This window comes from Callospermophilus lateralis, unplaced genomic scaffold (genome assembly GCF_048772815.1).
Source record: "Callospermophilus lateralis isolate mCalLat2 unplaced genomic scaffold, mCalLat2.hap1 Scaffold_83, whole genome shotgun sequence".
Lineage (NCBI taxonomy): Eukaryota > Metazoa > Chordata > Mammalia > Rodentia > Sciuridae > Callospermophilus > Callospermophilus lateralis.
Window position 1 is genome coordinate 2,631,934 of NW_027516368.1, and position 144,179 is coordinate 2,776,112.

General features: G+C 32.3%; 1 pseudogene; it reads right to left on the reverse strand.

Annotated features, from left to right (window-relative positions):
• Positions 1-5,790: 5,790 nt before the first annotated feature.
• On the reverse strand, positions 5,791-67,572 carry LOC143389747 (proteasome activator complex subunit 3 pseudogene; annotated as a pseudogene).
• Positions 67,573-144,179: the final 76,607 nt, after the last annotated feature.

Here is a 144,179-nt window from a genome sequence, read left to right on the forward strand (position 1 = left end):
ATATAGATAAGTCATTGCCACATTAATTCTTCTAGGGAAACAATACATTCTGCTTATATTTTTCACATAGGAGTGCAAATAATAAGCTGTAAAATAAAAATCATTGTTAAACATCTTAGCCTCATGTAGTTCAGATAAGCATCTTTTTAAAGCCAAGTTGAGTTTTCTTCAAGTTTTTTGTTTGTTTTGTGTTCTGCCACTCATTCTCCTTAGCCCCCTGTGTGTATCCTGTGCACTCTTGGTAAGTCAAAAGAAAATTCCTTTCTGAAAATACTCTTATGTTTTACACAAATAGCTTCTCTTAACCAACAAAAGTTTTTTTGGAAATTGTATTTAGGACAAAATAACTTATTCCATACATACCCACTGAAGTTGAAAAATATGAATGTCATGATTTGTAGAAACCACAGTAATGCCCACAGCATGAAATATTGAAATAATTGTAGTCATCATTTAAAAGTGATGAATTTCTTATTGATTACAGTAATGGATTGAGGTGAGGGCATTTTCTTTGTACCCTAAGAAACTTTAACATATAATGAAGTATGATACTAAGAAGTAGTCATTGAGGGAAATAATTTCTCACTGCAGAAAGTAAGGTTGTATTAGTAAAATCATATAAGATACTGAAAGAGCCTCTCTTCCAGGAATATGATTGTTAATCAATTTCTGGTAACAGAATGGATTAATATTAGTTGCTACCATTCTTTTCCTCACTGGATTCTAGATGGTTTAAAGGACTTAGAATTCATTTTCTCTATTTTAAAAAGTCATCTGAGCATATTGACTTGCCCTTCTGGCTCACAGAGCATTTCTTGTGGGCTGTGTAGGCAATTCTTTTCCCAAAAAAAGTCAGTATTGTTCTTTTTTACTGCAGAGTGCCGCAGTCTCTGGCTGGGCACAAATCATGAGTCTCCACACAGCTTGTAGATTCAAACAGCAATTCTTTATTCCCGAACTCACACCAGCCGTCTACAAACACGTTCTGGGGGAATCCACGTTCTCTGCCCAAATCCACTTCTGCCCAAATCCACTACTGTGCCCAAATCCACTCCACATGGGCTTCTGTCTCCCAAAATATACTGTCTGACCCTAAGAACTCAAGAGGAACTCAGCAGCAGGATACACCCTATTCTAAAGGGGGAACACCCTAATCTCCTATTATGCTAAACTGCCCTATTCTAAAGGGGGAACACCCTAATCTCCTATTATGCTAAACCGCCCTGGTCCTTGAGCAAGGTCACCTTTCAGAAGTTCTTCCACTAGACAGCATGGGAGTAAGCTGGCAAGGAGATTGTCATACCTAAGCCACATTAACCTCACTCCCCCACTGGCACCAAGGCCAAATTTGGGGGCCAACAGAGGTGAGGCAAAGAACCTCACCCCCCCCACTGGTGCATAGACCTATCCACAAGTATGGCTGTATGCTGGACCGGTAGTCAGTGACGGGTATGATCCAGTTGCAGTGGTATCAACCTAAGACAGGAGGCTGACGCCTAAAGGTCAGTTTTCCAATGACGGGTAAGAGCCATATGTTGAACTGGACAACCTACCAGGCACGGTCCTTAAGCCACATTACTTGTTGTTTAATTAATCAGAACGGGGGAGATGCTGGGAGCCATCAGCCAAGTAGGTATGACAATCTCCTTGCCAGCTTACTCCCATGCTGTCTAGTGGAAGGACTTCTGAAAGGTGACCTTGCTCAAGGACCAGGGCCGTTTAGCATATTAGGAGATTAGGGTGTTCCCCCTTTAGAATAGGGCAGTTTAGCATAATAGGAGATTAGGGTGTTCCCCCTTTAGAATAGGGCGTATCCTGCTGCTGAGTTCCTCTTGAGTTCTTAGGGTCAGACAGTATATTTTGGGAGACAGAAGCCCAGGAGTAGTGGATTTGGGCAGAGTGTGGATTTGGGCAGAGAACATGGATTTCCCCAGAACGTGTTTGTAGACGGCCGGTGTGAGTTCGGGAATAAAGAATTGCTGTTTGAATCTACAAGCCATGTGGAGACTCGTGATTTGTGCCCAGCCAGAGACTGCGGCAGCAGAGAATTGGTTTTTTTGTTAACTCTTAATAAGTCTCCTATTAAATTGTGATATGTGGTATTATTTTTAGTGAAATGTTTGAATTGAGCACATGAACCTTCTACTTTTAAGTGTTTTCTGATTGGAACTTGAAAGAAAGCACACAGGAGGGCCAGAGTGTAAAATCACATCCAAAGGTTATGCTGTCAGTTCTTCCCATTCTGTGTACTTAACTTCTCTGCAAAATCACCCTGAAGGAGGCTGCTTCACTTTGCCTTGCTCATGGCTTTATGATGTCTTTTCTCCGCCCCCGAAACCATGCTCCAGTATAAGTATTCAAAATTCAGAAAGCATTATGTAGTATCCATTAGCTGACAATAACATTGATATATGAAATAACACTCCTTTTCAAATCTTCCTTAATGAATAATGGATTAAACTAGATATTTTAAAATGGAAATAAGTAAGCCAAGTTGTAGGGTTTAAAATATCAACCATTAAAAGATATTTATATTTAAACAGTGACATCATCTCAAGTCATGGCACCAAGATGGTATTCTGAGTTTTAGAGAGCAGTTGGGTTTGTATTTATAAGAAAAATAGATATTATGTGAATGAAATCCCCAAATGGTGACTTTCAAGTAGAAAATTGGATGGTGATGTGGATTCAAAAACTGACCTTATAGTTTTTTTAGATTTGGATAAAATTTATGATGATTATTGTTGACAACTTAGTTAATCAATTAGCATATTAAAGTACTGTTTGTGAAAGCTGACAGTGAATTCATCTACTCTACAAGAATATGTGTCCTTGAATAATTTTAGATAGGAACAAGCTCGCATGTAACAGAATATGTTCATGAGTCTTGCAATGTTTATTTGTTCATCCATTCATAATTCATTCACATAAACAAAAATAAAATTCGATTTTGCAAGGCACAGTTTAATTCTCCTTAGAAAACAAGGGGGAGAGACATTAAGAAAAGACTACAGAATTTATATAATGGAAAATAGTGATATAAGGGGAAAAACAGAGTGCTGTAATAATACTTATCAGCATTGCAAATATAGGATTCCTCAAATTATACTTGTACTCACAGTTAGGTAAGTTTTTTTTATTCCTTTTGAGCCTTCAATAGACCTCAGAACTCCATATTTACTATATCTATTGTTACTGTGGTGTAGATGTGGTCTTGGATCTAGCTCTCCAAGGATAGCTCAACCTGGAGGCTACACTAGTGACAGATCAGGTTAGTGGCAGATTGTAGAAGCATATAAGCCTCTGGGGGAACAGTCTGTGGTGCCAGAGAGACCTGATGCAGGGCTTGTTCATCAGTGGAAACCTCCACTTCACTTCAAGCACCCAATCATTGTTTGCATTATGAAAAGAGAGCATAAGAAAAAACACAAACACCCAAGAACTGATGACAGAGAGCCTAACACCTGAAGTCTCTCCCCTCAAAAACTGGGCTGAAATGTGAGGTCTTCTAGGACCCGGATCATCTAGTAAGAGGAAACAAATGACAGAGGAAAATTTTATGGAGATAAAACTGTGTTTAGGGGTATACATACAAAATGTTTATCATAAACTAGAATTTACCTGAATATTAAAAATGAGTTTTTGAACACCTTTTCTAGAAATAGATTTAAGTAACTTATACCTCTCTGTTCAATTTTGGTTCTGTGTAGAAAAAAATGAGCTTGTTCTTCTCCTTTCTACCATCCTCTTCTTCCATCCTTCCCATTCTCCCCTTTTATACCTCTCTACTTCTCTCACTCTGTTCTTCTCTTACTCCCTCTCCTCTCCTCTCCCCTATTAATTTATCCCTCTGTTTATATATCATGTGTTCATATATATGAATGTGCACTATCTCAGTGTTGAGTCTATATGGTTGTTAATAATGTATAAGTAATGATGTTATTAATAATTAGTTAACAAATAATGGCATCATATAATACTGATACATATGTGTATTAGTATATACATATATATATACACACACATATATATGTGTGTATATATCTATATCTATATATAGATATAGATATATACACAGAGAGAGAGAGAGAGAGAGAGAGAGAGAGAGAAGAGAAGAGAAGAGAGAGGGAGAGGATATATACACACCCACCACACATGTATTTATATTCCTAAGAACAGGTTGGATGTAGCATTTCATTTTTGACACAAAATGAAACCAATAACTCAGTGATACCAATGTGTTTGAGTTTTGTCCTATTTCAGTGAGAGTCTAAGTCTGTTACTTTGAATTCCTATTTCATCCTATCTGTGTAATGTGGTGAGAGTGGCACTAACTTCTGCTTCTTCTTTTGATGAAATGACTTCTTAGAACCAATTTTCTACTTTTAACCAGTAAGGTCTGGCACTGAGAAACACCGTAATGTGTAATCTTTACTCAGCACAATATATGCTGATGGGTTTTCTACCACCTACCTATGCCTCATTTGTTCTCAGTCTCCCACTCGCTCAGGCCTGCCTTCTACCTTGTGACTCTTTCAGTTCTAACAATCTGTTGCTGTTATTGTCTCTGTAGTATCCGCCACTGAAGCAAAAATGGTCAGAGCCAGCAAGAATGTCCCACCTTTGCCCTTGAGGCAAAAACAGCAGCTGTGAAGGGTACATCAAGCAGGCCACTGACTTGTCTACAATATGCCATTCATGTTCTGACCATGAGGTACTCATTTTTTGTCAATTATTTCTTATGTATTATTTTTTTAGTTTTACTAGAGAAAAAGTTAATTATGGGGTTTGTAAAAATATTTTGCCAGTGTGAAAAACAGCATTTCTACCAATGTCTCTACTTTTAAAATGCTAATAAGTTTCCCTATTATCCCTAGAGCTTTTCTACAAGAATCTGCAAGGGTTTTCATTTTGAAGTTAATCTTATTTTAGCCTCAGATGCTCTCAATTAGCTGCTGTCTTTGTTTCATGAGAAATTGCTTTTGATTAGCAGATTTCTTTGTTTACATGGCTGCTCAGAACTTATTGACACAGAACAGCTAATTTGCTGTCCAACTGCTTCTCCCGTACATTAGAGATGGCTAGAGTATTACAGAGAATTTTCTTTTAAGTTACTACAAAGTAAAATATGCCTAAAGTTTTATCAGATAGGGACTATTCTCATATAACACTTCCATCTTTATGTAAGTTAAAATTCAACCACGATTTCTTAAGTTAGAAAAAAATATCAGAAAGGACTTTATAGAAGATATCATGAATATGTCATTGATAATTTTGAAATAACTATAATATTTTAATAATATTTGCAAATTGTGTCAACCTCCTATATCTACTCTACTTTTCACTGCCTGGTGAAATAGACTCTTCATCCAGATCCTTTATCCTCTCCTTGAAAAATGTCATGATCAATGATAAAAATACAAACAATATTATAAAATCATTCTTGTTGATATTAGTGGTATCAGTTATAACATGACTTACAGGAAATTTACCATATCTAACATAAAAACAACAAACAAAAAATAGTGTAGGGGCAAGAAAATATTATGCTAAAATGTATTATTCACCAATATTCACATCAGTGAAAAATATAAAAATACTTCCATATTATAGATCCAATCATTATATATATATATATTATAACTAGATAAGAATTTCTTCAGATTTGACCTAAAGACACAGAGGTGAGGTTATTATGTCTAGCTAAGGAGGTCAGTCAGGTCACAGTCATGACAATGTCAATCTTGAGCCAGTCCCACAGAGCCCCTAGTCCTGGGACTGGTTTCTGTATCATGTCTCTGCATTGCTGTTCTGAGGCCTTTTGAACTTGATATTTTTCAAGATCAGTTCATGTTAGAGTGACATATTGTTTTCTTTGCTCCAGTATGATGATATTAAGGCTGATGTATTTTTTTCATCAATCACTATCACAGTGTGATGATAGTCTTTCACATGGGGATATCAATTTTAGAAACCAGTTTGGCTCGTGCAATATAATATCTAGAAATCTGGCTCAGGTAAGATGCATGCTCTCAATAGTTCTTAGTTCTGCAACTGTACTTTTCAAGTGGACATTCTGAAGTTGTTTTCATCTTTTATCCTGGTAATCAAGAACTCTATCCACATTTAGCCTTGACACATTGATTAATTAACAATCTCAGGTTTCACTTCCTCCATTATACCCACCAGCTAGTGCTAGCTTTTTAGCATTCTGCTGGGCATCACTAATACATTTGTCCTTTGAAAGGCCACTTTATAACCACCCCAAATTCAATTCTCTTAAGTGGGACATCCAGTCCATTGTGCTATTGGTGCAAAGAATGAGGCCAGGTACTAGGAAATTTGTGTCTCAGTGGATGGAAAGTAAGTCCTAGATGTTCAGGCTTGATTACTATAAAAAGAAAAAAAATGTCAATTTCTAACAACTTTGAGAAATACTTCCCATCAAGTCTTCTGCCTCACTTGTGAAGAGTCAACCTTGAACTCTACACCTTGATCCCCCTACAAAAAAATGAGGCCATAGTCAGGCCAGGCTGTTTCTGCTCTTCTGTAGAGACAAGAGGTGCTATAGACAACAGGGAGTAGACAAGAGGGATCTGAGGAATCCCTGCTGCTCTCCAGAGCCTGATGCCCACCCCTGACTCTCTCTCTCCCTCCATGGTGTCTGTCCATCTACCACTTTCTCTGTGCTGCTCACTCTCTTGCCCTCCCGGTTTTCTGATCACTATATTTCTGAAGTTATCTCTGAATATTTGTTTGCATTCTAATGATCAGTTAAATATATTTCCACTTGTAATTTTTTGGCAAATATTATTTTAATTGGCAAATCATAATTGTACGTGTTTATAGGGTGCAATATGATTTGATAGTGATGTATGCAATTTGTAATAATTAACTCATCTTGATTGGCATGTGAATTAGCTCACTTATCCTGCTTCATGGTGATATTTGAAATTAATTCTTTGAATGATTTTGAAACATGCAATACTTTATTATTGACTATAGTCACCTTTCTATATGACAGATCTCAAGTTTTTAAACCAATGGAATTTGTTAACATATTTTCCCTCAGGATTTTTATTCATTTTTCCAATATTTTATCAATTGATTAATCTCTATCTTAATCCACGTGGATATTTCAGTCATTCAAATTAATATTTTATTAAATAGCATGATACTTGGATGATTTTTTCCAGCATGCCAACTTTTCTTTCTTTCCTTCATTGCTTTCTTTATTCCTTCATATATAAAATATATATATATATATATATATATATATATATATATATATAAATAAACATATGTATATATGTTCAAAACAGTAGAAAAGCAATTCTAGACTTCCATTTAATAAATTTTATTAAATGCTCATTGCTAGAAATATAAAATGCTTGTTTAAGGGAAAAAGTTTTCTAAATAAAATCTAGATGAATTATTAGAACTCTATAGGTATGTATATTAAATTAGATTCCTATTGTTTCCATATAAGGAAAACTATTTTCTGACTCTGTTGTAAAATACTTACTGCAGGCCCATTTTAGCTCATACACTTCAGTCACATAATTATGTTTCTCTTCTGCAAATGAGATATTTCAGGGAACTTATGCACTCCATTGCTATATCTATATCTATATCTATATCTATCTATATCTATCTATATATATATCTATCTATATCTATCTATCTATCTATATATATATATATATATATATATATATATATATATATATATATATATCTTGGACTTAACTTTAAATCCTGTGGAATTTTCTGTTAAAAAGTAACCACATCTGCCCACAGTCTAGAAAAATATTTATAATGATGCAGGGAAAGACAGACTCAACAAACTTATTGGAAATTAGAGGTAAAAATCTAGTAACTAAATGGGAGTCACTGGGAACAAAAATACATAAATGAAAAAAAATTTCAATGTATTTTTGAACATAGTTCCTCAGCAATAGGAAAACTTTAAACTATCTTACAGTTAATGTAATTCTGAGCAATGTAATTTTATTTTAATGGAATTTATGTATGTGTTTGAGAGGTATGAGGATTGATATTTGAAAATCAATCTTACAGTCCTTCTTTGATGAGTATATGTAACCTCTATTGCAATAAGAAAACGTCCTCTCAATCTCACTACATCTTCACAAGAATAAGAAAAGTTGATTGTTTTGATATTTGCCCAGTGTGGTCTTATTCACCTTTTAAATCTTTGAGAATCATAACTTTAAATTGAAAGTTCCAATTGAAAAGTACTTTAAACTTTACTTAGAAATATAAATTATTCATTCTTAAATTGAGTTGAAAAGTTATCTGTATGGATATCATGCCTATTTTACAACACTTTCTGACAAATAGATCATAGACAAATTTTAGTGATGATTTTGTCATCTAAGCAAAATGGGTAGAAAATGAATATTTTCTTTCCTTATATCCTTGTTTTCTTTTTTTTTTTTTTTTTTTGCCTTTTATCTGCCTCCTGATACCTTAGTTCTCCTATTCATCATTTTATATTCCACTTTATTAGCAGGAATTCTTCCCTGATATTTAATGTAAGACTTTAAATGTTCAAATAATAAAAATTCAATTATCTAATTTTAAGAATAAATACCCAATCTAGATAAAGAATATTCTATTTTTGAGTGGGGGGGCCTTGTGTCTTCAAAATAACCCTCAGTTGATATTTGTGGTGTTTCATTATAAAGATAAAACTAATATTTTATGATTATATAGAGAAATAAAAATATAAAGTAATCAAAGAAAATTAAATAACTTATTACCTTCACCTAGAGGAAACTGTTAATAATTTGTCACGTATGTAGACTTCTTATTTTTTCCTACACATAGAAATACATTCTCAGATACATATTACTTTTGGTAAAGTTGTCATTAAAGTTGTTACTTACAAATTTAAACACCGTATATTTAACATGATAATGTAAACCCATTTTAGGCTAATAAATATTTAGAAACCATATTTTTATTGAATTGGTGTATTTTGTTAGTTGTATAAATTTACCTAGCCAAGCCCTTTTTTCTGGACTTATTATATGTATAAAATATTGTCATTTTATACAATGATGTTGCCCAAATTCTTTATAGCTTATTCTTGATCTGCTCCTTTCAAATACATACTTCAGAAAAATTTCTAAATTTTAAAATATAATTGTAAATAAATACTTATATCTATTTTTTCATCTCTCTGCAAATCATTTTTTGAATTATTTGGAGACAATTGTTTATTCTTATTAAAAATGTATGAATTTTTTCTTTGGAATAATTTGTTTTCATCTTTAAGTTTTGGTCATTGAGCACATACTTATCTCAGAGAAGAGGTTATTCAAGGCATTGATGAATTTCAACAAAAGCCCTAAGTCATGCCCCATTCAAGGTCCCAGCCTTGAGTGAGATTTATTGCTATCAGTATGTACTTTCCTACCCCAAGATACTTGTTGAACAGTTGGTTAGATAGCACTTACTCCTCCTTTTTTAGCAATAGGAACAGAAATAGTCACACATTGAAAAGAATTTCTTAGTTTGATATTTACTTTTGTGGATTCATTCTTATGGTTGACATCAATGATAAAGAAGTAATTTCCAAAACACAGTACTTTCTTATAATGTCTGTACCTAAGTGTGAAATGAAGAATTTTTATTTTATTTCAGGAAATATCTTTTTCCCCCTATCTACTAGCATGCAGGTTGCACAGTAATATACAAAAGAGAATGGCTCTCTTCACCACAATCAATTTGGTGAAGATAATGAGAAAGGCCTAGGAATACAGGTAAGTTAGAAGAAAGCAAATCTGAGGTGGGGAAGGAATGAGAATCCAATGCTTTTTATACAGCTGCAGGGAATGAGAGTAGCTTTCTTCACTGGGGCAGTGAGGAGACAAGACCTCAAAAAAAAGATAAGTGTGCTGCCTCTATTCTGAAAGGGTCTGGAAATAAAGTAGCTAAGTGAAAGAATACACAGAAACCATGGGATGAAAGGTGTCATGCTGAAAAACAAAATCAGCATCTCAGCAAATTCCTGTTCACACTGGTGGTCCAAAGATCAGTTCCTAGCTCAATCACCAAATACCTTTTCAATGATTCAATTCACAACTCTGAGAAAATTTATTAAAAGCAATGGGGGTCAGGCTGAAAATAAATATTAAATTATAGGAAAAAATCATTCTTGTACCCATGAGTTGGCAGAATAAATTTTATATACAGTACATAATATGTAGCCTTCTTTCAGGCTGACTACAATTCTGAACTATTGGAAAGTTTAAGAAATATTTCTCTGGATGCATTTAGCATCTCACAGAAATAGTTTTGGTGCGGTGCTATCTTGAGGCAAGAGATGGATTAAATGTTCTTTTGAAATTCTTTTCAGATTAATGATTCAATGGTATTTGCTTTTATGTTCACTATAAAAATCAGTATTTATACTTCAAAAGCAGTGCCCTTTATGATTTTTTAAATTCTGTGACAGTTTTAATTATTTGTGTAGGAGAAACTTAAATGTCCTTAAGCACTGCATAATAAGAATTATGTAGTATAGAAGAAGTGAATTTTCTTTTTCAGCTTTGGTCATTATTGTTTTGAACAGTAGGTAGGGCTGGCTGTAGGGCACACAAAGATAAATTGTGAAATCATTAGCTGTAAACATCATGGCCTTTTCAATGCTGTCTTTTTGTTTATTTAACAACAAGTTACCTAGTCACCATCATATTTTGGGCTGTTTTTATTCCAACACAGAGGCTGTGTTGGTATATCAAACTCGAGATCAAAAAGACAGCTCATTCCTCTAGTTATTTGTTGTAAAATTAAGACAAATTATCAGCTATGAAATTTCATTTCTTCATGTGTAAATGGACATAAGGATGTTTTAAAGTAAAATGAAAATATTCAAAGTAAACATAAATGTTGGAACCCTTTTTTATTCAGATTCCTCTTACCCAAAGCTGTTAAAACTAAATTGATAATATTCAGTGTTTGATTAAAATAGATTCTTAAACTAAATTTTTATTAAATTTGTCCTTCAAATATCTTTGTCAAAGTATTCCAAAATAATAACATAATGTAAGGTTTGGGGATGTAGATCAGAGCTCAGAGGTAGAGTGCCTGCTTATCATGTATTAGGCCTTGTCTTTGATTGCCTAGCAGTGAAAGAAAAACAAATGTGTGTGTGTGTGTGTGTGTGTGTGTGTGTGTGTGTGTATAACATATATATTTTTAAATATATATGTTAAAAATATATTGCACTTATAGTTTATATATGCATATATATTTATTATATATTATAAATACAGATATTATATATATTATATACACACACAATATATATTATGTGAAATGCTTTTAAATCACATTTAATTCTCAAAACATACTTTACAGATTAGTATGATTATTTTCTTTTTATGCATTTGAAAACTGAAGAACACTAAATTTAAATAAGTGGAAGTGGCCAAAATAGGATTGAATCAAACACAAGTTTAAACTTATATTCTCAACTAAATTCTTTGCTATATTCCTGGTTCTACTTTTTAATCACTATGGTATTGTGATGAACCATTTATACCTTCCCTCCTTTGAAATTCTTGTCTGTAGTATGAGAGATAAGGTGATATATAGAGCACCTTCTGGTTCAAATATTTTGTTCTAAAAGACACTGACTCAGTATATAAATTATTTCTTAAATATTGCTTTTCTTCTCTCTCTCTCAAACACACACACACGCGCACACGCACACACACACACACACACACAGCTTTGGATGTAAAAGATGAACTCTACTTCACTAACTCAGGTCTGTCTTCTCTCTTTCAAGGGTACCCATACTCTATATTATATGGAAGAAAAGGTGACTTAACTTTGTTGCTGAATTGCTCCTCTAATAGCTTCTCAGCCAGTTACTTCTTTCTCTACACTACTCTCTTTTCCACATTTGTCCTTTTATTTCTTCTCTTGCTGGCAGCCACATGAACTTGGCCATTAACATCCACCTTCTCTGCACAGTGCTTCTTGCCATAGCAACCCAGTGAAGGACGATATAGGAGAGAAGATGCCTCTCTTTAACATACCAGCTTTTCACTTTTCATAATATCAGGATCTGGTGTGCTCAAGAAAATTTCTGATATTTAGAATATTGAAAGGGAACACTGTGAATTGACTTAAGTCAGTTTGTCTGATCTCAGGAAAATTTCTCACGGGTATGAATAAAATTTCTTAGACTAATAATTAGGTGGATCTTCTAACTTTTATCCCTCATAATCTGATTATCAAATGGTATATTATGAAAGCAAGTTTCTGAATTGATTATGCCACCATAAATAATATTTTTGTCAAACAAACTCCAGGTTGTCAGATAGTCATATTTTCTCTATCAGATAGCCCCACTGAAATTTTAACTTCCTGTTCCTCTATCATGAGACAAATATCTTGCATGAAAAGTGCACTTAAAAAATGGTAATGATATTTTGGTTCGTATATAGCAGCTAAATTCATATGATATTAGAATATACATGCTTCCAAAGGTCCTCTCCAATCCTGAACTAGTGTATGCTATAAAATTCCCTAAACTCAGACACTTCTCTCCATTCCAGTATGAAAATACTAGTTTATTTATAAGAAGTCCAAATATCTGTGAAATTTGTTGATTCTTCCATGAAAATGAATTTCTAACATATTTTTTAAATTTATTGCTCCTTTGTGCATATTAGGTAATGCAACTTTAGTAATTTTTGTTGGAAGGGAGAAAACTATCCAGGGTCCTTAAAATGACAACTGGAAAATACAGTCCTGGTTAGGGCACAACATATTTTGTTCTTTTTCCTTAACCTTCACATAATTTGCTTATTACATAATAAAGAACATAAATACATGAACATAAACTATCAAAAAACAATTCATGTAATATGTAATTATTATAGTGGGGTTTTAGTGGTGATTACACATACTATGCAAAATCAAGTCTGAAGAGTCACAGATGCTGAGACACCAAAGTGTTTATGACCTTCAAATAATAAGTTAAACATTGAAAATTGAGAACTATACTTATAAATAGTATTTAATATATTTCCTCATATACTCTGTGTAATTTAAAAATCTACAATTATTAGAGATTAAAATTGCAGTTCAAAAAATACAATTTAAACTTACAAAAAATTATATTTTTATTTTTTAATAAAAAATACATATTTTCATCATAGTAAACATTCTAAGCCCATCAACCAAAGCACCTTTGAGACATGTCCGTAATAAAGTAAATGATGTTTGCCTAGCCTGTTGCAATAAGGGAAAACACCTTGTAGAGCGTGTCTTGGAAATGGCTTAATTAGAGTGGGGTAAAGTTTTTTAAGGATTTGGCTTTTGAAAAATGATTCTAAAAAAGGAAAAGTGAGGAACAACTCTGTACTAGGTACAGACAAGTAGCAAGTACACTGTGTGAATAACTCAGTCAATTTGTTCAGGAGAAAAGAGAAATAAATTAGGGCTGAGACATCACTGGTAATAAAAGAAATAGTAAATTAGTAGGAGGATTATTACTAATTTTACAACCATAATGTGACCACTGAAGAAGTATTGTTTATATAGCCTTGTTGATATCCCATTGTAAATATTATTTTATATTCTATTATGGATCATCAAAGTCTGATGACTTTTATTTTTTCTTTTAACCAACAGGGATGACTTTTACTTTTGAATATTTATGTTCCTATCTGAATGACTCAAGATTTCCACCCATTTATTCTTTATAAAATTGTTTATTTGAGGCCTTGTACAGTCGAGTGTGGTAGCATAAGCCTATAATTCCAGTGACTTGTGAAGCTGAGGTAAGAGGATCACAAGTTCAAGAATAACCTCTGGAATTTAGTGAGAACAAGTCTCACAATAAAATTAAAATATATGGGGGTATAACTCAGTGAAAGAGAGCCCCTCCATTCAATCCCAACAGAAATTATTCCTAAAAGAAAAGAAAAATTGGGGACAAAAGTTGGGGAATAAGCCTACATTATACATTAGAATGTGAATAAAAAATAAATCCTACTTTCTTAGGATGCATACTTCTTGGGCAAAAGAATGATATTGATGGTAATAATTATAGTTTGTTGGCAAAGAAAACATTCAATGAAAACCTGATTGCTATGAACTTACTTAGGCCAATATGGTGATTCAATATGTAAAAGGTGTTTTTTGTAAATATTGTTAGCTGATAAAGATAGATATTTTGGGGGCTAAATATCCAGGTGAAAATACACTATAAAGGTAAAACTAAGGTTAAATTTATCTAAGAATTCAAACATTAAGAACAGGAAAAAAAGGCATATTCCTGTTTGAAACCTCTGAGAATTTCCATTTGTTGACCAAGGCATTATAATTAACACTTTGCATCAGGACAGCTTATTGGCAGATGAGAGACTATGGAGACAGAAGGATTAGCCAGTGCTGTAATTGGGAGAAGTATCAGATCCTTCCTGTAAAGGTGGGATGCAGGAAAGACATGACTATGTACTTGAGTAGTGCTCTAGTAACCTTGGTTTGTGAGATTGTATGTCTTTTCTATGTTCAGTTTGAGTTACCATTGCAATTGCTACCAGTTCAAGGCCAGGACATTCATTCCACAATTAAAAACAAACAAACAAAAACAACCAACTTTTGCATCCTTTTTGCTAAGAAACAAACTAAATTTTAAACAACAGTTGGCACTGATTCCATTGATGGCTATTCCATGGATTCCTATTCTGATTGAAGTAAAACACTCTCAAGAGCATGGATTCCTAATTCAGCTATCTCACATTCTACTTAACTATTCTTCAGTTGTATATTAAAGCAAATATATGCATGCATATAATATATTATGTCCTGGAATATTTTAATGCAAATCTCTAGTAGTTCCCCAAACTGGATATTTAATGGCAAGTCTTTGGACTTTGGTTGCTCTTGTAATACCTACACTGATGCCAAACTTGGTTTGGAATAAAATACTAATCATCAAAGGAAAAATGGATGGATTATACTTCCACAAGTATAGTAGAGTAGCAAAATAAATAGTAGAGTAGCAAAAATAAATAAATAAATAAATAAATAAATAAGAAAATAAAATGTTATAGTTTAGTTCTCTCTTCATTTACCTCTGATATGTTTTCTAAGATGTTTAAATATATTATGGACCTCAGTTTCTAAATCTATTGTATGGTTAATTTTAGGTTTCACATTGACTGGATTAAGGAATGCCTAGAAAATTGGCAAAGCATTATTTTTGAATGTGTCTGTGAGGGCATTTCAAGATGAGATTTTTATATGTGTCTGTAGACTGAGTGGGAAAGATCCACCCTCGAATTTAGGGAAGTGTCATCCAATGAGCTTGGGGCCCAAAGAGACCAAAATGAAGAAGAAAGGCACTTTCTATCCTTATATCATTTCAAGTTTCTGTCAACAAAGTTTGAGAGGACAAATCATATCACAGAAAATATATTAACATATATGGAAAATGATACAATGAGCCCAAAGAACTCACAATTCTTTTTGAGTAGAAAATCTAGTATGGCAAGTTCTAATACAAAGACACAGTGTGGTGGAATTATGAAATGCAATACCTCTACTGGCAAATTGTTTGTTTTCTTGTTGTGATTGCTTTATTCTAACACTTTTTTTGTTAATAGTATGATTTATAGTGATATATATTCATTAAAATTTTATTAAATAAAAGAAACCTATCAGTTTCTTAAAAATTTTTCTTTTTGGAGTTGAGAAATTCTAATACATTACAATTAAAATGAGATCTCCAAATGTATAATATGTTTGAAACCATTCTTATCTGATGTCAATTCATAAATTGTTAATACATCACATCTCTCTCTCTGATCTTAAATGTAGCATCAAAATCGTCAACATAGTAGCAGGAAGTTGGTACTAATTAATCATAGATAGAAATTAAGATGAAAAACATTTGTGAGCATTGATAGAGCTAATATGACCTATAAGTTTGTAATATTTAAAAAATATTTGTACAGTGCTTTTTTAAAAGTATATTAACCTGTATCTTCTTGCATAACCTAGAGTGAGATTTTACTGTTCCAATATATTAGAGAGCTTTAGAAAACATACCCTGTGGTTCTTTTGTAAAAGCAAATCAAATGTCTTCCTAAATGAGAAACAAGTTCTGAGCAATCTAAAACTTATCCCACAAAACCTTTTGAATAAAAACCTTTAAAGACTGTTTTCCACAAGCTTCTTTTGCTTTTTATGAGTTTCTACTAGCCCTTTATGCTTGACACAGTTTCACTGTGTTCCTTGAGTTATTCTTTGACGTGTTGTAGATTTGTCCCATTCAGTTTCCAGTCTGGGTTGCCTTTTAGAATAGCTGTGCTTCATCACCCTTTCATTTGTCCAGAGAATACTAAGTGGCAACCTGCTGTCATGCTGCTGCCAAAGAAAATTAGGTGCTATGCTTCCTGTGTACTGCCCTAATTACAGGTAAGAAGGGCACTTTCCAAGCAGCACTTGCCCTGACATGTAGGAATCATAGATTTCAAAAGAAAATAGTTGTCTCAAGGAAAGGTATTCATGTCTCACTGCATACGCTCGACCTCACTGCAGAATTAAAAACAAATTCTCTTTAAATGCCTTCATTTTTGTATTTGTGCGTTTAAGATATTAAAATATCAATTTTAGGCAAGATAGTTATATAACATTTTAGATTAATCCATCCAAATTGGACCTATCTTTTCACAGTTGGATCTTTACATATGTCAGGTCACCTTCTTACAAAATGGAATAACATGGTTAATTCTACTTAAGGAAAAAATTAAAAATGTATATTCACTTGATGTCACATATTGAATTGTTTATAGGTATAAATACTTGATAAATATATTTATCAAGTATTTATATACTTATCGAGTATATATATGTCTATACATATATAGACAACGTATATATATATATATTTCAGTATGTATGCATATATGTATTTAAAATATTATACAGATGCTCTTGTCTTCTGGGATCCTGAAGTAATTTGCTTTTGCTTTTGTAAAAGTAACTAATCAATTAAAAGGTGTCTTTCCCTTCTGACTGACTGTTGATTTTGTTTTGTTTCTTGTTTTTGTTTTTTTCCTTGCATGACAAGAAGGAAATAGTTAATTGTATAGTATGTCCCAGGAACTATGCCAGGGAAATTTGCATGCTTGCTTTCCTTTTATTCTCCAGGTAAAACTGAGAGTTTGTGGTTATTTCTACTTTACATATTTAAAAAAAAAAAGAAAACAAGAATTGAAAGTTTAGGTCACTGTTGCACGAGAGAGTGAAATAGCTAAGCTGGAGACATGGTAGGTAAAACTGGCCTTCAGATTGTTGGTGACCTCTCCCTCTACAACACCTGAAGAAATGGTAGCCCAGGCCTGTTTTCTGATTCAACTTCAACCTGACACTAGCTAGTAGGAAAAGAAAATGGGTCCCCTTTTGCCTACTCTATGCTGAATCCTATTTCAATCTTTTTGATTATGTTGTTTCCATTTCCTATCCTCCACCCCAGCCTCTTCATGTAATATTTACCCTATATTCCCAAACCTCTCATCTGAGTCAAAAAAAAAAAAAAACACATGATACTTCCAAAGGACTTGAATTCCAAACTTTTCCAGAACATATGCTGTTACTCTCTGAACTACTCATCCAACAATTTATAAAATATCACCTGTCCTTAAAAATTTGTCACTTAGTGTAGGACTACACATTTTTCCTGGCTATACAAAATAGATTTCTGACTTCTTATTTAGTACTCTTTATACGTGGATTATTTTGGCCTCTTATCTAGACTGATGAATTTTGTCAGTAAAGACTATATCCCCAACTTCTTTTTGATTCCCACTGAGTTTAGTCCAACATTAGCATCATAAAATGTGTCCAAAAGTACTTGATTGATTGAACTGAATGTAGTACTCAGTCATTAGAGCTCATCTGGTGCTCTAGACACTAGATTGCCCTACTTGTTATGCCACTAGGATTGACATTAAAATTTGCAGGCATGTACATGAGTGGTTCAAAATAATTCTCAGTATACCTCGAGTCTGATGACATTTGGTACTACTGCACTTTCCAGAAATTGATGGAAAATGTCAATTCTTCCCTGGGGCAGTTTTGCCAATTGAAACCAAAGTGAAAAGTAGATGTTGCTGGGCAAACAAACTAATTTCTTCCAGAAAAAGAAATCTATTAATGAGCAAGGTAGTTTGCTTCCAAAAATGTGTACCTTGAAAATAATATAACACTAAAATTAGATTGAGCATGTGAACTTTCAAACATTTTTTATTAATTAATTACAGTTACCTTGACCAATTTATAATTGCGATACCATTTCTGAGCATGAGGTAAAAATGGTTTTGTTTATTTTAGGAAAAAATAACAATTTAATTAATTTGTCACTTGAATCCCTATAGTATGAAATTCTAGGCACAAGGCATTGAAATTGGATGATGCACTAGTCACTGAGCTTAAAGTACTCATAGTCTTATAGAGAGAAATAAATACACACAATCAATTATGATTGTTGGTGAAAATAAGAGCATTTACTAACCACTGATGCCATGAATCTAGAAGTTTAAAAAATGTGACTCAGACAAAGTTAGGGTAATAGTTAATTTGAACTGTCAACTTGATTGGATTAAGAAATGCTTAAGATAAAGAACCTTCTGGGTGTGTCAGTGGAGTGTGTTTAGGAATGATTGGCATGTGAGACTGTGAATTGAAGTGGAGACCCTCCCTACATATAGGCATCCAAAAGAATGGAGACTTGGATAGAATAAAAAGTTGGAAGAACAAAAAAGCAGCTGAAGATACAAGCTAGATTCTTCTTGAATGGGTTCTTGATTGTTGCTGGGATCACCTTAAGACCTCAGACTTTCACTCCTTCCCTCTTCCAAAGCAAACTCTGAATCTCCAGGGAGTTTCCTATTAAAATTTTAATAGGAAAATTTTGGACTGGAGTAGAATCATTGCTTCCATTTGTTCTGAGGTGTTAGCATCTTGGATTGTGCAGCTACTTGTTCCTCTGGCTCTTTAGCCTACAGACAACCATTGTGAACTATCCAGCTTCTGATGGTATAAACCAATAGAATAAATCCCCTTTAAATAATCATAATTTTATTTCCTATTGAGTCTGTTCCTCTAGAGAATCCAGACAAGTATAGGTGGGTAAAGAATCTTGGGTTGAGGTTTGAAGGATGAACAGATGCAGAAGAAGACAAGTTCATCTAGTTTTAAAACCACAGTCTAACCAACATTATATAATATGGAAATATATATATTATGTAAAGTAGAAGTAGGAAGGGAGTACAATTTATATAAGACTTTGGTCTGAGGTGCATAGTATGGAATGCTTCCATACACGTTGAATAGATTTTTACAGAAAAGTAAGATATCTCGTTTCTACTTAACCCCCTTGAAGAATAACAGAGCAGAAGTGATAGATGAAGACTGGGGCAGTAAAACCAGGAGGAATATTGAGAAGCTATTTCTATCAATGAGTTATAACTGGGTACAGATAATGAATGTCAGATGAGGTTCATCAAGATCGAAAGACCTCAAAGAATTCAACATTGCCCTCTCAGTTAAAAAACTTCAACATTTTTGCTATGCCCAAGACAGTAGACATTAAGTTGGTAACAAAATATCATCTTAAAACATTTCAGTAAGAAATAATTTTAGGGGAAGTCAAATGATGAGCAAATATGAAGTCTTTTTGATTGTATTTACTCAACGCACAGAGGCTCCAAAAAGATATGTAGCACTTAACACAACATAAAATGAGACTTTCCCACATCTCCACTCAAATCCATTTTCTAGTGGAAAGATCCAGTCAAGGATAGGGTCAGCTTAGAAGGCCTCTCTAGGAAGAGAGAATGTTAGAAAGATACTGAATTTAAAAGTTTAGGCCAATCTACTTTACAGGCAATTCCTCTGTCTTTAAAAAAAAAAAAAAAAAAAAAAAAAAAAAAAACTCCATTTGACTTGCATGATGGTTCTGGTGACCTAAGAGTGACTCAATTCCTCACTCTCTTTTTCTCACTTATAGTTCTCAAGAATAGCTGTAGAACATCTGGACTGCAATATTCCCAGATAAATAAGGACTCTGTTGCAGCACCAGCCTACAGCAGGATGGACTTCAACATGTTAGACCAGCACACCAAGTGACACTGGGGAGAAAACCCAGGGCAGCCTGCTTTGGGGTGTTGCTCAACTTCAGTACAGGTAGGGCCTGTGTACATGCACGAGGGTCTGTGCATGAGGCTCTGTCTACCCCAGAAGCTATCCTGTGGCCTGGGGGGATGGTGCACAGTGAATCCATAAAACCATATTTCCAAAGTCCCTTTCACAAAGCAAGGTATGAAACAAGTTTCCATAAACTAGGCCTTGGTATCATTGGGCAGCAGGCATTTTCCTTTCTACTACATTATCTTTTAGAATTGGGAAAATCATATACCTTTTCACTTATTTCCATGGTTGGCCATTAAGCTCAAATGAGATAATTTATAGGACACTTTTATGCACTCATTAAAGGTATCATTTACTATAGGAAAACCCATTCTGTTGTTCTACTTTGATTATTTCTCTTTATTATAGGAAATATTTTTATGTTTGAGTCATTATGTCAATTGATTTCAAGGCTGAGATTCATATACATTTGATAGCACAGCATCTCAGCCTGAGCTGGGCTTTTTTATTCCCTTAAAATTATATTCAAAACATACTGAGAAAGGACATTTGTAGGTCACAAAACAAAATACAGTATTGTTGCAGACTATTTTTAATACAGAAAATAAAGGAGTGATGGATACCAGGAAAGGAGAAAATGAAAAGATTTTCGGGTTTTGCTGGAAATACTAGCTATCCACTGGCTTTACAATATTATTTTCTTTACATTTTATAACTACATCAGCAACATATAAAATAAAATATATGGGTAATTTTAAAGTAACATAAATTCTGACTTTAAGAACAGGGATGCTTGACTGTTTGATATACATGAACACATATCTAAATGCCTGACAGAGAATCAAGCCCATCTGTTTAGAAGGCAGTATGCCTGTATCCACTTGTTTCTGTTTCAGTTCAAATAAACATATATTTGAGGTTGGACTTTGAAACACTGATTCTTGGTTTCTATATAATCATAAAATATATTGCATTTTTTCTACATAATGCCACAACAAAGAAGTAGCAATTCAAATAGAAACAAAACATTATTAAAACAAGTCTTGGTTTTGTTTTTCAATTCCTCCCCCCATAATCAGTTCGTTTTGCTTTAATTTTTTTATGTCAACATACAATAAAGTTGACTCTTTTATTACACACAGTTCATTGAATTTTTTTTTTTTGGTCCAGGTATATTTATATAACGTACCATAATCAGAATAAAAAAAGGTCATCACCCCCAACTATCACCAAAATGGTGCCTTTTACATCTATAATTTCTGAATCACTGACCATGACTGATATATTCTTTTTCACTACAGTTTTCAGATGTTGCTTGTAGAAATTAAAAATATGTTGCAATTTGGTAATTCCTCAGAAATTGAAACATTAAGTATAATAGACCTACAACAATTCTATTCCTACAAGTTTAACATAGAGAAAATTTAAAAAATTATGTTTACACATATGTTTATAGCAGCAATACACATACTTTTTCAAAACTCTAAAGAAATCTAAGTATCACTGGAGGATAAATGAACAAGCTGTGGTATATCCATGCCATGCAATACTGCTCAGCAATAAAAAGGAATGAAATGGAATTTAATATGGCCACATATTTCCTTATCTTGATCTAACACACCAGTTCTCAAAATCTCTAGAGTAAGGAACAACGAGGAGACAATTTACAAGATTTTTCTGGGGGTTCTCAAGATAAATCTTTTTTCATAATAATGTTAAGACATTCTTCGCCATTTTCATTATGCTGATATTTGTACTTAGGAGGTAAAATAATTCCTTGACAGAAAAATGTGTTGATTTTGGTTTTAATAAGTGTACTGTTAGACATGGTACTCATGACTATTAAACACTTGCATGAAAGACAAAAATAATTCAAGTTTTCCCTAAAAATGCTCTTGATGTTTGCAGCCATGAGACTGTGTGTCTCAGATCTCTGACTGTAGGGCCCAGGTGTTAAACTATGAAATCTTTTGTGGAGTCTTAGCCAGTGACAAAGGATGAAGTCAGGAGCAGGATTTAAATGAGCTCATTCCTGGGAAGGTGGGTCTTCTCTGAACAGGGTGGAACATTCCCTGGTGACCTTGGCAAACGTTCTATTTAATTGAGTATAATATTATTTATTTTTTAAAAAATGTTACCTCTTATGTCTACGTAGGTTTGATATTCTTTAAGAGGAGAATTGAAGCATATATAAAACTCTTCAGCTACCATAGTTATACAATGGTTGCTTCAATGAAAAAATGTTCTGATACTATCCATGGTAAAATTAATCAATGAGTTTTATAGTTACATAACGAAATATGGCAATGTATACATTTGCAAAACTCAGCGAAGAAAGCTTAATTATTAGTATATAATGCTAACTATCGTGCATGGATAAAAAACCAAGTGCAAAACAAACTAATGAACTTAGTTGTGTATACATGCTAATAAAATTTATTTGTGGATGTTAACATTTTAAATTCATATGATATTTAGGTGTCTTAGATATTAATTTTCTTTACATCATATTAGATTTTGTAAGTAACCTAGAGGAGATTAACATATACAGAAGAATATGTGTAGATTCTATGTATAAACTATATACCATTTTATATAAAGGACATGTGCACCCATGGACTTTGTTATACAAGGAGGATTCTATAATCCATCCCTCAGGGTCACCCAGGAATAATGGTATTGTATACCACTATTAAGTAAAAGGCAAACTTTATTCATACTGCTATGGTCTTTATTTACTATGACTTTCTGTTCCAGGACCCCTCCAGGATGCCACAGTGTATTTAATTTGTGGTGTGTCATTAGGCTCTTTTAGACTGTGACAGTTTCTCAAAATTTCTCAATAGTTTTGAAGAATTCTACCGGACACTTTATAGATCGTTCTGTAATTCGGGTGTGGTTGTGATGTTTTTCTGGGGGTTAGACATCAATTATGGTGGAGGAAACTTTGTGGGAGGACAGGAAATGGACAAACCTCAAAGGTCAAGCACCATTTTCATTAAGTCATTTCAAGGATACAGACCTGACTGGGATGTTTATAGATTTCTTCACTGTAAAGTTACCCTTTCTTCTTCCTTCAAAACATACTATCACAAAAGAAATACTATTTACACCCTTAATCTTAGGGTTAATATCTAAATAAATTATTTGAAATCCCTCTACATAAGAATTTTGTCTTTGTTGGAATTTATTTACTTACTCAATTATTGATATGAGTGTGGACTCATAAATTTTTGTTTCATAATTTAGATTAGAAAATGACACTCCCTCATTGATCTTATTCTTCAAATTATTCCAATTTTGGCCATTAGGACCTCTTTGAAATAGGTTTCTGTGGTAGGAGTTTTAGTTCACTACTGGAACATCTGCTAAGCACATGAGAATCCCAGGGTTCAATCTCCATCACAAAAATAATAATCATAACAATAACAACAATTGAATTGGTTCCTAGATCACTTTAACATACACATGTCATTGTGTGAATGTGTGTACATACCTATGTGTACTTACCGACAGTGCAAGATAGTCCAGGCTCATCGTGGGTAGCCCCTCAAGCATCCCCAGAAATAATGATTTCCTCAAGGATTCCAATTTCCTATTTCAAATGAGTAGCATTGGAAATCAAAGTTTTGATGCTGGATAACCAACAAATTTCATTTCCTAGAGCTTATAGTTTGTTGCCATGAGGTTAGTTTAAACATAATGAATGAATCACATTTAAGAAACTACTAGGTGACAATAATAAAATGACTGGATCTAGAAACTCTAAAATTCTTCATCCACCCCAACTCCTTACCAAAACAAGCAATGAAAAAACAAATTGCCAGAAGCTAGAAGAAGCAACTTTTAGAGAAAGACAAACAACAACAGCAGCAACGAAACAAAGCAAGGGTACCAAAAAAATTTCCAACAAAGAAAAGTCCAAGACAAGATGGCTTCACTGGTAAATATCACCAAGCATTTACAAAGTTAACACAAATATCTTCAAACCACTCCAAATACAAAAGAGGAGGGAAGACAAAGTCACATTACTTCTATTGTTTTAGTCCACTGTTGCATTGCTCTGACCGAAATATCTGACAAGAAAAACTTAAAGGATGAAAAGTTTTATTTGTGACTCAAAAGTTTCAGAGGTCTAGTCCATACAAGGTCAACTCCATTGCTCTGGGCCCCAAGTGAAGGAGCACATCATGGGGGAAAGGCCCAATGGAGGAACTCTGCTCAGCTCATGTCAGTAAGAGCAGAGGAGGTGTGGAGAAGGGACCACAAGAAGAACAAACTTTCCAGGGTACACTCCCAGTGACCTCCTCCATACCTCACCCCACCTGCTACAGTCATCTCCCAGTTCATTCAAACTAGGACAGACTAATTATGTCTCACCTATCACAATCCAATCATTTCACCTCTGAATATCCCTGCATTAACAGGAGCTTTGGGGGCACATCTCATATTCAAACAATAACAATTACTAAACCCAGATTAAGACATCAAAAGGAAAGAAAATTACAGGTAAAATTTTGTTCATAAATAATGATTATGGTGTTTAGTACCCTAGGAAGTAAATTTTTCAAAATAATAAAGAACATTTTTAAACAAAAAACTCACAGTTAACATTCTCCCTGGTAAAATATTTCCCCTTAAGATAGAATACAAAATAAAGATCCTGCTTCCACTACCACTGTTTAACATTTTTATTGAGTAAATTTTCAGAGCAATGAGGAGAAAGGGAAGGAATAAAATGTGTCCAAATTAAAAAGGAAGAAGTAAAATTATTTGTTTCAAGAAGCTGTGAACCTATATAGATAATATCATAAAGAACCCATTTAAAAAGAAGAAGAAGAAAACTATTAGAGTTACTAAATTCCACAAGGCTCAAGACACAAGATCTATACATAAAAAATCAGTTACTCTTCTTTAAAGTAGCAATAAATGCCCCAAAGGAAAATTAAGAAAGCTATTCAATTTAGAGGTACATCCAAAAGAGTAATATGCCTAGGAATGCATTTAATCAAGGGGTATAAAACCTGAACACTAAAAAAGTATACAACATTCCCTAAAGGAGACCTAAGTAAATGAGAAGACATTTAGTGTTCATGTATAGGAAGACTCAGCAGGTTGATACTAGCAAAGCAACCTAACGATTAATATAAATTCCTATCAAAATTCCAATGGCCTTTTTCTTTTGACAAAGAGTAAACCCATCCTCAGATTTATAGGTAATTGGAAGTGTCTCAAATACCCAAATAATCTTGAAAAATGATAAATTTGAAAGACTCATATTTCCTGATTTTGAAATTTACATCAAAGATATGGTGATCAAAAGATTTTGGTATTAGCATAAGGATAAACATATGGTACAATGGAATGGAACTGAGTATCTAAAAGTAAACATACACATCTACGGCCAGTTATTTTTGACAAGGGCTTCAAGACTATTCACTGAGGAAAAAAATAGTGTTTTCAACAAATGGTGCTCGGCCAACTAGTGAGTCGCATATAAAAGAATAATTTTGACCCTAATTTCATGCCACATAAAATACTTACCCAAAATCATCCAACAACTTAAATATAAAAGCTGAAACCATAAAACTCTTAAAAGAAACACAAGGACAAGTATCCAGACCCCAGGTTTGGCAATGGATTCTTAGATATAATAGTAGAGCACTAGAAGAAAAAGAAAAAAATTGGTAAGTAGAACTTCATCAAAATTCAATAATTTTGTGCAGAAAAGGACATTATGAAAAAGTAAATATACAAAAATAAAAAATTAATGGGAGAAAATATTGGCAAATCATATATCTCACAGAAAGAGAGTATACAGGATACATAAATAACTTAAAATTTAGCTACAAAAGGACAAATAATGCTATTTTAATAAAATGGCAAAAACTTGACTAGACATCTCTACAAGATGATACATAGATAACCAAAAACAGAAGAGAAGAAGCTCAAAATATTAGTCTTATTATGGAAATGTCAATCTAAATCAAAATGAGGTACCATAGATTATTGATAGGAATGATGAGAAATTCAGTTTCTCCAATGCCTACACTAAATATTGCCATTTTTTAAGCCATTCTAGTAAGTGCATGGCAACCTCCTGTTGTGGCTTCAATATACATTTATCTGAAACTAACAAAATTGAGCACATTGTACACATGAAGGCACACAAGTAACCAGGTAATTTCAATGTACAGTAGGTGGTAAAACTGGTGTTTGATTTATGACAATGTACCATGATTTTTTTTTTAAGTGACATGAAACACTCAATCCATATTTGGTGTGTCAAGAAAGGTGAGCTTTTAAATATTAAAGAATATTAACTTCGGACTGCTAGAATACATATGCTGTTGTCTATAATCCCTACGTCTAAATTAAAGATACTAATATGAGTCTCCTGCAAATGGAAAATACAAGTTGCATGTGTGCTTCATGATCTGCAACCTTTTTTCAGATAATTCCCTTTACCAACTCAACTAGGTGACTTGTCTTCTCCATGTTCTTTCTGTAAGCATTTGATAATCTGCCAATTTCCTTTTATTAATATAAGCACTTTTGAGATAAGCATATCTCTTTGATAAAAAAATGTACATTACTCATCCATGTACAAAGACATATTCAGTAATGTGAACCCCTGGGTATTCCCATCTTGATCATCATCATCATGCACTTCTATCAGAATGAGTTGATCTGATTTGGGGAATGATTACTATTAAATGATGCTTTGAACATTTTTACTGCCATTTCATTTGTTCAACTTCATTTATACTATATTTTGTAGTCTTGTTTAGAGAAATATCTCATTTTATTTTTCTAGCCACCATTGTTCTGTGTTCTGAACCATGGTGACAAGTAACACAGACTTCTCATCTTTGCCTCTCCATGAGGTAATTAGATTTTTAATTTAATTCCCTGAATAAATAACGAAGTTATTAACCAAATCAGGCACTGGAGGAAAAGAAGATTTAAAAAAAAACCAAACTATTCTGAAATTGTTGTGTAAAGATTATTTTAAATTTTGTGTTATATTTGAACAGAGTTATTCTGTATAAAGCTAAATTTATGGATCTCTATTCAGGTCAGAGTTTGAGACTATGTATATATAGAAACTTGTGTGAATTATAACCATCACTGAGATCACGGGGTGGATAGATAGTACAGAGATAATCTATAGAGTTGAAAAAGAAGAAAACAAGATTCGGGGAAAAAATATAGTATTGGTAAAGGAAGCAGAGCCACAAAGAGGCAAAAGCAGAAGTTGTAATAGAAATCTCAATCCAAACAAGGTCAATAATAAAGGTCAAGTAAGCAAAGATCAGGTGAACAGGTCTTCAAGGTTGTGAACAATTACAAATACCATGATGAGGAAAATGTAACAAGAATTTTAAAGGTGCCATGAGCATTGCCAACTAGGCTGTTGCCATTAGCAGGAAGAATTTCAATAGGGGGTCTGCATCCAGTTGCTGGAATGGAAGAAGAGTGAGTGCATCACCCCAAGACACTGCTGTCAAAGATGCATACTTTACAAACATTCATAATTATGTAAGGGACTACACCAAGATATAATTACTTGATTTAACAAGGCAGATATGAAAGCATGGTAAAAGGAGAGCCTAGATGCTGAGAGCCATAGCCAAGTAAGAATGACGCATGGCATTTTTTGGTTGAAAGGTGATCCTGCTCAGGGATTAGGGTGGCTCCAGGTTTAGGGTGGATCCTGCTTGGAATAGGGCGTATCCTGCTGCCTCAGGCGCCACTCCTTGAGTTCCCCTTGAGTTCTCGCGGGGTTCTGAGAGAATTGGTACGCAGAGCCCGGTGGAGTTAGTGTATTTTCCCAGAACGTGCATGTAGAGTGTCGGTGAGAGTTCGGGAATAAAGAGTTGCTGTTGGAATCTACAAGTTTTTGTGGTGGCTCGGTTATTTTGTGCCCAGCCAGACTGCGGCACCTAGATATTTGTTCATATTTGGTGCCATTTCCAAAGCTTCTCTCCTTCTCCATGAAGGCAGACAGCCTGAAAATTTAATTTCCCCAACTCCCCTGCCAGGAGAGCTCTTGTCAGTATCCATCAATGCATGGCAAAGTGCAGAGTGGAAAGATATGGAAGACAGACAAAAATCTCTGTGTGGAGACTTTGGGAAGTCACGTGGAGAACATCAGATGTTAGACATTGTGATGGATCTGCCATTTTTGGATGGTGTCTTAACTATTCATGTTGATACTGTTGGTAGCGGATGCTATCATTTCTGACTTCCAACAGTTCTGCATACTATGGAAAAGTCTCAAAAGGGTGCTGCTAACCTCCAAGACCATCCCTGCTACTCCTGCAATTCCAGGGTCTCTGACCTGCATTCCAGCTCCCTAGCCCTTCAGCTTTAATTTTCCTATTTTAAGCCTCTTCCTCTGCAAAACACTTGGAGGAGCTTTTGGTTACTTTACTAATTATTTATATACTTTTCTTTCCCAAAAAGTTTTTCTGTAGCAATAAATTGATTGTAGTTGAAATTCAATAACTATTACTAAATGTGTGGATACCTAGGATAAAAATAACCATTAGTGAATTAAAATCTGCTGCACTTCCACTTCAGGCAGGTAGGTCATTGTCTCTTACCCCCAAATCTTAAAAGACCATTTCTGGCAGTGAGTACTATTCCATCTGTCTTTAATGATTTGGGGGATGATTTGCTAGAGAACCTTTTTTAACTTTTTTCTTCCAATATGAAAACCTTTTTAATAATTATATATTATGATGGTCATGACTTCATAAATCTTCAGATATTTGCTTCACTGCCATTGAAACCTTTAGAATATCAATTTCAAATGTAATAGAATTTTATTTCCTTCAGTAAATAGATTAAAGGAATGCCCAAGTCTATTATATTCTGCAAGGAAAGGAGTGTTTTTTGTTATTCCATGTGTGCTTAATGATGGCAACAATAACAACAATAATGGTGAATTCTAAACCAGATACTTATTGAATATTCTCATATGAATGAGGAGTTGATTTTTGAACATTTGACATTACAGAAGTAATAAGAATTTTTGTTCTCTTTAAATTTACAAATCTATGTGTTAGATCATGTAATATAAATTAATGAATTGTGTACTGTTCCCTCTTGATGTTCTATTTCCGATACTGAGCAATCCACTTTGATTTCTGAATATTTTAAGTTTCTGTCCCTCATAAAAATGGGAGTGTGATGCACTTAACCAGGAGCTATATAGACTTGGCTGTGTATTTATGGTAAAGCCCCAAACTATCACTCAGTCATACAAGAGAGCTGCACAATAATGTAGTTAATTTAAATGGTCACTAGAAAAGATCACTTGAAGTTACACTTAATTTGATAGCTTCATATCTTTAATTGCATAGTTATGGACCATAAAATTAATTACTGTGCAATCCTTATTTTATGATACACACAAATGTGTTCATGGTGACCTTTCTCCAAACTATAGTTAAACCACTCTAAGTTACCTCATTAACAAAAATGCTTAGTGATGAAGCCTCAACATGATATAAAATGTTCCACCACATCATAAATTGTCTCTGTAATGATTGTCTATTTGTTTATTTCAACATTTTATGAAAGTGCACAATCCCAGATAAATAGAGTCAGGAGCCTACTGTTTTCTCATTAGTGAACATTGAATTTGACTGTGGCTATCAGATATTAGAGGTTTACCTTTCTACAGCTCATTGATGACTCAGTTCTACCACTATTTAAGTGCTTAGAATGATCCAAATATCATAAAGGAAGCTAAAAACACAGTGATTCTCTTTTATGAGTTCACAGATTTGGTATGATACTTATTGAAGGCCCAATTCATTTGTACTTATCTTTAAAGATTATTAGTAATGGTGGTAGACTGGACATACATTTTTTAAGTATTTTGTGTCAAATAAAACCAGCATTAGACACTAACTAAAGCAGTAAAAACAGATTTTATTAAGGAATAATCATAATAAGGAAAAAAATACCTCAAGATAGAAATGAACTCAATTCCCCCATTGAAATAGCTTCAGAGTAAAAGCTACTTTTACTTCCTCAAGTTCAGTCCATCTCTGGTTTTATTTAGCAGTTTATGGTGTTGTCACTGACAGGATCAACTTCAAGGGTCTCATGATGAACCCCAGGATGCAAGTTGGCACCTGCAAAGTGTTTTTCTTTGCTCTGAACAATTGATGAGTAATCCATTGGTGGTTCTGACTCTTGAGCCCATGCAATGGAAGATAGAGAGTCCACTGAAGCATAACAAGGATGGATTGTGATTCTTAAGACTCTGACTAAATCCTGGAAACTTAGTTGGAGTCCCAGACAAACAGTCTAGTTTAAGGTTCAGGGTTTCTGTGTTTAAGAGCCTGGTAATAAGGATTAGAGGCTGAGTTAGGGTCCTGGGTTTTCTTGTTCATTGCTTAAAGTTACCACTTGTTAAACAAGTGGGAACTTTTTAGTCAACTCAAACCACCATCTCTGGATAGCTCCTCTAAGACCTTCTCTTCTTCTCATCTCCACTTTTCTTTCTTTTTTTTCTACATTCAGTGTTCCCTTCAATTTCCTATAATCCTTCAGTATGTCTCTCCTTAAACCTCTACCTCCTCCAGTCCTCTGTCCACCCTGCCAGACTTTTCCCTTCTTAATCAGCTCCTCATCTCCTTGTAGTCACTTGATCTTCGGGCCCTTGCCCCACCAGAGCTCCTAAGAGAGCTCAAGGACCCACAAAAGTAACCACCTGAGGCCAAAAAAGAAAAAAAAATAAATAAAAAGGTATTGGAAATTGATCTGATGTTTTGTCCACTTAGGTGTTAGGTGAACTTTGCAGAAGTCAAGAAAGTTGCTTGATGTGCCCTTACCCTCTCAGTTAAATGTGGTCCACTGCCTCTGTGAGAGTACACATTAGGGCAAAGAAAATCCTAAAAGTCGCCTCTATAAATATTGGTGGTAAGAATTAGACCTCATATTAGGTAGGTAAACTGAATTTGTTCTATCTTCAAGAAATATAATTCAGATAAGAAATACAGAGTGCAGAAAGGATGAGTCAACTACTTCATATAAACTAGTGAGCTATACTAGTTTGTTTATGTGATTCATGGCTAAAATTTTTGAATGGGAGCTACATGGAATCTATATGTATCTGACTCTATGTATGTGTGATTTATATGTATATTTGCAATTCATATATGTGGATTTTTCTGCCTCTGGACTGTATTGAAAAATTAATTTATAAATTGACTTAATTAGGTCTATTGGCTTAGAAATTAGTGTTTATGTAAGTTAAATATTTCTAAAACCTCCAGAAAATAATCTTAATCATTTTAGATTTTATAGAGTTTGGGTAAATCTTCCATGATAAGTTTAATAATGTTTATTTCATAGAAACAACTCTGCATTTTGTTATCAATATTATGTTTAATATGAGCATACGTTTTTATTCTATTTAGTTTTATTAGCCAAAAGTGATAATATTATAACTGCTACATGTTAATTTTATAACATTATAAGTTCAACCTAAGAATAAATATGCAAGTGAAGATTCATCAAAATGGATTACTTTGTTTATTAAGCATAGTATCAAAACTAAAAATGTACTTAACATACTCAGTTTTTGTTCTTTTGAGATCTTGTGATATTTGTCTAATATGCATTTGTTATAAAAAATCAACAGCTAAATATTTTGAGATGATGATTACCTTTGTTTAATGTTATAATATGCCTGACAATAATTTCCTGATAATGTCTGAGATGAACTACAGAAACCTTAATTATTAAGGACAAGTTTTAGTTTCTCTAATTTTGTCTTTCTATTTTTATATGTCATAAAATTCTTAAAGATATTAAGTTTCATTAATAATTGTTCTTTTTAACATACTGAAAAACTGTACTGTAAGGAAGCACAAAATTATGAGATAGCATATTTGTAAATTTGCTCTGCTGCTATAGAATCCTGAGATTCAACATGTATTCATAATTATTTATTTCCTGTAAGAGAAAAAAATACTAATGATTTAAAATTATACCAATAAACCAAGTGTGGTGACATATGTTTATAATCTCAGCTACTCAGGAGGCTGAGGCAGTAGGATTGCAAGTTCAAGGAGAGCAACTCGCTGTTGCTCAGTGGTAGCAGGACCTTGGGTTAACTTCCCACTACCACACACAAAACAAAACATAAATAAAATAAAATTGTAACCAATATATGAAGTAAAGTTTTGAAATATAGTAAGAAAAACAACATTTTATAAAAAATATAAAGTAAAGCAGGATATATTATCAACAAAGAAAAATACACAATGTATAATAAAATATTTATTTGTTAAGAGAAAAGAGTAAAATTTTGTGTTACAGAAAGCAGAAAAAGAGAAGGAGATCCAGAAAGAGGAGGAGGAAAGAGATAGGACAAAAACTAAATGGCTAGAAAAAACTCTAGAAGGTTTGTGGAAAAGGAATATTTTCTGTAGTCAATATATTGGCTGATATTCAATGTATTTGTTTATAAGTTGTTTTTTTTTAAAATGAACTTTGATTTGGTTTTCCTAATAGACCTTCTAAAATTCAGAAACTCATATTATTTACATATGACACCAATGAGTTAAGAAAGTTACTTCCTGGCAAACCTAGAAATCTTGGTATATTTTAGGACCTCAGGAAAAGAAGAATTCCAAGCATGTGTAGAAGCTGATGGTGAAATCTAATGGTCAGTTCTTGGCTTTGCTTCCCAGCATCAAGATGTTAAACGTCCAATCTGAGATTACTTGTGAAAGTTCCAGTTAAGCAAATTTTAGAAGGTCTACATGGTCAATAACTATTCTATACTCACATCAATAATTAGTCCAAACCTAATAAGACCTTTCATTTTTTGTGTAAGCAAGAATTAAACAATGTGATAGTAGATAGAAATTTTATGTTTCAATAGAAACTGTAGTGCAACCTAGTGGGTTATTACATTATGGTCCTCTCTTCATATTCATTGACCTATTTTTACTTCTTAGAATTGCTATTTTATCTTTTACTTTGTTATCTATTTGTAAGCTGGATCCTGTGTCTTTTCATATTTTGACAGTCCTTACCAGTTGGTCGGTTCTAGTTTTCTTTAATAGCTAGCTATAACTCCCCAAATTAATGTTTTCACTTTTTCACCTACTCTTTTGACTTGACCCTGCTGAGAACTAAAACCTGGCTGCTCCAATCCTTACTGGGATAATCTAATAAGGCTCTTCCAGCTGAAGCTGGACACTTCTGGGCTCTGCTATGAGAAATAACCTGACTTTGATGCTGATGTCTATGACATCAACAAAGACATTCAAATTGAAAACCAGGAAATCTGTAAGGTTGCTGCTGCTGTCTTCATGCTACCATTTGAAGGTGCTGCAAGCCAGTATACAGATATCCATATCCTCTGACTGGGGATCCTCTGGACCAGAAACTGGGTCCATTAAATTTTGCTTTTATTTGTTATTATAGAAATTGACCATTATTTATGTGCCTGATGGCTTGCATTATTCTACAAATACTGTTTATGATCAAGTCTCAATAGATAATTCAGCTTAATCTTTAGTTTAAAAAGTGACTGGATGAAAAAGAGGAGAGTGAAAAGATTTTTCTCCCTAAAGAAGCTTTGGTTTGGATCCTCTAAGCCCTTTTTTGCCTTTAATTTCCATTTTTGGGTTCTGTGTCCATCTTTATATCACTCTATTTTAGCAAGACTCTTGCTAAATTCATTTAGAGAGAATTATGCATCCGTGATATCTGATCCCTTTCAGTAACTCATCAGATTATTTATTCCCCATCAGTGATATTTGACAGCCCTGAGTAATTTTTAATCTGTTGATACCTCCTTGCTCAGCTTCTTGGCTACAAACCTTCACTTGCTCTTGTGTTGAACCTGATTATTCTCCCTTGTTGAGATAGTCCTGCCACCTGCCATGATAATCCCTTAACACTTAAACAGTATCAGAATGTAGTTTTTCTTTTGCACTTGTCAACTTCACATAGATGTCTCAATCATCATTTTCATTTGTTGTATTTTGTATCAGATAATTATTTGTTACAGACTAAATACATATCCTTAGACAACCAAGCTTCATGGAATTGTGAAAGTTAGTTTAGTTTGTTTATAGAAGATCCTGTGAACTGGCCTAGGTTTCAAACTTGAATTTCAGCTTGGAATGTCATCACTCACCCAGTAAGGGATTGCTGAGCTGGAAATACAATAATGTGAATATTCAATTTCAGAATAGTGATGTGATAAGCATTTGCCCGAAAGATTTTAAAAGTTATGTTTCTTCATAATCTTTATTCCCAATTCATATTTTATTTCAATAAAACTTGATTAAGGAAACACTACAGTGCCATTTAAAGTCTCTAATTCTATAAGAAATTTATAGAGATTCTCAGTTTGTCATTGTTGCAGAGAGATATATCATAAGCTTTTAAACAGCCAATTAATGCCATGAACTCTGAGTTTTTATATAGTTTTCAGTTCCCAAAAGGCATTGACTTACTCTGCAAAAGAGCTTGCTTAGTAGAATAGTTATTAACAGAAATTAATACTTATTTATATCTAATTATAAAAACTAGAAAGGGTGAAACTAGCTAAAATCTTCTTATGAATTTTAATCTCATAATATGGTTGCTATATATTGTCAATGTGATCACAGTTCATTAACTTGGTATTCATTTTTTTCAAATTTTATACTTCTGAAATCTACACATAGTGATGGGATCAAAAAATAAAACTGGAAGCCTTATTTATTTTAGTGGTACATAAAATTATAGTACATTTAAAAATCAATGGCATTTTAGGTTCAGTGAAATACTCTGTTATTTGAATCTGTTCAGAAATAAAAGCTGTAATAACAATAACAACAACAACAACAACAACAACAAACCTTATTGGTTTGGGCAATAAGACTTCTGCTTTCAACCTTGATGGAGTCATCCCTTCGCTATATAAAATGAAAGCACAGATAAAATACATGAAAGGGAGTTTTTAGAAATTGGACAGTAAACAGCACAGTACAGTTATTTGTTAGACTTAAGAACATGATTCCAGTCTGAAAATTGTTCCATTTTACCTCCTGGAGAGAGTTTATAGGACACAAACTAAGGGTAGGTCCTTAGCATGATTAATTGAATCATTGGCCCCTGCTGATAGAATTCAATTTGTAGCTCTTCTTCCCTCCCTGGAGGTAAGGGCATGGAAATGAACCTTCCAACCTGCTAATCACCTGCCTGGTGATTTCTCTAGAAACCCACTGCCATCCTCCAAGAGTGATCTAATTAGCATAAAACCAGATATGGTTGGAAAAGGCTTGTTATGAATAATAAAAGACATTCTTTTTACTCCTGTCACTTGAGAAGTTGCAAAGGTCTTGGAAGTTTTGTTCTAAGAGCTAGAGACAAAGACTAAACATAGACTCCTTAAATCCTAATATCAAAGACTGTGATGCTTTCAGTAGTTACATACATATAAATTAAATTACCATATACATTAAAAAATAAAATAGAGCATTAGAATGATGTCAATATTTCCTATGGGATAAAAGTTATCCATGCAAAGTAAAGATAACTGCATCTGTGCCTAATATTCAATATGCTTTCTAAGAGTATTGTATTTTAATAGATTTTAAAGGCTATTAAAGAATTTGGGGAAAATTAGTTTTGAGTAAAACATTTTAATCAGTTGTTAGTTGATCCCTATTAAGTATTAACTGTATTCAGTAGTGTCTACTTAATTTAAATATACATTATATAATTTAAATGGCACTCCCTTTTTGAAAGTATAAGAAAATATTATCTAACTAGTTTTGAAATATATTCTATTAGGACAATGATGAAATTTTAAAGTACTCTATTGCTATGAGATCCAAAGGAAGATTTGGTCTTTTTCATTCAAGAGGTAAAACCATTAATTTAACTATGAAACTTCTTGAAATAAACATATTACAATACTACACTTAAATTTAATCTGAATATTTTATAGAAGTTTTAAATTAATATAATTTCAAATGTATTTCTCTATGTTTGCATCAATTTTCTAAGAATGAAAAAATAAATTGACACCAACTTGAATCAATAATGTTAGTTAAATATTTCTTACTTCTGGCTTTATCTTATATGAAACATTGTTTGAAATTCAATGATTATTTTACTTATTGAAATATACTATGAGGATACGTTATATTTCACAGGAAATTTTGTAGATTAATTGCAATAAAAGTTGCAACATGCTGTGTTCCTTTACGTGTTTGACTATCAACATTGTTCTTGTTTAATGGAATCACCTGCTGATATTCCAAAACAAATGTGAAGAAAAAGTCGATTCTCACTGATAGTTGCAGAGCTGTATCATTTTAATATTTGAGCATAAAATTAGTACTGAGTGTAACTCAGTTGTAGAACACTTGCCTATACTGAAAAAAGAAAGAACGGGAGGGAAGGAAAGAGAGAGGGGAGGAAAATTAAGGATGAGGTCTGACAAGTCACTAAATGCTTCCTACTAATCTGGTGGAAATATATATATATTTGTATCACAGTTTGAACTCAGGGGCACTTGACCACTGAACCACATCCCCAGCCCTATTTTGTATTTTTTATTTAAAGACAGGGTCTTACTGAGTTGCTTCATACATCGCTCTTGCTGAGGTTTGCTTTGAACTGGTGATTCTCCTGCCTCAGCCTCCCGAGTGCCTGGATTACAAGCATGTGCCACTGCAACTAGCATAAATACATATTTTAATAGGTTTTCTATAATCACAATCCAACTTTTAAAACAAGATTTTCATTAAGTACATTAAGCAAGATTTCCATTTGGTATAATTCTAGTTTGGGTATAAGGTATAAATTCAAATGTTCTGACAGATTTTAGGATAGAGGTCTGCAGTTGCATTTTATTCCTATTATAAGCAAAGCGCATGTGAAACAATATCCTGACTAGTGTTCATTTACTGCAAAAGTTATTCATTTTAAAAATGAGTTATTCACTTTCTAATCATCATTTGGTAAAAGAACTATAAAGCTTCATTTTGACTGAGGTTCCATGATCACCCATTTTTTTTCCCTCTGCTTTAATTAGGCCTCTCCCTTTCCCACATTCCTGAACTCAGTTTGCTCCCAAACTAAGGAAGAGTAAAACAGAATGGAATGGATGCCACTCTCAGGAATCAGCTGCCCATCTGGGGACACTTTTCCCATTATAGCCCAATGGTCATTTCTCCTTGCTTGCTCAGCTTCCCTTTAAGACACACTGCTTAGCTCTGCTTCCCCCCCCCGTTTAAGAAAATGACCATTTAATTCACCCCTAGTTTTTAATGATTCACATTCAAACAATTTTAGTAAATCTGTGTAGAGATACAGTCATCCCCACATTTCCAATTTCCAAACATGATTTGAGTAAACTGAGAATTATCTTTGAGTAAACTGGGGATGCTGCTCCAAGTGTCTATGATCCTCCTCCCTGGACCAATGGTTTGGGATAGCATGTATTTTATTTTTATCATGACTACAGAAGCCAAAGAGAACACGTGTAAATATATAAATACTTTCTACTTTCACTGAGGTGAACACTCATATTGCAAAACAACTTATATATCCAAGTGCCATGACAAAAGATATGATGTACTCCTATTACTGCAGAAAGAGTGAGGAGTTAGAATAATGATGCACTTTACAAATCAAAGACTTAATCAGTAATTTTTAATAATTAAAATATCACAAGAATAACTTTTACATGTTTCTTTCTTTATAATGCTTCTTTTCGTTAAGAAACAGGGAAATGTCAGCATAACTAGTTTCAAAATATATCAGCTGAGTATGATTTCTTTTCTCATCATACTCACCCCTGAGAATTAAAAAAAAAGGAGCTAGAACATCAAGCTACACATATCTGAATTGAGTGATTATCATGTTTTATTCAAGAAGTAAAAATTCCTTCCATAAGATGTTAGAACTGACTTTTCATTTTTACTTTGAGCCGTATATTCAAATACGTACCCCTGATGATATTTCCCTTGTGCCTGATGTTATGATGGTGAGACTAAGAACCCTTTCTCAAGAAATATTGTCTTAAAGACAGTATCTTGATTAAGATGAACTTTAATTAAGATAAACGAGGCTGCTTAGTCATCTGTTTGGCATGATGAGTTCTGAATCTTCAGGATAAGGTTAAAAGTAATGAAAAAAATTTCCATTTTCTTATTGAAAACGCAAATTAGATTTAGAATGGGTAGAATGCCCACCTGTGCTGTAAGCATACACCTATTAGAACACACGGATGCTGCAATTTTATTACAGTGATCTCTCAAAGACTGAATTGTATTGAGTACAAAACATCACATAGGATGCCGGTCAGCAGAATTTGTTCCAGGAAAAAAAAAAAAAGTTTTAAACAAGATTAAGTGTAATTGGAACTTATATGCTTTTCATATATTTGATGGTGTTATCATCTTTTGGGAGGATGGGGTAAGTGACTAATCCACTCAGATTCTCTAAAGAGATTACACAGTACATTAAACTTTGACATTCTAAATGTGTACTTGATTGAAACAACTTTTCTTAGTATCTGTGTTTGTTTTCTACTGCTATGTTACAAATAACCACAAATAGATGATCTTAATATAACAAAAATTATTATCTCAGAATTTTCATGGGTCAGGATTCCTGGCATTAGGTAACTGGGTCATCTGCTCAGTCTCTCCACGCTGAAATCCATGCAAAAATTAGGGCTGTTATCTAATTGAAGGTTTAAGGTCCTTTCCCAGTTCACTCAGGTTATTGGCAAAATTGAGTTCTTCACAAATATAGAGTTGATGCATCCATTTTCTTTCCAGTTATAAGCCAGGGATTGCTCTAAGTTCCTTGAGTATCATTCTCTAAATTCATTTTTGTCTGTTAAAAAAAGCAGGAATAGTCATAATTTCAATTCATAAAATTCACAGAACAAATTTAAAAGGTTTAAATCTCATTTTAGAGAACTTAATCCTTAATAACATATAATTTATAATATAATTTATTATTTCAATTTTAGATAATTTGGGCATTCTGTTCACTATATTGTGAGTGACACCTTTTCTTAAATGTTTTTAAAGCACAGCCCCATTGATGTGGTTTTCATAGTTGTCTTATAGAGGCAGGCAAATGGATGACAGTAAAGACCTCATAATGAAGGAGATCTTGCAATTCTGTTAGGGCAATGGGCCTAAATTCTGCTACCCAGCAAGAAATTGTGGAAGAGGCTGAATTTGTGTGTGGAAAAGTACATAGGTCAGATTCAAAAAACACAGGGCTGTAGGGTGCATGATCCAGGGATTGCACACAGATTTCTATACTTGAAGATCCAATAGTAATCCTATTAATGAATAAATTAAGTACAAAGTGGCTTAATCCTCATTTTGTGGTTCCAAGTGAGTTGTGAGAGTCTGCCTAATGTATGGAGCAAATAGACCTCAAAAACACATTGAATGTGAATATTTCTCAATGTTATTTTCTTTACACTTTAAATATTTATATGCTTTGGGCATACTTGCCTTTCTTAAATATTCTTCATAATGATTTCACATGTACATTTTTTCTTAATTTATTTCTTAATTTTCCAGTCAAGTTTTCTGTCCTGAGACCAAGATATTTAACAGCACATATTACAAGGTCTAAAAGCAACTCAAAATCAACATGTCAAAATTATTTCTCCAATGAGTGTCTTCTGAATAAGTGATACCACCAACTCACAGGTGCTCTTAAGGCAAATCTATGACTCTTTCCTCTTCCTTTTCCCAGAACTAGATAGTTAGCAAGGCATATACACTCTCTTTTAAATCACTTCTAGCATATGTCTGCTGTACTGGATGGCGATCAAATCTAGGTCACCAGAATCTTTTATGGCATATAATAGACTCCTGGTTGGGTTTTAGTTTTCTTATTTTTTTCCCAATTCCCATTGAACCCAATGGTGTTTTACCACTAAACTACATCCCTGGCCTTGTTTATTTCCTTTTTTAAAACATTTTCATCCAGGTCATAGTAAGTTGCCCAACTGGCCTCATATTTGTGATAGTCAAGCCTCAGCTGCTGGAGTGAGTGACTATGATTACAAATGTGCACAATAAGGCCAGGTATCTGAGATGCATTTCTAATTTGTATATGAATGCTTCATAATCAATCAATTTGTCATGCTACTTTTCTAAGCTACATAGGTGAGAACATAAGTAGGTTAGAACATAAGTCATGTATTTAAAATCCTTTATTCATTCCTAACATTTTTGCCAACATTCCATTACTATAACAAAATACTTCTAATGATGTACATATAAAGAGAAAAAAAATTATTTTGTCTCACAGGTTAGAGGCTCCAGTCGATGGTTGAAAGGTCCTTTTGCTTTGGGCCGGTAGTAAGATAGCATATAATGGCGGGAATATTTGGTAAAGTAAAACTACTCAAATCAGGAGCCAGAAACAAAAAAGAAGTGACTGGGGTCTCACAATCCCTTTCAGAGACATGTCTCCAGTGACCTAAAGACCCCAACCAGGCCCCACCTCTTAAAAGTTCTACCTCCTCCCATTAGCACCAACCTGGACACCCAGTCTTTAGTACATGAACTTCAGAGGATACTCAAGATCCAAACTGTATCATCCAATATCCCTTAAAAAGTAAAACTCAAAAATCTAGATATGGCTTAACAGGTCTTTTATTGTCTTTTCTCTGCACAATTTTTAATCTTTATTCCTTACATCAACCCCTGCACAATTTTTAATCTTTATTTCTTATGTCTTCTTCCCTTCCCTTCAATATCTAATCACAGAAGTATCTCTCAAATAATAAGATACTGTATGTTCTCTTTTCTTTTTGTCCTATTGCTTATGAACCATATGCTCTCCTTCTAGAATTTTCTTCATCTTTGTTTTTTATCATTATGTGATTCTATAGTAAGCATTCTTTATTAAAAAAAATTTAATGTTGTTGATGGACGTTTGTTTCATTTATTTATACATGGTACTGAGAATGGAACACAGGGCCTCACACATGGTAGTCAAGTGTTCTACCACTGAGCAACAACTCCAACCCCCTATATTAAGCATTCTTAAGCTCTAATTCTAAATAAATTTATTAGGGACATCTACAAAAATCTTGCTATAATTAGTTAAAATACTCCTTTGACATCTGTGCTTTGACTGACTCAGCATTCATCATGCATTGCTTTAAGTCCTAATATAATCCTCTTCCTTCTCTACTATACAGGAGGACAGGACTGGACCATGTCTCTATTATCAGATATATTTCCCACGATACACCATATTAGACAGGCACAAAAGCAAAAAGTAAATTTCTTGAAGAAGAAAGCAAGAAAGAAAAGAGGAAAGGAAGAAACTATGTTAAAAAAGGAAGAAGTAAAGGATTAGAAAAATAAAACCTCCTTTTGTAAGCAGTATGTTATGCGATAATTATTCAATAATTGAGCAAAGGAGCTATTAAAGGTTTTGAAAAGGCATGACAATATTGAATATGACCTTTGCAAGTTTAGCTTAATAGTGTTGTGGTGAAATAGACAGGGGATCAGGAAAGGAGGGCAACAGCTTTGTGGAGCCTGGAGGGGGAAACTGAATCTGAACTAAGGTAATGATATTAAAATGGCAAGGGAGGAGCTGTGTGTGAGGTATTCTGAGGTGTAAATTACAAGATTTTGAAAACCATTAAAAGGAGAGGTTGGCATTCAGATAAGAGTGAGGTAAAGTAAAAACTGAGGTTGAGCTGCTGATACAAAAATAAAAATCAGATCAAATAAAAAAAGAAAATAATTTTGTATTGACCAAGCTAAAGAAATATAGAGAAGAAATTGAACACATTCTATCATAAACTTGGAAAAAATGATAGAAAATTTAAAAAGAAAGTTTTTTGTTTAGGAGAGGAATTTTGGTTAAGAATGAAGATATAGTAAAGAGTTTGGAATCTTCAGTAATCTGAGGAAATAATTTTCTTTGAAAAATAATCAGATGTAAAGAATATGTGCAATACAGTTGCTGCCCAAGGTGGACTCCAAAGCTTCTCTCAGCCTGATTAAACTGTAAAGGGACTTCCTGACAACTGCAGTCTCCTGACCTTCTTATCTTAGAGCATCTGCTTTAGAAAACATGTAATTGTAAATCCTATCACTGCTCCTTTAAGAAGTAAATCTTCTCTCACCTTTTGGCAGGAATGTCTTCTCAAGGACTTGGGAGTCATCCCTCTGAAATGTAATCAAGAAAAATAGGGCCCCTCTGTCCAAGTCTCTGCAGAGAGCAGTAATCGGACAGCCTGACTTCTGAGTGTCAATTAGCAAAAACAGATGATTTCACCACATTGACTAACCTCCCCTTAACATTTTCCTGTACTTTTCAACTACTCTACACCCTAATATTTGCTGGGGAGCAGAGTCCTGCTTGGAGGTGTGAACTGCCTGGGAAAATAAAAAGTTTGAAAATAATCAGTAAGGAATAAAAGATAAAGACAGAAGTTTGAGTTAAAAAGTCTTCCAGCCCTGATAGGAACTGGAATTGAACAACGGAAAAAGACCCCAGTCTTTTTTATTTATAAGGGAAATACTTCAAAGGTTTCAGTGTGGCAGGCTCCTGGAGGAAAACAAGTTATTTGGTGGTTGGCAGGTTACGCCCATCCCTGGGTTGCTGTGTTTGATCCTGGGGCTGTGAGTTAAGACAGGGCACCAATGTGATCTGGGCTTTCTCATACCAGGGAATTTCACCCACGGGTTCCCAGAAAAGCAGCTTCTCTGCCTTAATGGCTCAAACAAAATTCATAGTTTGTACACAGCTTCCAACACTAGTACTTAAAATCTCTCCTGGTGTTCAGTCTTTGTTCTCTATAGCAATAATCTTGACCTCTATTTCAGAAGTTTGAATAACCTGTTTAACCTCCATCCAGAGCAATTGTTTTCTTTGATGATACAGAAATGTAAGCTTATCCTGTAGCTTCATGTGCTAGGACATCCCGATCTTGATAACCAACAACATACAGCACTTACTATGAGTCAGGCAAGAAGCAATGCTCTTAGTTATTTACATTTATTTTTAGACTCAATCATTCAAATTGCTTTATGAAGTGGATTACTTTATTCCACATTTATGGATGAGAAATTTGGAACATAGATAAGATTGGAGCCTATGTAAGTTTTTAAAATATTATTTTTATTAAATATTCTATTTTAAAACAGATGTAAGTTCAAAATAAAGCTAAGAAGAGAATATAGAGATTTTCCTCATATTACTCTCTCCATACATCCATCACCTCCTCCATTATCAAACTCTCTTCTCACCAGGATGCTACATTTTTTATAATTGATGAGCCTCCTTTGACACTTAACAATCATCCAAAGTCCCCAGTTTCACATTACAGTCCACACTTGGTGTTGTGTAAAGAATTCAGATGAATATATGGTGGCGTGTATTCATTATTATAACTTTGAGTTCTTTCACTTCCTTAAAAATCTTCTGTGCTCCCCTTATTCATCCATTCTTCCTGACAACTCCCAACCCCAAGAAACCACTGATTATTTTATACATCATAATTTTACTCTTTCTGGAATGTCATATATTCGAAACCACACAATATATTTTCAATATTGGCTAGTAAGATGCACTTTGGGTTTTTCTATGTTTCTTCATGGCTTGGTATCTCATTTCCTTTTAGGGCTGAAGATTATTTTGCATGAATATACCAGAGTTTATTCATCCATTCATCTAATCAAAGAGAGTCTTAGTTGCTTCTAAGTTTTGGTGATTAAACATAAAACTGCTATAAACATTTATGTTCAGTTTTTGTGTGGATGTGTTTACCTTTCAGGTAAATAACAAGGATCAAGATTACAGAACTACATGGTAAAAAGTGCACTTAGTTCTGCAAGTTGCTGCAGAACTGTCTTCCAAAGTGGCAGAACCATTTTGTGTCATTGTAAGCGATGAATAAGTATTCGTGTGGGTCCTCATTATTACCAGCATTTGTTGTTAACATTTTTCAAGATTTTGGCCATTCTAACAGGGATGTGGTGATATCTCATTGATGTTTTAGTTTTCATTTCCTCGATGGCATATGTTGTAGACATCATTTTACATACTCGGGTGTCATTTGTTTTCTTGAGGAGGTATCTGTTAAGGTCTTTGGCCCACTTTTTAATTAGGTTCCTTGTTTTCTTACTGTTTAGTTTTAAGAGCTCTTTTATATTTTCAAAAGTAGTGCTTTAAATTTCTCTTGTTTTTCAATAGTATGAAAGAAGAAACTCCTGAGCAGCATAGAAGGATCTCATACATTACCAGCAAATAGCTTCAGTTGAAGGAAGGTATTCTGTGCCTGTCTGATCCCTTTAAAATAAAAGCCAAAACATGTATTTGGTGAAAATTTTTAATAAATCATTTCAAATAAAAAAGAACAGAACAGAACTTTCTGTTTTGATAGAAAAGTTTTATTTCTTGAGAAGATTGTATGTTATATAGAAGTACCCACTTTTTTATATTTTTGAACCTTCAAGCTCTTTGGGAGAGAACATTCAAAAGAAGAATAAGCAGGAGGTGGAAGAGGAAGAGGAGGAGAAAAAAAAAGGAGAAAGAAAATATAGTTAAAGAAAAACAATCATCTTGCCCATATGTGAAAAATAATGAAACTGTATACACACGTATTAAATTTAAAAAGTAACAAGGCTAAATCATGCATTGTGTTCTAACCATTCTGAGAAATCTGAATTTTATTTCAAGTGCAACTAAAAACCATTAAATATGATTTTAAATGGACAGAGTGGTGTTAATAGAGTTTTACTTATTTTCTTCATAGACTTTATTTTTAGAGGAATTTTATGTTCACAGAAAATTGATCAGAAATTACAGAGAATTCCTGCATTCACTCTGCCCCCACATTTCTACCACCACCCTCCCTCTGCCAACACACACAAAACCACCATCACCATGAAAATTTCAAGGTGGAATGGTATATTTGTTAAAACTGAATTTATGTGGACACATCTTTATGACAAATCCACAGTTTGCATTAGGGTTGGCTTTGATGTCATACATTCTGTGAGGTTTGGCATATTGGCATTCTGGTATGAACCCACCAATGAAGAAACATACAGAAGAATCTCAGTGCTGCAAAAAATCCCCCATGCCTCTGTTTCTTCTTCCCCGCTTCATGACTCTTGGCAACCACTGATCTTTTTTACTGTCTCCAGTATTTACTGTTTCCAGAATATATATGTTTTTAGAGTATATTTTGTTTTGTTTTTAGTGTGTGAGGAAATTATTGAAGAAAGGACGTTAGTAGATTCATCCAGAAAAATAACATTATTGCTCCAAGTTAGGGAACTAGAAGTGCATATGGAAAGATGTGTGGGAAATATTTAGAATATATTCTGGGGATAAAATTCAGATGGATAATGAGGGAAGGAAAACTACACAAAATGACTCAAGTTTGGGGGTTAACTAACAGTGTGAGTTGTAACACAGAAATAGAAAGGCACTGGGGGAGAAAACACGTGTTTCATTTGAGGTATGTTATTTTGAAATATTTAAATTAATGTGGGATGGAGGTTTATATTTGGAATTCACCTGGAGAATACAGCAATAAATCCATGGGAAATAATGAGACTACCTTGATAGATTATTATTTTTTTGTTGTTCCAGGGATTGAACCCAATAGTGCTTAATTACTGAGCCACAACATCAGATTTTTATTTTTTTTTTTTTTAATTTTAATACTGGGTCACACTAAGCTGATTTACAGCCTTGTTAAATTTCTGAGGCTTGTCTCAAACTTGCAATCCTCCCATCTCAGACTCCCAAGTTGCTGAGATTACAGGTATGCACCACCATGCTCTGCACCTTGGTAGAGATGTTAAGAGAATAATGCATAGTAGCAAGTCTTGAGTCATTAGAACACTGAATGAAAACAAGTCTGAAATTAAGATTGGGAGGATATGGTCAAGCAAAGCTACACAAAAGGGATGGTATTGCTTTAAGGAGGATGGCGTTTTTGCCTGACTTAAATAATGCTGACAGGTAAAATATGAAGGTTGTGATTATTCAAGAGACCACTGAATACATCAGCAGAATTGCCACTGGGGACCTCTGCAAGGACAGATAAGTGAAGAAAGCCAATATGGGATAAGCAACCTAAGGACAAAACAAAAGAACATGGCTACACTTCTAAAGAAAGGAAAATTCATACAATTAATTACTTCCTGCCTCTGGGAGTTATTTTTTTTTAATCCCATGACTGTCAGTTTAACACCTCTTTTGTCTTTTGCCTTTAAGAAAATATCATTTCAAGCAATGAATGCTAAAACAAAGGAGAATTAATTGTGTCTTAGATCATAACATACACTCAGGACATTTTTTGAAAAAAGATTATTACTATGTGAGAAAACTAATTGAAGTAAAGCCAGTATTTTGAAACAATCATTTTTTTTAATTAGAAGAATACATGAGAAAAAAATCAAGATAAAAATTTTACCTAAGAAATGGTTGATTGCCCATTACACTGCCTAAAACCATATCACACTATCTATATCTACAATGCACATCATCCAGATTCATGTATCTGGGAAAGCCAAAGTGAATGAAAGAATTGTTCTGCAGGAACGTAAGTTCAGATTTAATACATTTTTGTGATGTCAGAACTTGTGGGACATCTATGTCCAAGGCAGAGTAACTTGTATGAATGGTAACAAAAATTGCTTAAGACTTAGAAAGTCAATAAAACAATCATAAATACAGCTATTAATATTTCTATTTGTACAACAGCAAAAATAATTCCAAAATTATATAAGACATAAAATGACAAGTCATGAGACAACAGGCCAGAGAATTACTACAAAATATGCACAGTAGTTTTATCCAAGAAATCAGAGACATGACAGTGTTTAATCAACAATTCTGCCTCAATTCGGATGCATCTACAATTCTTGCATGTCCTGCACAGAATGGTACACTTTCCAACTACATATTAGGTAAAGAAAAAGGGACTATTTTTATATTTTTCACTTCATTGTACTATTGGCCTCATTATGCATAATCATATATGGTTATCTTTCAGTTTGCTCTATTTTTCTTCCATACTTCTTTATTGTTCATAAACACATGCTTTTGCCTAGAAGAATTTTATAATAGATTTTACATAAAATCCAACCTGTGTGAAGAGAAAATATTTTTCTTTAACTAAACTCTTATTTTTCTAAATATAATGACCCTGAAAATGTTTTGCTTAAGGAAAGACATGATATTTAAAATATATGGACTCATAAAATTCTTCCAGTTTGCAAATGAACTCTGGTTGTTCATAACCCTTTCTTGTAGGTTATTGTAAACTTAAGTTGGTTAGAAATCAACAAATAGTATGCAACTTTATTCTAGCTGTTAGGCCAATGGTTGATGATGATTATATCCATTAAGAATACATGTTGCCTTTATAAAGCTATAAGAATTTTTTGAAAGAACTTTAGACTTCCAGCTAGCACATACTGAAGTTCACTTTTCTTTTCCTCTAAAATTAGACTGGCAGCAAACATTTATGTGAGTTACTGAGCCTGACATCTAATTAACACAGTCTTTACAGGTTTAATGAGCAGTGATAAATTTCTATCCTTTCTTTGGCACATTTTAATTAGTTGTAATTATGAGTGGAGTGACCTGAAAAGATTGTTGTCCCACAGAATCACAGTAAATTTGTGTAATTTATATTTGCAGGGACAGAATGTGTTTTTATGTCTTGAAAAACCAAAAGGTTATTTAAGCCATTATAGTAGTCATATAAAATCCTCTGTAAAGCTCAGGTAACTAATACATTGGACATTCATATTTTACCAACATCAAGTGAAATGCCCCATAAATCACATTTATCACAGACATTACTGCGAAAGGCTGAGACTTTACAATTTATATACAACCTAAACTCATGTGTGTGCGTGCATATGTATATGCCCACACAAACACACAAATATCACTTTTTAATTTTTATCTTATTACTAGAAAAATTATATTTTTAAATTCCTAATATTATTTTAAAGCATGATTTATTTAAATGAGTAGAAAAGTTGTCATGTTTGCACATTTGATGTTTGAAAAGTGTTATATATGCATTAGGAGTAAAATTAAGAAAAAGGTAGATACTGTGCTTATATTTATGAACATTACAATACTGCAGAAGAGAAAAGCAAGCAATGCTAATAACCACCAGCATATGCAGGATACTTGTTATAATGGGAAAGCCTACTATTTAGATACAGGTTCTATGGAGAGGATGATGATATAAAAAATAACTAACTCTTCCCTTGTGCTTACTAATGGCTAAGATGCAATTATAAGGGTTTACATAGTCTTTCAATAACTGAAAATTGTTAGGAATAGGAGTTCTTACTGAGGATAAATCATAGAAATCAATGTCTAGAATATAGCATTCACAACCTCACATTCAATAGAATACCCTATGCATTCTACCACTTCCTTAAGGGAAGGAGAGTAAGTTTGGACTGCCTTCCTTTCTCTATTTTGAAAACACCTTTGAATGACTACTAAACATCATCAGTACCAAATATGAACTAATACTCCTATTTCCTATAACTTCCAAATTTTACTCCTCCCCTTTGCTATAATTCCCTTTAAGCTTTCTTCTTCACAAAGAAATCTAATATCCCAATCATCTTAGGGCAATTCTATGCTTTCTATCCTGAAGACTTTCTTCCAGGTCAGATCCTCCAATCATTTATTTGCTTTTGTTGTTGGAGCTTATATGTATGTATATATTTTACCAAAGAAACAATTCTCTCAATCATTTCTTTAACAATTTCATTAAATATAATGAGATGTTGTGCTGAATTTTATTATATGAATTCAGCTCTAACATATCTCCCATTCTACAAACTTTTCAACAATAGGTCCTTGACATTGCTTCCATTATCCTCACATACCTGCCTCCCCTTCAATGGCAGTATCATTATTTATTTATAACAAATAGAATGCAGCACAAGCGACATCCATGACTTCTAAGGATAGGGTAGAAAAGACAATGTCATTTTATGCCTTGAAGGTTGAAGTACTTTCTTTGGAACCCTATACCAACTTGTACACATTTTGACTACTCTGAGGCTACCATGCCAAATAATGCATGTGAAGAGACCTAGAAGAATGGTCCTGTCACCATATGAAAACAGAAATTCCTAGCTAGCCTCATTCTCTCTAGATCCAGACTCCACATGAATGCAAGTGCATGAGATCCCGACCCCATAATGCCCAGGGCAGTCCCAAATTCCTAGCACATAGAAACTGTAAAAGGTTATAAACCAATCACTCTAAGTTAGTAAGTTTTGTGTTATTTGTTATACAGCAAAGATGATTGCAAAGAAATTATTGTATTATATTTTATATCAAGCTGGGTTATGCTATTCAAGTGTTATGGAACACTTTTATGTCACAGGGTAATTTTCCCATTCTTTCTATATTCTTTTAATTCTTAGTATTATTACCTCATAGAAATATTCATTAAAATATCCTGTCCTTAAGTGTAAGCACAGAAAGGAGGATATTTCAGTTGAACAGTTATTCTCTTGATTCAACCGCCAGTAGATTCAGAGCACATTCCTAAGGATCAGAGGTTTTCATGGTCCAACCCCTGCCTGAAAACAGTAATGTACTATGGCTTCTGGCAAGTTACTTAACATCTGTGTAACATCTTTTTGCTCAGCAAATAGGCTATAAGAATTATTACCTCTTTCACAGGGGTAATTTATGGTTTAGATAAAGTTGCATTTTGAAAATATAAAAAAAATATACAATTTCAAGGTAACATTGTAAACATACTATTCCATTCTCATTTCTGACCATATGGAGTGGGACCTAAGAGGAGTTGGTGTTTAGTTTTCAATGTTTGCACTATTTAAATTGTCACTGTACAACATGCCACCTCCCTTACTAACCATTTAAATACTGAAAAGATGGTTAAATAAAAATCCATGTGCCATTTAGAAATGGGTACTATTTCGGGCTTCATTTCCCTAACTTGGAAAACTTGCAAGGTTTTATGAGGCATTAACATTTCCAATCTTTCTTAGATATGAAAGAAATTTGTTCTCTAGTGCAATTTTAAGGAGACAACATCAGGGAACAATTTGCTATGGAAATTTAAGGTCCTGATTAAGTCTCAGTGCATGTGTTCTAATAAGAACCCATCAAGGTTTCCCTTGGTTATTGGTGTAAATCCTTTGCCTAGAGGTTGTTTGTTTCCATAATAAAAGCTTGGATTATTCACATAAAAATAATTTTTAATGAAGATTTAGAATTAATTGAGTTAATACTCATTCAATTTTAGGATTGTACACATGGATTGAAACACATAAGAAATACGGGAAATAATAATCTGATATACTTTCAGCAAAGAAATTTTAACAAAACATGGCTGATATTAAGGACATGGGAATTAATTCACATCTTTATTATATGCCAAATTTCAATCAATTTAAATGGCAGTATCAAGCTAAATTTAGCAATGTTTAAATTAGGCTGACTATAACCCTATGCCCACACAAGAGCTTAAAATAAAAAAAAATGTTAAAGTGTCTCTCAACAGATATTTAATTTTCTCTATTTTGTTTTTAAAATACTTGTAAAGGATTTTATACTTTCTTTCTAATTTATAATAGCCATACTTACTGAGAAATAATTAACCCATCTCTGGGCCAAGAAAATTATGCTATTTTTAATCTCATCCATTTGACATTTTTGTGCTCTTAAATTCTGTCATTTCTTCCATAATGTATTCCTATCAATTGAGTCCCCAATATAAACTGTTTCCAAAACAGGTTTTGAGACACAAGTTAAATTAAATGGAATTTACTTAATAATTTACAAAATAAAAGAAATTCAGCATGAATTCCAATAGCTTTATTTTTCTTGTCTCCAAATGATATTTTTCTTGTCTCCAAATGATTTAACATCTTTTGTTATTTTGAAAATTAAAATTTCTGGCTGAAGCTCAATATTTCTAAGGCAGGTCCTCTGCACTCCTTAGCTGATTGCTGCAGGGGGATCTCCGTCTGTCCCCAAATGTCCTCCACCTCTTCCTACTGTCCCATTATCACCCATCCATGGACCATGGAACTTCTGCTTAAATGTATTTTCTTTTTTAAAGATCAAAGCCAGAGATGCAGATCTCTGAAAGGGAAATTATGTCATAGAATCCTTTCAAAACAAGAAAAATAGGACAGTGCTGAAGCTACACATAACCCTTGGTATGGCAAGGAAACCATGTATCTTGAGGAGAACAGTGCATGTTGCTTAATTCTCACACCACCTATTCATACAAACCTTCCCTTCAGTCTCAGATAATTGAAATCTTCATGTCCCAATAAGAGGACAGGAATTTCTGTTGAAAACAAAACAAAAACAAAAACAAAAACAAAAACCTTCTATAACTATTCAATCTAAACTTCCCTTTATGAATAGAAATAAGTAATCAAAATCTCATTGCAAATTTCAGAAAAGTTAACATTCTAATGATGGAATTTGGAAGTAGGAAGACAAAGCAAAGTAACTCTTTACCTTGTAGATAACTAGAACCCAGAACATTTAGATGAGGTGTTATTTGTGATTATTTTCAGTAAAGTAATTAATCTGAAGCTAGACATTGGATGAGAAATGGAGAGATCAGTAGTTTTAGTTCTTTGGGTGTACATGTAGTAGATTACATGTATCAAAATAATTAGTAAACAAAAGAAATTCTTTTTAAATAAAATTCTACTTAGGCAGGATGATTTTTAATTTTATCATTTCTGTTTCAAAAATGATAAACATTTTTTTTTCTGAAACTTGGTTGGAGGGGAGCTTGTAGCAGAGTGGGAAAATTTCCAACATGTTAAAATCAAGCACCTCTCATTCTCATTCTTTTTCTTTTTGCAATCAGTCCCATAAGTTATAAACCATTCTATCATCCATACAATAAAATTAAAATCATGGTTATGGCTTCCTAAGTTCTGTTGGCTATGTAGGTACAAAACTACAATGACATTCAACAATACTGGAAAATAAAGCATCTACACAAGAAGGTATAAATATCATTTAAAAATAGACCCTGTTTTTGACATGGAATAGGTTCATGATGCAGGTACATACCCACCTAGATAACAAAGAAAATCAATGGAGAACTAAAATTGGAATTTAGGACTTCCTCTTTCACATTGACAAATCATACTTGTCAATTTTATTGGTAAGTACTCTAGCAACATAAGCTTTGATTTTAACCAAACAGAGTTTTATCAAGAGAGTATAAAATCTATGGACTGTGCAAGCAGTTGGTCATTTACCTCAGAGATACAGAGGAAGAAGTAGTGACATTGTACTAATTACAAACAATATTTTCTGGTTATTTAAAAAATGTTGCATATTTATTTAGATAATTCATTAGTTTGACTAATGAATCTCTACCATCAAAGGAAGAAAAACTAAAATGAAACATCCAGTTAACTTATATTTCCCTTTTTGTGTCAATTGCTGTAACATCCAACAATCCAAATGTTACTCTCAGTATATCCTCCCAGCCTTTTTCTAATCTATATTCCCTACTAAATGATAGGAGTAAAAAAAAATAGGAATATTGTATTTTTTGTGTCTGGTTCAATGTCTGAGTTTACTAAACATCCAATGACTATTTCTAAAGTAAATGAATAAATTTTTATATAGTTATTATTCTAATTTCCTCTAAAAGTATAGTCATTTATTCAAGTTTTTTTTGAAGAACTTGTACTTCATGAATATTTAATTCACACACTATGGTTTTTCATATATTTATCATTTTAATCAGAAAACTTTTTCAAACATATATTTAGATATGGATCCTCGCTGTACATGACAACCGTAGGTGGACCTGTGCAGGGTCTTTTTGAAACTTCCTTGGGGACTCTCAATAAAACCAAAGGACACAAAGGGCACTTTGTCCTTCTCTCTGAGAGGACATACTCTCTCTTGAAAGTGTCCCCATTCTCCTTCTCCTACCCTTCTAATAAACTCATGTTTGTTACTCTGGAAAAAAATATATTTAATGTTTTTTCTTGTTTTCACTTCTGGAAATTTATTTATACTAGCCTTAAAATCTTAAATCTTCTTTGCTTAATGCTAGTCCTAATGGTTTTGATTCTGCTTTTGCAAAAAGACTTAAATCCTTTAGTGACTATAAATTGTATAAAGGTGACAGAAATACATTTCTGACTTATATTTGACATTCAATTTAGAAAATCCCACTATTTCTCTTCTATGTAATAACAAATTTGTGGGCCAGGAATGTAGCTTTGTGCTACAGCTTGTCCCTAGCATGTCTGAGGCCCTAGATTTGATTCTCAGCACTGAAAAATAAATAGATAGATAGATAGATAGATAGATAGATAGATGAAAAAGAACTAAAGTTTCATGTTTTGTAGATGCTTTGTGTAAATACAAATACATTAAAATACAGGTGACTCAAGAGTTTGTAGTCCTAATTACTGCATTATATAATTGCACAATATATTCAAAATAATACTCTTATTATCACAGATAACGATATCTCCTACGGATTGCAGATAAAATTCTTGGCATACTCAAGTCACTGCCTACATTATTTTTAAAAAACAGTATCCAGTGAGATCAGCTATTCTGTCTTTGGTTTGCTATATCTACTAAGCAGTCCCTTCCCACAGCTTAAGCACTTTTAGAATGTTAATTTTATCACTTAATTTGAGTATAAAGGAAGAGTTGGGATATAGTTTTCCTCGGGTAAACAACATGTGAGAACACTGTGATGGATTTTCAATGATTTCCCATACGTATAGTCACTCTGTGTAGCATCCTGTCTACAGATGACACATCTCAAGCATCTCATTTTTATTATCCTCATTTAATTATTAGGGATTTATAGTCATTGGCAGTTGGACTGCAGTAAGATTATGTCCTGGTTTTCATGGACCAAAATCATAGTAGAGAATAAGTACTAAAATGGGAGTAAAATAAAATACTTCTGTTGAAAACGATAATGATGTGAACTAACATGATATTTCCACTAAAGGCCATATTTGAAGACAGAATGCTTCCTACACATCAGAACATCTCACACAACCCTCGCCACTCTGACTTATTCATATAAAATAACTAAAGACTACGGAGATTTTTATGACAAATGTTAGTCACTTCAAAGGTAGAGAAGGCAGATTTTAAAGAAGTCCAGGGGTTTTGGGTGTAGTTTAGTAGTGGAGTCCATGCTTAGCACAAGCAAGGTCTTGGATTCCATTCCCAGCACCATTAGAAAGATAAAAATCAATCAACCAATTAATCAATCAAACAAACAAACAAAGCCAGGTGACTCAAGAGTTTGTAGTCCTAATTACTGCATTATATAATTGCATAATATACCTACATCACCGATGGTGCATTTAAATTGTAGTTATAAAGAATATTACCTGAACTTTGAGTTGTCAATAAATTCTTTCAATTCTTTATCTTTCTGATATATATATATATATATATATATATATATATATATATATATACACATATATATATTATATTCTGATATAATATATATATATATATACATATATATATTAACATCAAGCTAAGAAAAATAAAATATCCAAGATATTTAAATTGTGCATAAATTTAATGAAACACTCAGTTCATCCAAAGTTCTCATATCACTAATTATAAATCTTGATTCTTTGAGAAGATAATGGATAGCACACCTTTTTCTCCCTTTGGTCTTGTTCTAATAAGCGAGAAAAAACATTTACACTTGCAAGTTATTTTCACATCAGTGCTTTTAAAAATAAAGAATAAGTGCTGTAATTAAAATTTCTTACATAAACTGTGTTACCTAATGGTTAGTGACTGACCTAAATAATGTTTTAACATCAGGTTTGAAAGTACATTTTATATTTTCTGAGATGTACAGCTGGATGCTATATTTTTGTTTGTTTTGTGATTTTTGTTTAAACTAAAATGTTTTCAAATGTAGTAGAATTTGATATATATTGACAACCTAAATTCAAACCTAAATGTTGAAAAAATCAATTTTAATTTACCTAAAATATACCAAGCAACTAAATAAATAAAAATTTTAAGTAATCTTAATTTCCATACTTTCAATGTATTGTAATTTGTATTAAAGATTAAAGATAAATAAGAATAAAATTGTGAAATATGACTTTCCATAAAGAAAACATCTCTGGATGCGATTACAATAATTCCAATTTAGAAGATAATACCATTTACTAAAGTAAATGATTTTATTCAATATTAAGTCTATAATCATAACTGTGTATTCTCTGTTGTTGATATAATAAATTGTCACAAATAAGATTTTCTTAAATATCATAAATTCATTGTCTCACTCTTTTGTAGGTTAGAAATCTATTATTCTGTCTGTAGTAATTCGAGGTGGCAGTGGGTGCCTTCCTTTCTGGAGCCTTTAGAAGAAAATGTATTTCCTTACCCTCCCCAGTTTCTCAAGGATTCCCATGTCCCTTCAGTCATGGCCCCTTCCTCCATCTTTAAAGCCAACAGCAGTGACCTCTCTGTGCTTTTCCATCATAATTACATCTCTCTCTCTGACTCCTTTCTGTTCCATTTTTTCTACTTTAGAAAACTTGCTATCACATTGTGTCTACATAGATAATGAAGGATGATTTATTTTAAGATGAACTAAGTAGCAATTAATTTCATTTTCTGCCATAATTTTCATTTGCCAATCACAGCATATTTATAGACTCCAGAGATTAGAATGTATGTATCTTTTATGTATCTTTGGAGATACATAATTCTGCCCATCACAATAACTTATCCATGGTTTTAATTTAAACACTACTGATTCTATATACTTTTATTTAAGCAAAGTGGCAATGATAAGTACTTCTTTCTGGTGTCATTAATTTCTCTTTCTTTATTTTTTTGTATGTGGTGGCATATTTTATGATGGGACAAGGAAGGATAAGTATCCTCAATAACATATAAATGACCCTCAGTCTTCTCTCTCTGGACCTCCATATAATTTTATTTTGAGTTTTTTTTTTCTTTAACAATGACCAAGACCTAGAATTAAGGAGCATTTCCTAAGGCCTTATTTCAATGGAAAAGGAAGTGAGAAAATATTTATCAAATACTGATTCTATTGCCAAAATGTAGGCTAAGATCAGTGCCTAAAAGTACAAAGATTGTATTTTGGGAAAAGAACACATTTTATTATTATGGTAATTTATTTAGAATTACCATTAAGCTGGTATAGGTTAATTTAATGACTCTACAATCAAACGGAGAGCAACTATAAATATGAATGCAAACATGAGACCAGCATGGGCCCACATAGAATATCCCAAATCTTCTGAAAACCTCAGAAAATGTTTAGAGACCCCACTGAGCATTCTGTGAGAATTTGTGTAGGAAAAACAAAAATACAAAATGAGAAAAGTGGTAGATTTTGCACAGTCAGCGTGTCTAAGCTGATCCAATCATCTTTGGGGAAGTCTCCTGTTTCCGTATGTAGGATTATATTGTCTCAACAAAGCTTTTTCATTGCCCTATTCTATAAAACTGTTGCATATCAGAATGTCTAAAGGTCTAAACCATGGTGGATTCTAGTATGGTTGGTGACAAGTGGACAGAAACTTTTTCTCATAATTCCAGCTGCTCTTTAAGCATTCAGAAGTAAGTTTTTAAGCATCCCTAGTGTCAGAGACCCATCACACATACCTCTCTAACTTGAGCTACTGTCTTTGCAAGATGCTCTATTTTTTGACCTGATTACAATTTATAACTGTGCTTGTGCCCTAGAACAAACACCACAGCATCAGATATTCCCCAAATCCTCTTATATGTTCAGATATAAACCCACATCACACAATCCACTGGTACATTATTTGTTGAATAAGCAAGTGTCTTATCAATACATCATTTCAGCGCATAAAGCTGAGAAGATAGCAACTTCAGAGTGTACACGTCTCTTGAAACAATGGAATGCCTATAAGAATACAATCTATAATGGGAAAATTTACCCAAAGGGTCAGATGCAAAACACACTCTAGTAATATTATTATACTTTAATAATTTAAGGATAATTTAAAAACTTTTCTTGGTCTAGAGACAAACAAACCTATATAAAGACTGATTTAAAAAAATATATCACAAAAAATGTCAGATTGACATGCTTTTTCAGAAAGGTTCAGCAAAATAAAGCAGGGAACTCATAATTCAAAAATGCTCAAGGAAAAAATGCACCAAGAATTGGACATCTAGCCAAGTACCCTTTTATACATCAAATCCTCCAAGAAATTGTCCATGTAAGAAATAAAAATATTCTATTTGTGAGTATTTTTATACAAAATGAAATTGTTATAAGAAAATCTTCTCACTAATAGTATGAGTCTTACAAGGTTTTAAAGCATAAATTTGCAACACCTTTGAAGTTCAGATCACCCCTATTTAAATCATTTGAGAAATAGAAATCCATTAATTCATTGTTATATTTATAAATCCAAGAAAAACACTCACTGCCACAAATACTAAAGAAGGTTTTGAAAACTAAGTATGTGTTTATGTAAAAGCATTCACTAGGACTAAATAAATGCTTTCTTAATACAATAACATATAAATATGAGAATATTTGAGTATTACATATATTGGTATAATAGTTTTGTGTATTGTTTAATGGGCTAAAACTGAAAACCATTTTACAATAAATAAAGAAAAGGTAAGAATGTCCACTGTTGCTGCAATTATTTGATTTTTGAAGGGTGAGGAACTTGCCAAGATAGTTACAGAATAGAAAGAAGTTAAAAATAAATGACTGACTCTTGGCTTGAAGAATCCAATTTCATAAAGCTAATTACTCCAAACTTACTAATTGCTTTCACATCTTATTTAAAAATCCAATGAAAATATAAAACATATCTTTTACCCCTGACACTTGTTAAGTTTATTTTAGTATATGAACATAAATCATATAAAAAGTAAATAGGGCTGGGTGCTATGGCGCACGCCTGTATTTGCAGTGGCTTAGGAGGCCGAGGCAGGAGGATTATGAGTTCAAATCCAGCCTCTGCAACAGTGTGGTGCTAAGTAACTCAATGAGACCCTGTCTCTGAATAAATTACAAAATAGGGATGGGGATGTAGCTAAGTGGTTGAGTGCCCCGAGTTCACTCCACGGTACCAAGAGGTAATAAATAAATAAATAAATAGGAAAATCCCAAAAGGGAGACCTGAAAAGGAACTAACCCAGATATTAAGACCTAACAGACATACAATAAAATACCTAAACAGTTGGCCACTAGTGTCCACAAGGATGTGTTCCAGTACCTCCCACAAATACCAGAATCTACACTCAAGTGCCTTTGTGTAAAATGGGATAGCAGCTGTGTACAGTCTATGCATATCACTCCATATACTTTAAATTATATTAGATTTCTTATAATACCTCCTGGGTTAGGGATCAAAGAAAGCATAATTCCCACAATGGCCACATTATCATATTTTTTCTGTTTCTCAATTCCAATGACCACAAGACAATATAAAAATAGACAGATAAACCTGCTCTCAAAAGGAGTTAGTCTACTGAATATATGGATCCCACACATTTAATAATAGGCAGTGAACATGCACTTTGCTCCACCTGGAGATGATATTTTCATTTCCCAAATATATTTTCTATTCACAAATCCTTGAAAAGATCAATGAGTCCCCCTATTGCTATGAAGAAATGAAGAGACTTGTAGGAATTTTGTTTTGATTGGATACTGTATCTGATTTTAAAACATGGAATATTAATTTCAGGTGAAAATATCAGCATGCATTTGTGATTTAAAAAATTCTGTGTTTACCTACTCAGAGTACCCAAAAGCTACAATACCTTTCCCAAATGATATCTCTTTTTGATTCCTAAATAATAACCCTCCTTATGGTATCAGGCTTCACTGAAGAGTAATAGCTGATTTTATTCTGTGCTAAGAAATGTTCATAGTTAATGTAGGAAATAGTAGGGGAACAGAAAACAAAGGAAAGTAAAAATCTAATGGGACCATATAAAAAGAGCACCTTGAGGAAAGAACTCTGAGCCATTTTACAAATCTAGATCATTTTTAGTTCAAATTAACTATTTTGAATATTTGCTATAGTAATGTTAAAAAGAAGCACATTTGAAGCAACATAAAAAAAAACATATCTTGCAAATAACTGTAACTTACAATTGCAAGGAATAAGTTAGTTTTATTGTTTAATCATTGTTGTTTTGATGGAAAGAGAGTAAAAGAGAGAAGCAATTTCCATTTAAAGATTGCTTAAAAGATTTAGACTTTTGAACTAGACAGATCAAGATTGCTTTTCACATACCTTAAAAGGTGTGCCTTATCCCTCTTCTCCCCACTCCAAAAATCATAAAGAATAAGGCTAGATGGCATCTATATTCACCAAATTCAGAACAATAGGTGGATGTGTTTGACCAGGTTAATTTAAAATCTATTCAAAGAATATTGTTCTTATTTCCTCATAAGCAAATTTGTGGAGGCTGAGTTTGTAACTGCCATGACACTTTAATCCTAACTAGAGAATGCAGCCTCTGTATCAGGCACATCAAAAGGGTATTGGGCTGAAATAGACCAAATCTTGAAAGAAAACACAGAAAATAATTTTTTTCTTTCATTCAGATAAAATTGGTTCTTTAGTTTATGGCTGGAATCACAGGAAAGAAGAAGGAAAAGAAAAGAGAGAAGAGAAAAGGAAAAAATAGCACAGAGAATGTGTTTTTAACCTAGATCATCTACAAGTAAGGAAATACTTTGTTCTTCATATTTAAATGAAGACGAATTATAATTTCACATTTTATTTGTCAGACTTGTAGCCTTGAAGAATTTTCTGAATCAAAGTTTTAGTTTCTGCCTATGAAAAATGAGGATGATAGTAACTTACACATGGAATGGAGTGAAGACAAAATAGAATCCAATGAAGTACTCAGGGAAATTTGTTACAGAAGGGAGCATCACAATATAACAGTAGCTCACTTTACAGTAACATGAATGGCACAAACAAAAGTGATATTGAGTTCTACACAAAAATTGGGATTAGAATATATTCAAATTGTGAAGTGTTTTCTGGGAGATTTTCAGAATCCTTTAACAGTCTCTATCTTAGTCCTTCATAGAAATCAGATGAGGGGGACCAGGAGAAGAATTGCTATCCTCACTTTGAAAAATGAGTGAAGCTTAAGAAAATGAAATGTGCCCAGGGTTGTGGGGTAATTAAATGGAGTTCAGATTCTCTTTTTTACCTTCCTATTATTTGAAAAGCAATCAGTGACCAAACCATTTAGAATATGGCTATACTGGTTGGAGCAGTAATTATAGTACACATTACACAGTTCTCAAAAGAACAAATTTTCCAAATTTAAATTATAGCAACTTTAGGAAAATCTAGTTTCTAGTTATGTAAAAATATGCATATTTATTTTAAATTAATTATTAATTCTGTGGCTCAAAACATAGCTGATTCTCTATTGAGCCACACTGATTCCATCTAACTTCATCTACAAATATTAATCCTCATTAACTGAATGCCAAAATAATCATACATCCATGAACCACCATATAACTCAAATGCAGAGTTCTTTTTTTCATTTGATTGGTGTTTTGGAAACTAGCCAAAATAAAAAAAAATAAATGGGCTTGCTCACCTCAGTTAAAATCTAGAGTTCTCATAAGATATCAAAGGTATATCTAAATTTAAAATAACATGTTTCCCTGTATTTTTTTTCATAATGCAAAACAATAATAAAAATGGAATAAATACCAATTGGAAAAGCTAATCATAAGGAAGAACAAAATATTTAATCAAATAAAGCAATGTCCATATTCTTTTTCCCCCTCAATAACAATTAAATAAAAAATGTTATTTCTAAAAATGTTATTTCTAAAAACAAGAATCATTCATTCTTTCATTGGTTAATTACAGATGGATTCAAACCCAGGGTTTAATATATTCTTCAACAAAGCATAGTTTATTCTGTTCTTGCTCAGTTAAAATATCTTAGGAAGAATTATCTTAGGAAGAATTCTAGAAGAAAGTTTGTTGGCTTAAAAAAAAAACTACAAATACACATTTAAACAAATAAAATGATTTTTTTCAAAAGCATCCATTCTTTCAAGGAGGGAGAGAATAGATAAAAATCTCACAATTGGCATGTGTATTCTTTATAACCACCTGTTGATTTTAATATAAACTCTAAAATTCTGTTGGTGGCTGTAGAATTTATTATCTTTTCTTTTTAAAAATAAACTGTATAAAATTTAATATGCATACAACAGTATTTCTTCAGAAAACTGCAAAATAAGGATTCATCATGTTGTGGTTTGAATCAAGTTCATTCCTGGTTTTTGCTGAGTATACTCAATATATTGACAGACCACAACTTATGTGTATGTTTGCCTCTTTGACCTTTGCATTGTTTCCATTATGAGGCATTTACACATATAATGATATGAAAATGTATGTATAAATTGTTATGTAAAAACTTGTTTTTATGTAGAGGTGCATTGACTCATTCAAATCTCTGGTGATGCACAGAAAGGACTGCCAAATCACAATAAAAGTGGTTGCTAGTACACAGAAATATAATGCATTGTTTTAATATTGGTCTTATATTCTATAATCTTGCTATACTCATTTATTATGTTTAGTGTTTTTGGTTGATCTTATATGTAGAGGGTCATGCAAACAAAAATGGTTTTAGTTTTACTTTTTCAATTGGATGAGTTTTATTTTCTAATATCTTATTGCATTGACTAGTGCCTTACATAAAATGTTGAATACTAGTAGTCATAGTAGATTTCTTATCACATTCTTGATCATAAGAGAAATGATATATTTATTCTCTCATTATTATATATGATCTTCATTGCCAATTTCAGGCACATTTTCTTTATCACTTAATAGATTGAGAAATGCATCTTTTATCCCTATTTTTCTGAGTGTTTTATAAGGAAAGAAGGTTTGATGTTGTCAAAGGAATTTTTCTGCACCATTGACTTGATCATATGACTATTATGTTTATTGTGATTTGCATATTTTCAAATATTTTTGGATTATACTTATGAATTTTAACTGTAATTAAAATCATGAATTAAAGTTAACATTTACTATACATTTTCAAACACTCATCCTAGAATTCCTGGTATAAATCCCATTTGGTCATAATGTTCTATATTTTTAATATGTTACTTAATTTTATTTCCTCATATACTGTTAAGAATTTTTATATCTATAAACATGAGAATATAAGCCTATATGTAACTTTTCTTGTAAAAGCCATACTTATGCTATCAGAATAACCCCAATATCCTCACATAAATTGGGAAGTACTTCCTCTTCTAGTAAAATCTGTATAGAATTATTATTTTGATTATTTTTTTTTCTTAAGTAGCTTTTAGAATTCACCCATATTAACACTTTAGACTGGCATTTGTTGAAGGCAAATGTTGTAATTACAAAATATAGATTTCTGGTAATGTGCTGTTTCCAAATGAGTCTAAATAATATTATTATTAAATTTTGATGATTAAATGATATTTTTATGATTGTATCATGATCCCTCTAATATCTGAAGAATACCTGGGAGACATGTTCTCTTTCCTGAAACTGGTAATATACATCTTCTGCTACTGTTGCTGATCAATATTGCTAGAGGTTTATCAATTTTTTCATCATGCAAGGTTACTTATCTATAAAATTTTAGTTGATTTAAAGTTTTTGTTGCTTCCTTTTCTCTCCCCTCTTTGTTTTTTCCTCATTGTTTTTGATCTAGAAATTTAGATAATTTTTAGAATTTATAATCATAGTTGACATAACATAGTCAACTAATACTAAATATTTCCTTTTAATACTACTTTACTTGCAGGCTGTATATTTTAATACTTTTTTTTATTCTCACTAGAAAAAAAAAATCTCTGTTTTCCCTCTTGATTTGTTATTCAGCTCATCACTTGTTTGGGAGTTTTTCATCTTACTTATTTATTTGATACAGGGATTGAACTCCGGGGCACTCAACCACTGAGCCACATACCCAACCCTATGTTTTGTATTTTATTTAGAGACAGGGTCTCATTGCGTTGCTTAGTGATTTGCTGTTGCTGAGACTGGCTTTGAACTCCCAATCCTCTTGTCTCAGCCTCTGGAGCTGCTGGGTTTGCAGATGTGTGCTATCACGCCAAGCTATACATTTTCAAATGTATAGCTGTTTCACTTATTTTTAAAAGACTGGTGGCCTTTTCCAGTTTTGATTTTGATATTAAATCTAATTCAATTTTAATCATGGCATAGACTACATTTGAGTTGGACCATTTGATTTATTGTGAATTATTTTATGGCCTTGAAAAGGGTCTGCATCTTTGTTGATATTTTCATTTGTTACTTCTTTGATTTTATTTAGTTTCATTTCTGTGTTCTCTCATAACTTACTAACCTTGAGATTATTATTTTGAATTATTTGTCAGGCACTTCACACACATCCTTTTCTTTAGTTTTGGGAGCTGGGAGATTTATTTTGGTACCATTTTTGTGTTATATTTCCCTGATTCTTGTGCTCCTGGTAGTTTTCCATTTGTATCTGTGCGTTTGAGGATAAATCAACTGTTTCATTGTTTATGGGAAGATATTCATATAGAAATATATTCATGAATCAATCTGACTAGATTCTTTGATCCCTATAATGCTCTTTTTAATTTTTTTCCTTTTTTAAAATTTTAATTTGTTACATATAACAGCAGAATGTATTATGATTCATACTGCATATATAGAGCAGAATTTTTAATATCTCTGGTTGTACACAAAGTAGAGTCACACTGTTCGAGTCTTGATACATGTATTTAGGATAATGATGTCCATCCATGGTCTTTCCTAGCCTCACACAACCTCTCTTCCCCTCTTTCTCCTTTACCCTATCTACAGTTCATGTAATCCTCCCATGCCCACCCACCAACCACATTATGAATCAGCATCCTTAAATCAAAGAAAACATTCAGCATTTGTTTTTTGGAGGGGATTGGCTAACTTAGCATTATATTCTCCAACTCCATTCATTTATCTGCAAATAGCATGATTTTATTCTCTTTTATTGCTGAATAATATTTTATTGTGTATATATACCACAGTTTCTTTATGCATTCATTTCTTGATGGGCATTAAGATTGATTCCAAAGTTTAGCTATTGTGAATTGTGCTGCTATAAACATTGATATGGGTGTGTTACTGTAGTTGTATGCTGTTTGTAAGTCCTTGGGGTATAGACTGAGGAGTGAGATAGCTAGGTCAAATGGTGGTTCCATTCCCAGTTTTCCAAAGAATCTCCATATTGCTTTCCATATTGTCTGCACCAATTTGCAGTCCCACCAGCAATATATAAGCGTGCCTTTTCCCCCACATCCTCACAAACACTTACTGTTGTTTGTATTCTTGATAGCTGCCATTCTGACTGGAGTGAGATGAAATCTTAGAGTAGTTTTGATTTCCATTTCTCTAATTGATAGAAATGTTGAACTTTTTTTTTATTTTTTGTTGATTGATTGTTTATCCTCTTCTGAGAAGTGTCTGTTCAGTTCCTTGACCCATTTTTTAATTGGGTTATTTGTTCTTTTGGTGTTAATATTTTTGTGTTCTTTATATATCCTAGAGATTAATGCTCTATGTGATGTGTGAGGGGTAAAAATTTGCTTCCAAGCTGTAGATCTCTATTCACCTCACTGATTGTTTCTTTTGCTGAGAAGAAGCTTTTTAGTTTGAATCTGTCCCATTTATTAATTCTTGATTTTAATTCTTGCACTGTAGGAGTCTTCTTAAGGAAGCTGGGGCCTAATCTGACATAATGGATATTTGGACCTACATTTTCCTCTATTTGGTGCAGGATTTCTGTTTTAATTCCTAGGTCCTTGGTCCTTGATTCACTTTGAGTTGAGGTTTTGTTTTGTTTTGTTTTGTTTTTTGGTGTGGTAAGAGATAGGGGCTTAGTTTCATTTTGTTGCACATGGATTTCCAGTTTTCCCAGCACCATTTGTTGAAGAGGCTATCTTTTCACCAATATATGTTTTTGGTGCCTTTGCCTAATATAAGATAACCTTAATTACATGGGTGAGTCTGTGTCCTCTATTCTCTACCATTAGATGACAAGTCTATTTTGGTGCCAGTACCATGCTGTTTTTGTTACTATTGCTCTGTAGTATAATTTAAGTTCTGGTATGCCACCTTCTTCACTCTTCTTGCTAAGAACTGCTTTAGCTCTTCTGAGTCTCTTATTTTTCCATATGAATTTCATGACTGATTTCTCCATTTCTATAAGGGATATCATGGCGATTTTGATTGAAATTGCATTCATTAAATCTGTATAGTGCTCTTGGCAGTATGGTCATTTTCACAATATTAATTCTGCCTTCCCAAGAACAAGAGAGATTTTTACCTATCTTCTAAGGTCTTTTTAAATTTCTTTCTTTGGAAATTCTATAGTTTTCATTTTAGAGGTCTTTCAACTCTTTTGTTAAGTTGATTCCCAAATATTTTATTTTATTTGAGGCTATAGCAAATGGGATAGTTTTCCTTGTTTCCCTTTCAGAGGATGATTATTGAGACGTGATTTGTATTCCCAGCCATTTTTGTTTATTTTTGTTATTTAACTTCACTTGGCTTCTTCTTTGATTAGTTTTTCCTTTAGTGTAATACCTCCCTGTGCTGATTTTCATTGTTGTTTTTTCATTTCCTTTATATGGAATATTTTGCCAAGGATATTTTGTAGTATAGGTTTTTGAGTTGTAAATTCTTTTGTTTATCATGGAAGGTTTTTATTTCATCATCAAATCTAAAGTTTAATTTTTCTGGATATAAGATTCTTGATTGGCATTCATTTTCTTTCAGAGCTTATTATATATTGTTCCACAATCTCCTGGCTTTGAGGGTCTGGGTTGAAAAACCTGCTGAGATACAAATTAGCCTCTCCCTATATGTGATGGGATTCCTCTCTCTTGTGGCCTTTAAAATTCTATTCTTATTCTGTATACTTGGCATTTTCATTATAATGTTCCTTGGTGGAGGTCGGTTGTAATTTTGTACATTTTGTTTCTTGTAAGCTTCTTGTATTTGATTTTCCAATTCATGCTTCAGGTTTGAGAAATTTTCTGATAGTATCTCATTGAAGAGATTGTATATTCCTTTGTTTTCTAACTCTGTGCCTTCCTTTAAACCAGTAACTCTTAGATTTAGTGTTTTGATGCTATCCCGTAATTCTCGGATGTTCTGCTCATGGTTTCTTACCATCTTCACTGTGTGATCAACTTTATTTTCCAGATTGTATACTTTGTCTTCATTATCTGATGTTCTGTCTTCCAAGTGGATCTAGTCTGTTGGTGATGTGTTCTATTGAGTTTTAATTTGGTTTATTGTTTCCTTCATTTCAAGGATTTCTGATTGCTTTCCCCCCCCCCCCAGAATCTTTGTCTCTTTCTTTAAGTAATCTTTTGCTAACTTATTGCTTTGTTGGTGTTATCAACGGATGCCTTATGCCGTATTTGCTCCCTTATCTGTTTATTTGTGCATCAATGGTTGCCTGTATTCTCTCTCTTATCTGTTTGTTGGAGTGATCAGTTTTTGCCTGTATTTGCTCATATAGGTTATTCTTTTATTCACAGATCATTTTGGTTATGAACATTCAGGACTCCTTCTCTGACATTTCTTCAACTGCACTGTCCATAGGTTCTTTTATTGTAGTATCTGTTTTTTTTTTCTTTTTTGAGGCACGTTCCTCCCTTGTTTTTTTTTTTTTTATGTTGCCTATGTGACTTCCTTTCTTACAGTGTGGATTTGAGGTATTACAGTTTTTACCATATAATCTTATAGTGTCTGTGCAGATTATCTGTACCTCACCTTGGGGTTGGGCTTCCAGACCCTGCCAGTGTTTATGACGAATGCTACTGCAACTATAGGTGGTGGTGGCAATAGCAGGAGGTAACTTGAGATAGCAGTGGAGGTGCCCCAAGATTGATGCACCACCTTTCTGAGATGGGGCTAAATGGGTGAGCCTTACACTGGTTTTGGGATGCCTGATCCAAGATGCAGCTGCTTCTATGCTCTGTCTATTTTCTCAAGGTAGAGACTACTGTGTAGGGAAGGCTAATGGGGATGTCTGCAGTGTCTCAAGATGGATGTGGAATAGACCTTGTCTCTCAGATGGTGGTGGTGGGTGCTGGGTCTGGGCTTCCTCACAGGTGATAGGAGGGGCCTGAGCTTCCTGAGTCTGCAGGTGGCGGGATGGAACTGGGCCTACCCTGGGCCCTGGCTCCTGCACAGGTCCATGAGGTAGATATCCCATCATGCTCTTTTATAGATACATATACTCTAATCCTTTTGGGAAAGGAGTCCCTGAGTTGAGCAGCTTTTTCCGATCTCACAAACCTATCCTGAATGCAATAAGCTGCTTTTCTCATTTCTCTACAGCAGAGCCTTGAAAGTCTGGAATGGTAGACACAAATTTTACATCTTCTTAAGTTTCTTGTAAAAGTTTCATGTTTGCTGTGCTTTCTCTGAATCCTTGAGTAATTCTTGTGAGTCCATTTTCTTTCCTTTGTAGAAATTCTAGCTCTAACACTATCTTCTGTTATTTTGATGGCTCATTTAAGGTTTATAGTGGGCATATAACATCTTAAAGTTATTTTCCAAGTGTTTTGACCCCATTTTACATATAGTATCAAAAAAATAGACATATTTTTTCAAAGATTTAAATTATCAGAAAGTGCTCATATTTACCTGTGTAGTTACAATATCTATTTTTTTTCATGAGTTTTAATATATCTATATTCATATTTAAGGAAATTTCCTTCAGCATTATGGAATTCTTTTATCACATATCATTATTATAGTATTTATTATTTTTATGCAGGTATGCTGCTAATAAATTCTTTCTTTTTATGAGTGTATTATATTGATATATAATATTAGAGTTCATTTTGACATAATCATACAAGCATGGAATATAATTTGCTCCAATTCAGTAAGTATTTCTCTTCTCCCTCCTTTGCTACCTCTCCTTTTTCCCTTTTCTCTAATCTACTAATCTTCTATTTATTTATGCTTTCTTTGTTTTTTTTTCCAAAAAAATAGGCTATCTCAATAAAAATAAAGATGACACTCACTGTGTCATATTCATACATGTATATACAATAGTTTGGCAAATTTCATTTCACTGTTACTCCCATTTCTCATCCTTTCTCCCACCTCTCAATCCCCTTTCTGTTTACCACTGAACTTTCCTATTTTCATGGAATTTATCCCCAACTCTTTCCCCCTTAGTTTTGTCTAGTGTCCACATATGAAAGAAAACCTTTGAGCCTTGAGTTCTTGAATCTGGCTTATTTTACTTAGCATGATGTTCTCCAGTTCCACCCTTTTACCAGCAAATGGCATGATTTCATTCTTATTTATGGCTGAGTAAAATTAAATTGTGTATATATACAACATTTTTCTTTCATATCTTGACAAGCATCCTGCTGGTTTCATAACTTGGTTATTGTGAATTATAGTGCTTTAAACATTGAAGTGGCTGAATTACTATAGTATGCTAACTTGAGTTACTCTGAATAAATGCTGAGAAGTAGGATAGCAAAGTCATATGGTGGCTCCATTTCTAAGTTTTTGAGGAATCTCTATACTCTTTACAGAGCGATTGTACTAATTTGCAGACCCACCAGTAGTGTGTGTGTTCCATTTTTTTCTCATCATTGTCAGTATGTATTACTATTATTATTTTTATTATCATCATTATTTGTATTCTTGGTAATTGTCATTCTGATAGAGGAAGATGAAAATATCAATGTACTTTTGATATGCATTTCCCTAATTATGTTAAAGATGTGAACGTTTTAATGTATTTGTCAGATATTTTTAATTCTTCTTTTGAGAAGTGTCTATTTAGTTCTTTTGCCAATTTATTAATTGGGTTATTTGTTTTTGTTGTAAAACTTTTTAAATTCTTTATATATTCTTAATATTAATCCTGTGTCTGAGGAGCAGGTGGCAAAGATCTTCTTTTATTTTGTAGGCTCTCTCTTCATACTTTGTTTGCTTTGCAGAAATATTTTAATTTGATACCATCTCACTTAATGATTCTTGATTTTATTTCTTTTGGTGTACAAGGCTTCTTAAGGAAGTCAATACCTGTGCCAATATGCTGCATTGTTGAGCTTACATTTTCTTCTAGTGGTTAGAGAGTTTCTGGTCCATTTCCTAAGTTAAGTTGACTTTATTCAAGGTGAGAGATAGGAATCAAGTTTAATTCTTTGATATATGTGTATATCCAGGTTCCCAGCAGCATTTGTTTAAAAAAGATATTTTCTCAAACATATATTTTGTCATCTTTCTTGAATTTTAGAACACTATACACAATTAAATGTTTTATAAGAATTTAATAATGTAATACCCATAACTACCTTTCACCATCTTTGAAAATAATACCAAATAATCACAAATAGAAAAATCTAAATTATAGAAAGTTCAAGTAATGTGTGTCAGATTATACAGTAATAGGTGTCAAAATTTGGATTGAACTCATGAAGTCTAACCCTAAACCTTGACCCACTCTTAGGTGTTACTTTTATTTCATCTACACAAGTTGTTCTTAATCTTGACTGTACATTATTGACATCTGGGTCTAGTAAGTTCAAAATATATTAGTGTTCAAGTTTTATTCCTCGAGTTTCTGATATAATTAATTTGTGATAGGTTCTAGAACTTCTATTTTTTTAAGATTCCTGGTTATTATAATATGCATCTGTCTTTAAAATTCATAGCTCTAGCTGACAATGACCTATGAAAGAGACTAACATCCATTGAATGGACAATCAAATATCAAACAATCTTTGGAAGCACTTCTATAACAAAACAAGTGACTCAAGCCATGATTACTTTAATTAACATTAACAAGCTTTCAAAGTCTTTACTGCTAACTAACTACCTTGTAGTCTCAACTGACAAAATCTTGTCTTACCTGAGATATAAAGTAAATCACTGACTATAAACCTTTCAATGATAAAGTAGATCTTATCCTCAATCCTTAGAGGCAATTACTTTATAGATATGCATTCAGGTTAACTTTCTAAATAAACAACAAATGTCTAATTATATGATGACTAATGTAGAAGTAAAATTATTTTTAATAATATATGAGATTTAGATTGACCTTTTTAGGCAAGCATAAAGCAGAAAGAGGATGCAACTGACATAAACTCTAAGTCCTTTCAGAATTTCTCATTCATTCTTTGGAGACTTTGTTTCTATACCTCCTCAGCCCTGTTTATTCCTAACAATGTATCCAATTCTTAAGCTTTTTTCCTTGGAATATAATTTGCCTAGAGAATTTCTTTAGTTTATCTTTGCCTCCACATGAGACTTTGACATGAAACCATCAGTTCCCCTTCTGTTCTCACTAATAATTGTGCACAAAATTTGGAAGAGTCATTACCTTTATAATTGTTAAGTACTTTGTGATGCTGTTCTCAGCATTTCTGCAGGTTTAACAACACATATGTGTAATCATTTTGCTTGATACTTCCTGTTTCGATTTAGTAAACCCGAGCTTATTAAATTGCAATATATATATATATATATATATATATATATATATATATATATATATATATATATATATAATTTTTCCTGAGAACTATGTTCTACATAAAGATATAAGCAATTGTTCTAATTGATTGACCTCTGCCTTCTCTAAGAAATCATATAACAAAATTATCCTTTAAAACATTGTTATGATGCTGAGCACAGTAGTGCATGCCTGTAATCCCAATAGCTTGAGAGGCAAAGGAAGGAGTGAGTTCAAAGTTGAGTTCAAAGCCAGCCTCAGCAAAAGTGAGGCTCTAAGCAACTCAGTTAGACTCTATCTCTAAATGAAATACAAAATAGTGGTGGGGATGTGGCTTAGTAATCTAGTGCCTCTGAGTTCAATCCCAGGTAACCCTTCTCCCACAAAAAAATAGAGAAAGAAATATTGTTATGATATTGACACATGCTAGATACAAAAGAGAATGGGAATCAATTGAGCCCTAATAATGCATGCTGAATAAAATGCATGAGATTTTTACCAGTTATCTTTAATGATTATTTTATCCTATACCACATGCATCTCTAAATAAGATAAGCAAAATATATGGAATATTCTTTTAATAGATCTTATCTTGACTTATCTCTTATGGCTTAATTCATGGTATGAAATATCCATCCTTCTCTTCCATACTGATCTACTTGCTAAAATGGTTTGTATTAGAACAATCTTAAAAAGAAGAAATTCTCTCTTTTCTGTATCCAAAAATATCATATATTAATTAGATGACCAAACTTGCCTGCAACACATTTGGTTTAATTTTTTTTTGCTATTCCATGTGAATTAGTATTTTTCAATCAAGGTGTTACTGTTTTAAAAACATATTTCAATTTTTTAATGTCTTAATATTTTCTGTAGCCCTCTACTTAAAATTTTTGCCTTGATCTCATCTAGTAGTATGTGAAATCTTTGTGCAGAATATTTTTATTTCAACATATTATTAAATATTAAAGATCAAAGATGAAGTGTAACAAGTTCTATCTCCTTCAAGGATATTTTCTAAGTAGTGTGCTTAGACACAAGAGGACAGAAACAACTTGATTTATATATATATATATATATATATATATATATATATATATATATATATATGTGTGTGTGTGTGTGTGTGTGTGTGTGTGTTAATTACTTATATGTTAATTAGTTATATGTTAATATCTTACTTATATATTTATTAATGTTATTGCTTTCTTCACCAAAATTTAAGCCACCTTAAAGTCCATGATCCCAACTCACTCATCTTTCAATTTTAGCATAGTTTTTTCATACATATGAACTTTAAAATGCAAATTCAATACATTTTACTTCAATATGCAAATACCACTTAGATCAAAGAAACTATTCAACAAATCTTGAGCATGAATTATTTTCATCTGAAAAATAAGTAAACTTGTATTTGAATATCACACTGACAATTTTTACCATGTGAAAGTTATAAAATACAGATTCATATTGACACATTTATATTGGCAAAGCCTAAACTACAATATGATTTATTTATGATAAAATTTTGTATACCTTTCAAATGATGAAGAATAGGTGTTTTCTCTAATAATTTCTTTCATGTTGTCTACTAGTTGGTTCCATGGAGTGCTGCTATCAAACAAAAGAGGACAGAAAACTAAATGATTAATGGCATAGGCAATTTTATCTTCTTAGAACAGGATACATTATGATTAGAAAATGCATACATTTGAAATGCCCTCTCTCACCTGGGAAACTATCATGCTTAAGAATGGTTTGTGAGTAATGGAGGAGCTCTATCTTGAATGGTACTATGTATCTTAGACTGAGGATCCTAAAAATGGAGACATCATCTCATGCCCAGATCTGAACATTTTAGCCTCTCTCTAGAATATTGATGAGTATATATCTGTTGACATAACTAATTACATTTCTATGGATAGAATCAATGGTTTCTCATTCATTTTATCTTCCATTTTGACATGCACATGGTGTTGAATCTGAAAAAAGTGAAAGTGACCAATGAGTACATCAGTACTCAGACTACCTTTGAATAGTTCCTCTGAGCTGCCAGAAGCATTCCTCTTTTCTGATACTGATGCAAAAGGAAGGGGGCTATTAATCATCCAAGAGAACTCTGCATTATTCTTTAAATAAATTCTCTTAATGGGTTTCACAAGGATTAAAGCAATCATGTAAATAGTTTAGTTAACACAGTACTTGAGAGAGAATAAGAGATGAATCAGTGGTGGTTTCTGTTCTTTATTAATATTTCATTTTCATTGGTACATGACACCTTCATTAAACATCACTTAACATATGGGTAGTAAGAATACTGGTAAATGCTGTGTGGACATGATTCCTAAGATGATCAATATGAAAGAGATTGTTTCGCAAAATACACTATATCAATTGCCTACAAATTTTTAAATATTAAATACTTTATGAAGAAGAATCCTTCTGTATTTAAATATTTTAAAATACAACTAGTTAATGCTTTAGAATAGTTTGGAGTATCCTAGTATGTATTCAATTCAATTATAAATTTAGTTGCAGAAAATTGAACCTATTGTTAGCTGAAAATTTTGCAGGAAATCCTATGAAAATGCAATATGGTCATGATGACCAACCTTCTCATTTTTGCCTGCAGTATATTTGGTTTAATCTTGTTTTGGTATTCCATGTGAATTAATATTTTTCAATCAAGGTTTTATTATTTTAAAAACATTGAAATGAGTCTTAATATTTTCTGTAGCCCTCTATTTAAAATTTCTGCCTTGGTCTCATCTAGTTTATGTGAAATCTTTGTGAAGAATTTTATTTTTATTTCAACATATTATTAAATATTAAAGCTCAAAAATGAAGTGTAACAAGTTCTATCTCCTTCAAGGATATTTTCTAAATAGTGTGCTTATACACAAGAGGCCAGAAACAACTTGATTCTTCTGGTCAACAGGGATGAAGGGTGAATATTCCAGTCTGCTGCTTCTACAGCCACTTGTTAAGACGTCCATGTTGTAACTTGTGACATACATAAAACCATTGGGCAGCCAGCCAGTAAGATTGAAAGTGAAATGGAAAAGAGTACAATAAGTGTTTGTGTACTATGTCCATTAGGTAAACACAGAACATCCCTACTGTAGAACAGAGTAATCTGAATATGGCTGCTACAGGAATTTCATAGTTTATTATGTGATATAAATTTATAGCTAATTATGTTGTTTTAAAATTACTGTATACTGAAAATCATTAACAAAAAGTTCCTGTGAACTAAATATTAGTAGAGGATTTTTAGATTGATAACAAATGTGAACTGGCCTAAACCTTGAAAATTTATTATCTACCTGAGAGCTGTAGTAATGTTAATCATTACATGAAAATTGGAAAACACAAATATGCTGGCAAAACATCAATATCTACTTTTCAAACTTAGTGGCTATTTCAAAATGACTGTAATATAGGTAAAGATTTAACACCTGCAGGCTTACTTTGCTCATCACTATATGAAGTTTGGATTTTTTATTTAAATCAAATAACTGCACTCATTTTACATTTTAAAATTCATTGCACTCATTTTAATTTTTTTGTCATCATGATTAAATTTGCAACATTAGCCGTTAATATGTTGCCTTACTTAGTAGTTAAATTTTGCAAATATTGAATAGATGCCAGACTCAATAGGTCTGATCACATGATTTAAGTTGAAAATCTGTGGATTATTTCTGAACATGCTTTGGACTGCTTTAAGCCATGTTATTATTCATTACTGGTTTTTGTTATTATGCATATTCCTATAAATAGAGAGTTAAATTTCAACATTGAAGATAAAATTATTTTTGTATTCATTATATAAATAAAGTTTTATTGAGTGTAAGTGCTATAGAAAAATAATATTCCTATAAAACTGAAAATCTATGAAGGATAGATACACTTGGAATTCATAGATGGATTCCAATAAATTGCCAACTTTTACCAATAGTAGCAAAAGATGGGATTTTATAATTCTATATACACAAATCCAGAACAATTGCACTCCATTAATTTGTGATAAAGTGAATATTAAATATGCACTGTACCTAATCATGTTTTCTACTTGTTTATCCCTCTCTCCTCTCTAACTCTGGCAAGCATTGAGTTTTAACTTTCTCTATAGTTTTTTTTTTTCCAGAATGTTATGTATTTGAAACCATACAGTATCAAGCCTTTTTAGATTAACTTCTTTCACTTCCTAATATGCATTTAAGTTTCTTTCATATCTTTTTATAGCTTCATAGCTCATTCCTTTTGATCCCTGAATAATACCCCATGGTTGACTATACTACAGTTTATCTATTCATTCCCCTACTGAAGGACATCTTGGTTGTTTCCAACGTTTAGCAATAAAGTTGACATGGGATAAAGTTGACATGAACATTTAACGTGTGCAGGTTTTATGTAGACTTGTTTTCAACCCTTTTGTTAAATTGCTGGATCATGTGATAAGAATATGTTTATTTTTGAAGGAAAGTATCAAACTGCATTCCAAAGTGGCCATATCATTTTGCATTTCATCATCAGATAATTACTTTTAAATCAACCATAGTTAATTTCAAAAAAGACAAAAACTATAAGTTAATACAAAACTTATGTTACATTGCATACAAAATAAGTTGAAAATCTTTATTTGAATTTCTCTACATATGAAGTACAAGAGATGTCCCATTTTTCATGTTTTATTTAATGTTTTGTAATTATTTAATACAGTACTTGAAATACAAAGACTTTGAATGTCATCTCTCAACATCAACTGGGAGATTGAAAATTTTAAATAGTGATCTCATATATTATGCTTTTATTTTGAAGTTTTATGATCAGGCTTTGGATTATCTAAAATTTCAGAGAGAAAGTTTTTAACAGAACTTTAGTGGAGGTTTTGTATTTAATTTGATAAGTTTATATTCTCTGCAAGAATGGAATTTTGATATCTGAATTATAAAACAGCCCTACATCTTGATTTCTTGCCATGCTATCCTCATGCACTTGACAATGTGACCTCGTAGCTTCTTCCTGTAAACAGTAAGAAAGTGACCTCTTGGCTTACCCAAGACACTCCTTGGCAGAGGCAGTATTTCACCATAGAAGCCTAGGCCTCAAGAGTCATGGTATGCTTCATTAGTACACTTGGGGAACTTCTTCACATAAGAACAAACTAATGAGGGGATAAGAGTTAAGAAACCATGTGCCACAGAGCTGAATTATCCCTGAAGAAGACATCCAACCAGCCAGATAACTAGATGATCAACCACATATAAAATCAAGCCTATACAGAATAAGCAGAATAGCACAGCCACCTCAAAGGCTTGTCATCAATAAAGACTGTTTTAATCTACTAAACATAGGGATTTTATAACAGCACTAGTTAATGCAGGCATAATACAAAAGAGTTCAATGCAGCATCTAATCTTAGTATAGAGTCCACAATATCCATCAACACTACTCTTGAATTTTGATTTATATAAATAGTTTTAAACAAATGGAGGGAAAAATGAAATGTCTATAAAAAAGTGAGATGAAATATTTATTAAAAGACCCAGCTGGGCTGGGGATGTGGCTCAAGCGTCAACGCGCTCACCTGGCATGTGCAGGGCACTGGGTTAAATCCTCAGCACCACATAAAAATAAAATAAAGATGCTGTGTCCACCGAAAACTGAAAAATAAATATTAAATGAATTCCCTCTCTCTCTCTCTCTCTTAAAAGAAAAAAAAGACGCAGCTAATCCTCTCCTTGGTCTATACCCAAAGGACTTAAAAATGGCATACTACAGGGACACAGCCATATCAATGTTTATAGCAGCACAATTCACTATAGCTAAACTGTGGAACTGACCTAGATGCCTTTCAATAGATGAGTGGATAAAAAAACATTGTGGCATATATACACAATGAATTATTACTTAGCAATAAAAGAGAATTTACAGAATGTTTTAGAATGTTCTCTAAATTCTTTATGTAAATCAGTATCAAAAAGAGACTATTCCTTAATTTAAATTTCTGATGGTAATACATAGTACAGAGATGCAGATAATGATGCCATATTGTATGTTTCAAAAAGCTAGAAGAAAGTATTTTGAATGTTTTCTCAATACAGAAATCCTAAATGTTTGAAGAAATACATATGTTTAAGCTGAAGTAAAACTTATAGGTGAGATATATATATATATATCTATATCCATCAATATCCATCAACACTACTCTTTGAATTTTGATTTATATAAATAGTTTTAAACAAATGGAGGAAAAAATGAAATGTCTATAAAAAAGTTATATATATGTGCATATGTGTATATATATATGTATATATCTTGAGATAATATATAATATATTAATATAGGGATATCAAAACATCTCACAGTATTCTATAAATACATACAGTTTTGTTTTATGCACTATTTAAAGATAAATGTACCATAAATTTAAAAACAAGAAGAAAAATATTTTCACCTACAGAGAAGAGACAGTTAAGAGTAATTAATCTCAAATTCAGTAACCTCAAAATTGAAATTTTAAAAATCACACACGATTTTCTAAAATATTGCATACAATTAGGACTGTGGAAGATATATTATTCACATAAAAAGTGAACAGCATTAGAGATAGATGTAGGTAAAATTTATGTGAAGCATGTGAATATCTGAATAAAGAAATATTTTTACTTCCGTTATTAAATATTAAATACTCAATTTAAAGAAATTTACTAAAAATGCTTGAGTAATTGTCATGTCTACAATCCAATTGTGCCAGGGTAGTGGGATATGTTGCTGGAAGACCAATAGAAAATACCCAGAGACAGTGAGTTAGGCATAAGACATCATTAAGAGATGCTTATGGGGAAAGTTCATGGAAATAGGCTGAACAGGGAGCATCTCTGTCCCTCTCTGTGCTTTGTCAAGCAGAGCCTCCTCTATCTCAAGGCATTTTGTGCAGTAGTTACTGCCTGGTTGAGTGACATGTATCCTTCTCCAGGGCCCTCACTTCTATGCAAGTCCCCACACAGGAAGGATTTTATATGTTAGGCTGCAGAAACAATGACAAAATCAGCATTAGCTTGCCTAATTTGTTTGTATGACCAGCACCCCCCAAAAACAACTGGATGTGCATGAAAGAAAATAGCTTTTTTAACATTAAGTTGTCCTAGTTCCCAGTGTGCCTAAGAAAAAGCCAGTGTCCTCCAAGATAATATGTATCATAAGGCAGGAAACTTGCAAGAGGAATGATCTTAAGATACGCTGGGGAAAGAAAGTTTAGGTGTAAAATAAGATATATATGAACCATCACACCAAAGAAAGTAAATAGTGCCATAATTTAGGCACTAAAAGTATATATAGGGTAAAAAAATGGAACAAGAAAACTACTTCAACTCTAAATTGTACCAATTTCCATGGTCCAAAAATAAGATTTTTTTATATTTTAAATTATACACATAGTGAACAAACTTGGCATTTACATTTTTGGGGGGAGGTGATGGAGACTGAGTGAGGAACACCTAGGCATTCTGAAACCAGTGGCCTGGAACAAGGGAAATCAGAGAAGCTGGTTCATGTTATACTTATGCAATTGTACTTTCTAAGTTTTCAGAGATTTTAGTCTGTCTGAGCAGTGTGTAACTGTGATGTAATGACATCTAGAGTCTATTATTTGCCTACCTTTTCTTCATGCCTTCTAACTAGAGTATGCTGGCATAGGGAGTAAATGAGCACAGTTATAAAAACAAATACTCTTTCTTTCACATGTATTGTATGTTCACATGTGTAAAATTTCATGAGTTAAATCCCTGAAGCTCATTCTTCCCTCACAATACTTATGCAAACAATTTGAGCAGCATGTCCAGTTATTATCTACACTTACTCATCCTTAAGTCTCTAACCCTCTACATTTTCAGTGTTTCATAAATAGCAGTTAAATAAATGATGATGTTGATGATGATAATAATAAATGATGATGTTGGGGATGAAAGTCATACTTGAGACCTTCATCTTTGACATTTTCCTCATCTTTAATCTTCATGTTGAATGCATTTCTTATTTTCTTTATAAAGGTCCCCCTGATCTACTCTTTCTCCCCTCATCTCTAGCTCAAATGCCACATTCAACAAAACTCCCTTGACCCCAGCTGATATTAGTAGAATTTTTTATGTCAACAATATATTTTCTAATTCTCCTGAAAAAAGATCACTCTATTAATGTAGTTTATGTTTGGCTTAATTTTTACATTCTATCATGTAATTTTTACATATTAACTCTATAACACTTTTCTATGATATTCAACATATCTTTGATTAACTGAATAAAGGTTTAACTGCAGTTCAGTATCTTTTTTTAACAACAAACTTTTAAGACATACAAATTTTAAAGTTTGAAGTTAATATATATTAAATTACCAATTTGCCTTTCTTCATAAGTATTAAAGAACATTGATAGAAAAATCAGGTTTAAAATTGTAGGAGTAATTTTTATATATATATTTTGATCCAGATCAAAACCATTTCAAACATTTTTGACTGAAATATAAGTATTGACTTTTCTATACTTTTCTCAAATTAATTAAAGATTTTTATAACATCCATGATTTTCTATTCTTAATTTTTCAGAAATTTATTTATTTATTTATTTGTGTGTGTGTGTGTGTGTGTGTGTGTGTGTGTGTGGGTATGTGTGAGTGTTTGTGTCTGTGTTTACCAGAATGAGTTCTTTATTTTATATGGGTACAATGTCTTTCTTTTGAATTATTTGTTTTATACTTTGAAATGAGTATGATTAATATGATAATGGTCATAGGAGGCCAGAATATCATTTTTTTTCTTGAGGCTTTAATAAATTTTATTCCATTTTGTAATTTAGTGACTTTAAATTATTTTTTATAAGCCATCTTAAATGTTTTAGTTACAGTTGAGGAGATTTGAGGAATTTTGTTTTTGATAATAACCAAATCTGACAAAGAATCAATTTTGATAGATATATACACACAATCAGACACCACAAATGGAGAAACGCTTTTCTTTTCTATTCTTTTTCTTTTTCTTTTGTCCTGGGAACTGAACCCAGGGGCTTTTTACCACTGAGCTATACCCCAACCCTTTTATTTTAAGACAGGGTCTCACTAAGCTGCTTAGGGCCTAAATTACTAAGGCTGATCTCAAACATGTGATCCTCCTGCCTCAGACTCCAGAGTCACTGGGATTACAGGAAAGCGCCACCATGCCTTTTCTGTAACACCACTAAGCTTCCAGAAAAGCACAGCCATGCCCAGCTAATTAAAAATGTTTTAAGTATTTTGCAACACTTTTTTTTTTGAGTACAGTCATTTTACTGTAAAGGAGGTTATTGAGAACTGTAACAGTAGTAAACAGCAAGTACATGTTTTCATTTTATTTTTGTGAAATGTGATTTTTCTTTCAAATACTTGATTGTATAGCAGTTTTTCACTTCTGTACTAAAATAAATTGTAAATTTAACATTTTAACACTTTTATGATATTTAAAACAGTTAATTATGATACTTCACTGATAACCATTCATTTGATTGTATTTAAAATTGCATAGTAGCATCAATGATTGAACTCATGGGATTTCCACTACAGTGTTAATTGTGCCATGTATCCATCAAGTATATAATTATTATGGAAACATTTAAGATTATAACTACTTACAAAATAACATTCTATTAAATAATACACAAGAAGTAATAAAAGAAAAACTGATATTTGGAACCATGCAATCTATGGATCTCTTCATTAACAAATATCCCCATTACAGTATTCACAGAAGCCCCTTTATATAATGCAATCTAAGACTTTGATCTTGGACTAAAACCTGAAATACAGTTATAAGACCTCCCCCCACCCACAAAAAAAAGCTCTTACTCTCTCTCCATGGTTGTGCTACTCTATGATACCCATCTCAGGGTTAGGGTTAGTGCACGAGGGAAAAAGAGATAAAAACATGATGTCTGTGAATGACCAAAACCTGTTGACTTATACACTTTAAGAGAGCGGATTGTGTGTCATTAAATAATTAAGCACTGGTTTTGTATTTTAAAAGAGTTCTGTTGAAACATTTTAAAGTAATACAAAGATACAGTCTACTAAATCAGTTATTTTAAGGAAAAGATGCATGGATGTCAAAGCACTTACTGAATGAATTCTAGGTAGGATTTATAAGTAATGAAATGTTTTAGCATTTCTAAGTAATCTTAAATGAACTTTTAAACCTGGATTTTCAACTTAACTCAGCATCTAAAGAACCATGCACACGAAAGCAAGACTAAATATTATTTAAAAATATTAAGATCATCTTGTCTGCTTCAATCCTCTATGGAAGACAGAACTTAGAGAAACCATGTATATTGATTCCCTAAACTTAGACATATTCGTAGCTTACAAAGTTATCAGTAATTAGAAGATGTAATATTCAATGCAGTTGCAATATTTATCTTGTTTTTCTGTTTGTCATTGCCAAAAACCTTAACTATTAATAAAATGATTTTTGAAAGTCACCTCCAAGTAAATGCAATAATTCTTAGGCTATGAAACAAATTCAGCAGTTAATAGTGCTGCAGAATAGGGAAAAAAAGCAAAACAATCCTGGGCAAAAGAAATGTAAAACTTTATTTTACATTATTTCTTATTTCTGTGATTGGAAGCTATATGCCTTATGTTTTAACATGTAATAATCTAGAATTAATCTTAATTATAGTTACCCTAAATTCAAAATTGACAAATTATTGTTATCCCATTTTGTTCCTGAGAGTGGACCATTAAAATAATTTTAATTAATTCATTTTCTAATTTTGTGACATTTTATTTCATCATATGTCCTTATCATTTCTCCTAACTGAAAATAGTGAAACAAATCAATAAAATTATCAATGTTTGAAAATACTTTCAGGAAAATGTACATTCATTGATGGATTAACATAATAGGGAATTCAAAGGGTTCAGCTGAAAAAGAAGGAAAAGAAAAAAATTCTTACTTATCTACATTTTGTAGCAATTAATATTTGAGCTTTTTTAAATTACAATTTATTTATACAAAGAATTCCCAAATGACCATTAGAGAAGTGAACAATTAGAGAAATGACATAAAAATTTATTTTAAAAGTTGATTTTTCTTACTGTAATTCATGTAGTTAGAACCTAATGGAAACAACTGAATTGTGTCTGAGATATTGACACTAACCATTTACTTATATTATGGTGGTTTTAAAAGATTCTCCACTTCTCTGCCACTGCACTTTCCACTGACCCTTTGACACTTTTTATAAAATGAGCTTTATGGATATATAGGCCCATGACACCCAATCTACCCTCTTACAGTGTATAAGTCAACAGGTTTTCATACATTCACAGACACTATCATGTTTTTATCTCTTTTCCCCTGTGCATTTTTATGAGCCTTCCCCTGACCTACTTCACAACTAAAAAGTATTTTTATTAGAAAGCTAATGACATAAAATGGCCTGGCATTGTGATTGGTAAATTGCCACAGAGACTCAGCCCTCACTGAACTTTATTGTAGTACACTCAGGTGGCTGTTATCACTTCACTTTATTAAAACCCACCTAGGCTAAGGAATAGGAGTAATAAAAAGATGCCTTGAGGATAATAAGAAAATATCACTGGATATGTTTGCCTCCAATGGACCTGGCATCATAATTAAAAGTACTAAAGGGAAGCGTGGAGTCCCTTTATGCTGTCAGTAGTGGTAACTCTCATGAAACTGAAATTCATAAACACCTGCCCTGAATTTACCTACCAGAGTAATTAATGAATCATCTAGTACTGAAGTTTCAGTGGTTAAAGTTTTTATGCCTCCCTGACCACCATATGGAAGTGTGCATAATATGAGAAGGCATAAATTGGGTTTCATATTGCCACAACGTTTTGGACACATGAACTAAATCTAAAGTAATCTCCATTTCATGTGAACTAATTCATAATTCATCCGTTGTTATTTTCACACCCACATTTAATAAGCCATGTTGACCTCCTTTGACATTTTAGAACTTGCAAATACCAAAAGCCTTCAAGACCTGTATCACCTAAGCATTTGTTTTACTACATTTTTCTATCATCTTGAACTAATTTGCATGTGTTAAATAAATTAATGTCATCTTAATATTTACTGCACATCAATTATACACCTTATAATGAAGAAACACAAGGAGGTATATATTTCTGTGATTGGAAGCTACATGCCTTATGTTTTAACATATAATCATCTAGAATTAATCTTAATTATAGTTACCCTAAATTCAATATGATGTTTTTATTGTTCACCAAAATAATGGAAAGCTAATTTGTTGGGAAGATTAAAACTAACATACATATTAATGATTTTTTTCTGTCACAGAGGATTTCTCTAGCAGTAGAATATGTAATGTAAACATTTTGCATAAAGTTAATTTGTGAGTTAAGTTTTGTATGACTATGTCAGCAACATTATTAAGAGATTCAATTGGCTCCTCTCAAAGAAAAGAAGAATTCTTCAGATTCAATGTTACAAATGTATGGAAGTGATTATATAGGGAAAAGTTAAATCAACTGAATAGCACATTAAATAACGACTACTAAATTAATGATGAATATTCATATATTAGGACTCTATTGACTCCTAATTCTTGAACAAAATAATAGACCTAATTTAAACTATTGGATCCCGAATATCCAGGTTTGATTTTCATGACTCTAGCCTGTCTTTGAAATTTAGCTTAGTAATCTAAGATGGTGAGACAGATTAGAATGAATTTTGTTAATACTACACCAGATAATAAATACACAAGCTGCATACTGTAAATCAGCCTTCCTCTGACCTTCTTCTTAATCTGATATTTAAAAATATACAGGTGGGCTGGGGTTGTGGCTCAGTGGCAGAGCGGTTGCCTAGCATGTGTGAGGCACTGGGTACTATTTTCAGCACCATGTATCAATAAATAAAATAAAGGTCCACTGACAAATAATATATATATATATATATATATATATATATATATATATATATATATATATTCTTAGAAAATTACTTTTGACCTTTAAAGCCATACAGAAAACAAAATGAAAGTTATTTGGAATATAAGCACCCACAGCTATATTCACACACAAACACACACACACACACACACACACACACACACAGACACACACACCACAATCTTCTATTACTTTTATAAGAATCTTTCTCTTTTTGATTGAAATCCTTGATTTTATGGCATGTTGATAACTCATTTTTAATGTACCATTTCTACTCTTTTCTAGAAAAATATGGGGAAATCATTTCTTAAAAAATATTTCCCTAAGTAATTAATATCCCTCAGTTATAAATAAAATAAAGGCTCGATGAAAGTCATATAAATTAATTCTCTCTCTAGGTAACACATTCCTTCAAAATTTTTGTGTAATAGAACATAGAAAGAGAATAAAAAAAGCCACAGTAATATCTCTCAATGAATAAAACAGTGTATTCATTAGACTTGACCCTTAATCTAATCTAAATATGTTGTAATAACTTAAAGTTAAGTTTTCCAGTCGCCGGGTCTATATTTCTATTCTAGAAAGACTAAAAACCACATATTTGAAAAAATAAAAGCCTCGACTTTCATATATTTTTGGAAAAGAAGCCATGAGGTAGATGTGTTTGCCCTAATGACTAATAAACAGGTGTGCTGGAGAAAAGCTGGTCTCTAACATGGTCTATGCCGTTGTTGACAATTTTTCATAAATGGAACAGTTTGTAAACAAGCACTGTGATTTCTTCACTCATCCACTAATGAAAATAAATATCTTTAACTTAATTGATTCAGAATAATATAGCTTCTTTTTGGTGATGATTCTCAATATTACATCAATTGATACCTCTTCTCATAAAGAAGCTGATGCTAGCTTTTTAGCTTTTAAGATTCCTAAGGAATCTAAATATTAAGAAGCCCTACATGTGACCCTTGCATGGTTACTTCTCATCCTCTCTCTCTGAGTTCTTCAAGGTCAGCTCAAGGGCATTTCTCATACTTAGTGTTGTAGCTCACACCATGCCTGAGTGAATCAGAAACATTTCCCAGCCAAAACCTCAGCATATCTCTACTACCAAAATTGGTTGTTGAGTTCTGACAGAGAGTTTGTAAATTTATATAATGAAAATTTTCTTTTACTAAACATAACTTGGAGAAATTCTTAAATAATAGGATATTTACTAATATCCTATCATTAAAGGGTCTGCATTTTTGCTATCAAAGGAAGTGAATGCCAGGACTTTCCCTTCTTCTTCCTGTGGTTGTGGTTGCAGAACAGAAGGGGAAATAGAAAGCCATAGCCAATTCTATTTGGAAACATATCTCCTAGATAATTTGTACAGAACAAACTTAATTGGCTTCTCTTGGTTCTCTTCTTTTTAGCTTGAGGCTTCCAGGTAGAAAGGAACAGAAAAGTACAGGTTGTTGAAACTTATTAAGCACACAAACACAAGAAAGAAGAAATGCAGGAAGCCCTCTAATTTGCCACAAAACTGTACATCATAAAACTGGAATCTGCTTCTTTTCTTTCTAGAAACAATGGCACCTCTCATTTGTACCAACAACTATAATAACCCATTGACAGCTGGGGGTGTTCAATTGCCTTTAAATTTCCCCTTGATCAAGAAACAACTGACAAACATAGAAAACTGGTTCTCATTCTGGAGATTCAGACATTCCATTTCCATTCCCTTCTCTAGATTTTCTTTATTTGCTACATGTTCTGCTTCTATGCTTATGCCTCCTTTTATAGACTCCTTGTATTTCATGTCCTAATCATTTTGAACTAAGATAACAATTGGGTCAATTTATTTTTCAGTCAATTTAGTAATGAAATAATAGAAAGATATGTCTGTTAGACTACCCCAGGGCTTACACCTTCTCTGTCCAATGAGTGAATGTTTCCTTTGGTTAGGGGCATTCTTAGGTACCTCAAGACAGCAACCACTTCACCATAGAAGTCCCTAGCAGAGAATGTTAAATGAGGGATGGCCTAGGCACTTAGGATAGTAAATTGTTTTAGGTTAACCTAAGAACGAGTAGACAGAGTTTTTTTTTTCTTTTTTATTTGTTAGAGCTGATGCTTCCCATCCAGGCAACATATTCTATGGAAAAATATCTTTTAAATGAGTGTTGAGATATAGGTCATTTATGAGCCAAGCTACCTAGTAGATATGAGTTAGTAATATTATTTAGACTTCTATGTTAGATAGTTTGATTGTAAACAGCAAGTTTTCCAGCATTTTCTATGGTTCAGAAGAGTGAGCCAGGGTGATTTCACATCAAATTTGAAAATCCTAGCAATTACATAACCGATTGACAGTTTTGCTGCACTACACAGGTTGCTTCTGTCAGATGACAACTATTGCCACAAGAAAAATGTTCATAGTCTATTTATTTCCTGAACCTATATTTTCTTCTTGGTCCATGGTTGTCTCTTACTTGAGAATATTTTTGAATAAAAGCTACAAAAAATAGAGTAGTGTTGTCTACAAAAAAAAAAAAAACCACAAAGAAAACCTTTATGTTTTAAATTCAAAAAAATGTGCTGTGATTACAATAACACACTGCTTGATTCTTCTAAAGAAATAGTCAGAGAAGATTGTTACTAAAATGGTTATGTGATGGAGTTTAGCTGAGTATTTTTATTTTACTTTCTTTAAGTACAATGACAGTCTGCTTACTAAATGTACTACCCTGCAAAAAGGTGGCTGGGATTATTATCTGCATTTATTAATAAGCGGTGTACGTCTTTTGTTGTAGTAGATAAGTCTGCTTCCCTTTGAACAAAAAAGAAAGAGATTATTTTTATTCGTTGTTGAAAATACTTGTTTACTTGTAGATTCCATTTAAACATGAGGACAAAATCTGATTCATTGCTGTATGCTTAATGCTAATCACAGTGCTTAACACCAGAGAGATTCACCACAGTTATTCATAGAATAGATGGTTAAAAATGAACAGGTTAATAAATGAATCAGAGGATATAAAAAGATTTCTCTCTGTCACAAAGTACTTTAGGACACAGCTTCTAAAACTTGATGTGCATGTGAATAACCTCTGTATGTTATTGAAGGTGCATGTGAATAAAATTCAGTCTAATTGGTAGTCCTGAAATAGAACTGACATGCTAAATTTTCTTTTAAAAATATATTTATTAGTGCATTATACATAATTGTGGGATTCATTTTGGCACAATCATAAATTCATAAATGTGCTCCTTTTTAATCTCTATGATAATCCCCCTCATTTTCCCTAGTTCCCTTCATCTACTCTATTGGTCTTTATTCTAGTATTTTTTTAATTGGTGCATTATAGTTATACATTAAAATGGAATTAATTTTGGTATCTTTGTGCATATACCACAATTTGGTGAATTTTATTTCACTGTTCTTCCCATTTTCCATCTCTCCTCCCTCCCCTTTGATTTTTTTCATATACTCCACAGTTATCCCTTCTATTTTCATGAGGTCCCCCACTTTAAAAAAATCCTTATTTCTGTCTAACTTTTGCATACTACAGAGTATATTAGATCCTTGACTGTCTAAGCCTAACTTATTTCACTCAGAATGATGTTCTTCAGTTCCACCTATTGACCAGCAAATGACATAATTTCATTCTTTTGGACTGAATAAAATTCATTATATGAATATACTATATTTTCTTTATCCAGTCATGGAAAAAAAAGCTGGTCCCATAACTTGACTAATGTCATTCAAATTTCTTTTTTTTAATTGCATTTTATTTTTAATTCACACAAAAACTGTACATATTTATGGTATGAAAGGTGATATGTTGACACATGTGTACTTGTAGAATGATTAGCATAACTAATTAACATGTACAGTACCTCACATACTTATCATTTCTTCATAGTAAAAATACTTAACTACAGCATTTTTAGTAATTTAGAAATATACAATTCATTATTGTTAACTGTAAGTCCCTTGCTGTGAAGAGATCAACAAAACTTATTCCTCCTACGTATCTCAAACATTATGCCCCTTGACCAATATTTCCCCCTTGGCTCACCTTTCATTCTTTGATAAACACCATTCTACTCTCTACTTCTTTGAGCTCAACTTTATCTTACATTCTACATATAAGTAAGATCAGGGGTATTTGTCTTTCTGGGCATGACTTATTTCACTTAGCATGATCTCTTCAGATTCATTAGTTCATTTGTGTTACCAGAAAAAATTATCCTCTTTCTAAAACCAAATCGTATTTAATTCTGCATATATGTGAATTTTCCTTATCCATTCATCTCTTCATAGATGTAGACTTTTTTATATTATGGCTATTATGAATATTGCTGTGAGGAATGAGGGAGGGCAAACATCTCTTTGATATCCAGATTTCAATTCCTTTGGTTATATGTCCAGAAATGGTATTGCTGGATCATATGGTATTTCCAGTTTCAAATTTTTGAGGAACCTTCATACTATTTTCCAGAATAACTGTCCTAATTTACATTCCCAGCAACATTGCATGGGGTTCCCTTTGCACCACATCTTCACCAAAACTTGTTATCTTTCATGTTTTTGTTAATATCATTTTAACAGATCTAAGGTGATACTGTGATTTTTATCTGTATGTCTCTGCTGATTAGTGAGGTTGAGTGTTTCTTCAACATCATTGTCTTTATGCATTTTTTTCTGAAAGAAATGTCTATTCAGGTCCTTTGCTTATTTTTTAATCAGATTATTTCCTCTCATGTTGTTGAGTAATTTAATTTCCTTCTACAGATGGTCTGTGACTTAATTATGGCATTGGGTTTTAAGATAGTGTGAAAACCATATGCATTTGTTAGAAATAGTACTTGGAGTTTTGAATTTTGATCTTGTCCTGGATCAGTGATGTGTTGCTATATGACCCTTTTCCAAGGTTAGTCCATGGCTGTGGTTTTCAGCTCACAGTGAGCCACATGATCATGAGAAACACCCATTACTCTGCAGTGTACTATCTTGTTCAACAATGATATTCCATAGGTTAAGTGTATTAAATACAGTTTAACATGATATTTTCAACTTATCATAGGTTTGTAAGTACATGACCTCACTGTAAGGCAAGGAGCATCTCTGTATTTTGAATATGAGCCCTTTGGCTGATCCATGATGTGAAAATGTTTTCTCTTGATATGTGGGCTGCCTGTTCATTCTGACACTTGTTTTTCTTGTGGGACAAAAGTGTTTCAGTCTGATGCCTCTGCTCTTGTCCTCAAATCCAAGAAATCACCTCCTAAACCAATGTTGTTCTGCTTTTCTGTTTTGTTCTAACTGTTTTTGAGTTTCCGGCCCCACATTTTTCAGTTTTCTGCCTGTTGATAGCCAATTTTCCCTACATTTTCTTTGATGAGAATTTAAAGCTTTTGGGTTGTGGAACCATTCTGACAAGCCAAGATGAAGTATTTTTGCAAACAGAAAGTTCCCTAAATCTGAAATTTATGAATAAGATAAATCATTTTAACATTTAAAATGAAATAAAAAGAATCTACATAATGATATTTTTACTTTTTATATTGTAAATTTAAAAAATGGCATGTAGATAGCTCCTACCCATTTAGTTGTTTTGTATCTACATTTTTACTTTTTGAGGCAGCAAAATAGTACACACATGCATACAGTATAATATCTGTTAGGTCTTCAGAGAATATACTTGGTGTTTTAAATCCACTCAAACAGTTATCCTGCCATGATCAGAGTGTCATCTGGAAAACAGTGAAGGTTCTGGGACAAAAGAAATCCATGAGGTCAAAATTATTTTCATAAGAAATCTAAAATTTTCTCATTTTATTTTTTTAAACAAAGATGTCATTTGACTTTCTCGTTGTTTTCACATTTGTAGTGATGGTGAAAAAGCAATAGCTCCTTAACACAAATAGAGGGAGTGGAACCAGTTCTGCTAGTCATCACACTAATTTTGACCATTATATTGTAATCTCAGTAAGAATTATATCATTTCACTGAAGAATATACATGTTATACTTGTGCAGTTATTTGAGTTGTGAGCAAAACCAGTTCCAATTTCTATCAAAGTTAATTTACCTTAAAAGAATGACAAACTGTGATCTTTCTGATTTAGATGTGTGGCAGACATTTTCTTAAAAATGAATGAAGTGAGTCTCTTATGCCAAGTTCAACAATTGACAGTATTTGTTGCCAATGATAGACTTTGAGCTTTCAAAGAATATCAGATTTAGAAAAATATATCTGCCAATGTGAATTTGACCACTTACTTATCCTAAACACTTTTCTGATGAGAAGAATGGTGATATTTAGTAATGTGCTTTTTGATACTAATAAAATCTATCAGAAGATAGGAGCAATGCATCAAACTAATACGTTCCCAATGACCAATGCATTATGTCAGGAAATCACACATGGTAAAGCAATATAATCATAAGCAAGGAAGGCCAATGAATTTTAATACATCAGAGTGTAAAACTCTCATTGACATAAATTTAGATTCCACAATGTAATGGTTTTTGTTGTTGTTGTTGTTGTTGTTGTTGTTGTTAAAGAACCATTTTGAGTATAAAATAAAAAATAAATAATTCACAGTTTCAGTATATTCTGTTACATGAGCACCCTTTCAATTTTCTTGATGTCTTCCAGCAATATATGAAAATAAAATTATCATTTCAAATTGCTTCTCTGCTCTTTCTTCCATTCTTTCTTATCACATACCTTGATTTAGTAGATCATTTGTTTTCTGAGCAATCCTACATTTCTACTAAAATAAATACCTTAACTTTATTATAATGCATATTTTATATATATATATATATATATATATATATATATATATATATATATATATATATATATATACAATAGTAAAATTTCACAGATGGATAACTGTTCATATAATTGTAGTTAGTTTAATTTTTAGTCACTGTAAATATATTAACAAGTATGTGCATGGGTGTTATTGTGCTTGATGTTATTTTCATAAAAATTAAAAAAAGAATGAATTCTGCAAAAGGTATAAATATATATCTAAACATGCAAGGGAAATATACAGTTTATAAGATTTATTTTAAACACTTCATTACTCCCACTAGTTAAAATTTTAATTTGCTCATTAATCTAGACATGGTAAGTTTTAAATATCAACCTATTTGAATTCTGCCTCACCTCAGGCCTAAAGCAATGGAGCTAGCTGACCTTGGACTAAAACCTCTGAAACCATCAGCTAAAATAAATCTTTCTTCCTCTTAGTTGTCAGATGTTTATCACAGAATGAAAAGCTTAGTAATACAGTAAGTTAAAAAAAATGTACTCATAAATATAGTCCATAGTCTACAATTGGCCCAGGAAGTTGTAATTTCCCAACCTCAGCTCAGAAAGATGAGTTAGCTTGTCACGAGCTACATAGCACAAATATTTAGGAATTCAGTCTAATGCTAATAATGGTTGTTTCGAGCTTTTCACTATTTAAAAGGAGAGCTCACTGCACACCTTACAGGCACTGACTGATTGCACACAGCATGAAACTCAGTGATCTCAATATCCAGTCAAGGATGTTAATATATCCTTCATGAAAAATATCAAATTTGAAGAGGGCTGACTTGCAACAATGCTAGAAGAGTCTAGATAAAAAACCATGAAGCTGTAAGTGACAGATTCCTCTAACTAAGTTGGGAAGGATAGACATATTTTGCAGGAGGATTTTAAAGATATATATTAAATCATTTGTATTTGACTATTATTTACTTGTTTGAAGTGTAATTGACCTGACATTATGTTTTACCTTCATAATATTCTCTCTGCATAGTTTCTAACTCAATTTTAATGCCAGCTTCACCAGGGCAGCCACTTTGCTTTTTTTATTCTGTTCCTCAGGCAGTCCCTGTGGTGGAGGGTTTATAGACTCTGGTGCATTCAAGATCCCATGCACACTTCTCTTTTCCGCTGGAGTCACCAATCAATTGAGAATAGAGAAATGAATAGGCATACGGGGTCTGTGAGACTCTGTTTACAAGCAATGGCAACTTGTTCATGGGTAATAAATAACTTATTTCCTAGGGCTGTTATGAGGATTTGATGATACAATACTTATAAAGCATGTGCAGCAGGCCTATTCTCTCCTATTCAATAGAACTTAGCTACTTATAATAATAAGTTACAATTATGTTTTTAAATAAATATTAATTATTTGATTGTAGTTTCACTCATGGCACTTTTAATTACTATATTTTGTATACACAATAATTTTTAAAATTAACAAAAACAAGACATTTTGTCTCTTACAGTGGAGAGCTCAATTCTACTTGATTGCAATCATAAAGGAATACAAAACATTGGGGTTTTCCTCCTCAAATCAATTGTTTACTGTGATACTGTAATGACTTTAAAGTTCCACTTAAATAGTTTTTAATTACTACTATCATATATTCAATAACAATTAAAATAAAGGATTAAATCTACACATGTGGGTTCATGCTCTTTTAATAGGAAATTAAATTCCATTTGTTTAGGATTATAAGGAAATGCTGGATTAATTCATATATTATATACATTTGTTAAAGTACTAAAGTAGCTATAAAATCTATTCTATTAGAAATGCATAGTCCTCGGTTTCATCTATTAAAAATGCTTTGTAATTTATGGTTTCTTTTTACCTCACCCAGTTTACCTCCCATTTTTCTCTCTCCTGAATTGTTCTATCATTGATGGGACACTGTGAGCTACATTAAATGAACCTCTTATTTAAAGGCAATCACTCCACAGGTGATGAGAACATAAAGCGAGAAGTTGTTGAGAGCCACAGACAAGTCAATATGGAGCCTGGCATTTTGCCAGAGGGAGGCCAGCAAGCCATTAAGATGATAGAGATTCCTTAATGACTGACTGCTGTGTCTAGATTATGTCAATTAAGTTAAGGTTAAGGCTGTGTGTAATCATTAATATGATGAGGATTCCTAATTGGTTGACTGCTGCATCTAGTTTATGTTAATTAAGAACAAGCTGTGTATTCAGTTATGTATATATACCCCTACTGTCCTACAATAAAGCGGCTCCCGCTCCTGCTGTATCAACCTTCACAAGTTGCTTCACAAGTCACCCCCTGGTTATTTTGCTGTAGCCAGACTGCAGCAAGGAGTATTTATTTTGAAGTATTTATTCGTCGGCAGGTATCATTGGAGAATTTTGATCATTGACATTAGGTAATAGGTTCTGAGGGACAGTGCTCTCTACACAGAACCCTCCTGTTCTCCAGGCTTAGTGAAATGTTCTCTGCATCTCCTTACTCAGGAATAGCAGAGGTAGCTGCTTTCCATTTCTGTTAACCTCAGAATACTGTCCTCTGCTGTCTGGTTTTCTCATATTCTATTGTGACTTTGACAATAACCCTTTTGTTAAACTCTCTTCCAGTTATCCTGATTTAAATGACAGATTCCTTTTCAGGACAATAATACAATTGATGGACAACTAAGAGAAAATGGTTTTGAAAGTAGGAGATATTTGTCCTTTATAAGCTTAGCAGCAGATGACATGGACCTAGAATTGAGTTATTTCAGTTGTGATTAAGGATATTTGACCCAAATCCTCTTAATTGACTTCATGAGGAACTTTAGGGGAAAAAATAAAGCAAACCCTTCATATCTCTCTCTCTCTCTCTCTCTCTCTCTCTCTCTCTCTCTCTCTCTCTCTCTCTCTCTCTCTCTCATACACACACACACACACACACACACATACACACAGAGCAAGCATGATAGCTAGTGATGAAGTGAGGAGACTGTGGCCACAGATTGCCTTATTTGAAATCTAGCTTTCACCACTTAATAGCTGTATAAGATTCAGTAATTGTTTCTGTTTTTTTTTAAATAAAATCTGGGATATCAGAGTAGCTATCCTATCAGTCAGGGATTTCCAGAGAAACAGTACTAATAGGATATAGTTAGGATTTTTGCATGCCTTGAATCCCAGAAACTCAGGAGGCTGAGGCAGGATGATCTCAAGTTCAAAGCCAGGTTCAGCAACTTATTGAGGCTCAAATCAACTTAATGAGACCCTTTACCAAAATAAAAAATAAAAAGGCTTGGGGATGCAGCTCAGTGGTTAAGCACCCCTGGGTTCAATCCCTGGTACCAAAAAATAAAAAATAAGAAGAATTAAGTAAACAATCACAAAATATGGGGATATTAAAAATTGTTGGGAGGTCTTGGGTTATACCTCAATGGTACATTGCTTGCCTGACCTGTGTGAAGCACTGGGTTCGATCCTTAGCACCACATAAAAATAGAGAAATAAAATAAAGTCATTGTGTCCATCTACAACTAAAGAAATTGTTGAGAAAGTTAATGATTATTTTTCAAGAATGGATATGTGGATGCATCACAGTGTCCTTACTGCTGGCTTTTGTTGTTGTGATCTCGCTTTACTCTGTTCTTTGAAGCAAGTGACTTATTTAATTATATAAAGCAGCTGTTGTAGAAGGGCAGCAGCTGTTTTGAATAATGTTTATTTACATTGCCATAATGTAATTTGAGAGGCTATTATGATTCCATCTTTGAGGCCAATACTATATCTCCTTGGTGGTAAGTTTTGTAAGTTTTGTGGGCAATGAACCTCTATCTTCATCAGAGCTTCAAATGACAAATCACATCAAATCATGATGTATTCCTCTGACTTTATGTTTCATGAGTTATGAATTGAAGTGTATAATTTCTTCTCCATTAACTTAGTAAACATGTATCAGAAAAGTATGAAGATTATGCTACATTCAAAAGAATATTACATTTAATTCTTCATATTAAGACACAGAGTTTGTGGGTTTTTTGTTTTCAGACTTCTGACTATGCCCATCTTTTTCTATTCTGATAAAATTCTTAAGCCAGTATGCCTCCCATCCTGTCAAATTTGGATGAAATGCCCTAAATTTATTGCTGAGAGATTCCTAATGGGATGAATGATTCTCTGGGGAGTTCAAGAAAGTTGAACTGTGGCATGGACCTTATCTAAGAAAAAGCAGGATCTGGGACATTACCTCTTCCTTCCTTTCTCTCTCTCTCTCTCTCTCTCTCTCTCTCTCTCTCTCTCTCTCTCTCTCTCTCTCTCCTTAACTGCTGAGTGAAAAAAACACCTCCTGGCTCACTGTAAAAAAGAAGATGCAGTGTTTGGGGCTATAACATAGAAATTTCCAGACAGTAAGAATCTCAGAGAACTCTCTGGCCAACAGTCAGGGAGGAACTAAGGTGTTCAGTCCAACAACCTGTGCAGGATCAAATCCTTCAGTTACCAGCTGAATGATCCCGAAATTGTTCTTTACCCAGTTGAACTTTGAGATGACCAAAGCCCAGTGCTCCCTTCATGAAACCTGAAGGTTTCAAGAGACTCTGAAGACTGTGAAGCAAAGAAGCTCACTGACGCATACCCTGGTTTCTTACCTGGAGAAAATAAGAGATAACAAATATAATCATTTTAAGCTTCTATGTGGTACAATAAATTATACAACTTTTACTAATGATAACTTTAGCCCAGCTCCAGTATTTCTTTCTGCAGACTGCATTCAGTAGCCTCCAGTTTCTATGAAGCCACTAGGTCAAGCAGAAAGCACCTACCTAGGCTTGTAGGTACAGCTCTTTCTTTGCCTTTAAGAATTTGTAGGGTTCCTGATCATCGTCCATCCCTTTAAGCCCATTGATGGTGGTAAGATCTCTTTCCCTAAAAACTAATCCCCTCCTAAAAAATATGTTGATAATATAATCATGCAAGAGTGGAGGTTCTGAGCTACTTCTCTGTTTATGAGTTTTACTCTAAGAAAATGATTTTTAAATTTACTCTGTTTCTGCCTAATGGTGTGAAGGTTTAATTTTCAGCACACCTAGTGTAATGGTTAGTTTTATGTGTCTAATACAAACAGCATATGTACTTTTTAACTGGTAAAGATAGCAATAACTTAAAGTTTTGTTGTGTGTGTTAATTTGCAGATCAACATTTTGTGCCATTTATTTATCTGTATGTCACTATAAATCTAAACTACCTTATTATATGTTTTCATACATTTTAATATCTACTAATATATATTCCCTTAGTTGTTTTTCATAGAAGTCTCTACATTAATTATGCACATTTTACATGGTATATAAATAAATCTTTTTTAAATATAGTTTTTAGTTGTAGATGGACACAATACCTTTATTTTATTTGTTTATTTTTATGTGGTGCCAGGATTGAACCCAGTGCCTCAGGCATGGTAGGCAAGTGAGCCAGGACCCTGTGAACTCAGGTTGTTGCATTTCATTGAAATCCTTTAGTTTCATTAACCCTGTAGATAAGATTATGAAAATATTTAATCTTTCTATCATCATCAACACATCCTTGTGAAATTGTCTTTTCACATTGTAATCTATCAATTTTTTTCTGCTTATATAATAAATTTATATTGGTGAATTGAACCATTTATCAACATGAAGTGATTCCTAAAATGCTTGTTTAATATTAATATAGCTATACAAGCTTTATCTTTGCTAGTATTTTTGTAATTTATTTTTGCTCATGTTTTACAAATTCTTTAATACTAGTGTGTTTTTAGCCCTGCATTTTGTAGGCAACATATTGTTTGGTTTTATTTACTTTTTTTGGTTGCTTATTTTGTCCAATAGTTCCTTTTACAAAAGGAAAATTTCCTCCAATTATAATTGTTATGATTACTGATATGTCATGTAAATCTACAGACTTATTTTGTTATTAGCAATTGTCCTGCTTAAATTAACGTTCCTTCTCTTTTTTGTCAATTTTGGATTAGCAGTTCCTTTTATTAATTCATATTTTATTTACTAATTTGATCTTTTGCTTTAACAATTTTACTGTAGTTTCAAAAATACTTCACAAGTAGTTTGAAAAAAAATACTTTGTAGCTTCCATCTGAACCATATTAATAGTGGTGGTTGTTCTTCAGTAATTTCATTTTTATCTTTATTTATTGAATGTGTTGTCTGACTATGTTTAACATAGTGAAATGCAAAAGGTGGACATAAATTTACATGGAATCATTGCTAAGTGAGGAAAGGGAACTTGAATGATTTCTGAAAGCTCGACAACCTACTCAGAACTAGATGCTTAAACTTATCTTGATATAAAAAAATTTCTCTTAAGTGTTGTCATCACAAAGTGGAACAGGTAATGAATTACTTAACCAGATTAGCTCAAGGAAAACTTAAGGGATTCAGGAAATATTTCAATTCAGTGAATGTTTGTATTTAGGAAGAAAAGAAAATATTTGGTTTCTTTGGACCTAAGGAGTCATTCATTTAAGAGAGTTTGAAAACGGTTAAAAAAAAAAAAAATCTTACCATACTAATGAAGTTGGTTTTTGGCTGAGGACCTAATTACATTTCTAAGGCTTTGGGCCTGGTCTGGTTCTGATCTGGCTTTGGGCTTTACTTTCTCTCCAGTTTATTTAATTTCTGCCTCATTTATGTTGTAAAATTATTCATCTTGAAAATGTTAAACTGAGTATCAATGCTCTCTAATAATTCTCTGGCCCTTAGATTCTGGGATGATCTTAACTAGGACTTGAGAATACATGTTGTAAAATATGGAGTTTAACTTTAGGTAACCTGATAAATCTTAATCTTTCAGTTAATGAGTATTTGAGAGAAAGAAAATGCCTTCTGTTCACCAGGAATAAAATTAAGTTTGTGGCCATTGATATTAATCATGTAAAAGCACATACTCTCAAAATATGCCAAAAAGACATTTTAGTTGATTATCAGCATAATCATTTTTATTTTATTATATCCACTTAGATAAAAAGCAAATTTAAAAATAACCCCACCTTTCAAAATTTCTATATTTTAATTAAATTTATCTATATTAATTATCAGCTATATGACTTTCAGTTAATTTTATTCACTTGAATTTAATTGTGATATTAGATAAATCTTTATACACATGAACAAAATTTAGTATTCTAGTATTTACAATTTTATAATTTCTTGAGAGTCCATACCAGAAAATTTTTCTAGATGTATTTTTAAAAAAATATATATATTTACTTATCTTTGATGTGGTGTCCATAGATGTTAAAAAATTTGAATATTTTTAAAGAGCATTCTATGATTACTTCTAATTTAGGCTTTTCTTTAGATGTGTATATTTAAAAATATATCATATTAAATGTGATAATCCAAGTTGGGTTCTCTCTAAGGTTACCTAAAATTATATTAATAGTAAAAAAGTAATTTTACCCTTATAAGAGGAAATTTGAGATCAATGACCATTCATATTAAATTCATATCAACTTTATAGCCCTTTTGTCATTGTGACATATTTATGAGGCTTTTAACTTTTGACTGCCTGGAGGTTATAATATACTTGATGTGACCATTACCTACTAAGTCAAGATCATACAAGTTACATTGATCATAAGCCATTCAGAAATAATGCTAAAACTTAGCTTCCGATGCATTAGTGGATATCTAAAGAAAAGGATGGTTGCTTAATTTGTTTTAGGAAAAAAAAAAGAATGGAAAAGTTACTGTATAGAAGATGTAATTAAATAATATAACAGAAGTGTCAAATTTAATATAGATGATATGCAAATTATAGAACATCATAAGACTTAAATACTAAATTGTTATTTTTGAATTTTTTATACCTTTATTGTATTTATTTTTATGTGGTGCTGAGGACTGAATCCAGGGTCTCGCACGTGCAATGTGAACTCTCTATTCCTAAGCCACAACCCCAGCCCCCTAAATTGTTATTCAATAAACCTTTTTAAAAAGTTTTTGTATTTATTGCACATAAAAATTAAATGGAAACTTAATCACTAACCCATTTATATATTGTTTTTCTTAATTGTTTCCCCAAACTGCTGCTAAATTAATCAGATTGTTATAAAAGAAAATGTAATGAAGTACTAGGATTTTGATATTAGGTGTATGGGGGGTATTTATTTAACTGACCTTTTCTGCATAAATTTATCTTATTAACAATGAGAGTTTTGAAGAGCAAATATTTTTAATTATTCATTTCATTTATATTAACATTTTTCATTAACTATTTTTTCTTGAAAATTAACAATTTATATAAATTTATGGCATACAAATGGTGTTATGATTTACGAGCATTGGAATAATTAAATAAAGGTAGTTAACACCTCAAATACTTAACAGTTTTTGTGGTGAGAACATTTGGATTTACTCTTATGAATTTTGAAATGAACACTACTTTCTAACTTTATCCATCACACTGTGCAATAGAATTCAAAAGAAAACAAACACACTCCCGGGTGACTAAAATTTTATACTTGAAAATTCTTCCCTCCCCTAGCCTCTGTAACCACCATTCTGCTTTCTACTTCTGTGAGTTTAATTGTCTTAGATTTCACATATAACTGAGAACATGTGGTATTTGTTTTTCTGTGCCTGTTTAATTTCCATTGCTATGACATCCTGCAGATCCATCCATAATGTTGCACATGATAGATTTTTTTCCTTATTAAGAAAGAATATTATTCTGGTATGTGTGTAAGACAGAGCACATGACATTTTCCTTATCCATTTTTCTGTTGATGGGCACGTAGGTTAATTCTATAACTTGAATTTTGTGAATAATATTGCAATGTATATGGCAGTACAGATATCTCCTGGACAAACTGGTTTCAAGTATTTTAGGCAAGGATCCAAAAATGTTATGGCTGCATCATATGGTACTTCTATTTTTAGGTTTTTTTTTGAGAAATATAAATCTAGCAAAACATAGTGACTGTACTAATATACATCCCCAAAGCAAAGTGCAAGTATTGCCTTTTTTCCCTCTCCTAACCAGCACTTTTTATTTTTTATCTTTTTGATAATAGTCACAATAGTTATGACTTGATATCTCATTTGGTTTTAATTTACATTTCCCTAATGATTAGTGATGTTGAATATTTTTCTATATACCTCTTGAACATTTGTTTATCTTCTTTAAAAAAAATGTATGGTTGGGTCCCTTGCCTAATATTTTTAAGAGTGAACATTTTCAAAGTTATTAATTAAGATAACTTTAAAAAACTTTAGATTTGAAAAGGAATTCTAAAAGGATTTCATATTGAAAAGGTTTACATTATAAAATATTTAGTTATAAAAACTGATTTACATATTTATCTTAAATATTATAAATATTACATAAATGCATTTCTGAGCAGGTGTTGATACCAGGAGTTGAACCTAGGGGCACTCAACTTCTGAGCCAACATCCCCAGCCATTTTTATTTTTATTTTGAGACAGGGTCTTACTAAGTTGCTGAGGGCCTCACTAAATTGCTGAGGCTAGCTTTGAACTTGGGATCCCCTTTCCTCAGCCTCCTGAGTAACTGGGATTAGAGATGTGGGCCACCACACCTGGTATAAATGCATATTCTCTGTGTAAGCTTTTGTAAATGCTCACATATTCAGTGCAACATTTTCATTTTATTTATTAAATAAAATTAGCAATCTTCTCTCCTCCTCTACCCTTCTCTCTCTCTCTCTCTCTCTCTCTCTCTCTCTCTCTCTCTCTCTCTCTCTCATTTTATTAGAGCTTTATACTTACACACACTAAGTGGGTTCATTCTGACAGACTCCTACAAGTTTGGAAATCATTTTCAGTTTATGATTCCCCCATACATTTTCACTCCTGTCCTCTCTTCCCTTTTCCATTCTGCTTCATCTATTCTACTAGATTTCCTTTCATCCATCTATGATTTTATACTTGATTGGTTCTTTATATTATACTCTCCTTCCCTCCTGCTTTATTTTTTTATTTTTTTGAATATAGCATCCACATATGAAAGAAAACATTCCATTTGACCTTTGAGTTTCTTGTGTTTCTTTGAGTTGCTTGTTTTTAATTAAGATTCTTTTTTGTTATTGGATTCCTTGAATTTCTTCTTTATTTTTTTATTAACTCTTTGTCCAATGTATAGCATGCAAATATTATTTCCCAGCCCATAGGTGGTCCCTTCACAATGTTAATTGCTTCCCTTGCTGTGCAGAAGATTTTTTAGTTTGATCTAGTCTATTTCTGTGCCTGAAATTTTGGAGTCAAAAACAAAACAAAACAAACAAACAAAAAAACTCAAGAAAGAAAAAAGAAGTCATTTCCTATAGCAAAGACATGTAGTTTTTCCATTTTTCTTATTTCTAATAAGTTTTATATGTGCCAGTCTTAAGTAAATCTTTAGTCCATTTGGAACTCATTTTTGCATATGGTATAAAACCAGTGTTCAATTTCATTCTTCACATTGCTATTCACTTTTTTCAAAAAAATTTTTCTCAAAAAAGGCTATTGTTTTTCCATTTGTATTCTTGGCAACATTGTGAAAAATAAATTTATTAAAAATATCTGTTTTTATTTCCAGTCTTTATGTACTATTTTATTTTCAACATATCTACTGCTTTTCAAGTACCATGCTACTTTATTACTTCATCTTTGAAGTAAAATTTGAAATTATGGTAATATTTACTGTTTTATTCTTTTTTTGCTCATGATTACCTTATCTATTCTGGAGTTTTTGTGGTTCCATGTGAATTTTAGGATTGTTCTTTCTAATTGTGTAAATAATTACACTGGTAAGAGTAAAGTTTACAATAACTAGCAAAAAAGCATATCAAATCAATAACATATTGTTATAACTCAAAGAATTGGAAAAAGGAAAAAAAATACTAAGCTTTAAAGTTAGCAGAAAGGAGAACAATAAGATCAAAGCATAAATACATGAAATAGAGATTGGAAAAACAATACAGAAAATGCAGTAAATTGAATTAGTTTTGTGATAAGATCAACAAAACTTTAGTCAGATTAACTAAACAAAGAGTGAAAACTCAAGCAAATCAAATCAGAAATAAAGAGAAGACATTGCATTTTTACAACAGAAATACAAAGGATCAAAAAAATCAGATAAGCTTGAAGTAATGACTTAATTTCTAGACACATATAATCTACTAATGCTAAATCATGCAGAAATAGGAAATCTAAGAAGATCAACATCAAGTATCGAGACAAAGTCAGTAATGAATAGTTCAGTCTCCCATCAAATAAAAGCCCAGGGAATTCTCACTTCATGACTAAATTCTACCAAACATTTGAAGAATATCAAGTCTTCTAACTAATATCAAGTCTTCTCAAACTCTTCCAAAAAATTAGAAAAGGATAAAATATTTCCAAACTAATTTTACAATTTTAGAACTACCCTAACACTAATCCAGAAAAAGCATTATAAGAAAGGAAAATTATTAGCCAATAACCCCAATGAATATAGAAGCAAAAATCCTTAACATGATATTAACAAACCAAACTCAACAACACTTTAGGAAGATCATCCTCTATGATCAATTGTAATTTGTCCATTTATCATAAGGATATTTCAGCATACACAAATTAATAACTTTGATACATCAAAATAACCGAGTAAAGGTATCAATCATATGATTATATCATTAGATATATAAAAAAAAGAACTTAACAAAATTCAACATATTAAAAATTGTCACCCAGTTAAATCTAGAAAGAATGTACCTCAATACAATAAAGGCCATATAGAATAAGCCCACAGTGCTCTATGGTAAACATAGTAAACTCTATGACTAATATTATACTCTATAAAAAAAAAGATTGAAGACTTTCCTCTAAGATCTGGAACATTACAAAGATGCCCATTCCTACTCCTTTTTCAACAATGCAGTAGAAATCTTGGCTACAACAGTTAGGCAGGAGAAAGAAATAGAAAGCATCCAAGTTGAAAAGGAGGAAGTGCTATTTCCACTATTTATTGATGACAATATATAATATACATAATACCTAATAGACTCCACTAAAACCTGTCAGAACTAATAAAGTTACATGGTACAGTAACAAACAAAAATCAGTATTATTTCTGTATATGAACAATGAATGAACCAAAAATTAATTAAGAAAATGATCCTATTTGAAATAGCCATTGATAAGAAAAACATAAATATATATAATCAATGTGTTAAAAGACCTGTACATCAAAAACTGTAAAATATTGATAAATGAAATTTGAAAAGAGAGAAATACATGAAAAGCTATCTCAATTTCATGGATTGGAAAATAAATACTGTCATAAAGTTCATTCTACTCAATGTTATCTAAAAATTTAGTATAACAACATTTAATTAATTTAAAAACTTATTTCTAATTATTTTCCCCAAAATGGAAGCTATCTCTTGTTTAAGTAGACTTCATGAGGTTTAACATTGTTTCTCATCTTGCTTTCCTCTCTCCTTCTCCCTTCCTTCCCTGGTCTGGTACATGAGAAATAAAAATAATGTGGAATTTTGCCCTAATAAATAGCTTCCCAGATGCAAGTATAATATTTATTAACTCTTTATAACTGTGTCAATTCATGAGACATTTCAGAGGATAGAAAGATAGTCCAAGGTTCATAGATGTCAATATTGTCTGTATAGAATTAAGGTTCCTAAATTTTAGAATAAATCAGAATTGCTTATAAAGGTTACAAATTAAGCAGTTACTAAGAAAAAATAGAGTTGAGTCCAATAAATTTATTTTAAAAGTTCCGTAGTTATGTTAATGTTGTAAGCTAAGTGAGTAATTTGAAATCAACTGTAGAAAAAATAGATACAGTATTGTCACTTAGCTTTGACTTCTTCATGAACTAGGAAATTAAATTGACTAAAAATGGAAATATATTTATGACTTTGTGATTACTGATTTGTTGTCAGTAATGGCTTTTGGACAAATTTCACATTTTCTTTGATTTGAGATAAAAGATAGGCAAATATAATAGTGATCAGCTTATTGTATCTCAAAATTCTCCTTCTTTGCTCTGTTTCTGATTTTGCTGTAGGACTTATAGGTCTTCATTTTATTCCCCCTCTTGAGGACAGGTAATCATGGACTGTTGTTCAGAAAGCCTAAAAGTGCTAAAGCCTTTCTGAGATTACCATTCTAATAGCATTCTCTGGTTTCTTTTTTACCTGACAGCTGCTTCCATAGTAAGCCAAACCACAGTCTTAAGAAGCTGTCTGGCAGTCACGAGGTGGTCCTACTCAATATCTTCTTATAAGAAATAGCTCCCTTTGATGAAATCCTCCTGCAAATTCCTTGGCTATGCATGAAGAAGTCAAAATATCAGACTGGCTAAGTGGAAGAAGGTGACCTCTTCTAGGTACTGTCTACCCATGTTTTCTACATTACTCAGCCTAAGGTATTATTTGCTCTATTTCTCTTGCTTTTTCTGGTCCTCTTATTTTTTTTTTGACCACTCATAGTAGTTAACCACCATTTGTTAGTTCACAATTCAAATATTATAAAATTTCCCTCTTTGATTAACTGGAGCATTTTCTGCATTCTTACTGGAACATAACTAATTTATTCTGATATATTAAATAGAAAATGTTAATACATTTAAGAATATCTTTTCTTGTTTTGCCAGAGAAAATTTTTATTGAGAAGCTTCTGAGTATACAATAAGTATGAAAGTATCAACCAAACATAGTTTAGTAAACATTTTAAAAATATGTTTATCTTTAATGATCCAAAATTCTGCAAGACACACTGATATACCCAGAATTGGGTGGAAATACAGCATCTCAGCAGTGCTGCTGCCAGCCTGGGGGGAGTAAATTCCTAAATAATAAATAATAATTTACAAACAAAATTGGAGAATACACTTTCAAATCTGTTGAAATTTCAGGGAAAATTTTTATTATTTACGAGAATCATGGGAGATATCTGTTAATTTTTTCTCTTTAATTATAATGTTTTACTTCATTTTCAAATCAACTTTTTTATACACCACTTTGTGTTGAGACCTTCTAAATACATTTCCTGCTAGATAGCTCCCTGTTGGGCTCAGCCGTCAGGGTATGCTATAGGGAGACTCCAAGGATGCCGAAAGAATGGATTTAGTCTTTGATTTTATTTCCTGTGTGCTTCCTAGGATTCCTGCACCTTCTTTCCCATAGCATCACAGGCTTCTTATTCCTAGCATCAGATTCTTACAATACATCTCTCCCCTATCACTTACCCCACCAGACTCACAGCACTCCCTCAGAGGTAGCAACTTATTCAATGAAGTCTCAGCCCCTTTGGCCCTATCCTCCCTGAGCACTATACACAAAAACACCAAGTAGCACTGGCTCTTCAGAGATCAGGGGCTTCACTCTGCCAGGTCCTTTGTCAAACATATAAATTTTGACGAAGCTATCAGAGATGGTGGTGGTACTCATCACTTATTCTATGATATTTTAGAATTCATTTATTGTCTATTTTTTGGCTTCTTAAGTTATCTGGTTAAATATATATATATATATATATATATATATATATATATATATATATATATATATATATATATATATATCTTTGCTATCAATTCCCCACATTAAAACTTTCGTTCAAATAACTGCTGTATTTTCTGTCCTGTGGCTGAACCTTGACAGTAATAGAAATTTGTGCTAGGAGCCATCCTAAGAATCTAAAATATAAAGCAGTGAGTTTCATTGCGTTCTCTTCTTGTGCTTGAGCACAGAACTGATTTGCTCGCAAATTGGAAGTCAGATGCTAGTAATTCATGACAACAGTGATGATTAGTCAAACCTTTACCTAAGACTAATTGTGATAAAGTATCTACTGAAGCAGGTGCCTTGGGAAACTAGGCAGCTGCTACATTTGTCTGTTGTGACAGTGACAGTGACTACAAAGGCTATCATGTGGGATATATTTTCACTGTGCTGGAGCACTGACAGATAGAACATGCCAAGCTGGAGGTCATTAAATTATCACCTCAAATTACAGTCAGACTTGGAGCGTATCTGTGCTGTTTCCAAAAGATTCCTCCATTCCTTGTAGCCATTGGGCCTAAATCTGTTGAATACTTTTATTTACTTTTTAATTGCTGTAAAATTTAAAAAAATACATGTCCAATCAAGACCCATATATAATTTTAGTAAGCCATATGACCCTAAAATTTCAAATTAAGACATTTGATCAGAAGTAGCTTTCACTCTCATATAGGGACACGTTTATGTTTCTATTTCTTGAAAGAACAGTAATAATTATACCTAAATATATTTCTTTCAAGGAAATTCAAGTTCTCTTTAACATCTATACCCAATACTCTTCATTTTTATTAGACTTGTAATGAGGTTTATATCTTAATACTTTCTAACAGGGAAAGTAAAAGTCTTACTGGATAAAAAACGCTTTATATAGCAAAATAATTGAATAAATATTATTTCCCATATTGGTAGAACCCTTAGGAATGTATGTGGGAATGGATTTAAATATATTATATTAGGGAGGATGGAATATCATACCAGATTCAGATGAATTTATCAATTTGGCTGCATTTACCAGAAATTCTGGGTTTAATATTTTTGCTCATTCAGCTGCAAACTGCTAGAGCAGCTTTCTTATTTGGTTGACTGGGATTTGCACTCAATAGTGGCCTGTGCTTAATAAAGTTGATACATCACAACTTTTCCTGGCATAATATGAAACCTATAGCAGAAAGTCATAAGGAGATAGGGATGTTGGAATGGATTTATTATGTGCCAGCTACATGTATATTCACTATTTTATAAGAGAATCTAGGAAATCATTCTCTTCATAAGGAATTAAGAACACTTAGGGAGGGAAGAGCCAAATTGGCAAACTGGAGGATGCAGAATTATCTTTCATATTATATGAATTTTTTTGTGTGTGTTTGGTAGTGCTGGTTGAACCCAGGGCCTTGTACATGTGAGGCAAGCACTCTATCAACTGAGATAAAAGCAATTCTCCACCTGTGAAAAATTGTGTATCAAAGGCTTAAAATATGAAGTAGAGGTAACACCTATCACATTATGACCTCGTAGCTTCTCTGTTAGTCTATGTAGAAATCATAGAAGTTTTTTTAAGAATGACTGTAGATTATTGTAAACTTAATTAAGTGGCGGCTCTGGTTTTAGCTTTTATTCCAATTGTATATCCCTGGCATATTTCGCTGCTTATCTTAAATATTTTTCTTCATGTATTTTCACATGCATTGCCATAAACAGTTTATATGACTGATTCAACAAACACCTTTATAGTATAGCCTCTGGTTTCATGATGTCCCCTATTCTCTGCTATGCCAGAATCTGGAGGAATCTTGATCATCTTCAAATTCCTCACATTACATTGTGTTATTTTGTTGGTGATACATGACAACTAAAGCAAATGGGCCAGAAGTGGCAATCACTATAAGGGTCCTAAACTGGGAGCTTAACCCCATGATGTTCAGGGACTTACAAAGACCCAGTAATGTTTCTAGCAACCTAATGACCTAGACCTCCAAATAAGTTATTGGATATTGAACCCCCAACAGTTCTAGAATCAATGTTTGTTGAGACATTTTGAATTTTGTATTAATATGAGATATTTAAGTCAATCTATTTAATGACTTGTATGTAAGTCTGCCAATCTTGGATGGAAATCAGGAGAGAGTGCTGGTTAACAGGTTATTCACTTCTTCTGTGTAATAATCATAAAACACATAATTTATTTCATAGCAGAAAACATGCAGCAATGGGTTCACAGTTGTAGAATTTGTTTACCACTGCCCTATCACTGAGAAGCAGATGGACTCATCAGCCAGTGGGATGTGCTACTGAGTACCCAATTGTGTCACTGGATGATGAGCAGATCCTATGAATGTGCTACATAATCTTACAAGGTTCAGTTTATGCTTGAAGCAACAGTCAGTACATAATGCTCTATCTTGTACTGTCAGAATACAGAGGTTTTAGGATAAAAAGAAGGACAAGAAAATGATATATTTCATTATTAGGCCTAAAACTCTAACTTTGAGCTCTTCTGGTTTGGAGGTCTGGAGTTCCTAGAGAAGAATATTTCTATGAGGGAAAAAGAATAGTTTCATTGAATTATATATTGGGACTGTCTCCTCAGCAATTGGAATACCTCATGCCATAGAACATATAGGGTAAGAAAGATATTACTCTACATGAAATTAATGATTCCGGTTACCAAGGGGAAATTGATTATTAGAGAAATTGAAGTCAAGGGTTACCCAAGTCAATTCTTTATACTTCCATCGCCAATAATAGCAGTAATTGGATGCTATAGCAACAGCAATAGCAACAACACAAAGGTTCATGGAGAACTCAGTCCTTCAAAAAACTAGATTTGGCTTAACCCTCTAATAAAGAATCTTTCAGTTGAAGTTCTGATTGAAAAGAAAGTAAGTATGGAAGTTCTAAAATCAGCTGCTCTTGGTAAAAAATTGCAAAAGCGTGGCATTTAACACCTATAAGGATAGTTAGATGAAACTCTAACTGAATTTTAGAACAAAAAAATAAATAGCAAATGCAAAATATTTGAGTTGGGAAATAGTGTGTCGAAAAATAGGAAGAAGACTGAGCGACAAGTGAACTGCGAGGAGTTGGAAAGAAGAGATAGAGAGATAAATGGAGACCCGAGAGATTATAGTAGGGCCTTGTATATTATGGGAACTCATGTACACAGTAATTTTTGCAGTACGCCAATGGACTTTAAAGAGAAAACACATCTCATTTTAAATATAAGTGTTCATCACTCTGCAATTGTTTTTATTTTATCCTGAAAACACAGTATGTTTGTATTTAGATATATGTGAAGCAGAGTAATTGCTACAGAATTGATTACTGTAAAATATAAGCAACTTGGACTATCTGGGTGGGAAATATTATAATATGGTATTCAACATAGTCATTATAAAGAATGAGGACTTTTTAATTTTGTAATGATAAAAAACTGTCTATAGTACTTTGTTATATGAAAAAAACAGAGTACATACAAACGTACTACCATTTAACTGAAAATGTGTTTTTCTGTTTATGCATATACACATATATGTTTACAGGAACTTCTAGATGAAAATGAAAGACATAAATAGTCTTTAGTCTTTATCCTTGAGTGATAAGGACACTACCTTTTCATGCTTCCTAAAAGTTAGGAATATTTACAATCTATATGTACTTATAATGGTTAAAAGATAGAAAAGATTAATAATGTAGAAAATTAAAATAATTAGATGAAAAATCAATGTTAAGAATATTAAGACACTTTGGATGTTATATTTTATATATTTTGTATCCACATTCCTAGATGTTATTGTGTCAGTTAGGATATTTACATTCTCTGGCACTTTATATATATATATATATATATATATATATATATATATATATATATATATATGGGAGTTATATATATATAATTCTTGGTTAGGTACTAAATGAATACACTCTGTGTCTTTCGGGTTTGGAGAAGTACTTAGTACTAAGCAAGCAAGTCTAGAGGGCTCTTATATTTTCATGGGCTTTTGGGTGAAAGAAAATTTAAGAAACTGGTTTACCACCCCTTAACATTGAAATGATCAATTCCAGGGATATTTAAAACTTATGTTTGTAAAAATTATTGCCATTGATGATTGTTAAGACTGAAGAAATACATGTAGAGTTGGCTATGTTTAAAATTCTTTGCCAATAAATTTACAACCAAAACCCAAACAGTTATAGAATACAAAAAATGTTTAATCCAAAAGAATTTCATTTTATTTCTATATAGTCTTTTCCATGGACTATACTGAGCTATTCCAATTTTCAAGTCAATCAGCATCCAATTATATTTAGATGAGTTATAAACTATTAGAAATAACCAGAGATATATCTAAATATATGCTTCTGAAATTTGCAGACATTAAGACTTAGTTGAAACCTTTAGACTGGCAGATCATAAAGTACAAAGCCAAAGTGTTCAGAAAAAGGATATAAAAAAATTGAAAACACAGGAAATTAATTTTCTCATATCAAGGATATATACATACTGTAGAGAATTTCTAATTAATTCCTTTTACGTTTTGCTGTGTTTCATTTTCTACACCTTTGAAGAATATCATTAAACATTATTAAAAGTGAAATGTGAGTGTTATTTATTTAGGGAAAAAAAGGTGGCTATTTTGAATAAGCACTAAATTGTAAAACTCATGTATGGGCATGATATCTGTGACTTAATTTATATACTTTCATTTCTCGCTTTTCAGTATATCTTCTTTGATTGCTATTACAAGGTCTTAAACACACTATTTCTTTATGAAATCAGAAGTTATTATGCAGGATGGCAAGTTATTTTACATTCAGCTGTACCTGAAGAGAATGTGGCTGTGCTCAAATTTATCCATTTATATTCAATAAGTTGTGTTCCATAGTTTTCCATAAGTATTACTTGAGAAATTCTTTGTTCTGTATAATTGGAAACAAATTTAAATTAAAATGCCCTTAAAATAATTGCCAGCTCCATATGATAATATTAACTCTTCCTCTTTGTAATTTTTTCATATGAAAATACATAATGAGAATAAAAATCTAGAGATGAATTATGATTTGAGCTTACATAAAATCCTAAGTTCTATTTTTAGTATTCCATATTTCCATACTTAAATATTTTTAATATTAAGGAACATGCACAAATTCTTTTTTATAAACATAAACCTAAAGAAAATTCTATTTTACCTGATAATAAAATTTAATTAAATATTTAAGATATATTTTATTTGATTAGTACCACAGTACTAGTGCATTTTATATGTAGTAATGTATTGTTTTAATAGATAGTTTCTGCTTTAAGCATATGATTTTTGTATTTGTTATGTGTGAATGGCCACTGAGAGAGGCAGTAGGTGATTATAGTAAGCTCACCATTTATTTAAATCTTCATTATATTGAAAGTATTGCATAGTAATTTAAGCATGGCACTGAATAGTCTCTACTATATTTTCTAAGAAACAACTCTCAAACTCTGCTTACCATGTGCTCTCAACTAAATAAGCAAAAGCTATAACAATTCATCAGAAAACGGGACAGTAAAAACTACAAGGAAAATATCTTTGAAGGTGATTTCAAAATTGTGCAAGACAATTTAATCTTCCCATAAACCTTGAGTTATCACTAAAGAAAAGAAAAACACAACAGAAATTTGAAAACACAATTATAATTTACCATGCATTATCATTTACCTGGATACATGTATTTTTTTTTAATTAGCAATGGCATAAAGATATGAAGCAGCAGAGTCAGTTCACCATAGTGTAGGCAATTACAGTGTGCATTTTCTGCAGAGCATTTAAAATAATAAGAAACTGGACTAACATTTGATCTACTTTTTATCATCACCACAGGATGGCAATTGTAAAGACTGAAAGTAGCAAAATGCTCCTCCACATGAAAGTTTGTTGTATACTAGTAAACGTTTGCTAATGCTGCATAGTTTTAATTTTATACACACACGCCAACATACACACATACAATTACATATATGTAAGCTTCAAATCAATACTTTTTAAAAAACTTTTGATAAATGATATATTTTACATACATATTAATTCTAAGAACAACCAGTAATACAGTCAACCATGATATATTTGGACTTAGATGCTAGTGTTCGTTTTGAGACTATATGAAATTTTCATCCAACATTTTACAGTTCTAAAGCCTGTGAGAGGAAACTGGGGGTGGGTGTTATAAATGGGAAAAAAAGACTTGGTTTACTTCAATTCTATTATTCTTCATACCTACTTATAGAATTTTTAATTAACATTTGAAATAGTGAAATAGAGCATAAATGATAAGATAGATTATTTACCTAGTGAGAATTTTTGTACAGACATGAAATATTTAATTGAGGTTGAATAATATTTTAAGTTGAAAGTTATTCTTTTTAAATAAGTTTTTCTTGTTCAAGCTGATTTAAGAAAAAATAAAAAAAATGAGTGTTGCTTATTTGGCAAGATTTAATACTGAAAATAATTTGGTTTTGCAGAAGTATTTGGTGTTTAAAAAAAGAAGGAAAAAAGGTCCACTATTGAAATCAGATTGGTCAAAAAGCTACGGACTGAAGGTAAAGATACCATGCAGATAAACAGTAATTCCAAGAAAAAGAGCTTATGAAGAAGGGGGCAGGAATCATAGAATTTCCTGTATTCAACAAAATGAAAAAATGTCAACAACACACACACACACAGTACACATGCTCATGCACACACACAGTGGGACCCCTCATACCAAGCACTACTGTTTCTACAATTGACTCCATTTCCTAGTAATTCCTGAGGCAACTAGTTACCAGAAATTTTGTGAGTCAGATGTTCTTTAAAATACATTAGGTGTATTAGAAATGTTGTTTCCAATTTTAAATAAATATAATGCATCTTTCTTTGAGTGTATTCTCAAACAAAAACTTATAAACATTAAGTTCTGAGATTATTGACCTGGCTGACTTGTTTGATTGGTAAAAACTGATACTGAAATATTTTGTTCAATAATGTCTGTTGGGGCCTATGTTCATTATTTGATGAATAGAATTTATCACTCATCAAATAGCTTGTGTTGAATAAAATTACTATTGATAAAGCTAAAATTAAATTAATAAGAATATTTTCTAACTTGGACTATAAGATCGATGTGAAAAGGGCCAGAGAAAATTTTTTAAAAGTGGATCAAATATTTAAATTTTTAGAGTTTTTTATGATTAACTTTTTCATTTTAGTTTCTTCATCACATCACCTCACAGTACATGAAGTCAATATCACATAAAATGAAATTTCTGACCCATCAAATAATTTGATATATTTTGCAATTTCTTATTATGTCTCATATGTAATTACCTATAAGAAAACATAAAGTTTATCTCAATCTTTATAAATATTACAGTAGTTTAGAAAGTACTTATCAACATATCAGTATTCCTCAGGGAATGCATAAAAATAGCATTTTATTTAATCATCTTTGCTTTACATTTCTATCCATATCTTTAGGAATTACTTAAAGATTTGCTAAACAGTGATATTTAGATTGATAGCCAATATTATTTTAATTCTTTCAAATGAACTTGGAAATATCACTTGTTTAAAAAACAAGATGACTTAGAATGGATATCAGCCTATTGATATGAATGGCCCATTTAAAATTATGATAATAGAATTTTTAAAAGTAATAATATTAAGCTATTGCCTTCCAAACTATATGTTTTTATAAATTATCTTAGTAATTTTTAATTATTTTAACTATTAAAGTAATAAATTTTTAAATTAATACATTTTAATTATTTTAATAATTTTGATGCTCAAACCTTCACTTGAGTGGAAAACAAGATTGATTCCCTTTTCTGATATGTTATACAGGATTTGTCCTGTGATGTTCCTAAAGGCTACATCATTCCTATATTTTCTGTTAAGAAAATGCAAGCCATCACACAAATGATTTAAATATTAGAAATTCATATCAATATAAAAGTTTTAAAAATTTATTTTTTAGAAAGAGTTTGGAGATATTTATTATTTAGATTAGTATATGTAAATCCTTCAAAACTGATAGGAAAGATACATAGTTTTTAATATCTTAATTTAATTTTTTCTTGTTCTTATTCCTGACTAGTGTTAATTTTATTTGTTCCTTCATTTAATCTCATTAGTCTAAAAATAAGGTTTCATTTTAAGAATGAACCTTAGCATAAAAAACTAAAATAACATTTATAGTTTTATTTATGAAAGCTAAGTACCAGTAGGTTACCTTACTAAGAGATGACACTCAGAGCCAGAATGGTTGAATCAAAGCTCATGAATATTTTCTAAATAAAATCAAATTTACTTCTGAAGTGCACAAGACAGGTCTTGAAATGAGGAGATTTTGGATTCTTGCCTCCTTTGTGAACTATTCATTTTAACTCCCTTGCTTCTGTTACAATGTCTCATAAAGAGAACTGTAAGCTTCTCTCTCCATATTGAGAGTAAATTCTTTTAACTACAGACTTAGAAGACAAAAAAGACATCATCATTTGATTTCCTGAGCCCAGCACAACTAAGTGAAGAAAAGGTAAACAATGAGTATCAAATTTAGTGACAAATTTTATGGAACTTTACACATATAAGTTTTGAGGCTCAAACCTTCAGTTGAGTGGAAAACAAGATTGATTCCCTTTTCTGAGTGGTTCTCCAATTGAGCATGGCTTCGAAAAAATGGAACAGCTTTCAGAGTTGTTTAATCTAGCGTGAAAGATTTGCACATATCACACCTCACAATGGAAAGATTATAGAATTTAAATGAAAGATAGAATTCATTAGAATCTTTTCTTCCCAAGGGACAGGACATATAAAATTTTGTGATTAAGAATTATAATGGTGGTATAATTTCCATTTTTTATTACATTCTTATGCTGGAATAAATTTAAAAATAACTCTAAAATTTGTTATAATTTTTACATTCAAATTACGTATTGCTTTCTATAGTGGAAATTATTAAAGTGATTCAAATTATTTATCTAATAGTTTCAAAGAAAAATATGAACTTAAATCTTCACTAAAATATCAATGCAATTATGCCTTGATACATTGTTTTTGTTTGAATTGTTAGTGAGGATTGTGTTTAAGTCTTTATATAAATGAATTGATATTGGCATTTTTTCAAGTATTGGTTCTAATGTAAAATATCTTTATGAAATGTGAATATTTCTAGAATCTTTGATCCAAAATATTTCTTTTGTTGCTGGTGGTGGTGGTGTTGGTGGTACTGCCCCCCACTCCCTTTAATCACAAATGAAATGGTAAATTAAACTGTGAAAGTTCAATTTTTAATAATTTTGAAAATTTATCCCCAAATCTGCCTTGCTGAATAAAAAGATATTCCATGACATGCCATTAAATTTTATGAAAAATTTTTTAATGATTACTACAATTTTGTTTATTGATTAAAAACTATATCACTAATGAGCTGTTTATATAATTTCCAATTATAATACATGAGAAGTTGTTTATCATTATTTATATAATGGAGGAAAAAGTGAGTGAAGATTCACGAGATATTTTAAAAAGTAATTCACTTTTTCACCAGATTATATTGAATCAATACAGCAAACAGCAAGATTAATGAAAAATTAAAGGACAATTTTTTGTCACCTTTATGAATATTTGTCCTTGATTACAGGCTAACCTCAGACTAATGGGGACCTATCTTTGCTTTGCTATCTATTTTCTCTGTAATTGGTAGACACAGATATTTGTACTGAGTGGCACAGACAATTAAATTGAAGACTACAGAGTCAAAGAATCTTGAAATATTAGATCAACCTACTAAATTACATCTGGGAAGATTTAAATGAAAGAAAAGAATTTTTAACAAAATCACTGGGATAGAAACAAAGCAAGGACTAGCAATACATTTGTTCCAGACAATCTGAGTGATGCAATATTCTAAACATAACCTGAATTAAGCGTAAATCACTGGTTCACCTTAGTAGGAAATTGACATTAACATTTGGTTAAGCAAATATTCCTTTTCCCCTTCTAGAAATGCAGTATCCAGAAGCCCTTGCCAAGTTCATTAGGTAGTAATTACAAGATAGATTTTTTTTTCTTAAGCAAAATATATTAACAATCAATCAGATGTTTATCATCTTCTTTTTACCGAATACAATGAATGATAGCACAGGGAATAAAGAAGTTCCATAAGCTATGAATACTGCCTTTAAATAGTATAATTATGGACACCCACAGAGCCCAATCAGGCCCAAGTCAGACCTGCCAATGCCCAAGGAGCCTGCACTGTGTTCAAGCTTCATCTTTGAACACATTGCCCAAAACTGCCATCACCACTCCCCCAGCCCACCCTTCCTGACACTCCATTAATGAAAGCAGCTGCCTCCATCTTGGGACACCACTGTTGCCATCTTTAGTTGTGGCAACTCCCAGCTCTTAACACCAGCTGGGCAGGAGAGGTATTGGAACCCTGCGGGGGCACTATAAGCCTAAAGTGTTAAAAACAGTAATGCTGTGGATCCTCAGAGCTAGTAGGAAAGACACATGAGCAGCATAAAAAAACAAGGGAAAAAAATGGTGCCCCAAACAAATCAAGATGCTACATTATTAGAATCCATGGGTAGCACAACAGAAGAAATTACAGAGAAGAAGTTCAGGATATACATAATTCAAATGTTCTGTGAATTAAAGGATGTTATAAGAGAACAAATATAGACAGCAAAATATTATTTCAATAAAGAGCTACATCAGCAAATACAGGAAGCAAAAGATTACTTCAATAAGGAGATGAAGGTTCTGGAAAAAAAAACAAACCACCAAACAGAAATCTTGAAATGAAAGAAATAATAAACCAAATTAAAAGATCAATAGAAAACATCACCAACAGATTAGACCACTTGGAAGACAGGACCTCAGACAATGAAGACAAAATATATAATCTTGAAAAGAATGTAGATCACATGGTTAAGATAGTAAGAAACTTTGAGCATAATATTCAAGAAATATGGGATATCATAAAAATACCAAATTTAAGAGTTATTGGGATAGAGGAAGGTATAGAGTTCCAAACCAAAGGAATGAGCAATCTATTCAATGAAATAATATCAAAAAAATTTCCAAACATGAAGAATAAACTGGAAAACCAAATACAAGAGGCTTACAGATGCCAAACATACAAAATCACAACAGATTCACAACAAGGCACATTATAATAAAAATGCCAAGGAGAGAATCTTAAAAGCCAGAGAACAAAATTAGATTACATATAGGGGTAAACCAATTAGAATTTCTACAGATTTTTCAACCCAGACCCTGAAAGCTAGAAGATCCTGGAACAACATATATCAAGCTCTGAAAGAAAATGGATGTCAACCAAGAATCTTATATTCAGCAAAATTAACCTTTAGATTTGATGATGAAATAAAAACCTTCTATGATAAAAAAATTAAAAGAATTTACAACTCAAAAGCCTGCACTAAGGAACATCCTTAGCAATATATTCCACAAGGAGGAAATGAAAAGCAACAATGAAAATAAGCAGAGGGAATTACACTAAAGGAAAAGCAAATCAAAGAGAAACCAAGTCAAGTTAAATTTAAAAAACAAATAAAAATACAAAAATGGCTGGGAATACAAATTATGTCTCAATAATAACCCTGAATGTTAATGGCCTAAACCCACCAAAGAAATGACATAGACTGGCAGACTGAATTAAAAAGAACAACAACAACAACAACAACATCAAAAGACTCAATCATATGCTGCCTCCAAGAGACTCATCTTAGGAAAAGACATACACAGAATGAAGGTGAAAGGTTGGGAAGAAAACATACCTGCTCACCTGGACTGTGGAAACAAGCAGGGGCTTCCATTCTGATATCAAATAACTTCAAGCCAAAGTTAATCAAAAGGCATAAAGAATCACATTTCATACTGCTCAAGGGAACCATGCATCAACAAGTCATAACAATTAAAAATATATATACCACAAATAATGGAGAATATATGCTCATCAAACAACCTCTTGTCAAATTCAACAGTCAAATAGATCACACAACACAATAATTCTGAGTGATTTTAACACACCTCTTTCACCACTGGATAGATTTTCCAGAAGAAAGCTGAACAAAGGAACTGTAGACCTCAATAAAACAATCAATAACGTAGACTTAACTGACATATGTAGAAAATTTCATCCTTCAATGAGTGAATACACTTTCTTCTCAGCAGCACATGGATCTTGCTCTAAAATAAACCATATATTATGCTACAAAACAACTCTTAGCAAATACAAAAATGTGGAGATACTATCCTGCATTCTATCAAATCATAATAGAAGGAAATTAGAAATCAACGATGAAATAAAAAATAATAGCTACTCCAATACCTGGAAACTAAATAATATGCTACTGAAGGAACAATGGGTTGCAAAAGATGTCAAGTAGGAGATTAGGGATAAACACTGATACAACATATCAAGATCTCTGGGACACTATGAAGGCAGTACCAAGAGAAAAGTTCATTGCATGGAGTTCATTTGTTAATAAAAGAAAAAGTCTACAAGTAAATGACTTAACAGTACATTTCAAAGCTCTAGAAAAAGAAAAATAAATTAACACCAAAAGCAGCAGAAGACAGGAAATAATTAAAAATCAGAGTTGAAATCAATGAAATTGAAGGAAAAGAGACAATTTTAAAAAATGACAAAATAAAAAGTTGGTTCTTTGAAAAGATAAATAAAACTGATACACCTTTAGCCATGCTAAGGAAGAGAAGGAGAGAGAAAACTCAAATTACTAGCATCCATAATGAAAAAGGAAATATCACAACAGATACTATAGAGATATAGAAGACAATTAGAAATTATTTTGAAAATTTGTACTCCAACAAAACAGAAAATATCAAAGGCATCAACAAATTTCTTGAGTCACATCATTTGCCCAAATTGAAGCAGGATGATATACATGATTTAAACAGAACAATTTCAAACAATGAAATAGAAAACACCATCAGAATTCTACTAACCAAGAAAAGTCCAGGACCAGATGGATACACATCTGAGTTCTACAAGACCTTTAAAGAAGAACTAATACCAATACTCTTCAAATTATTTTGTGAAATAGAAAAAGAGGGAACACTTCTAAACTCATTCTATGAGGCCAATATTACTCTGATTCCAAAACTAGGCAAAGACACATCAAAGAAAATAACTTCAGAGTAATATCTCTAAATGAACATAGATGCAAAATTTTCAATAAAATTCTCACAAATCAAATAAAAAGAATATCAAAAAGATAGTGCACCATGATCAAGTAAGGTTCATCCCAGGGATGCAAGATTGGTTCAACATACAGAAATCAATAAATGTAATTAATCACATTAATAGATTAAAGATAATAATTATACAATAAATAGATGCAGAAAAAGCATTTGACAAAATACAGTACCCCTTCATGTTCAAAACACTAGAAAAATTAGAGATAACAGGTATTTACCTCAACATAGTAAAATCTATGTATGCTAAGCCCCAGGCCAACATCATTCTAAATGGAAAAAATTGAAAGCATTCCTTTTAAAAATTGGAACAAGACAGGGATGCCCTCTTTCACCACTTCTATTTAATATAGTTCTTGAAATTAGGTGACAATAGAAATTAAAGGGGTATAGATAGGAAAAGAAGAACTCAAATTAGCACTAATTGTTGACAATATGATTCTATACATAGAAGACCCATAAAATTCCTCCAGAAATATACTAGAACTAGTTAATGAATTCAGCAAGGTAGCAGGATATAAAATCAACACCCATAAATCAAAGTCATTTATGTATATCAGTGATAAATCCTCTGAAGAAGACATGAGGAAAACTACCCCATTAACAATAGCCTCACAAAAAATAAATTACTTGGGAATCAACTTAATGACAGAGGTGAAAGAAACTGGAAATCCATATGCAACAAAATGAAATTAACCCCCCATCTCTTACTGTGCATAAAACGAAATAAACTAAACTAAACTAAATAAATAAACTAAACTAAACTAAACTAAACTAAATAACTCAAAGTGGATCAAGGTCCTAGGAATTAAAGCAGAGACCCTGTGTCTAATAGAAGATAATGTAAGACCAAATCTCCATCATGTCAAATTAGGCCCTGACTTCCTTAATAAGACTCCTATAACACAATAATTAAAATCAAGAATCAATAAATGGAATGGATTAAAAAAAATTCTTCTCAGAAAAAGAAACAATATGTGAAGTGAATAGAGAGCCTCCATCTTGGGAACAAATTGTTACCACTGGCACATCAGATAGAGCACTGATCTCTAGGATATATAAAGAACTCAATAATCTTAACATTAAAATAATAATGCATTCCAAATTGGCTGTACCAATTTGCAGTCCCACCAGCAATGTATGAGTGTACCTTTTTCCCCACATCCTTGCCAGCATAGCCATATCAATGTTCATAGCAGCAAAATTCACAATAGCTAGACTGTGGAAACAACCTAGATGCCCTTCAATAGATAAATGGATTAAAAATGTGGCATTTTTACACAATGGAATATTATACAGCATTAAAAAAACAAGATCATGGCATTTGCAGGGAAATGGATGGCATTGAGTAGATTATGCTAAGTGAAGTTAGCCAATCCATAAAAAACAAATGCTGAATGTCTTCTCTTATATAAGGGGGGTGACTCAAAATGGGGCAGGGAGGAGGAGTATGATAAGAAGATTACCACTAAATAGGGAAGAGAGGTGGGAGAGAATGGGAGGGAAAAGGGAAATTGCATGGAAGATGGAAGGAGACCCTCATCGTTATACAAAATACATGTATGATGACACTAGTATTGCTATAGGTATATATGTGTCTGTATAACCAATGTGATTCTGCAACCTGTACACTCAGAGAAAATGAGAAATTATACCCCATTTGATTCAAATGTATGATATGTCAAGATTATTGTATTGTCATGCACAACTAATAAAAAAAGAAAAATAATAATAATAATAATACAGTCAATAAATGGGCCAAGGAACTGAACAGACACTTCTCAGAAGATGATACACAATCAATCAACAAATATATGAAGAAAATGTTCAACATCTCTAACAAATAGAGAAATGCAAATCAAAACTATTCTAAGATTTCATCTCACTCCAGTCAGAATGGCAGCTATTATGAATACAGACAACAATAAGTATTGGCAAGGATGTGGGGAAAAGGGCATGCTCTTACATTGCTGGTGGGACTGCAAATTGGTTCAACCAATCTGGAAAGCAGTATGGAGATTCCTTGGAAAACTGGGAATGGAACAACTATTTGACTAAGCCACCCCACTCCTCAGTCTATACCCAAAGGATTTACAAACAGCATACTACAGGGACACAGCCACATCAATATTTATAGCAGCACAATTCACAATAGCTAAATTCTGGATCCAATCTAGATTCCCTTCAGTAGGTGAATGGATAAAGAAAACTTGGTATATACACAATGAAGTATTATGCAGCACTAAAAGAGAATAAAACCATGGCATTTGCAGGTAAATGAATGAAATTGGAAAATGTAATGAATGTTATGTGAAGAAAGCCAAACCCAAAAAACCAAATGCCTCTTCTTTGATACAAGGATGCTGATTCATAATGGGGATGGGTAGGGGAGCGTGACAGGAATAGACAATCTTTGACAGGGAAAAGAGGAAGGATAGGAACAGAGGAGGGACATTGGGTAGGAAAGATGGTGGAATGAGATGGACATATTACTCTAAGAACATTATGTAAACATTAGTGGTGTGACTCTATTTTGTCTTCAACCAGAGACATGAAAAAGTGTGCTCTATTTGTGTAATATGAATTGAATTGCATTCGGCTGTCATATATAAGTAATTAGAATAAATAAAAAAATAAAATTTAAAAATTTAAAAATAACATAATTACACATGACACTAAAATAATTTCTATACAGCTATACAATGAGTATCATAATGTCATAGCACCAAATCTATTAATGAAACTAACTTGTACAATTTTTGGTTTTATATTAATGTGTTTATGTCCTTGATAAAAATTTTAGCCTAAGTTCTGAAGTCATGTCTCCAGAATTCTATGAGGTGGGCTATGAAACTCTGTCTATAGCCTAGTGTAAAGTGGGTGTCAGAATTCTATGTAAAAAGCTGTTTCTAGACTCCAGCTGCACTTTCAGAGTGTCATGGTGGTTTTAATTTTTATATTATGCTGATAATCTTCAAAATAATCAATGTTTAATAATAATGCTCTTTGTAAACTTAAATGTTTAATGTTAACATCATTATTAACATAAAAAGTAGATGTAATATCATTAAAGTGATTTTCGAAAGTTGATGGAGTATTCAAACAACAATGAAAATGACCCTTTCACATGGTCACCCATGTCTTGCTTTGTCAAGTACAATTGTAAAGGTGCATAGATAAATGCATATTGCATGCAGAGATAAAGTTATCATGTGTTGGAAGCTAAATTGTTGTTGCTGTCACTTCCTAAGGTGCCTAATGACCGTGTCCTTTCTGGATGTAGGCTGAAGCAGGTCCTGAGGAGGGGCTTTACTGACAAAGTACATAGGGCACATCTCTGCCCCAAGGTAACCTATAGTTGCCTGAAGGATGTAGTCTCTTGTACTGCGGTTGAATATCTAATCAAAAAGATAGAATTTCAGAAATTTATGGTAGTTTGAGAAACTTTTCTCTACTTCCCATTTATAGTCATTGAATGTGTTCATAAAATTAAATCATATTAAAACATTTCTTAAAATTTTTAATGCTAATTTAACTTTTACAACTTTTTATGTTCTTACTAGTTGGCAGATTTTGAAAAACAATGATAAATTTAATTGACAATTATAATTAATTTATAGTTTAATATAAATGCAGCATATCCTATAGGAATAGAAAATTGTCACTTATTTAATAAGATTATATTGCTTATTAGAAAATTAAACAAAAATAACAAGCAGTGATCTATTTGCAAAACATGGTAACCATAGCTAATAATAATTAATTATTTTAGAAAAGTAGATTCTTAATCTCCTTATTCTTCATAATCAATATTTGTTTTAAATAAATTTAAAAATCTTAAGTGATGTCAAATCAGTCCTCTACCCTTTTATGAGTAAGTCTATAATATAGAATATATGTGTGTGTGAGAGAGTGTGTGTGTGTGTGTGTGTGTGTGTGTGTGTGTGTGTGTTGGGAATGCATGTATGTGTATGTGTGAGTGTATGCTAGTAAAGTTTCTTAATATTTTTCTGAAATAATAAGTGAGAAATATTTTATTCTGTATAATTGGCTTTATTGACTTTAATCTTACTTCCAACAAAACACTTCAATAGTTCTTGGTTTGGTTACCCAAGGTCAATATGTTTCAATACCATTGAAGTTATGATTTGTGAAAATGCAGTCATGTTCCATGGTTGATTTTTTTTTAAACTTCTAACTGGGCATGGTGGTGTACTCCTGTAATCCCAGTCACACATGAGGCTAAAACAGGAAGGTGGCAAGCTCGCAGCTGCCCTGGCCCCTTAGAAAGAACCTGTCTCAAAAGAAAACTAAAAATAAAAAATAAAGACTTCTAATTTATCCCGAATACATTAGCTTAAAGTTTTAGCTTAACATCTCTATTCGTCAAGAGCATGTAATGATAGGTTTAATTAATCCTTAAACACCAACACATGAAATCTGTACCAAAAGAAAACAAAAAGGAAAATCAAAATAAAAATTTCTATACCAAGAGAATATATCTTACAAATGCTCTATTTATCTTAAAATATTCCATAAAATAACTATCTATATCATTTGAAGAAAAAATATAAACATTTTTTCTCAGTAATTAATTATTATATATTTAAAATTTTTCTGAGCCCCAATCTGCAATTATTTTGAAATAATGACAATATAGTTCATTATCAAATAGCTAAAAATGGGATCCCAGAAGAAACATAAAATCATTAGATTAAGTCTGAAATCTTGACTTTGAAAACTTTTCAGAAATAACTCAATATTGATTCTGTGGTCAGCTTTGAAATGACTTTCCTACATCTGATCTATTGGGTCATTACAAGGAAAGATTGTTAACCACATGATCATGTAATTTGTATTCTGTAACTTGGCTGCCTCAAGGTTCTTTGGGACTTGGCCAGAAATTGACAGCTAGAGGACACTTACTTGTCCATTGGTTTTCCAACATTGCAAGTCATGTCAAAAATGCTTTGTAAAAATTATGTTCTTTTGATACCTATCATTGTCACTACTTCAAAGGAGAAAGATATATTGATGATATAGTTTTTGATATAGTTTTTGAAGATGTTTTGTTATCAGCATAACTGTTAGTGGTCATAGAAAAAGTGCACAGTGTTTGTAGATGATAAACATCACAACACTCTGTTGTTGGTCTCTTTGTGGTTCCATTCTTATGAAAAGTCATGAACTCAGCAATGTAAAAGTGACAATTTTAATGGATTATCCTAGGAAAAAAATATAAGAAATAAAATAATTAACTTTATGATGATATTTGCATCATCTCCACTAACCTAAAAATAATCCCATGAAGAACAATATGATTTCAATATTTTATTAAAAAATTGAGGCATTTAGAAACTAATTTACCCAATGTTACCCACTTTGAATGACAGCCAACTAACTAGAGAGTTGTGCTAAGGAAACTACTTTCTAAAAAAAGGAAGTCATTAATGTTCATAATCCAAAGGGAAATATGCCTCCATATCTGTATTCACACATCTATACAAATGCACAAACACATTCTTCCCCAAAATATGATCAACTGAGTATCAAAATAAAAACTAATACCTAGGAGCAGTGAGTCTTCAATCTTCCAAATATATTAAACTAATGTAAAACTGAAATTTTAAAAAGCCCTTGAAAATTGAAAATTATTTATTTATTTTTTATTTTAGATAGATAAACAATATATTGAAAATGTATTTGACTTTGATGGTACCCATTTGTGTCTTTTCAAAATGATTTCTTTTCTTACTTAAAAAATGGTCTTTAAATGCAAGATCTAAGTAATAAACCACTGAGTGAAAAGCTGACATCCAAAATAAATCAACAAAGCATTTTGTCCAAAGAAAACATTAACTATAAAGCATGCAATTGATTGATACATAGAAAATTGGTGTATAAAACATAATTTACCCTCAACTGATAATCATTATAACAAGGATGAAAACAATTAGCTTAATTTCTCCTCCACTAGTCTCATATAATGACTGGACTACATTAAATATGTATTTTAACAGTAAAATTGTAGGATTACGGAGAAGGGAAAGAAAAGGAACTTGTTTATAATATAATAAATTATTTATCTGGGCTTGGAATGCCATGAATTACATATTAATTAAATTTTGGGGATTTAACCACCCTGAACACACCCATTATCATCTGAACTCTGGGCCACTTAACCACTGAACCCAACCCCAGCTCTTTTTTTTTTTTGCATTTTATTTAAAAACAGGGTCTCCCTGATTTGCTTAGGGACTCACTAAGTTGCTGAGACTAGCTTTGAAATCTGACATCTTCCTGTCCTCCCAACCGACTGTTATCACAGGCTTGCACCACTACTCCTAGAAAGAAAGAATAACTTCTTTCTTAATATTACTCAAAATGATGCTTGGGCTGGGGATGTGGCTCAAGCGCTAACACGCTCTCATGGCATGTGAGGAGCTCTGGGTTCAATCCTCAGCACCACATAAACATAAAATAATGATGTTGTGTTCACCGAAAACTGAAAAATAAATATTAAAACTCTCTCTCTCCCCCTCTCTCTCTCTCTCTCTCTCTCTCTCTCTCCCTTTTTTAAAAAAATGATGCTTACAAAAGGCTTCAGAAGTATGTGTGACAGGGTCTGCATATATTGATTTATTGTTCCAAATCTATGTGGAAGTACCAATAAAATTGTCACCTACTACAGCAATACCCTAAATAACACATTTCTAGAAAGAAAGAACTAAAACTTCTTGAATGTTCCTATGCTAGCACTTTTATTACCTGATGCTATATATTAATTTACTGAAAAACTTTTATTTTCTTCTAACTATAAGATTATTAGGTGTTTCTTTCTTTTTAATCTCATAATATCCTGAAGAGTCAATGCTAAAACATTTTTGTGGGTATGTATTACAAACATGTATTTATTTTCTAACTCGCTTACTATATTATGAAATCCTCAAAGCTTTTCTCTACTACATGAAAGGTAATTATGAAAAGACATTTTTTATAAAATTATTATAGGAAATACAATATCATTCCCCTTGTACAATTATGATAATGATATCCAGACAAGAGAAGCCCATTGTCCACTGTCCCATAAATAGGAATTAGAATATCAGACTTTTTCTGTTTGAATGAATTTAAATTTTATTTATATCTTATTACATTATGGGCCTTCTGATTCCCTTTGTGTGTTAGTGTCTGTGTATGTATATATAGGAAGTAGGGATGCAGTTTATTATGTATGCCTATTTAGTACTTTTTATCTTGAGGATTTCTTTTTCATTTTATACTCCAATCCTATGGAAATGAACCATCACATTTATATCTGCCTGTTGGTAAGAAATTTTTTTTTCTCATTCACTTCATTTTACTTTTAACATACTAATAAATCAGTTGTTATGTTTTGATGACATAAATATCAATTCCAACAATTTCAGTTTTCTTAGATTTCCCTATCTAAATTAACCTGAAGACAGAAGTTGTTATAAAAAAAAATTTGAAATTAAAAAGCTTGATATAATTAATTCTTTAATGAACTCAACTTATATCTCCCACACACAGTTTGTATATTATCCTAGATTATTTCAGAGTAGACTCTTTTCCCTCAGTCTTCCTTCCTGGACAGAAAGGCTTAAGTGGAAGCTTGGGGTTCATGTGGTTGTTTAACCCACCTCCTGAACACTGGTGGAATAGACAAAGAGAGAACTGGGCTTTGCCAGGATTTGCACAAGTACCTTGCAGTTCAGGGGAGCTGATGCTCCATGAAGCAGCAGGGATTTGGGGGAGGATAGAGTCAGCAGATAAACACTTTATTTTTTTCCCACCAATATGCAGCCTAGGATTTACTAGTAGCATATTGCTCTACTGAAGATGTTCCACAAGGTCTTATATATTAGTTGGCGAGTGCTGCAATAAAGCTGTGTATCAGATCATCTCAAAACGCAGCATTTCACAACAACCTTCATTTAATTTTTATTCAAAGATCTATCTGACCACTCTAGCTGATCTTAGCTGGTGGTGGCTGAGGAACACAAGATGGGATAAGAACCTCTCTGTATCTGTCTTATTCTCCTGGAATCATAGGGCAACTTGATGTGCAAGGGAATAGCCTGATTCCACAAGGACACTTAAAAGTTGATGCTTGTGTCACATCTGCTGATATCTCCATGCTCAAAGGAAATCATGTGTCCAGGTGTAAATTCAATGAAGTAGGGAAACATACTTCATCTGTGGTGAGAAAAAAAATATGTGGCAAAGGGAATGGATATAATATACAGTGAAAAACTGCAACTGGTAATTTAATAGGTTACAGAGAAAAGGTATGTGTGTGTATGAGAGAAAGAGAGAATGACTGAATCTGGGATCAGCTTCATTAAACACATTTTTAAAACTGGAATTTCCTCCTTCCCTCTCTTATGTTCTTCCTTCACTACTTTTTTATGTGGAACTGCAACCAATAAAGCAATAATGCAAAAGCCTTTGCCTTAGACTCTGTTTTCTAGGAGTATGGACTTAAAGAGTGTGTATAACTAGGGATTATTAGCAGACCTCAGAATGGGATTTGGGGCTGGAATTCTATGACGACAGATATGAGATCAACAGGTATCCTGATAAGGAGAGTGGCTAAAAGCTCTAGTAGGCAATGATATCCAATTTAGTAAGACTTCCATTTGTGTTTAATAAAGATAGGGTGGGAAAAGAAGGCAACCACACTGGGATATCAAGTCCTCGCTGTTCTTGATAACAGTGATAATAAAACAGCATTTTGACTTTTGCTAATGACATTTGAAGCCTTTGCAGAAGTAAAGTAATAGGCTCAGTGATACTCATAGCCAACCTAAGGCACATTGTGAAACAGGGACATTCAATTGTTTTGCTTTGTTTTGAAGCTTAAAATATTTAAAAGAGAAAATTGAGAGGCTGATTCTGCTGAAAATAATGTGTAAAAATATGATATTATTAAACTATAATTTCTTCCAAAGAAACTAAATAAGAAATCTTATGCTAAAACCAGGAGTCTGATATTTTAGGAATGGAGCCAGGTCTGGGATGGATACATTTCAGTGATTTATTGGATCTCGCAATCTTAATGCTAAGCAAGTAAAAAATGATTATAATTATGGTGACAAAAGCAGTTCTCTATCACAAAAGGGAGAAGAGAATTGGACTCACTCATGGACAGGACAGGGGAAAACGTTGGTCAGGAATAACTTTGCTAAATTATAGTTGCACCATGAAAGTTAACAGTGAAGGGATGCTTTCATAATAGGTAGGCACTTTAAAAAATAACTATTGAGTGAGGGAAAAGTCACAAAATTTTTTTAAATAATTTTTAACATATGAGAGATAAGTAGCTAAAAATATGAATCTCTACTGACTCATGAGCACATGATTTGACCAGTCTGTCCATGACCTGGGATAGAGGAGATTAAAAATCCCAGGGTCAAGGAAATCTGAAGACACGAGTGTATATATCAATGGAAATGTGCAGAAAGTTTGCAAATGATGTCTATTAATGATAACTACCATAAATTATTCAATACTATTAAATATTTAACATTCTTTGGAAAAGGGATATACTTTAAAGAAAAGGAGGAGTAGGAATTGGCTTATGACTAACAGGCATTTCGATTGTTTCAGGAAATCTACTACCTGGGGGTATTCAAGGTGATGAAATGTGAAATTGTCTTTGAAATGTTAGCTACAATGTTCGGTGGAATTGACATTCTCTTTCAATTGTTGGTATATGGTGCTGTGTCTTTCCTGCTTGGTTGGGTTAAGGAACGAAAGTAGAATTTATAGGCTCTTCATAACTTTCTGGGACAACCAATGGGGTTTTTGTCTTCCTATGTTCACAGTCTTAAATTCTGCTGGTTAAACAGATCCTGATTCTCAGAGAGTGGTTATTTTTAAAGCAGATAGTGGGTACTCCTGTGGGTATTCCTTTGAATTGGAAACTTGGATTTCTACATGGTCACTTTGCATAGCATCAGGCACTATACTGGATGGTAATTTGACATGTTTACCATGAGCATTCAGACTGTCGGAAAGAAGCTGCCTGGAACCTTGAGAATGAATTTATTTCACATCCTTGAATGGCCAGTGATAGCCATGAAAAAGCAATTGCAGCAAACAGACTACAAGTAGAAAGAAACTAAAGACTGAAAAAATATGATAGTTTTAAACTATAATTTCTTCCAAACAAACTAAATATGAAAAATCTATGCTAAAACCAGGACTCTGATATTTTTGGAATGGAGCTAGGTCTGGAATGGATACATTTCAATGAGTTATTGGAACTTGAAATCTTAATGCTATGCAAGTAATAAATAATTATAATTATGGTGGCAAAAGCAGTTCTCTATCACAAAAGGGAGAATAGATATATGTACCTAAAGGAGACACAACTAAAAGTACAAAAGAGTCAGAACACTGTTGGGGAAATTTGCTCCTTGTGAGACAGAAGGAAGAGGAAGATAAAAATAAATAGATTCTATTCTACTCAACTGTCATTAGTGTTGCTTTGTAGCTGAAACTTTTCAAGGATTTCACAGAGTCAAGACTAAGATTAGATAAGCAAGATACATAGTGTATGAGAATTTAATGAGGTGCTCACTCTCCAGGGTCAGCTCTTGCAGGACCCTAAGAATGAGCTTTGCACCCTAGGTTCTTCACTTGGATCATCTTAGCTCAGGTTTTGTGGTTCAGATGACTCTTCTAGGCAATCAGTGAGATTAGCTCATGTGCTGCGTGAGGGTGAAGAACAATGAAAAAGATGGTGTTTCAGGAGTAGATGATGATAACCAGTTTTCACCCTTGGAACTGCCGTTGTATCAGTTCTTTTAAGACACTGCTAGTCTTCACCTTTCTTCTCTTTATGAAAAAATGAGATTACTAATGCTCAAATGAATCCAAAGGACACCAAGACTATCATAGATTCAATTCAAGTGCCACACTAGATTGTCACAATCTTGCCCAGTTTCCTGCCAGGAATTAAGAACTTTTCTTGCTGATCCTACAGACAGTTTGCATTTTCCCTATAGTTACAAAATCCATACTATATATTACCACTAAAGCCACCATATGTGTGCACATCCTTAGAGAGAGAGGCTGGAAGGCAAGAATCTTGGCAAGAATCACACAGCAGCTTTGTCTTCCCCAGGTCCTAAATTAAGATGCTAGATGACACACCTACAAGTTATAGAAGAGTCAGTACACTGTTGGGTAAATTTACTCCTGTGGGACACAGAAGTAAAAGAGGGAAAAATAAATAGATTCTACTAAAGTGTCATTAATGTTGCTTTGTAGCTGAAACAATCTTGTCAGGAAAAGATTCTTTGTATTTCTTCTGTATTTCTCTTTATTCACTCCTTTATTCCATTTTTCTCCTATTTGCTTCCTAGGTATCTCATTTTACCACCATAACAAGATACTAGTATGAAAACTTTTTCTCTCTTTTTTTTTTTCTCTTTTTTTTTTGAGGGTGGGGGGCGTAGATATAGCAAAGAAACTATTTGATCATGACCAATTCTCATAGATTTTTTGTTTTGTTTCACATGATAGTTTGACAAATAATAAAGAAATGAACAGTATTTGAGAAAAAAAAATCCAAGAAGCAAAATACTCCTGCTCTTTCCAAAAGCATCAGGAAGAATTGCTCAGTGCATTTGCCACAAAGCACCACTTAACAGTCCTGCCCAGTGCTGCTACTCTATTACTTTCTATGTTCGGTACTAGAAAATGAGCCTCCAGTGCAGGACCACTTGACAACATATAGAAATGCAAACATTTTGTTAATTGCAGCATGACTTTCTTCAACCAGCCAGCAGCAAGATAATCAGGAGCTATCAGACCAAGATATAATAAGCATCTATAAAGGATACTCACTAAGAATACCTGAACTGATTTACTGGGGAATGTTATTTGGCAGAAAGGGAAATAACTATTTGCTTATTTTTAAGTGAAGCAAGTTTCTGACACATATGATATAAAATAATAATTATTACATAACACTAAGCTAAACTTCTGCTTGTACCACATAGACAGAAATCCCATAATCATAAAGGAGAAATTTTTTATCTTTCTCATGTCTTGATTCAGAAAGTTATAAATTAGACATGCAGTTTTCTACACAGTACCTCTCTTAGGTACCTTGTTAAAGGTATATGTTCTGGCAGTATGAAGAGATGGCTGTGACACCTTCAAAGGAATACAAAGAACTTCACCTTTTTTCACAAAAAAGTACAGGAATAAATATGGAAAGTTTTAGAAATTAAACCTCAAAATAGAAAGTTTGTAATATGCATAGGATTTGGAGTGTAGAATTTAAAATATAATACATTCATATTTGTGTGACATTTGATGCACCCTGGGTAAAGTGCTTATATTTTAAAAGTTTAGGTTTATAATATTAAATAGTGATTAATTACATATGATAAGCACATATTGAGCTTCTAAAATCACATTGATATCTAGACACATATTATTTATTGCACCAAGCATTTTATAAGAAATATGTCATTTAATGTTCCTAGAGACCTATGAAAAGTAATATTATTGTCTCTATATTATTGATGAAGTATTTGTGACTTGATTTATTTATTTTATTTACTTTAGCATGACATGTAAGAGACAGAGTTGGTACTTAATTCCAATATTGTTAGACACAAAAAGTTTATGTTCTATGAATTGAGGATACAATAAAATTGTTAATAAGCACCCTACTCACCAGAGTTAGGAAAACTTTGTGCTTTTTCTTTCTTATTATATAAACTGTGATCTTGCATCACACAACAGTCTGCCATCCTAGTATGACCCAATCTACATGCTACTCTGGTTCTCACTGTCCACTGTGCTGTGAGTTTCATGCTCTGTCATTGGCATGTCATCTTTAAACATCTTTATTCACTGATATCATTTCCTTGCTTAAATGGAAGCCTAGCTTTTCACACACATATGTACACATACATATAGGTATGTATATGAATACACACACATATTAAGTTTTCTTTACAAAATGTTTATATTTACTTTATGTGAATCTGAATCACATCAATTTGATATAGCAAAATATAAACATTAATTTTCTTATGTTACCCTGAATATTATCAAAAAATAGAATACTTACAAACACTGGAATTTAGTGAATTATAAAATGTAGTCAGAAACATTCTGATATTGATAAACAATGTCTTGTCAGTTTCAAAAACTCAGACTTATCTTTTTGACTTTTTTCTCCAAAATTTAAACTTCTGGATTTTCTGATTAACCATTGAAGAATGAATGGATAAGAAATATAGCAATATTGTTTAAGCATTCATTGTGTGTGGTAGAAACAATGATAACATTAAAAATTGTACCTAAAATTAGCTTTGCTGAAAAATGAAGAAAACTATTACAATGTACATTTTGTGCATGTTATTTATTATAAAAAGCATCTTGAAATTATGTGTTTGCTAAATACTGTCTAGTTCACACCTTGTAATTGAAGGCTTTCAAATCAGAGCTTCTGAAAATAAGATACTACCCTGATCAAGTCCAGATGGAGATTTTATCTCTCAGGCTTATTTACCCTAAGCCAATAGCAGTTTGTCATTAGCAGTTCAGGTTTTCTTACTCCAGCACTAGTTCCCAGATTTAGACTCAAGGGTTTCTGCTTTGGGTTAGGTTGTGATTCTCTGTGTCTCTCTCCAACTTGAGGAAATATGTTTGGTGCAGTTGCATGTATCTATTTTTTGCTTTTCAGTACTAAATCTAATCTTGTGAATCTTCACCCTATCTTTTTGGGTCTTATGTTTGGACATTTAATCCACTTTGAGTTAATTTTTGTAGATGGCATAATATAAGGATCTGGTTTTTCTTTTGAATGTGAATCCCCAGTTTTCCCAACACCATTTGTTGAAGAGATAAACAATATATCTGAATAGTGTAAGATTTGCAAATAAATGAAAGCAATGCAGATAACAACATACTGCTAACATTTGGATTTCAAAATATAGACATTTTTCTCTCAATTTATACAATACCTCTAAAACAATAAATATAAAAATATCTAGGAATATTTGCCTTCAGAGAGAGAACCAGTTGACAGGAAGACAGAGACATGTAGGAAAACCTTATGTTTAACAAAATTTTAATGTTTTATCAAGTAACATTTTTTTTTGTTTTTGAGTCGGGAGTTTTCTTTTTTATAATATATTTTATTTTTAGTTTTCTATGGGACCTTTATTTATTTATTCACTTGCAGTGCTGAGAATCTAATCCAGTGCCTCACACACGCTAGGCAAGTGCTCTACCACTGAGCCACCACCCCAGCCCACAAATAACATTTTTAAATAGTAAACTAATAAAAAATTTTCTATCAATCACATTATTTTATTTTTTTATCATTGTTTATTTTTTGCTATAGCATTTATCTTATCACCACCCCAATTTTCAATATCCCTTATGCTTCAGAGAATTTAAAACTTTTGACAGCAAGGGGTAAATCACATTAATTTTGATGCATATTGAATGTGTAGAACTCATATGTTTCATTACCTGAAGCAATACACATGTATTTTATTAAAAATCAGTTATTTTGACCAAAATCATTTTATAATGTTATTCAATAATTCTTACAAATAAAAATGACACATACTCAAAGTGGATTGCTACCGAAAATGATTTCATTTTATTTGGAAATGTTTAAAAGTAGAAAATGCATCCAGAATTTTTAACTGATGATACATTTTTACGGAGATATAGACAGATAAGAATTTATTGCTTAATTTTTAATTCTACTGCAAAACTACAAATCACATAAAATACTTAGAATTAAATGGACTAATATGATTGCTATCCAGTGAATTGGGAAACAAAATGAGAGTAATTAAATCATATAGAAAGAGAGAAAATGGATCCTTTTGGCCCCTCCCATCTTTTCTTATTAGCCAAGATTTCTAACACTTCCTCCAACACACTAAATCAAATTAATATTTCAGAATACAACTTTTCTTACTGTGAGGTTCCCATGCCTTCTTAGGAAATACTCTTATGTGTGTGTTCCAAGATATTAAATCCTGTGTAACCTCTACTAAAATGCTTCAGAGCTCAAAATTGATGTCAAATGTTAATCAAAACCTTTTGGCAAGTAGAGAATTTTAATGGTATTGCTTGGTTCTTGAATTAAAGCAAAACTTTAGTCTCTGAAATATAGGGCAAAACCTTGGCATATCAGTGATACATTCTCTAGCATTCATTAGGAAAGGTCAATCAGCAACATAAAATGGATGTTGCTTACACAAGTTGGTGGTATTAAGTACATAGGTTTGAACATTAACCTTATCATTTCATGAATCTAATTGATTTGACTCTCTTAGCCTTCGACAATAAAAACAATAAGAAGGGATTTCCATCAATTTCATTCATCTATCTTCCTTTAAAAACATATCTTCACCCTTCTTAGCTAAAGTTCTCAGAGTCCTTCAGGATTCCAGAACAAGTCTTGCTGAATTTTATTCCTTTGCTCTCATTTTCCTTTCTCGATGAAGTAGTAGAAAAAATGTTTTCTGTGTTATAAAAAAGGAAACATAATTTAAGTCATGAAAATGTTTTCCTTGAGATTTTAAATCAAGAAAAAATGCTTCTTCAATTTCTTGTAGGGAGTTTGAATATGCATATCCTAAATCCCTAGATTGTTTCAATTGTTATTATTATGGGCAAAATGTTTGCAATATAGAGGAAAGAAAACATAAATATTACCTTCCATCATATAATGATGGACATTTTTTGGAGTAGCACAGCAGATAGCATAGGCCTTTTTATAACTTATTTTTAAGAAAACAATTGATTTGTATTTGAAAATAATTGTCTATAATCAAAACAATTGTGATTCTACAAATGAGGGAGCATGGGTTTGTACTGTGGGACTCACTAAGAAAATAGATGATAAATTTGATTGCATAGGACATGTCCCTCATGTATTTTCTGAAATCTTATATATGCTAACTATGTTTAGGTGCACTTGCATTTCTCAGCCTGTCTCAATTCTAATTTTCTTCAACAACACATAATATATACAAGCAACACAGATAGCATATCAGTATAAAAAAAGGAAATCAGACATATTTTATTCAATATTTCTAATCAAAATATAAATTTGCTACTTAATATTGAATGTGAGTAAGTTGTTTTTATATGAAATAAATAAATTGAATAAATAGTAGCATGCATCTTTTTGAAGCATTTTGGACTATTGTGATGAACAAAAGAAATCTCTTCTATTAACTACACAGCATAGACTGGGTTTTCCAAATTCTTCAAATCATCTTGACCATTGTTTGATATATAAATCTTTATAATTACTTTTGATTTTTAGTCTTATCTAATATACTATTTATTATCAGCAATTTAATTTTGAATAAAATTGAGCCTTATCTTTTCTGGAGATAATCTTGGTTAGGCAGAATTAACATTTTCAAAATGGCCATACTAACAAAAGCATTATACAAATTTAATTCAATTTCTATTAAAATCTCAGTGACATCCCTCATAGAAATAGAAAAAGCAGTCATGAATTTTTTTTTGAAAAAATAACAGACCCAGAATTACCAAAGCAATCCTTAGCAAGAATAGTGAAGCAGGAGGCATCACAATATCAGACCTTAAATATACTACAGAGCCATAATAACTAAAATGGTCACAAGTCAATGATACAGAATAGATACAGAATAGAAGACAAAGAGACAAATCCACAAAACTACAATTATCTCATAGTAGACAAAATCACTAAGAATACTACATTGGAGTAAAGATATCTCTTCAACAAATGGTGCTGAGATAATTGAAAATCCATATGCAACAAAATTAAATTAAACCTCTATCTCTCATGCTGCACAAAACTCAACTCAAAGTGGATCAAGGACTTATGCATTAGAAGAGACCCTCTGCCTGATCAAAAATGTAGGCCCAAATCTACATCAAGTTGGCTTAGGAACAAGCTTCCTCAACAAGACTCCTAAAGCACAAGAAGTAAAATCAAGAATCAATAAACGGGATGGATTCAAACTAAGAAGTTTCTTCTCAACAAAGAAACAATCAAGAATATGAAAAGAGTGTCTATAAAATGGGAGAAAATATTTGCCATTTGCAACTCAGATAGAGCATTAATCTCCAAGATATATAAAGAACTTAAAAAACTTAACACCAAAACAGCAAATAACCCAAGCAATATATGGACTACTGAGTTTAAAAGACACTTCACAGAAGAATAAATACATTTGGTTAACAAATATATGAAAAAAATGTTCAATATCTCTAGCAATTAGATAAATGCAAATTAAAACTACACTGAGTTTTTATCTCACTCTAGTCAGAATGGCAATTATCAAGAATACAACCAACAATAAATGTTGGCAAGGATGTGGGGAAAAAGGTACCCTCATACATTGCTGATGGGACGTCAAATTGGTGCAAACACAGTGGAAAGCAATATGGAGAGTCCTCAGAAAACTTGGAAGGGAACAATCATTTGACCAGTTATCCCACTTCTTAGTTTATACCCAAAGGACTTAAAGTCAGAATAATATAGTGATTAGGTCACATTAATATTTATAGCAGCACAATACACAGCAGCCAAACTAGGGAACCAACTTAGGGTGTACTTCAACAGATGAATGGATAAAGGAAATGTGGTATATATACACAATGGAATATTACTCAGCAATAAAGAAGAATGGAATTGGCATCTGTGTGTAAATACATGAAACTGGAGAATATCATGCCATGTGAACTAAACCAATACCCCAAAACCAAAGGTCAAATGTTTTCTCTGATATGTGGTACTAATTCACAGTAAGGGGGTGATTATGGAAGAATAGAAATACTTTTGACTAAACAAAGGAGATTGAAGGAAACGGAGGGGGAATGGGAATAGCAAAGATAGTAAAATGAAATGGATGTTAGTATCCTATGTTCATATATGATTACATGACCAATGTAATTCTACATCATGTACTACCAGAAGAATGAGAAATTATACTCCATAAATATATAATATGTAAAAATACATTCTCCTATCATGTATCGCTAATTAGAACAAATTTTAAAATTAAAAAAATAGTGGTGATGGCTATGTATATAGATTTTCCCCAAAACCCTATTATAAATGTATTTAAATAATATTTTTATCAAAAATAGAGTAGAACAAATTAAAATTGCATTAAAAATAAATGTACACAATGTAGAAGAGTTACCAAGGCTTTTAAACACTATCCAGTTCTGGTTTGTCTCTTCTTATGAGAAAATATTTTCCCCCTCAGAGATATAACCTCTTCAAACTTTGTGATAATCACTTGCTTGTATTTTTCTTATTTACGTCTGTTTTGTCTACCTAAAATTTTATTAGCAATTTGTTTATAATCTCTCTCTTTTGTCATTTTTAATCTTTCTAGTCTTTTGTTATTTGTTCTAAAAAGTAAATTTTGTTTAATTTTATTCTCCAATTTGTTTACTCTTTTTTAAAGTTAATTTTATTTTTATCACTGCCTTTCTTCTGTTAAAGTTTCATTTTGTTGTTCATTTTCAAACTTCTTGAGATAAATACTTGTATCACTCAATTTTCGCTTATCTCTCTCTTCTACAAAATCGTAGGAAAACTTAATGCTGTACCTTTCATAGGGCATACCATTTATTAGTATACCAGAAATTTCTTTATGTAGTATTTTCATTAATGTTCAGTTCAACACACATTTTCTAGATTTTGTTTTCTACTTTTTTGTTTGAATAATTCATCATTTCTCCATGACTTGTGAATGTGTTTGAAATTCTAAAGATATTATATTTAGGTATTACTATTTTGCTAATATCTAACATAAGTGAATTTGGCCAGAGAACACATTTTATATGATGTCAAAGATTTTAAATTTACTGATAATTCCTGAAAAATATAGAGTTCTTATGTGTCAAATTTTATAAATTATTGTGGTTAAGCTTAAAAATCCTGCATAACTCATGCTTATTGAGAATAGTGTTCAATATGTCATGCTTGACCATATTCAGGCCAGGTTTATTAAATTTTTGTTCACATCTTCTGTACATTATTCCAATTATTTTGTGTTGGCATTTGTTCTATAGATGGGTAAGAGAAAAGCATTAAAGTTTTCTACTCTTTCGAGTTGTGAATTTTTAATTGTCTATTTTTTTCTTGATGTTTTCAGCTTTATTTTTCCCTGTGTATGTGTGTGTACACATTTTGTTCTAGCTTTTTACTCTTCTCCTATATCAGATGTTTCATATTTTAATTTTTTAAAGGAAAAAAATAGAACTTGAATATGAATAATTAACTAAAATATAATTCAGAATCTTTATCTTAATTTCTGACAACACAAGAATTGTGGAGTAGTTTAAATCTTACCTATCTAATGCTAATAGTCATAAATTTTCACTCTATTTGGTTTTAAGATGGTGATAAAATTTTTGTCTTACATAGACTTGCTTATTTAGCTCCACCATTTTTTTAAGTCAGAATAAATGATAGTTTTTAATCAGGATGATTTTACCCCCAGGAGACAGCGGAAATATCTGAAGACATGTTTGACTTCAGCAACCGAGTGGGTGGGTGATGGTGTGATTGATATCCTGACATTCAGTGTTTAGAGGCCAGAAAAACTTACGAAAGTTCTCTAAATGCACAGAGCAGTGCCCCCCCAGAACAGTGAGTTGTCTAGATCAAATATAGACAATGCTAAAGTTAAGAAAACATGAACAGGATTATGCCCAGATTAAAAAAATAAAAATCACACAATAAAATTCGGTCACTCACACCACATGGTCCTGGACCGGAATCACCTTCTCTTAGTCTACCAGACTGAAGAAGTGATTATCAATAATTACTGAATATCATTCCAAACAGAATAGTTCTGGAGAATCTTAAATGGTACTAAATATTTGGCCTGAGAAAAGTATATGTCATTTCTGCTCACCAATTACTGCCCTATTACAAATGTAGTTTATCTACTCCATTACAACAAAAAGCCTAAAGTAACTTCCTTGCACAATACAGGTGATTCAGAGAGGCAGAAATAGTCGATGCACACCATTAATGAACTATCCCAATCTGTCGTGGTGTTCATCAATTATTTTGCCCTCTTTTTCTCCCTTAAACAATATATAACCACCTACCCTGAAAGAGAGGAAAATCAAATCCAGGTGCAATGTGATCTGAATGACAAGATTTCTGCTTGAAACACAGTAATTTTTAAATAAAAGATAATTTGTGGTGGACACCATTGCTATTGATGTGAAAAATAATGAGATAAAAGAAACTATGTTTGCTTTCACAAAATACACTGGAAATGTTATCGCAAGGCAGAGAAAGGGAAAACAAAATGAACATTTCTATTTATAGGCCTTTGAAAGAGAAACCCATGGAAATTACTGGACTGCAGCAATTCTGAAGCCTCCAATTGTGGAAGTTTGAAGGTTTTCTGTCCTGAAAATGGGTAATGGGCTTTGATTAGGCTTCATTTTCATTCCTTTTCATAGAATCCCCAAGTCATTATTTTTTGTGTGTGTTTCCGTAATCTCTAAAAATTTCCTTTAATCACAGGGAAAGTAGTCACATGAAAATATGCCTTACTTGGTTGCTTAAAGGATTTATCAATCCAATTTTTTTTTCCTTTGGATCTAGGAAGTTTGTTTGGCAGTATAATAGTTTAAGAAGATACTGAACTTTTTAATTAATTAATTCTAAACAGAATCATATGCCATTTGATTCTTGATTATACCTCAAAGGCACACCTTCAGTAACCTACTTCTTCCAGCCATACCTACCTTCCTACATTTATTGCTCATTTAATCAATATCAGTAGAGTAGTGCACTGAATAGATTAAGACTCTTATATCCCAACCATTTCACCTCTAAACTTCTTTGCATCCCTTCATACATGAGCTTTTGGAGGTCACTTCATATTCAAACCATAACAATAGCCAACAGGTAGGCTCTGATTACCTGAAGAAAATTATAAATGCTTTAAAACTTTCTGTGATTTAAAATAGATGATTTTAGTCTGGGATAGAAGACTGACCCTTTACTTGGGTACCTTGAAGTCTATGAGTAATTCCCAGAATTTTCACGGTCATGACATATTAAAAACCTCTAAAAAATTGAAAAATATGTTTGTTTTTTTTTTTAGTTATTCTGAAGCACAGCATTTCTGATGACAAGAAAAACCCAGTTCACAGTTGTCGTTCAGATATCTGCAGATCTGTCATGTGGAATCAAGATCTTTACATGGGGAAAAAAATGCATCAAGCTGAGTATTAGAGATGACATACTGGAAATAATATAAACCCTAAACTCAAAATGATACAGTATTGATCATCTCCAAATCCAGTCTTGAATATGAATTCTACTATGATAGAAAGATGTATGTAATTATGCTAGCAGAAATACCTTATAAAAAATGGAAGAATCTTTCCTGCTGAGAAATAACATACCCACAGGCCATCTGGTTTCAACAGGAGGAAAACATAGTATTAATTAAGTTAGGTGATACAAGTATTAAATACCAAAGGATAAGGAATTTAAAAATATCCTCTGATGATAGATGAAAACTCCATCAATTCGATCTTAACAAAATTCTAGAGGGAATAATTATAGTTAGAATAAAATGACTGGATACCTTAATAGTAATATAGATATAGGTTCATAATCGAGCTTTGAAAAATTTCTGTAAAAATTATTTGCTTGAATTCATAATTTGATGTCATCATTGGTAATATGGAATAATTGTGTCATTCAACAAAGATTTTCAAAATGATGCTGGTCAAAACTGCATTCATGCATGAAGATTGAATGTAAGAAGAGAGTCCCAATGCTATCTAAAAGAGAGTTCAGCTGATGTTGTCAAACTAAATCCAGATAATTTAAAAAGAATCAAAAGGAAAGATAATGCACATTTAAGAAAAGAAGAAAAGAGCATAAATGTGAAGTTTCTGTTAGTATAGGAGGGTCAGTGTGTTGCTTAATGAGCCTGAAGCCTGCAATTATTCCCACATAAGAGGTTCTGGAGGCACATAAACTCTTTCAAACCACTGACCACCTAATTTGCAATTAGGGAGTATTTCAAAGAATATATAATAGAGGTTGTTAAATGTTTTTAGATATTTCTTCAAATTTGCACTATTAAACTTCATGAAAGAGCATAAAACATGGCCTATAGGTAATGATTATGTTGATGCAAATGAGTATAAACTGAAAGACTTTCAATTTTAGTACATAATAGAATATACTTTCTTCATAAGGCATGGAAAACTTTCAAGCTCTGTGATAATTCAAGTTAGCAAACATTTTACTTTATGATCAATTAAGTATAAAAATTCCAGGTCAGCTTTTCTTTCTTTACTCAAACTACATTTCAAAGCATCATTTGTATTTGATAGAAGTAGTAAATACTTGACTTGAATAGGGAGTTTTCAAAAGAGAAAATATAATACTAATATTAATATAAGTATCGATGAGAATTCATTCAATACTGATATTTTTGTAGTGGTAGAGCAAATGTCTGGCATGTATGACACCCTGGCTTCATCCCCAGGAATACCAAAAAAAAAAAAAAAGAAGAAGAAGAAGAAGAAGAAGAAGAAGAAGAAGAAAAGAAAGAGAAAATAAATGTTCAAAATAGTCAAAAAGGCTCCATATTTTTAGTTATTCCATCATATTTTCAAAGAGTGAAAAAATAATATCACAAAAATATGAAAGATTTAAGATTTAGTTACCTTTACTGTTTTCTTCAATTCTAACTTTCCTTATTATTCAAGTAGTGCTTAATTTTTTCAGAACACATATAAGCTAAAAGCAACACAAACTGCTCCAAGTTTTGTATGAAGTATTGGCAAATAAAGTCTGAATTTGTTTTCAACCAAACAGTTTTGGATCATATCTTCAGTTTTTGTCAGATGTGAACTGCCATATGCAACTTACTTTAAAATGACATTCAAAATGCTGCTTTTATGCTATCCTGTCAGCAGAGTAAAATCACTTTTATTTATTCTAATTTCTCCAATATTTATTTTGAAAATTTATGAAAGCCTTGGAATTTATTTAAGCAGATTTACTACCACTTCATATTTACTGAAACTCTGAATATAATTTGAATTTGATGGGTTCTTCTCTATCTCAAAGAAAAATATTTTTTAGCTGGGCAAATATTCCCTGAGTAATATAAAGGTGGTGCTGTATAGGGTCTAGTGAAATCAAAAGGTTGTGTAACCTCTAGTGCCCAGCACTGTGCTATGAATATCAGAAGATTCTTATTGTCACTTGAATGTGAAGCCAAATATAATTTTAAAATTTTTGTTGGAATTCCCATGAGTTATAAGAAAATGTACTACTATGGTTTCTATAATTTATGTGATATACCTTATCGAATAGCCATTTTAAATTTTAAAGTAGCACTTCTAATCTGCACCTCCTGCTTCCCATACTGCATGTTTTTTAAATGGCAAATATAAGTATGATTCATTCAAGACAGCAAAGGGCAGACAGACGGGAAGTCTCCATCATTTGGATTTGATTTACTCACTAGGTCACAAATTTTTTCTTGTGGTATGTGGGTTATTCCTTTTAAATAAACACCCCCAAATCAATGACCCATTCATTCATTCATTCATTTAGCATACTTAAAATTTGGAAGCTAATAATATTGTACATACATATATAATTGTTTTTTTTCTGGACAAAGCAGTAAAAGTGCAATGTGAACTTCAGGTAAAATTCTGTGACCAAGGCTTAAAATGTCAATCAACTTACAATGTACAACTTAGTGGCTGAGTAGAAGCTCCAAAGTAATAAGATCAGAATTTGAAACACTCACACCACCCCTTGTACTTTATTGATCTTAAAAAAAAAAAAACTTACCTTTCTAAGATTATATTCGCACTTGGAAATGCTAACAATAACTTTCGTTTAGGTTTATCCGCAAGATTAAAATAAAATTTATGCATGTTAATTCCTTATCTAGCACCCATATCACAAATAAAGGACTAAGAAATTATACTTTTGTAAAAGTTCCTGCAATTTTTTTTTTAAATCTCAGGCATAAGGCTTTCCACAAGAACAACAAAACCTGCAGTGACAGACTTGGGAACAAATCTATTGGTCTGGAGATGTGGCTTTGTGGTGGAGTGTTTACCTAGAAAGTGTGAGGCCCTGAGCTCAAGCCCCAACAACAACAAAAAAATTAAAGCAACAAAAACAACTGGTAAATATTATTATTTCAATTACAGAATTATCTTACAAAATTCTGTTCACCAGAAATGCAATGTTCAATGTACCCTACATCTGTTCACAAAATGAGATAACTATCCATTTACCTTAAGAATTCTATTGAATATTGCACTTTACTTGGACATAAAAAAAATTCATCATTAGAATGAATCTCCCAACTTCAATATTCAATTTTCAAATTTGATGCACTCTACAATTTTGGTATAATTTTCAACTGTCAATTAAATTGACATGGGCTGTTATATTTCTAGTGTGAAGTTTTGTCTGACAGCTTACTCAATTATTTTCAGATGAAGATTTCTGACATTAAATGCAATGTGTCCATTCTTCTATTCAAATATGTGTCTTTTTATATCTACTATTGACTGTTTGTGGTGTACAAATATATATATATATAGTACATTATAATTTTTTCTCAACAATTGAAGTTTGTATTTCATCTCTGTCTAAAGAATTTCTGCTGAAACATGATACAGCAGGTAAAATTCTACACATTGAGTTATTTGATTTCTGGAGATTTATATGTTCAAGTCATTTATCTAGTTGTAACCGTATTATAAAGCTATAGCCCTTTTCAGCAGATGGTGAAGAGAATTGAACATAAATTGTTCTGTTTTTCATTAACCTTCAATGAAATAATCTATTAATTCCAGCCACTGCATGGTCTCATTTTACCATGCACTTCTCTTCAAAAATCACTTTAATTAATGCATTACATATATTTTAAATGATCCAAAAAGAAAGGTAAAAGGTGTTCAGAAATTTGAATTTTTAAAGTTTAGTTGCTTAAAGCAAAGAGAAAAGAAAGGTAGTGCAACGGTATCAAGCCAAGTAATAGTGTCTTGTAATTATGAATTGATAAGTTTGGGTCTATTCTTTAGCTGAAATTTCTTTCCATAAATAAGCATTAGTAACATTTGAGTATCTGCATAAAGTTGTGATAGTCTAATGAGTTTTTCTGTGTTGTCCTAATATTAAACTTTAAATACTGAACCCAATTTCTTAACTTCCCCAAAATATTGCATATAATGGAAAAAAGTAATATTCATTATGAAAATAGCTCACATTTTAGAGATTATTATTTTCCAAGTACTGTATTGTGCACTTAATATGCCTTGTTTCATTTAATCATTAAAATAACATGTGACTTTGGTACTATTATTATTGTTACAATCATTATTACTATATTATTGTTTAAAATGTTTATTTCTTTAACTAACATTAGTTTTAGAGCATTTCTAAGTTGTGGGAAAAAAATAGAATGGAAAGTGCAGAGAGATACTTGATGTACTTCCAAAACCTCTTGTCCTTCTACATACTTATAGCCTCACCCTAAATCTACATTCTCCCCAGTTACACATTTATTACTATTGATGATAGAATGTGGACAAATCATTATCACACAAAAGCTATAAGTTAATTAGGTCTTACTCTTGATGTACATTCTATGAACACATGTAAAAAGACTCTTAACCACCAT